We start from the raw sequence: 124289 nt of genomic DNA, 5'->3' as shown, positions 1-124289 counted from the left end.
CCGAATCGGTCTCCCACATCAGACCCAACGTTTTGACGGTAGCATGTCCAGATTCCAGCTCCAAAATCGTTCGACCATCTCTTAAATCTTCCGGTACGATTTCTAAAAGTTCACTGGAATTGGAATTCCACTTCCGTAGCGTGAATCCAGCGGATTGAAGCAGCGATATCATCTGCTGGATCAGAACCTTTCCTTCCTCGATATTGTCTGCACCGGAGAGCATATCATCCACGTAAAAGCTTTTCCTGACGACCTTGGCGGCTACGGGGTATGCTGCCTCTCCTTCTTCCGACAAACGTTGCAAACATTTTGTGGCCAGATATGGTGCAGACGCTGTACCATACGTGACCGTTTTTAGCTGGTACGTACGGATCGGTTCGCTTGTCTGATTTCTCCACACGATCTTCAGGAAACGTCGATCATCTTCGTGATGCATTTTTGCATCATCCGATACATTTTTGCAACGTCACCAACAAGAGCGTAACGATGCAGACGAAAACGAAGTGAGATATCCTGGATGTCGTCTTGGACTACCGGTCCAATCATCAAAGCTTCGTTGAGTGAAACTCCGCTTGATGTACGGCAGGACGCATCAAACACTACTCGCAGCTTAGTAGTTGTGCTATCAGGTTTCAGAACCGCGTGGTGTGGCAGGTAATACTCCTTGTCTTCCGGTGGATGGCCAGTAATCTCCTCCATATGTCCCAGATCTTCGAATTCTCGAATGAACTTTACGTACTCCTCCTTCAGCTGAGGATTCGCTGCAAATCGACGTTCCATCCCCATGAAGCGTCGAATAGCGACTGATCTTGATTCGCCGAGTTGGCTGATAAGGTGTTCTTTCTTCGGGAGAGCAACAACGAATCGTCCGTCTTCATCCCGAACCGTAGTCTTGTCAAAGATCTCTTCACAAGCTGACTCCTCCGTTGAATGGGTGCTGATGGTTCTGCAGGTCTCTAGCTCCCAGAATTTCGTTAGCTGGTCCTGGATTTCAGCAGTGGAGCACACGTGGGCTAGGGAAACCGGACTCTGCACTGAATTGTCCGGAACACGGCCGGAAACTATCCACCCAAACACTGTTCTCTGAAGAGTTGGACCATCTATCGTCGCCTTGAGTCGCTCGTCGCAAAGCAGGTCCATGTAGTACTCGGCTCCGATGATTAAGTCGATTGGGCCCGGCTCATGGAAACGTGGATCCGCCAGGATCATGTCCTCGGGCAAGTTCCATCTTGATGAATCTACAGCGGTAGTTGGTAGCGAAACAGTCAGCTGGGGCAATACATGAAACTGCATCTCCTCTGCGTACTCCGAAACAGTACTGGATCGTGGACACACCAACGCTGTAACTGACTTCGAAGACACCGACTGCGAGGGTCCGACTCCCTGAACCGACAAATACGAAGGACTTTCATGGAAGCTCATCTTGTTCGAGAAGCTCTTGGTCATTAAACAATGCTGGGAACAAGAGTCCAGCAACGCTCGTGCTATAATAGGCTTGCCATAGCGATCGTGGATCTTGACAAGTGCCGTAGACAGGAGTATGTTTTGTGTGGGAATAACAGGCAGTGAAACGAGATTTTGACTTGAGGTGGGGGTTTGTTCTGTGGCTGATCGTGTGTGCGTGTATTGCGAGTTGGCAGAGGTAGCTGTGTTGGTGTTCTGTGTCTGTTGGTTTGGTCGCGCTGAGCTGGATTGTGGCTGTTGTTGCTGTTGGGATTGCACCGGCGGTATTGACTGCGAGTGTGGAACGGAGGATCGCATTTCTCCACCATGCAACATGGAGTGGTGCTTTTGGTGACAATGTCGGCATTCTCCTCGCTCGCATATCCTTGCTAAATGTCCGGGTTTGAGGCAATTCCGACACAACCGCGCTCTTGCAACTGCTTCGTTCCGTTCAGCAACCTTCATCCTCTGGAACTTCGCACACTGAAAAGCAGAATGCCAGGACTCGTTGCAGAAAATGCATCTGCCGAAAGACCTTACGATAGTTTGGCAAACGGTCGGCTTAGACGATTGTTGGTGCTGATCTCCATAGCTGGACGTCGGTGGAGCTACCGATTGAAGAACTGCACAGTGGTTCCGAAGAAAGGCGATGAGATTCTGGTAGGTCGGGACATTTTTGGAGTTGTGGTGCGTCTCCCAGTTCCGCAAAGTGGCAGGATCTAATCGACTGCACACCATATGTACCAGAAGAGTACTCCAGGTCGCTGTTTTCTCGCCAATCTTGTCGAGCATTTGGAGATTCTTCTCAAACTCACTTATCAAGTGGTTGAGTCCGTCGTAGCTCTCCTTTTTGAGTCCTTCCACGGCGAAGAGAGCGTCAATGTGAGCCTTCACGATCAGCTTCTTGTTTTCGTAGCGTGCTTGCAGTGCCTGCCACGCTACGGAGTAATTTGCAGCGGAGTGTTCCACTGAACTGATCTCCTGTAAGGCTTCACCAGAAAGGGACGATCGCAAATAATTAAATTTGTCAATTTCCATTAGCTGAGTGTTGTTGTCGATCAGGCTCAGGAAACTGTCCCGGAAGGTGATCCAGTCTCGAACCTTCCCACTGAACGTCGGCAGTTTGATTTCCGGTAACTTCACCCTCGGAAATGTTGCAACCTGAGCAGCTGCACCGGTTTCCACTGGTACTTGAACCGCATTCTTCTCCAACAACTTCAGAATTTCTGCCTTGGCGATGAAGTAACGATCTTCAAAGTTGCTCAGCGTCTCCAAATTCTTCGCCTGTTGAGTTTCTTCTGCCTTCACGTCTGGTTCTTCATCCACTGCGAGCTCATCCAGAAGAAGCTCGATTTTCTGACGGACCTCGAAGAACTCACTGTACGTCGCATCTAGAACCTGCATGCGAACTTGGGCCTGTTTCTCATCACTCTCAGGATTGTAGTTTGACAAAAAGCGCTCTGTGCCATCCAACGTGTTAAACAGCTGCCGTTCCCGTTTCTGTAGACCACGCAAATTGCTCGTCATCTTGGAGTACATCAGCACTTTCACAGCACGGCAAAAAATCTATCCACTTCACTCCACTGTGATCAGTATCGATCTGATTCGATCCTGTTCGAATTCAAACACTGCCACCAAATTCACTTATGCACTATCACTCCCGATCAACTCGACGTTCCACTGACTCGAAACCGCGAAGCAACAGCTGACTAACTTGCAACTCAATAAATGACAGCAGCGAAAGGAAACGACCAAAATTAATTTAAATGAGCCGACAAATCTAGCGAAACCAATCAGACCACCAAATTTTTCGACAGACACAGGGCTACTTGCCAATAAATGAAAACCTCGCATGCAAATCACGTATTTATTTCCTATTTCGCCACATGCAATTTGTCGTAAAATCATGCACAGTACTTCCCTGTCCTTGTCCAATCAGTCGTCCTGTCGTTGGGTTCTACTGCTGGCTCGAGGGCGCTGGTGAAAACAACGATGGCGCTGCCCACAGCGGCGCGGGAATTTATGCTCAATGGCGCTGCTGGAACAATATCCCTAGGGGGAAGATGGCCACGAACAATTTCACCACTAGAATAAAGCGCCTAATCTCAAGTCACTTCTGCAGATTAAATCTTTGCACGATTTCTTCACGCACTTTTGCACTTTCTGCGACCCACAATTGCTCTTCAGCGCAAGCCACCGTGGGGAGAAAAGTGCACACACTGTTTGCCGTTTCGGCAGATTTTCGCGGTTCACTTTACAGTCCAGAGTCAAAGTTCCGAGTCCGAAAGTTAACCGTCTGATCCGGCTCGAAGGACCAAATGTTCGCGCGCACTTACTGTCTTTCGGACTAGCACTAAAAGTCGTCTTTTAACTTAAACACTTAAACAGTTTATTTAGACGAAGAACAGAACTACACTTTATTTCACGCGAACACAAACAGTAAATTTTTATTGCCGTTTATTACGGCCGCACGGCGATGTGTATATATCGCGACGGTAAGTTTTCAACTGCCAGCTGATTGCTGGCTGGCTGGCGATCGAGAAGCGATCGGAGAGTAATTTACATAACAGAAAATAATACACGTACATGAACAAGTGGGACGGACTTACCAGATGCTTGCAGCAGAAAAGGACCACTTTACCTACGGTAGATGTGGATCGCATCTGGTCATTCACGATTCCCGTTGGTCGGGCAACAGTGGTTGTTTGTTTTTGGCTTCAACAGACTTCAATGTACGCCAATACTGCCATAAAGCATGTAACAATCACTAACATTCCTTCTCTCTTTATCCTTGTTTTCATATCTAACCCGCTTCGAGGAATAATTCATCGAAGAGGAAAGGCATCTCTTAACATGGCAGCGTAATGGCCGAGAAAACGTCGGTTTGCGGTCGCATCTCTCCATCCTCGGTTCTGCCCCACGCTCGCCAAATCGATACGCACTTGATCCGCCCACCTAGCTTGCAGCACTCCACGCCTTTGATAAGTATAAAGTTTCTGTAATCATTGAATACTAATTGAAAGGTAAATCAAATGAACTTATTATTTAACTAATAACAAATTTATTCCACAGAGCGATTTACAAAACACCACACAAAATCCCTCCTTTCACATATCCTTAGGCAAAACACTTCACTACTGTTATATGTATGACTGATTCATGTTCTTTCGACCTTGCATCATTCATACGTGTAGGGGAAGTCTAGAGTAAAAGCAAAACTTAAAGAGCCTTCTGGTCAAAGCTATTGTGTTGCCTACTTCCAAAACTCCAAATCCCCCGGTGTATTATGGACGGTATGAGTTTTCAAACCCTTGTTGGAGACTTGGCCCCTGACCCACTTGTACATCAATAAAATAAAAAAGCCTGAATTCCATACACTCAAAATAACCCAAACGTCATTGTTACGTGAAAACATACGTGATTTTTTCCATCGCACTTTTCACGTAGCTCTTACGGATATCATAGGTAGCCCAGAATGAACGCATGAACTTTTGTACTTCGTCCATTCCACCGGCGCTATTCGTAAGAGCTACGTGGATTTTCCGGTAGCCTTTACGAAGCGTTTCAATAGGATCTTGATGGTTTTGCATTAAATTTAACTGTAATAAAGACCAATCTTATGTCTAATAGGCTTTGGAAGAAAACTAATTCCCAATTGGAATATGTAAACAAACTTAAAATATTGTGATATTTTTATTGTCAATCTGAGCATTTTGAATCCTGTTTTCCCAATTTTGTGAGTTAGGTCTGTCTTGTTGTGCTATAATTGATAGAGGTTATAAATCAGGCATAAAATATGAAGTAATGCAGGGATTCTTCGGTATTCAAAGCATATTTACCTTGAAATCAATCTTACATAGGGTTTAAAGCAGCAGCAGCTTCTGGAGTTCTGCAAAAATTAAGCGGGCGCCATCTTAAGATTTGAGCTCAACACCGAATGTTCGTACAACATGCAGATGTCAAAATGAACTCAGACACCCACGTATATTTCACGTTAGTGCGATAGGTAACCTCAGTAAAAATTACCGAGTCACTATTTGGTGGTTATGAATGATTTAGTGATCTTTATATTAGTCAGGTGAAGTGGAGGTAAAATGAATTTAGAATGATCTACGTGATTTTCCACGTAGCAATGACGTTTGGATTTTTTTGAGTGTAGGTATTTGGAATTTATAAAAAAAAATAATATTAGAGTATTATACTTTTATGGTGGTAAGCTCCATCGAAGTTAATACGCCAATCGCGTATTATCCTCGATTTGACTATAGTAAAATCGAGGATAATACGCAATTGGCGTATTAACTTCGATGGAGCTTACCACCATTAAGCTAAGTATGCTAATCCGCTCAAGAAAAGTAAAAATTTCTGCGGAAGAAATGGTCAAGAAATGTTCTACAGTGAGCTTTATTTGAAATGACATTTCTTTTCAAATGCGTACTGCGATCAGTAAAAAGCGCATTCTTGATCGATTCATTGCAGAAATTTCCCATGCATCAAGATAGGCTGAGAAATTACTTGTCAGCAGCGAATCAGGCTTTACAGTGAAACCTCCACGATGTTCCATTACTACCTGCTACCGACTCATTGAACCATACTAAAAATGTCATGGTTGCTATGATGGTCTCTTTAAACCACTTTTCAATGCATTTCTGTTCCATGAATCGATGGTCCTTTCAGGTATGTGACCAGAGCAACTCGAGAATGTAACCTTGGTCGGAGTTATTCCGGTAGGTCTCTGGGTGAAATCGGATCATAATGCATTACCTCTGTATGTAGGCGAATTTTAAGTCATAGATGATTCTCGGAATCGGTTATAATTTGGTCTCTTTACCAATAGACTATTAGAAAAATGCATCAGTGTAAACCTCTAGAAAAATGGTTGAATTTGATTACCAGCAATAGATTGATCCTACAAATGGCAATTTTTCGGGTTCACCGTGGCACCAGAAATATCCTTTTAAGTGACCAATTTGTCTTTAAACATCTGAGCCAAGCCTATGGAAAAACTAAGATATTTGATATTTACTTTTCGAGATTTTAAACGGTTAGCCGCTGAAGCCGGTTCTTCCAGGGATTAAGTCCGGGTGGGCACATCTGATGCAATCTAAATGGTCCAGAACACCTAATTTCTTATGTTGAGTATCAGGTCAGATAAGATCAGAATGATTTGTACAAATAAGAATGAATTTTACATCACATACAAAAAAGCAAACCTGGCGTGTCCCTAAAATTAGCAATTTTTCACCCGACCTGACTCAGTGACCCAACGGAATAAGTCCGGCAACATTTACGTTCCCGAGTTCCTCTCACCACTTTTAGAATATTCGCTGAGTGATGAGAGTTTTATTTTAGTGTTTGATTTGACTCAGGCCAATACGGGTTAAGAGCAAGTTGTGTGACTACAAGTATGTAGAATGTACAATGAAAAAAAGTTTTTATTTTATGTACATTGAACACTCGAGCGTACGATTACATTTTTAGGCCTTCCTTAGCCAAGTGGTTAGAGTCAGCGGCTACAAAGCAAAGCCATGCTGAAGGTGTCTGGGTTCGATTCCTGTTCGGTCCATGATCTTTTCGTAATGGAAATTTCCTGCACTTCCCTGGGCATAGGGTATCATCATACCTGCCACACGATATACGAATGCGAAAATGGCAACTTTGGTAAAGAAAGCTCTTAGTTAATAACTGTGGAAGTGCTCACAAGAACACTGAGCTGAAAGGCAGACTCTGTCTCAGTGAGGACGAATTGCCAAGAAGAAGAAGACGATAAAACTTAGTACTGTTTTCCCAATGAGCTACAGTACAGGTGAAGAAGACCATGATTTGCATATGTATTGGTAACCAAAAAAGTGGTGACGTCACTATTTGGTTGCAAGCACGAGTAGATATGGGATATTTGAAACAAATTGAATGTAACATAAAAAATTGTGGTGCATACCATGAAATTTAATTCGAACTAGATGATTTTTCATTATCGTATTTATCGTTGGAGTATTTCAACACAATAGACATAAAAATATTCAAAATAATCACATTTTTAATTGAGGTTTGCCTAGCACGAAATAGGGTATTCCATCTGTATAAATAACTTATGTATACTTTTTGATGACGCCGTAAAAACTATTAGTAACCAAGTGTGTAGCTTGTTGTTTCTGAGCAGATGAATAGATTAACACGTTAATAAACAACACTGTGGTGAAACAATGCTAAGAAACAATAAGGTACATACTTGGTTCTCATTGGCTGGATTAAATATCTTGCTTGCGTTTAATCAGCGTTCGTAGTGTTTTCAGCAATACCAATCTTACCGCTTCCTCTAACATGACTTAAGGAGAATTGAGCCTATCATGACTGACGAACTCTGACCAACCGGAATCGTTCAGGCTATCAACATCTGAACTTCGTAGCGGTAGAGGGATTGGCCAGCTAAATCGCCTCTAACAAAACATCCATGTTTGAGTCGGAATCACGTATGTTCTGTTCCTTTGGAACGGTGAAACATCGCAAGAAGATCCATTTTCAACTATTAACGTTTTTCGATTTCTCCGCCTCCAGTGAACAGTGATTTTGCAAAAGGTTAGCCACAAGTTCCTTTCGCTCGTTCCGTTGATAACGTTGGGAACGACCTCTACTCTCAACGCATGACGATTCCGGAGTACGAATAGTGGGAAAAGCTGTAATTGGCATTCCGTTTATTCCGTTTCTAGGTACTGGACAAAGAAATCTTACCACCTGGGACCAGACTATTTCGATCTGCACCTGTCAACGATTTTCGGATCGAAGCATTGATCACAAAATCGTCAGATGTGAGATGCTGGGAGCATACATAAAGCGATGTACCCGGATCTTTGATGAGCCCACAAAATTTCACCCATTTCGATCACTTGCTAGGTTCTTTGGGGAAAGTGTGAAAATGCAAATATCACTGTTCTTCGCTTCCTGTGTCGTTATCTTGCACACATTGACTGCACACTGCGGCATTCTATCAAAATTTATCAGAAATTGTTAAAACTGTACGGAATAAAGTGGAAAAACTTCTGAACTCGCGCACTTTTTGCTTTTGCGTCAAGGAATTTTAAATTGTAAACACAAATAGTGACGTAGGCAAGATCAGCGATGTATTGGTGTTAGGTGTCATTTTTAACTTTATACAGTTGTCACACACACTATTATACGGAACTGCGCCACCTGTTCTGTAACTCATTGCTGTTTTCCATCGTTTTACAGTTTACAGTTGTTTGTAGATTTTCTTAGAATGACCTCAGCAGAGCGTTTATGTAACGATAGTGAAATGTTTAGTTATAATCGTAGTACCAGGTAGACATGATTAACAAAGAGTCCACTTATTGTGACCGATTTCTGAAAAGTAGTACCAAAACTATAATCATATCAACCATATCCATCTTATCGTGAACTGATAAGAAAATGCAAGTTTGAATCACAACTCGAGATAAATGTATGCATTTGCAAAGCATGGGTTTCGTGAGATAGATAAACCTGTTTATGCCTCAGCTTACCTAAGCAGCATCTAATGCGACATGCATAGATCGTAGCATGATCAATAGGGTGGGTCGAACGTATAGAATGGTCGATTCTCAATCATATCATTGAAAACTGTTTCTTATGAAAGGCTCACGAGTTGATTTCTTTGGTGCAACATAATCTTTGATCACAATGATGATTGATCACAAACCAAGGAAATAAATTCATGAGCCCCTTTATAAAACAGCCATTTTTTGTCTACTACACAATTCAATGACGGTATTTCAAATAACACGGATGTTGATATCGTCTGGATCTGTGTTGAAACTAAGAAAACATGAAGAACCATAGACCGGGCAAATTGATCAGTATCTCTTTTCTGTTATATCTTAAGGATTCCAGATATTGTAAAACTTATCTCAACAAAATCAGTATTTGGCCAGGAATGCACCAAGCCGGTGTAAAATATCGTGAATAAAATTTGAAAAAGGTACTTCGCTGATCCCTTCTAGATGAAAAAAATGATTTTTTTTGCATCTCGGCTTCGCATCAGTGTTTTATTTAGTAATCCTTCGTGCCAACAATGTTGTTAACACCTTCAAAAAATACAATGTCTTACAAACCAACCTATTCTAAAAACAAAATACTTCAAAATCATGATTAGATATCTTCAAACTAGAAAACATTGAATATAAGTGATACGAACGAAACATTTTCAGCCTTCTTGAAAATACCGTAAAGTGCCGTTATTCAGCGCAGTTAAGGAATAAAAATATTCAAATGGTTAATTAAAAATGAGTATTGCATCAACAAAAAAAAAAAAAAATTACGAGTGGATCGCTAGCAAATTTGTTGTAGATTATGGGAAAAATATAAACTAGATTGTATTCATAATTTACAATTGTGATTTTATTGAAAAAGTTCACTTTTCGAAATTGCCTAATTCCGCGCATTTTTGAAACGCTTTTCCATATTCCGCGCAGAAGAATGCCTAACTCCGCGAGTTAAATTTTCACGGATGGAAGTTTCTTTTTAAAAAAAGCTACTTAACTACCCTAGAGCCGAAATCGAACTAAACGTTTATTACAATCTATCCATTAACTACACTTCATTTGCCTGCACTAGCACTTTTCGTCGTCGCATATCGAAACAGCTGGATCGCGTCGATGACCGATGGTTACATCCGCCCCGATGCCGTCGTCAGCAATCTCCACTGCACCCATTCTGGCGGCTCCGTTGCCGACTCGCTGCAGCTGGGTCGTCAGCATTTTTGGTTAACGCCAACCGGGTAGCTCCGTTGCTAACTCGTCCCTTCCTGAGAGTTGAGGCTCCGCCCGAATCACGTCCATCAAAGTCAAGGATCTAATCCTGGGTTGAAGTTCTACCACTGGTTCCTGATTGGTTGTGGCTTTAGATGTTTGTATCCTTACTGTAGCTTGTCTGTGGGAGAAAATTTTCAAAAGAATCGCAAAACCGATAATCGTGAAGGGTAATGAGAAGATTCCTCCAAATAGAGGCCAAGATGGCCATTCGATGCTTGTGTTGTTTAGCCGGATGTAATCCATTTCCTTCCTCATCTCCAGGTGCAAATTATGCAAATGCTCAAGACTCAGGTTTGCTATGGTGAATTGTTTCTGTATATTGAGGCCGTCTAAAGGTAGTTGTATTAGATTTCCAGCCATGTTCCGAATGATGTTTGAATAACTGATGTTCTTGATGATCATTTCACAATCATGAAACGATATAAGAAATGTTCCAGTTAGGGTACGGTTGTTGATTCCACAATTCGATGTAAAGGTAATATTTCCATCGGTGTTCAAAATAATGTTTTCATTATTTATGATGATGATTTCTTCATCAGGTGGGTTCAGGGTGTAATTGCAACTAGCTTGCTGTCCGGAGAGAAGGTTTGGTACACATCTAGAGTTATCGAACTCCGTTTCCTGGATTTTGTATATGTTTTCCGTCAATGAGCTTACAATGTAGCTACCGGTCTCGTGATTCAGATAATTTCTCTTAGTCAAATGAATTTGTTTATGGTTTGATGTAACAGGGAAGACGTGAATCTTGTTGAAAATTCTCTTATCCAAAATAGGTGTCTTGATTAGTAGAGTCAACTCCTTGGTGTTGGTGGCGATCGTTGTATCCGCAAAACTTAGTGCTTCCAGTGCATTGTGAAGTGTAATATTCTGTTTCATTAAATCTTGATATAGAATCCCTATTTCGTCCTGACTAAGTATATTTTGGTTAAGAATTCCTACTTTAGCGAGAGAAATACTGTCAACAATCTGTCCTAATTTATCTGCTAGATATTTTAAATTGAGAAATATGTTTATCGAATATATTTCCATGGATTTTGAATTTGCTAACTCTATTGCGTCTTTTGTTTTGTATACTAATTCTTTCATTTGCAGATTAAGTGCTCTGTTAATTCTGATTTGTTGATTATTGTTACTTACAAGTTCATTAATGGAGGAATTTATTAATTTTAAGTCGTTTGCATCTGGACTACCTGCAATAAATTTCCAGCCTGTTCCTAATTTATCCCAACGTTTATGTCTTTTAAATGGATTTAAATTGCTAAGTATTTGCTGAATTTCGTCAAATTTTTGCGAAGTGAGTTTTGTAAATTGATTGAATTTTAGCTGTTCAAATTGGTTTCTCAGACTGTCTACATGATTGTTAAGGGAGGTAATGTTGAAATGATGGATATAGATATGAGAGGTAAGTTGTATCCTAGCAGTACCTGAGTGAAAAGCAACAATTGGTAAGTGATCTATTCTCCTAACGTTTATCTTTTCACCTATCGTTATACTTAGATACATGAGGGTTCTGAAAAAAGAGAGTATAATAAAAGGAGAGTTAAATCTTCCTAACCTTGATATCGTTTTTATGTACTTTCCTCCCATCATCCATAGTTACTGTACTTTTGTTAACCTGTCTGATTTTATTCTTTTTGAATCGGGGTTTGTGTTTAATTCTTTGTCTTGCATTTTCGTATATTTCTTGGTTAGATTCAAGTTCTGTTGGTTTTTTTGATTTATTATGGTATTTCAGGTCCTTTTTTTGTTTTTCTGTAAGATTTTTAAATACTTTTTCGATAATTTCTGGGGTTCTGGGAGAAGGAAGTATAATTTCTAAAGGGGTATGTTTTGTACTACTATGGATGGTGGAGTTGTATTTATTGAGGGATAAAAGTATTAAATCGTGAACGGGTTTTCCTGGATTTTCCTGTTTTGTCATTCTATAAATTTCCAAAATTGTGGAATGGAAACGTTCTACAACACCATTCATTTCGCTACGACCGGTTGCGGTAATGTAGGGTTCGATATGATGGGTGTTGTAAAAGTTTACCAGTTCTCCTGTCATGAACGATTTTTCACCGTCCATAACTAATGTTTCTGGTGGATTATATTTTAATAGGATCTCCTTTACGGCGGGAACAATATCGACAGCGGCTCTGGAATCAATATGTTTAATCTGAGCGAATTTGGAAAATTTGTCGATATAGGTAAGGAAGTGGTCATTTTCAAGGAAGAGGATATCGATATGAGCGATTTTGAAAGGAGCGTTTGGAGTTGGGGTTGCTTGAAGGGGATATTTGATAGGATTGCGGTTGTACTTGTTCTCGTGACAAGTTTGACAATTTGTAATGAAATCTTTAAGCTTTTGAGAAAGTTTAGGGAAATAAAACTTCCTCAAAATCTGTAATTTGTTTTCTTCAGCTCCACGATGTGCTCTGCAATGTTCTTGTCGGATGACATTCCATTGTTCGTCCTCCTGTTGTATATCTTGAAGAATTGTCTGGCTGAAACGAATTTTTAACGATCTCTTGGAGCCAAAATGTTGTTTATATATCTCTTGAATTTTGCCCATCAAATGTTCGGTCGTTAATAATCCGTTAACCTTAGACAAGTCAAAATGATTTTTGAGAATCTGTAAAATTGAATGTTCATTAAAGTTGGTTTTTGAAATTTCTACTCTAGTATGATTTGGAAATGGGTTGGTTACCGTTACTTTGTCTGGACCTTCTTTTAGAATGACTTGGTGTTTGAAAGCATTGATAGGTGCTTCCGTGGATTCAATGTAAAAGTCGTCGCTATTTTCGGCAGAATGCTGGGTTGCTGTCATGGAACATATAATTCTGCTCAGAGCGTCGGCGACTACATTTGTTTTTCCAGGTTTGTATATTATCTCGTAGTCATGTTCCTCAAGATAGGCCTTCCATCGTTACAGTTTAGCATTCGTATTTTTTGGAGATAGTGCGAAAGTGAGGGGTTGATGATCCGTCAATATTTTAAACTTTGCCCCATACAGGTAATTTCTAAAAGTCTGAAGTGACCAGTGGATAGCCAGCATTTCTTTTTCGGGCACTGAACATCTTTCCTCCGTTTTAGATAGAGTTCTGGATGCAAAGTGTATAGGTCGGTCCTTCCCTAACTCACCTTGAGATAAGACAGCACCGATTGCAAAATCGGAGGCATCTGTCGTCAAGATGAAAGGTTTGTTGAAATCAGGATAAATCAATATGTCGGACGATGATAGTAAGCTTTTCATCTTTTGGAAACATTGTTTTTCTTTATCACTCAACGAAATCTTTTTGTTAGACATAGGACTTCTCTCCCCTCTTAGAAGGATTGTCAGAGGTTTTGCAATTTTTGCAAAATCTTTGACAAATCTACGATAGTAGCCCATCATTCCCAAAAATCCTCGAAGTTCTTTCAGATTTTTAGGTTCTGGGTACTGATTAATAGATTCGATTTTTTTCTGATTCGGTTTAATTCCTTCTGAGCATATGACATAGCCCAGGAATTCAACCTCTTGGTGAAGAAATTCTGATTTATCCAACTGAATTTTTAATCCAGCATTATTCAAAGTTCTGAAAATTGTATCAAGGTTTTTCAAATGTTCATCAAGGTCTTTTCCAAAAACGATTACATCATCGATGTAAACGTAACAAATTTTGCCGATGTGGTCTCTGAGAACGTCATCAATTGCCCTTTGAAAAGTTGCGGGCGCATTCTTCAGTCCGAATGGCATTCTAGTAAATTCATACTTGCCATTATTGATAGAGAATGCTGTTTTTTCAATATCGCTGGTTTTCATTCGAATTTGGTGAAAACCAGACGCAAGATCTAATGTCGAGAAATATTTTTGTCCTTTCAATTGGTCAATCACATAACCAATCTCGGGCATTGGATAGCGATCGGAAATGGTCTTTTCGTTCAGTTTCCTGTAGTCAATGACCATTCTGAACTTTTTTTCACCGGATGCATCTGTCTTTTTTGGCACTATCCATACCGGTGATGTCCATGCAGACCGAGAAGGGCGAATTATGCCGTCAGCTAAAAGCTTATCGACTTGCTTCCGAACTTCTTCTGTATAGGCTGCAGGATACGGGTACACTTTCTGATGTATTGGTACGTCATCAGTGGTGTTAATAGAGCATTCGACTGTCGTACCACAAGTCAATTTTGTATCTGGCTGGTGAAACACATCTTTATGTGCACTTAAAATTTTATGGAGCTCTTCCTTTTCGTCCGTCAACAAATGAGAAGTTCTGAACAAATTGTTTGATGTTGGGTTTGAGGGATTATATCGTGAAAGTTGGGTGCTTAAAGTTTTATTACCTTTTTTCAGATGTAACATGTTACTTTCAAGGTCGACTACTGCATTCAAGGAATGTAGAATGCCTGTTCCAATAATTCCTTTGAAAAAAGGGTGGCATTTATGAAGTAAAAATTGTGCAGAATGATTTATTTTAGGATAAAAGAATTCTATGTCTATGGCTGATGTTGCTTCAAATCTGCCACTAGCGCTTGAAATATCATCTGCTTTAAAATCATAGGGCTTAGCACCTTTATATTTGTAAGCCAATTTCGGGTCGATTATGTTAATATTTGCCCCTGTATCTACGAGAAAAGGGAATTCTCCGATATTGGTTTTTAATGTAATGTATGGAAGAGTTGGACCTACCAACTCGGCTTCCATTCTAAAAAATTAGTTTGGGATGAAGTTGATGGTTGAGGATCCTCCTCTTGATTTATCAGAGAAGCTTCCGATGTGGGTGTATCATTCTGAAGAGATTCTGGTTGAGGTTGTTCCTCTTGCGGATCGTATTGATAATCCATATCGTCGTATTCTGGGATGTAATCTGGGTAAAAATAATAGGGATCGTAGGAATAATCATATTGCAATGGGTGAGCCATTCGTTTGAAATGTTGAGGTTGGTTGAAAGATTGGTGGGGTCTTTTCATTCCCATTTGGGGTCTGTTACTATAGTTAATATTCCTGGACCGAATGCTTGGGTCCACGTCCATAGGCTCTGGATTAGGAAGAGGTCTATTGGTTTGAGGGAACGGATTGTTTTGGAATCTTGGTTGTTGGAAAGCATGAGGTTGGTGGAAAAGATTATTCTGGAATTTTGGTTGTGGGAAAGGATGATTAAACATTGGTCGGGCTTGATGGAAGACAGGTTGATGATTTCTTGGAGGTATGGTGGGATGAAGTGGCTGCCTTCTTGGTGGGAGTCTCGGGGGTTCAAGGTCTCTTGGTCTCGGAATATTAGAGGTATGTTCATTTCGATATGGAGCAGACCGTGTGTCCATATTAAAATACTCTAGACAAAACTGGTAGGCATGGTTTAACGTTTTTGGGTTGTAGGTTTTTAAAAGTTGGCATAAGGGTTTTTCTAGCCCCCTAATAAAAGAATCAATTGCCTTTTCTCGAAAGTAATCAATGTGTGAATTTGCATGTAGGAAAAATTTTGGTTCTGTCTGAATTTGAGCGATAATTGACGATAGTAGCTCATTAACACGAGAATAATAACTCCCTAAGCTTTCATTAGGTGCTTTTTTGATGGATGTTAACTCAAAATCTAGGGTTTTTAAATCCCTTTTATCTTTATAGTACAGCAAAAGTGTACTTTTGATATTGTTCCAATTGTGCATGATATTATTTGCATTAAGAATGTCGGCGGCTTCGCCTTTAATTTTTCTTCGAACAGAACGTCCGATAAGCTCAAGTTGAGCATCGGTTGCACCGTGTTCACGATACATATCGATTACACCTTGAACGTCGGCTAACCAATTAATTAATTCGGTTGGTCGACCGTCAAAGGGTTGTAGGTCACGCAGAAAATCTGGTAACTTCCCTAACTCAATAAATTGCTGCATGGTTAGCGGTGGGATAACCGGCTCTCCATTGATAGCGGCGTGTGGATTAGCCATTATTGTTTGATTCTAATGTAGCAAAACTATGAGACACTAAAAGCTAAATCTACTGTATCGTTTGATTCACTGTATTCACTCAGATTTAAAAATTGATTGCACTTATAGAAATAATCACTATTTGATAATTCGATTTGATTTCATCAATAAATTGCACTTTCTCTTATTAAAAAAATACTCCTTTAGTCGGTTTATAATAAAAAATGGAAAAACTTACATAAAGGACCGTGTCCTGAGTCCGGCCAACATTGGATCGTTGGTCTTTTGGTGGCTGTCGTCCTCACACTCGGGGGATCCGCAGGCAGGCGAGTTCGGATTATCCTTTTTGCTGGAGCGCTACTGGGGTCCTGGCACGCCAATCGGGTGATCCACGGTGTCCTGCGGGTCGCTTTGTGATATATTGAAGGTGTGGCTCTTGGAACCACTTAGAAGAATTTTTCAAAGATTTTTACACTTCACTTATATCACTTATACTGTTCCCGAGATGGAGGATCTCGCCGGAGCCTCCAGTTAAATTTTCACGGATGGAAGTTTCTTTTTAAAAAAAGCTACTTAACTACCCTAGAGCCGAAATCGAACTAAACGTTTATTACAATCTATCCATTAACTACACTTCATTTGCCTGCACTAGCACTTTTCGTCGTCGCATATCGAAACAGCTGGATCGCGTCGATGACCGATGGTTACATCCGCCCCGATGCCGTCGTCAGCAATCTCCACTGCACCCATTCTGGCGGCTCCGTTGCCGACTCGCTGCAGCTGGGTCGTCAGCATTTTTGGTTAACGCCAACCGGGTAGCTCCGTTGCTAACTCGCGCACTGGCGAAGCAATCAAATTAATATTAATTTCCTTACATGAAAATTTATTACGTCCATTTATTACGTAACGCTGAAGTTGAAAATTTTCAACCCCCTCTGTAACGCTTTTTGTATGAAGAAAGGTAAAGTTTTGTATGAGCCGTAACGCTTCAGTCTACGTTTAGTTTTTTCATATTTGTTTCACTATCACATGAAATAAAGATAAATTTATTATGGTCTTTTCAATACCATTGGTACGTGTGAATTTCGTATAGGGGAAAGTGAGGCAGCTTGATCACCTTAAGGAAAAGTCGATAGAAGCGCAGAAAATAAATTTTAGTTTTCGGATCTTTTCATGATTTTCAACAACTTTAAGATCAATACACTAGATCCGCACGATCGTGAACTTTAACATATTAATAACTTATCATTTTTCGTGTCGATTTTCTATCGATAGATATCACCCCATAGAAAATCGACACGAAAACGCCCTATTTTCGGTTGAGAAATTATCTCATGGAATCTAAAAAAATAATTATTTTGTTCACTAAACTGGAAAGTTATTAGTATTTAGAAACAATCTGTACAAAAATATTAAATTGTAAAGAACATTGTAACAGTCAAACATCAACATTCAAGAATAATGAACTTTGTAAGAGCCAATTTGTAAGGGCAATATGGACAGTTTTTTCGAACACAATTTATTCCGTTTTCATTGAGTTCAAAGCACTGACTTGTAACATAGGTTGCATTTATAAAATGGGTTGATATTTCAGATGAAATTTAAGGAATTTATGCAGTTTACAAGGGGTGCTCATTCCATCTCATCCATCGTGAATCACTCCCCAAGAGTACGTCGTAATTTATAGAAGACCTTTATTTGTTGCTTTCTCAATAAGATTATAAGGATTGCATAATATAATTAGGAGTTGCAATCAAACAACACCCAAGTAACCATGGAGCATTATATCATTGCATATATAATGCAGCTGCATTGCCGTAAGCCTACCATTAAAGTAGTTTAAAAGTGGAAAAGGGCACTTATACAGTTGAACTAATGCAAAAACGACGATAAAGCAATGAAGCAATTTATAAAGTAACATTAGTGCAGCAGTACAATTGATAAAGTGATATTAGTGCATTGATACAATTGTAATGTAGCGATAATGCTCTATTGCTTGACAGCTCTTGAAATTTGTTGAACAAAAGCAATGTTGCATCAATGTTGTTGATATGCAGTAGAATACATGCAATGTTATAATGCTTGTGGTTACTTGGGCATTGACAATGTTAATGAGGTACCGTGGGGTAAGTGGATACAGAAAAATCAATAGTCAACTTCATTGTTATTTTCAGCTATCGTGAATAATGTAATTCTTACTTTTTTCTGTGGATAACAAATGAGGAACTAATATACTTCAAATCGTTATTTATTTCGATTTTTCTGATTGTTATGTATTGAGTATGAGGGACATGAAAATTTCCACCAAATTATATTACTGTCATTCTTGTTATAAGTGCTATGTTATATTTGTTGATAGCTTTAAAATTAAAAAATCTTTATTTTGTCAAAATATTTTGAGAAATATTTGTACATTAGTCTACACTTTTTCGAACAAAAACAAACATTTTAACTAGAATATTTTGGATAAAATTCATCCATTTTATACATCTGAGTAACACAGAAGTATTGAGGATTATTCCTAACGATGTTTTCGAAAAACACTCGTAGTTTAAATATTGAGACTGTACAACACTTTAAGGGCCGATTTCTTCACCTTCGCTTAAGCCGTAAACCACGTTTACCCATACGATTAAACCAGGTTTAAGGCCTAAGCGGTGGTGAAGAAACCGCTTATAAGGTGGATAAATTAAAATTTTCTCAGGTAAATTTGACAAATTCAAGCTAGGAATGGAAAATGTGAAAGGAAAATAACACTCAATGACATTAAACCTCATTCAAATCCGCGTAAGTAGTTTGCAAATTTTTAACAATACTTGATCCATATACCCTATCCCATTAAAAAGTGCGGTTAAGTGTACCATGACCAATATATCCGTATTGATTTATAAAAATTAGATTTGTTTCATTGTGATTTATACAATTAGAACTGAAGTGTTCACTATGTGTTGATTAAACTAATAGTATTCGATTTTAGGCAGAGAAACAATGGATTTTATATCGACAGAAAAGAACTTTGAAATGAATTGATTTTTTGCAGTCACAAGTGTGCTTGTGTTAGTGTACGTGCAGTATCAGTTTTGCAGTAGTATCAGTGTGTACGTGAGAATATTACCTAAAATGAAGCAAAGGTGTGAAAACATTCTAAAATTCTAGTATGTATGCTTATTATGGACAAATGATCCACTTACCCCACTGCTACACTTCCCCCACGGTACATTATATGTGGTTCACAATGTTAAGTAAATTTGGTGTGCACAGATATATAGAATAATCCCTTGGGGATTTCCATAAACTACGTGGTGTTTTTTTCGGATTTTCTGAATGGTTCACACAACAATTTTTATGAACTTTGGTCTTTGGACAAACTTTTCCTCCCACTAGAATGACCACGTGGTTTATGGACGGCCGCTTCTAATTTCCCTGTAAGTGGGCTTTCCAGGTATTCCGCTTTGTACGATTTATGCATGAAGATACTTTTCAGAGAAATAGTCAGATGTGAAGACGAATATAACATATTTAACTTGTTTGTTGTGCGAAGAACAGTGCGCGGAATTAGGGCATTATGGTAAAAAACCGTGACCTAATTCCGCGCAATACTTTTTGGATAAAACTCAATAATTATGCTAATATTTGATAAGATTTCATAGAAGCACTATGAAACATATCTGTAGCAAGTAGTTCCATGGAATATTGCATAAAAAATAAAACATTTTCAATATAGAAATCGCTTTTGCAGTCGTAGCATGGACGCTAAGGAAATTAGAAAAATGGCGTCTACTTAAACGGACCTCCACTGATTATATTTTTTACGCCGCGAAAAAGTGTCTTATTTGCTTTTATTTGTGAATCAAACCTATTCTAAATGAAAGAAGCATCAAATGGTATAAAAAGTTGCTGCAATATTCATCTGTATTTCCATATATAAATAATTTTGTATGAAATGCGCGTAATTAGGCAATGCGCTGAATTAGGGCACTTTACGGTAATTGTTATCCGGTTCCGTACTGCTCGAATTCACCCCAATGATCAATTTACCCCCGTATTACGGTACTGTTAATGATTTTGATAGCAGAGTGTATCTACTTCAGTGGTTTCCAACCTTTTCGGTGCTGCAAAACTTTACTAACTTCTCGTGAACTCCTAAAATGGATGATGATAATCTTGACAAAATCATACAGCATTCACTTTACTTTAATGTTTTTTCTTCATCAAATTGTCTGAAACTTAGCGGAAAAGCCAGACTATCCACAAGCTCTGTTATAGCTATGGTTGTACTGCTTCCATTACGGAAACCATATTGAAACGAATACAATACATTATGCCTCTCAAGAAAACTCACAAGCCGATTGATTAACAGTTTTTCAAGAATCTTGTTAAACACAGAAAGAGTCGAAATAGTACGATAATTATCGATTCTACGAGTGTCACCTGATTTGAATACCGGAACCACTTTTGCTGTTTTTAGGCACTCTGGGTATGAACCTGTTTGTATTATTAAATTGAATGATTCAGACAAAATCCGTGAGAAAGAAATCGCATTGTTTTTTATTATTCTAGCTGGGACGTTATCAGGGCCAGGACACTTGTTCACTTTCAGATCATTGCTCAATAAAATAACTTCATTCTCTGTCGATGGCTGCAAATAAATTGAATCCGGAATGGGAGTAATTCGTCGCAGTGGATTTCTAAAAGTAGAACCATTTTTTTCTGCTAGCTTAGGACAAAGTTCCGAAAAGTAGTCATTAAACCTTTCACAAATTGAAGCACTTTCAATGGTGACGACGCCATCAACAACCAGAGAGAGTTTGGGTTCATTTACAGATTTCCCCAATATTTTGTTGATATTCTTCCACATTTTAGAAGGCGAAGCATTGTTCAATAAATTTTCATAATATCTTTTTTTCGCTAGTTTCTTGGCTGTGTCCAATTTCTTTGAAACATGTTTCAATCATTCAGCTAGTTGGACATTGTTTGGATCTCTGCGACATTTTTTTAAATAGTTGCTCTTTATTTTAATTAGGGTCCACAGGTAAAAGTTCATCCAAGGACACTGCGTGTTTTTAATGTTCGCAGATTTCGCAGTATTGTATTTCGAGATTATTGTTTCAAGGCAGAAATCAACATTTAACACAGGGCCAAGGTTATCAATGTAATTTTTAAATTCTAATTCTAGTCTTTCATGATTAACTATATTTTTTGTTAATATCGTTGCGTGTGAACCAATATGCAGTTCAAATTCGGACAATATTAAATAATGATCACTTAAATCACTTAAAATGGTGTGATTAGTGAGACGATGGGCGTCGGACATTTTACACAAAACATGATCCAATATATTTGAACTAGCGGGCCTTGTGACAAAAGAATTACAACAAAGAAAATTATAGGACTGCAAAAGATACTTATATTTTAAAACAACATTATTATTAGACAAATTACCTGGTACATTAACATCACCAAAAATTAAACAAGGTTGATTGATACAACTTTCATTCAGCCAACCTTCTAGACGATTGTGAAACAAATTAAAATCATAAGATGGTGGACGATACACCCCGTGGACAATGAAATTTGCCCCATTTGATGTTAATTCAACGCTAATATGGTGAAAACCGTCACAGGTATATTTTCAATGATCTTATAATCAATGGTGCTCTTAATATACATTGCTAACCCCCCGGATGAGTTGTTCCTACAAGAAAAAAATACTATTATAGCCACTAATCGTATAAAGTGAAGTATTACCTGCATTCAACCATATTTTTCCAACAATTATTACATCGACAGGATACACAAAATGATCGATTGCCAACAAAATTTCATCAAACTTACAGAGGTCATTAATACCTCGAACATTCCACTGCAATATTCGTAGCTGTTTGGTATTATTTCTCCTTTGTGTCACGTTGAACTCATCAATGTGATTGTGAAAGAAATTAAGCTGTTGAGCCATTCTTAATTATTATATTTCACCGTCTTCGTCTACGACGTACAGACTGTCTTAAAGTTAATTAAAATTTGATAAACCTAAATTTTTAATCCTAGTTTTGAACATCACTTTCGACAAATTAAAATCAAACCGATCACTAACGTCATTAAAAGCTCTAACACACAAACTAAAAGAGTTATTTTGACCATAAGCAGTCCTGTGATAAGGAATTGTCAATAAAGAGGAACTACAAAATCGCCGTGGAGGAACGTTGAAAGAGACTTCACCGAGAAGAACAGGACAGTCGAGGTTGCCACATATGGTGTCAAAGATAAACAATTGCTGCAGCTGGGTCCTCCTTGCCGACAGAGTTTCCAAATTGATGAGTCGGCAGCGGTCTGGGTAATGAGGAAGATTTGTAGGATCAATCCACGGTAAGTGGCGCAATGCAAAATGCACAAATTTCTTCTGAACACGTTCAATCCTCAACGTTTGCGTCACATGGTATGGTGACCACACGGGAGCTGCGTACTCTAGTATGCTCCGGACTAATGCACAAAATAGGGATTTCAGCGCGTAGATGTCGGTGAATTCCGAGGCGTGTCGTCTAACGAATCCCAACGCTGACCAAGCCTTAGCAGTGATAATTGCGACGTGTTCGGTAAATCTGATTTTTGAGTCGATTGTTACTCCGAGATCGCAGATTGATTGAACGCGTTCAATTACGGCAGACCCTGCGGTATATTCATGCCTGTATTGGTGATTGCGGCGAGTGAAAGATATCACTTTGCATTTGTTGCTATTGATTCGCATTCCGTTGTCACTGCACCACACAATAATGGCGTCGACATCCGCTTGCATAGCTATGCAGTCCAAAGCAGAGCGAATTACCCGGTATAGCTTAAGATCGTCTGCGAAGGATAAATTGCAAGACGAGAGCAGCTGATACAGATCGTTCACAAAAATTATGAAGATCAGCGGGCCGAGGACGCTTCCTTGCGGTACTCCCGAAGTTATTTCGAACGCGCTAGAGCTTGCGGAGTTGACGGACACGTATGCCGTTCGATTGGAGAGATACGAAAACAGCCATTGAGTTGCCCATCCTGGAAACCCCAGGTGCGACATCTTTTCGACGGTTAAAAGATGCGGTACAGTGTCGAAAGCCTTCGCAAAATCTATGTAGATTGAATCTACCTGCTCTTTCGCTTCCACCTCGCGAGATAATGCGGTGACATAACACATGAGGTTCGTTGTAGTCGATCTATTCCTCATGAACCCGTGCTGACTATTCGATATGATCGGCAATGCGGCGTTGTACAGGATGTTGTACATGAGCTTCTCGAGCACCTTACTCAAGCAGCATAACAGCGTGATACCTCGGTAGTTTTCAACACGGTTACGGCTGCCAGATTTGTGGATTGGTACAATAATAGCATTTTTCCACGCGCCAGGAAATTTCCTCTCGGCGAGAGATCGATTGAAGACATCCGTGATTGGACCTGCAAGTGTGGACGCGCATCGTTTAAACAACAACGGGGGAAGATTGTCGTCTCCAGAACCCTTCTTAACGTCGAGGTCGTTCAAGGCCTGCGAAACTTCTTCTATTGAGAATTGAGGTAATGGGATGCTAATGTCGAACGAGGGTATGTTCTGGAATCTGTCATGGCGGGGCACCGGAGAGACTCGAGTAAAAACGCTTTCAAAGAACGCTGCGAACAAGTCGGCTGCTTCAGAATTTGTGCTGGCTGAATGTCCTGAATACTCTACGTTTGCAGGAATGCAGTTGTTAGAGCGCTGGCGTTTGATGAAGTTCCAGAAGGACGAGGGGTTATGTTTTGCGTAGGATTGGATTCGAGTGATATAGTCGTTGTGGGTGGCAAGAAGCAGCGTGTTGTAACGGATCTCTACATCACGGAGATGATTTTTGTTGGCAGCAGATCTGGACGAGAAGTATCTGGTCCTGCTCTTTCGGAGGACATTGCGAAGGTTTCGTAGCTCTGTGGTCCACCATGGCTTATTGTAGACGGAGTTAGTAGCGCGATGCTTACGAGGAACATATTCTAGGATTACCTGCTTTAGTGTGTTGTAGAATGTCGTGAGAGCGTAATCCACCGAACTGTCTGGATGGATCTCCCAGCTGATAGAGGATAGAGCAGCGTTTAAAACGTCGAAGTTGCAGCGCAGGAAGTTAAAGCCAATATCTTCAAATTGGTCGTCAAAGACATCGGGAAAGTTTGTGCTGAGAAGCACGACGAATGGCATATGATGTGTGTCCACTGCTAAAAGTGGGAGTGGTGGCTCGACTAGATCGAGATGCTCCGGTAAATTAACAAAGATTAGATCTAGTAGATTACCGTTGGCGTTCACGATGTTGTTCATCTGCTGGAGACCGTTTGCAATAGTGGCCTCGATGAGTGCCAGCTCTTGCTCAGTGGAAGCGTTTGACGGAAGGTAGCCGTTGAAATCTTCGTCCAATTGCCAGCGCAGATTTGGAAGATTGAAATCGCCTAGCAGCAGGAAAATATCTGACTCCGACATGGACTCCGTAATTTGCTGAATGACTGATGAGCAAGTGGAGTACAGATCAGGTCCAGAATTTGGCGGAAGGTATATTGTACAGATGATCAGCCAACAAGCTTGCAGTTTTATGCGAACAGTAATCTGCTCGATATGCTCGCAACCATTGCATTTTACCAGCTCGCACTGGAATGATTTCTTGACGGCGATAAGGACTCCTCCACCTCGAAGAAAATTACTGGATAATGCACTGCGGTCGCAACGGAATATGGTGTAACCAGATGAAAACTCAGCGTTACTGATGTCCGGTCTAAGCCATGTTTCGGTGAAGGCGAGGATGTCGTAGTCACAGCTTGATAGTGCCAAACGCAGCTTAGCAGTCTTGGTGCGTAGACCCCTGACGTTTTGATAGTAGACTGACGTAGGAAGCTTCACTATCGGGGATGGATTCGTTGCGAGGACTGGCCCAGACGCGTTCGTTTCGCGTGAGGGTGCTTGAAACCGACCTCGCGATGTAGAGGGCCGATGCTGCTCGGATGACGATGAGCTAGAAGCGGCAACAACATCAGCGAGTGAATTGTTCGATGAGGGAGCATACTTGCCATTAACTGTGAGTTGGAAGACCCCTTCACCACACCCACGTACAATAACAATAATTCAAAAATACATGAAAAAACAAAACAAAGACAACTTAAGAAGGTTACTTGAAATGCATTTGGATTTGATTATTTTTCCCACATACAGAAACATTTTCAAAATGTAAAGTTGATTTAAAAACCTGGCCATTATTTATTTTAATGAAATTTTTTCTCAAGATATGTGATTATGTTTACTATCAATCGTCCACATATAGCGAGATGGACACTTTTAAGAAAAAAAAATGTTTTTCTAGCAAAAACATTTTCCTGTCCTAAATGAAATCAATGAGGCTTAATAAGCGAGTCAATTTGGTCTAATCTGTTTATTTCAAATTATCGAGAATGCTATTTAGAAAGAACTAAGAAGCGTTACCGATATGGAACCGATATGTGATAACTGAAACAAACATAATTTTTATGGTGCCTAAGAAATCTCAAACCACTCATACTAAATGAATGACATTGAAGGTATTTTCCCAGTATTTTTTTACAGTTGAAGAAGCTAAAATAGGTTACAGTTTTAAAATATTTGGAATCAAAAATTTGCAACTCACAAAAATGCTCTCTTGAAATCGAGTTAGGTAACAGATTTCTCACATTTATTCATCAAGCATGACGAGAAATGGCACTTATTCTCAATGGCTTTGCGGACATTCGCAGACCATCGGCTAGGAAGCCCCTAATTATTCGATGAGATGGACGTTCATTATATTGCGAATCCCACAAATGATATGCTGGAAGCAGTGTTTTTTTTATATATTTCTCTTCCTCATTTAAGACTGAAGCTTTACGAATCAAATAATGAATAGAATATTTTTTGAACAATTCGGTCGGGAATGTGAAGAGACTCCAAAATTGGGACTTCTAAATTCATAAATACCTTAACCCATCGCATAACAGTCTCACGCTTCGTGCCCGTAGTTTATGTAGGGCGTATTTTATTCCCGTTTGGAAGTTGCGGGACCTAAGCTAGTTAAGTAGTCCGTAAAAGGTCTTTTTCCCAGCAGCAACACGTCTTTTCACTTCGCAGGAAACGTCGTTGTCACATGTCACAAGTGTTCCACAGTAAACAAATTCTTCATCAACTTCAAACACTACCTGCGCACCTGCACTACCAAGCCTACCTCTATATCTACCTGTATCCATGTACTTCGTTTTTGTAGAATTAACGGTCATGCCTATCCTCGCTGTCTCTCTCTTCAGAGGCACGAAGAGCTCCCCCAATGACCTGCGATCGTTCCCAATAAAGTCGATATCGTCTGCAAATCCAAGAAGTATGTGCGACCGTGTGATGGTAGCACCACAGCCAAACAGACGTAACACTTAGAACAAATCGCGATTAAAATCATAGTCGCGAGAACATGTACGCCCAATGTGACAATGTGAATGACTGTGTTTGGCGGATGAGGGTTGGCCACCTATCATAAATTTGAATCGACAGTTCAAAAGGTGTTCGATGGACATCGATGAGAGTGTGACGTCTGTTTCTCTGTGGTAGCACCGTTTCTCTGCACGCCAGATTTCCTTAGAGCACCCTCGAGTGCTATGTTGAAGAGTAAATTCGAAATTGCGTCTCTTTGCTTCAATCCGTCCGTCTACTTAGTTTCAAACCAATACTTAGTTTCAATCTGAATACTTAGTTTCAAACCAGCCCAGCACGTATCAGCCTAATTAGTTTCGCCGGCAAATCATGTTCAAAAATTTGTTACTAATGCGTTACTAATTCATTTTTTTTTATTTTAAGATTAATATATTTATTTGGGTGGATTTCAAATTCAAATTAAAATTATTAATATTTACAAATTCATGTTTTTATTTAATTCATTGGTTATACTAAGGGTAAAATAAATAAATAAATAAATTAATTAATTAATAAACAGATGGTGAGTCTGCAAGTTATACTCCCAAAATTCATCTAAGGTAAACATCTGCTCCGTTGTCAAGCGGTCCTAACGAAAACTTGCTTGTAGATTAGGCATATGAGGCCACCCAACCAGCCGGTGGGCGTTTCTTCGTCCTCCCATACCTTCAGAAGTACTTGGTGGATTGACTGGTAAAGCTGCTCACTTCCGTGCTTGAGAAGCTCGACCGGAATCTCCTTTCCCAGCAGCCTTACAGTTCTTCAGATCGCTGATAGCCTTTTTAACCCCTCCTATGGTCGGTGACTCCACAGCATTGTCGTTATCATCAATGTTCATCCTGTTTCTCGCTATAATTTAATTTTCACAGTTCAGCAACTGCTGCAAGTGCTCCTTCCACTTCCTGCCTTTTCTTTCTGCGGTGGATTTGCTTCGGCTCAAGCTGTCCTGTATTGCTCTCTGTTATGTCGGGTACCGGCCACAAGCACACGGCTTCTGGCGAAATTCTTCACGTCTGTCACTCTATGGCAATAACTTTCCGCGCCGTTGTTGTCACAGCTTCGTGAATTGGGTCCCACAGGCTGTTGACATCTCCAGATACACTCCCGTGCAAAAGTTTGGGTTCACCCCCTCAAAAACATACAAAAGTGTTCTGTCCATATCTTTGTGATTACAAGTCCAATTCAAACTCTTTAAGCCGCATTCGAAAGGCAAAGAGTTATTCTTACTTTTTATGTATTTTTCCAAAAACATTTTTGTAATTTTGTATACTAAATTTATGCTGAAAGTTGTAACATTTTTCAAAAAACACACTGAAAAATCATATCTAATTTCCTCAGCATTGGGTCGACCAAAATTTCAAATCAAAGTGTCATTAGAATCGTAATCTTATATTCTTTGAAGAGACCCCACGAAATTTCGGCTGAAAAATCTGGAAAGTATTCAAAATCATTGAAACAGTCAGTCAGTCATCGTGCAAAAGTTTGGGTTCACCCCTCAGTATGATGCAAATCGTGCAAAAGTTTGGGTTCATCTGAGCCACACGCACATCATTTTTGTCAATATCTCTGCCATTTTTCAACCGATTTTAATAGCTTAAAGCTTTTTTGAGCGCAAATAATGGCGCGTACATGATTGGTTTGGGATTTCACAGATTTAAGTAAGTTCAGGTGAACCCAAACTTTTGCACGATGACTTGACTGACTGTTTCGTTGATTTTGAATACTTCTCAGATTTTTCCGCAAAAAATTCATGAGTGCTCTTCAAAGAATGTAAGATTGCGATTCTAAAGACACCTTGTTTTAAAATTTTGGTCGATCCAATGCTGAGGAAATTAGTAATGTTTTTTCAGTGTGTTTTTTGAAAAATGTTACAATTTTAAGTACATATTTAGTATACAAAGTTCAAAGAATGTTTCTGGAAAAATACATACGAAGTAAGAATAACTCTTTGCCTTTGGAATGCGACTTAAAGATTTTGAATTGGACGTGTAATCACAGAGATATGGACAGAACACTTTTGTATGTTTTTAGGGGGTGAACCCAAACTTATGCACGGGAGTGACGTTGATTCTTCCCAACTGCTCGTCTAGCTAGTGGCAGTAGGTACTGTTCAGCTACCCCATCAGTCGACAAGCGTTGGATATTTAGCTACAACGAAATAATGATCCGAGTCGATATTAGGGCCTCGAAAGGTGCTGACATCTATGATATCTGAAAAATGTCGCCCATAAACCAGTACGTGGTCTGTTTGGGAGTCGGCAGGTGTGTTTCTTGCGTGCGAAATAAGTACTACTGATTGTCATCCATCTAGCAGCAGCGAAGGTTACATTCCGCAGGCCATTATCATTGGTAACGGAATGAAGGCTTCTCGTTCCAATAACAGGTTGGAAGTTCCTTCCCGATCTGCGCATTTACGTCGCCGCTGACTATCTTGACATATTGTGTTGGGCTCTCTCCGTAGGCATTAGCTATGCTCTCATACAACTCATTCTTCATATCATCAGGCTTATATTTCGTTGGTGCATGCTGATCAGGCTGTTGTGGTACTCGGATGAAATGTTGACGATGGGATCTACCGCTCGGAACTCACGTTCTCCGGTTTTCGGCCAGATGCCGGATATTGCCATAAAATCAATCCGCTTGCTCTACTTTTGCCTTTCTTGGTTGTTCAAGAGACTTCGGTAGGCGGTTGCACTACCTACAGTATTGGACAAAACATTTGCAACTTTTTCAATTTTCCATACAAAATGATCAACTTTGGTAAGCTAGATCTCAGTTATTTATCGTCCGATTTGAATGAAATTTTCACAGAACATCAGATATAACTTGAATTTTAACATATATTTTTGAGTGATTTTTCCAATCACGGGTTTATAAATTATTACGGTTTATCTAAAGTGAAATTTTCAACGAAAAATTCAAAACTATTTATCTCAAAATCTGATAGCCCTACACAAAAACTGTCTTCAGCAAACTTGTTCACCTCGTTAAAATCTACAACTTTGCTGAAGATGCCATGAAGCTATTCCTTCAATATGTTTAGTTTTGTCATTTATAAAAATCGTCAAAAAATTGACTTTAGTCTAACCGTTACTGCTTTTGAACTTGTGATTGAAAAAAATACTCAAAAATATATGTTAAAATTCAAGTTATGACTGATGTTCTGTCAAAATTTCATTCAAATCGGTCTTTAAATAGCTGAGATATAGCTTACCAAAGTTGGTCATTTTGTATGGAAAATCGAAAAAGTTGCAAACGTTTTGTCCAATACTGTACATCGTGCTAAAGGTGCTGCACAGTGCTTCGAACGTATGGCACTTGGGGACAAAAGTCATAACGGGATGTTTTATGCGGTTTTGCCCTACGATGTTGAGGAGGATCTCGTTATACACAAAAAAAACTCATTATTGGCATAAATGACACATGTTACATCAGTAATGGCATGAGTGGCTTATACGTCAAATTTTACATTTGACACCATAGAACAGTGCTCGCTTGGAAGAAATATCAAAAAAAAATGCATGAAAAAATACTTGAGTTGTTTGCATGAACGATGTATCTGACATGCGTAACCATAAAAGTGTCTCAATAACCAACTTTTTTATAAAAATATTGAAGTAGGGTAAAAGCACCGGTTTTGGCCAGCCTAAGAGAAAATGTCAATAAAAATTAAATGGGAAGCCGTATTTATACTACAAATATGTCAAATGCAAGCTTTCATTCTATATTATGTGTGTAAAATATCAAAACTGAGCTAAAACCATTTTTTAGCTTTGAAAATCACGTTGGTCAATATAGACCAACGGAACCAGTTTCGGCCAGAGATTTAACTTTGGTTTCTAAATTGGCCAATTGCATTGATTTCTCATGAGAGTGGCCAAATTAGGAGTGCCCTGGCCAAATTAGGTGTATGGGAGTTGAAATTATAAAGAAAATGAATTGTTTTTCTTATGTGTTGAATCAATTTGGACGAGTAAATGAATGTACCTCTATCATATTAATGTGATCTACTGAACACAAAAGATTTCATGCTGATTGCTTATGTAAAACGGTGTATAATCCACTATGGCTACAACAGGCGTATGGCCAAAACCGGTGCTTCTACCCTACGGATTATTCCAATGAATAAAATGAAATCCAATAAAAAGGTTGAATAAAGTTTATTTTTATTAGCAACACAATTCATTTACGAGCTATTATTCATCCGAGAACTGAATTATTGCTTCAAAAAAAAAATGAAATGTCGTTTGACCAGAGGGTTTTATTTTCTTTTATTCCGATCATTTTCAACTGAAAGTCGCAATGGCTCCGGTCAGCAAACTTTCATCCGATTTTCCTGCTTCCGAAAATGTTTGTTTGTACATGCTATGTCCTGAACTTCCATCGAAGCCCCACTTGCAAACCAGTTTTACAGCAGTAGAAGCTTCCAACGAGATATCCTTCATGGTAGGTAAGTGGTAAGTGAAAAAGTGAAATGATCGGTTAGTTGTGTTTGATCTTCCGACCTTGACGCTTGCTCCTGCGGGGGCGGGTGATGAGGGCAGGATCAACATGCCGCGCGTCGGTCGAGATAAGTGAAAAAGTGACGTGATCGGTTAGTTGTGTTTGATCTTCCGACCTTGACGCCTGCTCCTGCGGGGGCGGGTGATGGGGGCAAGATCAAATATGTCGCGCATCGGTCGTATAATGAAATGACGAAGCGCCGCGGATCGTTAGTAGTGTTTGATCTATTGATCGCGTTGCTTGCTTTTGCGTGGGCGAGTGATGAACACTTGTTCGGGGTACAATACGATTATCGAATTATATCGCGAATCCGATTAGGCGTGATTATATCATGGATCGCATCACCAACCACTGGTGACTCCCAGATTTTTACCTTATCCCACTAACCCAATATCCTTTCCATGACAACTGTGGAGATGCAGAGGTATACTCGGTCTCTAGTAGCAACGGTTGTCTAACTAACATTCCTTCCCTTCCCCGATGACCGTAAGGACGTGACCGGCGCCGTTATTGACTTTTTAATTTTGAGCTCTCGATTTGTGCACATTGAAGAATGGTGAGCTAATCCCAAGCCCCATTCATTAATTCCCTGTGCAACTTCGATTGTTCTGGTCAATCACGGAGTAGCAACTACGAATTGTACGGTCATCTATGCTCATGCTCATGCTCATGCTCAACATTCATTGAACGGTTTGTGAGGCCCCATGCCAGTCTTTGCAGCCGAGCTGGAAATATCTGCATCGTCGGTTTCCTAATTGCGCGGGAGCTGAACTGGTTTTGCTAACCAGTCGGAGTTTGGCTTCACGAAAATTGTGTATGATCTTCCACATTTAGCCCACTTTTGGTTTATTTTGCAAAACGTCTTTAGCGAGTTCTTGGAGAAAGAATCAGTGCCATAGCAACTGTACATGAAATTCAGAACATGATATTTCCGATTGGGTGAGGCGGCAGAAAACTACTACTCAAAACAATCTTTATTTATGGTTATGGCAGCATATCCTAAAAATCATAAGATGACATACAATTGGCAAACATATGCAGCTGGAATCACTTCCAGAATTTGAAAAATACTTCAAATTTTATTTTTAGTGGATTTCAGAAAGGTACTTTGAGGTACTTTTTTGTATGGGCAAAAATAAGATAGGTGTTTTGATTTTCTTCTGTATTAAAAAGCATGTAGCTCAGAAGCATCTTTTTCAACAACGAACGATGAAACAACTTGTCTACACGTGGTGTTTTAGTTTGTTTTGAAAACTGCACGTACTTCTAATATCTGTACTACACGCTCAAAACATATGTTAACATCATGGCCTACTTGATTCGGTTGAATATGAAAGTTGATTTTTGTACTTTTGTCCAAGGGACGATGCACTGTGTGCTGCTTCCTCGGTGCTGACACGATACAGCATTGCCCGTTTGTCTTCTCATGATGACCACGGTCATAGCCATCACAACTATCCACCTTTATCAGGGCTTTGGACCTGTAGCGCTTGTTCTCATATGCTTCAAGTTCTTTCGGACATGCCACTATGGTGAGCCGTCATGGGCTAGCGGTGTTATAATGTCTGTATATTAATTGAGGGATCAATTTCCCCCAGTCCTCTGAATTTTCGTATCAATGACGCGAAATCTACGATTTTTCGCACGTGAGGAGAATGCTTTTTTCGCTTTCTCACGTGAACATCTTTTATCGCTCACACTAATTTTCCCTGGAGCTAAGATGGTGGATAACCGAAAATCACTCCACTCCGGGGATAATATATTTTTCACTCCATTATATTTCCGCTCACCAACTGCTCCCGAGAATTATCACTATGTGGATAAACAAAAACTAGTGCCGGCGACGGGATTCGAACCTAGAACATTGCTAAAAACAACCGCGATGCGTGCACGCTAACCATACTACCACACCAACTTGACGAAAGGAGTGGTTAATTTGGTGCATAAAAGCAACTGCTGCTTGTGGCGATGCATACAGGAAAAGTTCTCCATGGATCGGAGAAAGAGAAAACAAACTTCTCACAGCTGCGGAAATGTGCAATTATCTATTTTCGCTTTGTTTTGTGGACGGATAAAATCGCAAGGCAGCTAATCGCTGAAAATTTCTGTGAGGGATAAATCCATTATCGTGAGAGTGAGTGAGAATTCGGAAGCCTGCCAGTCCTTAACCTATACCGTCGTTGGGGGTGACAATGGGTCAAAAAGGGATATGTGCGATTTATTTTTTGAATAACTATCGCAATTTAACTCCAATAAACTTCAAATTTGGTGTGTATGTACTTTGATGGTACATTAACAACTGTTCAAAAAATTAAAGACAAATATTTATTCACAGCGGCACCACAAGTGAATGAAAAATGACCCAATCTCACCCCATAGAGGGGGTGACATTGGGTCACTGTAATTGAAATAACTTGTTTTTGAGAACATGATTTCAAAACCATTAACAACTGAAAAATATTGATAAAAAACGATGCAAGACTAAAAGATGTCTAAGATGTTTTACAAGTTTGATAAACCCACTTAAGGACATATCCCCATGAGTACCAAAATGGCCTCTAATATGGCACCTTACTTCCCCCTTCGCTTTCCGCTCCCTCCTCCCACGCTTCTCACAGTGTTTTGGAGAGCGATCATAAAAAATGATTATTTGAAGTTACTAACCTTATTGTAGAGCGGTGGTTTCTTAACTGAAAGCATTCCATAATGTGTTTTTCACAAATCACCAGTTTTTGAATGCAAACACGTAGTTATTGCTGTGATTTGTGTTGTAAAATACCACGCACTTCCGAATCACTTCTTCTTCACGCACCGAGGTAATGTTTGCTGGCTTTTCGGTGCCCGTTCTAAAATTCACTTTTAATCGTATTTCTACTCACCGTAGCAATTCAAAAATCTAATGCGATACTTGAAACACTTTGATTATTCACGCACGATGCTCCTGGGAGCAATAAATCACTTATATTAGTCAATTTGTGCTTGAAAACAGCACCGGAACGCGAATTCACTGAGCCAACATTGTTTATGATTCGGATGCGCCGCTCTCACTGATTGGAAGAGATGCCAGTTTTTATGTTTGCAATTAGTATTGTGTGGATATTCATACACTTGCTACAACCACGTATTTTACAATTTCATAATACTCAAAAGGTGTACAATGTCACAAGTGTTGCAAAACATTTTTTGCGTGAGAAAAACAATGTACGACGCAATTTAACAGCAAAAATGAATATAAGATATTATACAGTACAATTGACTGTAGAATTCAAATGCATACTGATGGCAACTTTCTCCGTCCGTGAGAAGCGAGAGAAGAGAGGAGAAAACTGCCAAAAATAGTAAACAACACACGCATGGTGTGAAAAATGCTTATAATTTTGGTCAAAAAACATGTTTTCACTACCAAATGAAATAAATTGTGATTTCGAGTTTTTATGAAGTTGTTGATGAATTCATATCGACAATAATACCTTTGTATGAAACGTGTGCAAGTAATACTACCTACATAATTTTGTTGGTGGAGGTATACATGAAACATGATGATTCATTTTTGGCCGACGCACATAACATTGTGCTCCGCCTTGTTGGGTGGCTCGAGAGGGTGCTTTAGTGGGTGGCTCGAGTGGGTGGCAACATTATGTTTACGTGCTCAATGAACCTTCACCTTAAAAGAAAGATTATACTAAAAATTGAAGAGCTATGAGAAAAAATATGAAAACCCAACATTTATCGTCAAGTTTACATAAATTTTCATGGTGTTTCCCTCAAATTGTCTTCAAAGTCTCATCCCCATTGCTAAAAAGCCCATGCAGTTTCCCCAAAGGTGTACTGAAACAGTGATTATTTTAAACCTTCGCAAATAGTTAAATTTCGGTGCGACATTCCACGATCAATAAATTTCAGGCAGAAGTTGACGTCATAATCCCAGTATTTCAGCGATCCAACTCCTTTGTACTTCCGTGAGATGTTTCTATAATATGAAAACACTGATAAATAATCAAATTTAGAAAAAAAACACCCTTTTGATAAAAATTTACGATGTTGCTGCGCACGAAACACAGTTGCTGGTTTGAGAAGTTGTCAAAATGCGTTGTATTGCTATTCAATGCACGAAATACTCAAGTAGACTTGTTTGATGTTTCATAAATGCTGTATTTAGAAAGAATAAACACATCTTAATGAAAAAAGGTAACACCCGGCACCGCAAAATGTCAAAAAAGTGGACTTGGAATTTCATTTACTATCGTTCTTGCTTGACCCAATCTCACCCCCATTTTCAATGTTTTAGACATCGTACCGAAAAAATGATTTTTTTGTGGGAAAATCAAACAGATTCCGGAAAATACCTGTGATGTGTAATGAAAAGACTTTCAGCATTCTACTAATACAACGATAGAGGCTAGAGTACATGCGTGATACTTTGTACAGGAGAAATTAAATGTTGTAAATTTTATCTAGTTTCAACATGCAAGTTTATTAATGTAGTAAACAAAAACTACTATTTCTAAAAATGCATATTGTGATAAATTACGTGTAATAAAATGTTCCCTAACATATGAATTATTAATTTTAGTAATATCAGCGTTATTAGCTGAAATATTTCACAAAACATATGTTTCCGTTTTGACCCAATCTCACCCCCTAGACCCATTGTCACCCCCATCGACGGTATCTTTCAAATTAAACCACACCGAACAGAAACATAGTAAAATAAAAAATAGTTCTTTTAATTTTATTTATTTAAACCTTCAACTTCTAAAAATTTTATTTTCCTATACAAGACCAGTGTCTGCATACTTCAATATACAAATAACAACGCTGACCCTCAGTAGGATTCGCCACCCTTGATTTTTTCTTGGTGTGAATTCTGTTTTCAATTATTTTTTCTACACTGATTCTCATCCACCTGCTGATATTCGGTAGCAGCAAATTCAATTGCACCTGTGAAAAATCCATTTTCATTACCCCACAAAAACGTCCGCAAATTGCAAAATTTGTGCTTTTTTCTTAAAAAGACAATTATAATTCATCAACTGGAGGCATCACATTGCCGTGTTTTTACACCAATAATATAAAACTCATCTGCAATTTTTAATATTCAATTCTCAATGTCAGTGCCTTTGGGTGAAATTCAATATTGAAAAGACACCAGCAGTGGGTGGCACCCACTCTCTTTCTCGTCGCATTCGCTCTCAAAGTCAGATTGGCTTCCCCAAGTAACCAAATAGCACCTTAATTCGACCTGTGTGCCAATAACGTCTTCTGTGAGAATTTCCTTGAGAAATTTATCAAAGAATTTCTGCTAGACTTTGTGAAGAAATCATAGGAGGAATCTCAAGAGTAACTTCAAAAGCTATCGATACAGAAATTCTTGGTAGAAATCTTTGCAAAACTAAACGAAATTTTTTTGAGAAAATCCTAAGAAATGAGAAAGTCGCTGGAGTAATTTCTGGGATCATCCTTTAAGCAAACCCAGGTTGAAGGTATCTTGGACATATTTCATGGAGTGATTCTTTGAAGAATCAATAGATGGATACTTTGGGCCAGCATTAGCTTCTGATGAAATTCCTGGAAAAACATCTTGAAAAATACATATAGTAATACATACTTTTAATTCCAAAAAATATGTTCATCAAAAATTGTCTGGTCGGTTTTTCTGAAAAGCTCTTTTAAAAACTTTTATCTCATGATTTCAGTTCTGCTTTTTTTTTTACCTGTACCTGTACCTTTCTTTTTTTTTGGTTCCTAATCAGTCTCTTTTTTGTTCCTGTTCGGTCTCTTTTTATTTCATATTTTCAAGCATTAGGTCTCTAAAGTTTTTATTTCAAGGGCATTCAGTCACTACCAGCTCTGCACTAGTAAAAAAAAACTTCTCTGAGTTCAACTTCAAATTTCAGATTTTTTAATCGCCTTGCTAATATGTCAATTTGAAGCTGAGAAAAGGCTAGAGTTAAATTTCAAAGGACAACTAAAGCAAAACAATAATCTTTTATACTGTCGAAAATGTATAATACAGATTTCGTCCAGTGTGTAAAATGTTTATGAAACATTCATATTCTCAGTGAATAAGAGGGCGTCCATTTCACCAAGTGTGTTAATTTTGCCCGTAATCCCCATATTCCTGATTTTTTTTCCTTGACTTTCCAATAAATAATTCAGTAAGAAAAAAAAACAGTACAAATATTCCAGAAATATGATCATTAGCACCCAACCATATAGTTTTCGAAAGCGAAATAGATTATTTTGAATCGCCCTAACAAATAACCAATGCAGTCCTGCTCCTTGCACGAGATGCATTCGATTTTTCAAGCCAAGTTGTAGTTTTTCCAGCTTCCTTATTTTTGCTTCGTTCATTCCCCTTAGCATCGATACCTAAGGTACAACAACCTTCTATAGGTTCGTTTTCAGCGCATTCGGAGTTAAACCGTGCGAGGCGCGCTGAGACTTTTTTTCAGCATCGTAAGGAATGTATCTCCTACTTATATTGTAGTTTTACTGTTTTGCTTTGCACACCGTTGTTTGCTGTCGTAGAGTTAACAACGCAGTGTCGGCGTTTTTTTTAATTAATTCACTTCTTGTCTCTCGTGTCAGCACAACAGAAAAAGGGGTTTCCGTGGTGTGGTCAGCTTTCAGTGATTATTGTCGCCTAGTGTGAACATCAAGTGCATTGTCAAAGCTCTGGCTATTAGTGAAAAGATATATCGTGCTCTAGTGACCATCTGTAAGCCATGTACGTTTCTACTATCTTTATGGATCGAATTAAAAAACCGGAGCTGCTGTTTCAAAAACCGACCTTAGGCAGCGACTTGGTCTGTTGGAGGGAGCAAAACTGGTGAAAAATGTGTAATATCATGTCGACAAGAGCGCGCGCAACTCTGAAGGCATGCTCTCAGGGCACAAGCAAGCACATTGCCAAAGCAGATCAAATTGGCAAGACGAACGTTGTGAATACTGAAGAAATTATGTGACATGTTACTATAAGTTACTCAATCAGCTACAATGTTGACTATTATTACATTGAAGCAAAACTATAAAGAATGGGATATATTGTTGGGAATGCGCTTGTGAATGTGAATGTACTTTACATTTGCATATGTGGAAGTGGATGTTATTAGACAACAAGTTATAAATATTGCAAGTAAATGCGTGCACAGCAAATTAATACTACACATTTCATGATTTAAACCATGGTCAACAAATTTTATCTTACTCTGGATTACTTTCAAATTCAAATGCACCTCGAATCCATTAATCTTTCTCACCATAGCGTTGACAAAATAAGCTGCGAACTGCGAACCACACAATCATCTGTTTCCCGTGCTGTAAGAACGATTAGGCAGGTTACCAAACGTATCAAAAAAGGTGTTCTGTGTTTTGTTGAAAACCACGCGCGAATATTGATTGCGTCAAACTCAAAAACAAAATTTAGCGCCAGGAATGCAGCTCGAACTATAGAGTAAAATGGGGCAAAAGTTCGAGTGGGGTAAGAGTTTCTTTTTAAAATTTCCAGCTCAATTCAAAACAAATCTTATAAATGTCATGGTGGTTCGAATGCTATTCAAGTAAGAGACTTTCAATCCAAATATCATAAAAATCGATTGAGATTTGGAAAAGTTATGGCTATTTGTTGTTTTTCGACGTGAATATTGTAATTTTTGGTCAAACTTTCGTTGCATGGAACCAATTGAAGATGAAATCTTTTTCAATATTTTATGTAAGGGCGTTTCTAGGCCTATCATAAGGTTGCTTTGAGGTGTATTAGTTTTTGCATAGATGCTTCAAAACAATTTTTGGCCCATAGTGGGGCAAAAGTTCGAATCAACGGGGCAAAAGTTCGACCCATGTATAAACTCACGGAAAAATTTGCAAATTGCCTAAAATCCACATATTATCTTCAAATTCAGTTAAATTTGTCTGATCGTGTGAAAATTGTCACCAAAATTTTACATTTCCACATAGTTTTGTGAAAAACTGCTATTTTTGAGTATATTATAATTATCCCGGTTTTTGACAATTTTTTGATGAAAATTTAGTGTGTATTTTTTGTCAAACTTAAGTTTACGGCTGGTGTAAAGTATGCCTATCATAAAAGGATCGATATATTGTGTTTTAGCCAGCGAACTTTTGCCCCACACTAGATTCGAACTCTTGCCCCACCGGTGGGGCAAAAGTTCGAATAAGACAATTAATTTTGAAACTGTTATAACTAAAAATGGGTAAATATTTTGACACAAGTTTGTTTAGCAAAATTATAGCCAATATGTTGACGGTTCACTGTATGGTATTTGTTTTGTTTTAACTGCTATTGTTTTCCTGGAAACTTTGATTATACCACTAAGGTCGAACTTTTGCCCCACCTTACTCTAGTAAATATGTTTATCTACACAAATGGGCATTGAAGAACTCAAATGTAATCATGAAACTGCCAGAGAATTTTAATGCGGCAGAATGTGAGTGAGTTTACATACAGTTACTTATGTTACATACAGCAACCTTCTGTACAAAATCCATCCGAATTAACAGTCTTGCATTACAGACGAAGAAAAAAGAACAATAATTTTGATAGTAAACCCTACAAAATTCCTGTGAGATATAACGTTAGAAATTTCGTCCAAAAGTTTCATTCTACGGTAAATATTTGAATTTTCCGACAATAATTCAGTTAGTTTTTCCGAATCCAATTTAAACTGAAACTATCCCACAATTTTCTTTATAAGCTCCTCCAAAACTTTTGTTTTGCTTTTGTTACTGTACAAATCGGACATGCATTAGGAATGGAGTGATTGATAAAGTAATTTGTAAAGAAATAAAAAAAAATATGGTGAATTTTTTGGAACAATCCTAGGAAGACATACCAGTGAAAAGAATAATATCTCTCTGAAGAAATTCTTGAGCAAACTCGCCAATTTTTTGAGTATTTTTGCGGAAGAGTTTTTGAAAGATCAGTTGAAAGTAGAACCTTCACCGGAATATTTAAATTTAATAAACATTTTCTTTGTTAGGCATTTTTGAAGAAATTTTTAAATGTTTAGTTTCTGAGAGAGTTTTACACGTGTTCGGGAAGCATCGTGGAGCAACACAAAAATTGATTTTTAAAGAAATCAAAACAAAAATACTAGAATAGAATTTTATGTAAAAAAAAGCAGATAGATCTGCGGATAACTTCTACGAAAGTCTTGAGGAATATTAGGAGGAACTCTTAGAGTAGCAACACCTGAATTAATTAATTAATGTTTTTGACTGGAAGTCCTGCATATTTTTTGCTTCGAATTTTCAAGCAGTTCTAAAAAAAAACCGTGAGATTTACTGAAACATTTGTTGAAGCAATCTGAGGAGAAATTTTGGGAAGAACCTCATAGGCAAAGTTGGAAAAACGGTTGACGAACTCTCTGATTCTGGAAGAATCTTTGATCGTGGTATTGAAGATAATTTTGGTGAGACTCATAGAATTACTTGTATTATTTCTTAGATAAATTCTCAGTTATTTCTGAGAATCATCATTTTTTTTTTTGAGGCGCTCCGTGCTCGTGGCCACTACTGTGCCGGAATCAGTTTATCTATATCTTCCTTACCGATACAGTTCTATTTTTAACTAATCTATATTTACATCTGATTTCACTCTCTTCTGCTCTTTTTGCTCTCACACCGAGCTGGTAGGAGAGTGCTCTGCTGTTGGTCCAATCGATTTCCATAAGCCATAGACCATTGCTCTTGCGGTGGTTCGTTTTGCCGTGTTCCTGAGTCGTTTGAGGCTAGCTGCCTGCGAAGTGGGTCAGTTTGTCTCAGTCACCATCTGATACTGACGGAGGATGGATGTGCTCCCCTATGCACGGTCCTCCGTGCAGCGTCTTCTGGTGGCTGGACGGGTTATTTTTTGGAGGGGCTGGGAATTGAATCCATGATCTTCCGCTTATGAAGCGAAAGCGTAACCTCGAGGCTACGGACCCCCCTAATCATCAAAATTGGAATGTATATAAAATAAGTACGTAGAGGATCTTCCTGTGGAAAGTCATTCTTTTAGAGATTTTTAAGCAATTTGATTGGGATTCTTCGAGAAATCTTTTGTTTAATATTTATTAAACTTAAATTTTAAATTACAAAAAAACCCATTTTTAATATTTTTTAATTTTCACCATACCAAAAACATGTGCAAAATTTAATTCAAATCTCAGATGGTCGATTTCTGTGACTGACCGATTTGACATGGAATCCGTCTTCTGGTAAATGCTTTTGTAGATTTCTCTTCAGTTCTCTGCTGGGTTTTCATTGTTTCCTGAATGCATCCCTGGCATGGTATTCATAAAGATTTTTATGGCATAATCACCAAGGATCGTGGGGAGCACCTATAAAGCCCTGTCAAGAGAAATCCTGCCTAAAACTATACCCGAAAACTATTTCCAAGGCAGTTAGTATGCATTTTATTCTAAATTTATTGATACAGTAAGGACCCGATTTTGTCAGCCCCTCGATGAGTTTTAGGCTGACAAAATGGGGAACCTGACAAAATCGGGTTATTTTATTTTGGTCCTGTTTATCAAATTTTGACATGATACATGGTTACATAGACTTTTAAGAGGGCGATGGAAATGGGCGTAGCCAGTTTTTTTTATCAGGGGCTCTCCCCTCCCTTATATTGGTTATACCGTCAAGCTACCATTCACCGTGCATTTAAGGAAAATCTGCACTTCAAAAAGTTATATTATTTTTCCAAACCATTTAAAGCGAACTAGAATACCAGACGAGGCGTACGATTATACCATAATTCAGTGAAAAATCTAAAATTAGCAATGCATATCAAAAAATACTCAAAAATGATGTTTACAAATGTAATGTTAAGGTCGTCTCATACCGTGCTATGTAACCATTTACCGTGCTATGTCACCATTTACCGTGCACACTGGTGCACCATTTACCGTGCGTATAGTTTTCGTCATGATTTAATTTCGTATCTTGAAAAAACGTTGTTGGTGGAGCAACTATGTTGCTAGTAGTGTGCGCACACAGTTTTAAGGGTATTCAAACCTTATTTTGCAATGAAAGCCATAGAAAGTTGTAAAATGGGTAAATCATTATTTTTTTATTGAAATCGTTATAGGAGGTTTGACTGTATTGTCAAAACCATGTCATATTCGCTCAAAAATTAAATATAGAGTAATTAAATCATGACATAACAATAAATCCAATATTAATTAATAATTTCAAGCCTTTTAAACTAATGCACGGTAATGGGAACCATAAATATTAAGAAGGGTCCATTCACTGTGCATTTGTGTTTTTACTGAAATTATTGTGTTTCTAATCTAATTCTAATCTAAATCTAATTTGCATAAAATCTCATGGTTCATACGATGAAATACTTGTAACTAGAAGTATCTACAGCGAAAACTTATTGAAATTTTGAAAAATTTGCTACTTTAACGTTAACATATAAAATGTGATTTTTTGGCGTTTCTACTAAGAGTTTTAAAAAATCCCATTATTAAACAGAATTCACATGTTTTGACTCCTAGAACTAGATTTTTAGAAGGCTCTGTGACAAGAATTACTTCATTCCATCAGTTTTACCTTGTATTGCTGACAAAAGAATAATTTGTGAAAATTGTATCAATATTCTGTAGGAATTTGTATGTGTGCACGGTGAATGGAGGTCGCACGGTGACTGGTGACTTAACTGTATCGATTTTTAACACTTAATAAAAGGTATTGCCTTTGCCCCTTTGGCAACACCCATGCGTGCATGACATCAAACATCATCATCAATTTTAATTTAAACGTGGTAAAACATGACGATAACATTTTTTTGACAAATTTAAAATAGCTTAGCTTAGCTTAGCTTAGACTGACTACACATATCAATGGTTGCTATTCCGTGATTGACCGAGGTCAGTGAAAATGCACAAAGAATCAACTAGAAGATCGGCTGGGATTGGCCAAAATCTTCTTCAGTGTGCATAATTCAGTGCCTCTATTTATACATGGTCAATAACGGCGCCGGCCACGTCCTTGCAGTCAGGTGGGATTGGGGGAAGGAATGTTAGTGTGTAACCTTTGCTATTTGGAGACCGTGTTTGCCTCTGCATCTCCACAAAGGTTACTGGGAGGGATGTTTGTTAATGGGGAGGATCGTTGGGTCACAGGATTCACTTTGATAAGTGATTAGACCATGATAAATAATTATTTGTGAGCTATAAATATGCTTATATGTAAATATAAAATTTTCTATTTGGTGTGAACAATATCTATGTAGAGAAAAATTATGCCGACACTTGAGGTGACGAACTTATCAAAGTTTGTTGAATAAAGTGAACCTTTCGCAAGTCTACACTCGTAGTGTCGAACCATTCAAAGTTTTTTTTTAATTACAAAAATAAAAGTAAAAGGAAAAAGGTGTTTTGAGTAAAAAAAATTTGACGTAAATAATTTATGAATCAGAGTTTATGTCGACACTCACAGTGACGAACATTTCATAGTTTGTTTAAAAATTATTAAAGGTGCAATCATACATATTTTATAGATTAGATATAGTAGCATGAAACGAGCTCACCAATTGATCCGTCATCCTTGAGCAGCAACAATCCACTTTCAGCTTCACTCGTTTGCTCGGCTATATGAAAACACACAGAGAAAATAGGCGCGCGTCCCGAGAGGGAAAACAACTGACGACTGCTCGGGCTTTCTTGACGCACTGCCAAGGAGCAAGCGTCAACGTCGAAAGATCAAAAAGAACTTATCGAACGCGGCACTTTTTCACTTTACTCGACCGATGCGCGACATGTTTGATCCTGCCCTCATCGCCGGCCCCCGCAGGAGCAAGCATCAAGGTCGAAGGATCAAACACAACTAAGCGATCACGCCACTTTTTCACTTTCACTCGACCGACGCGCGACATGTTTGATCCTGTCCTCATCGCCGGCCCCCGCAGGAGCAAGCATCAAGGTCGAAGGATCAAACACAACTAAGCGATCACGCCACTTTTTCACTTTCACTCGACCGACGCGCGACATGTTTGATCCTGCCCTCATCGCCGGCCCCCGCAGGAGCAAACGTCAAGGTCGAAGGATCAAACACAACTAAGCGATCACGCCACTTTTTCACTTTCACTCGACCGACGCGCGACATGTTTGATCCTGCCCCCATCGCCGGCCCCCGCAGGAGCAAGCATCAAGGTCGAAGGATCAAACACAACTCCTTTTTTTGACAAATTTAAAATAGGCTGACAAAATCGGGTCAAAAAGCTGACAAAATCGGGGGTAGACAAAATCGGGGGCAGACAAAATCGGGGGCTGCCAAAATCGGTTCAGTACTGTATATTATTCAGAATTCACAATTAAGTCGTGGAACAGAATATTTTGGTCATAAAATATTTCTAAAAGGCAAAACTTTCTACATCTTCTCTTACAATCAGTGACATACCTGGGGTCCGGTGCGAAGTCAGATTCCGGGGTTTTTCCAAATAGGATTGTGTGCCACCAAGACAACATACAATCAACATTTGACTTGTCAATTAATCGAATAATTTAGTTATCGAAATGTTAATCAATGAAGATTAATAAGCCGGTACGACTTCAGGGCTGATAGCGGATGAACGTCCAAAAATAAGAATATCAGAGACTTCATGCCTAAAACCAAAAAGAGACTGAAACGTGGTTTCTCGATTTATCAGAGAATCCACAAGGTATCTCTCAAAGCGTCTTTCTTAAAGTTTCTATGGAGATTCCTCGTTACGTTCCATCAAAAATTACCATATGTTTTTAATGATTTACTTCCGAAATTTAATCAAAATGTTATTCAGGAATTTGCTTAAGTTAATAATTACAAGATTTCATTTAACGATTTGTTCACAAACTTTTCAACGCAATTCCCCAGGATTTTCGCTCGAGATACCTTGAAGAATTCTACCAGATTTTTTCAAATGATATGGTCAGAAAACTTCACAAAAAAAGTCCTCAAATTACTTACAGAATTTCTCTAGGAGTTTGTCCAAAGAGATGATAAGGAAATTGTTCAGATATAATAGGTGAGAATTCCTGAAACAAAATCCAAAAGATATCACTGATAAATTCCTACAATAGTGAAGTTTTCCAAAGATCTTCGGATCTCTTAAAATAATTATTGGAAAATTTACCAATCGAAAGCCTGCATAATTTCCCTCAGGATTTTCTAGAATTCTTGTTGTTGTTTACATTTTTGTGCAGAGCCCCATAGGGAGCAAGGAAAAGAAAATAATGAAAACTAGATGGATAGGTGCCGTAAGGGAACGGCGAGAGAAATTGGATTAGATGATGAAGAGAGCATACCATATGAAACAGTATTCCTCAAAACTTCTTTCCTTCTGGCTTACGTCCCCTATGGGAAAGGCTTGGCGTGTTTTTCGAATAACACTACCAAGACAGCTTTCTTCACCTTACTCCCTATTACTTTGAGCGAAACAGACCGATAGACCGGTAAACAAATTAAATATAATTATCACGGTTGATACCTTTGTATGTAAAGGAATAATTTCTGTAGAGTTTTCTGGTTTTAAACACTAAATGAATTTTGTATTTAAGAATCTATGGAGAATTTACTTTTAAAATAATTCAATGAAACTTTGAAAGAACTCCAAATTTTGGAAGAAATTTGAGACGAAAACTCGATTAAACTTATTGTGAAATTCATGAAAGAATTCTTAATGGGTTTTGTGGAACAACTAATGGAAGTATTTATGGAACAATTTCTGGGATAATATGTAGGGTAATTGTTGAAGGTTTTTTTCTGCCAACGACTGGAAGAATATCTGAAAAATTGTCATGAGAGCTTCAATGCAAGAATAAACCTTTGATAATTTTCCTGGAAGCAATTATGTAGAAATATCTTCAAAGTATCTCAGAGTAATAACTAAATATATCAATACAAACATTTCTAAAAGAATCTTCCTAGGAGATGTTGCAAGAATTTCTGGGAGAATTTTCGTTGTAATTCCATTTTAGGACTGTGAATCCATTTATTACGTAACGCTGAAATGGGAATTTCAGGGGGACAGAATCCCCGTACATACGCTACTGATTACAATGTTCATGCTGTGATAATTGGCATCCCATGTAACCAAATAGCACTTTAATTTGCCCCGTGTGCTAATATAGTGCTATTATACTGCTGTCATTAACCGTATAATAGCTTTGAACGATAGTCGGAGAACACCTTTCTGGTTCGTTCTACTCTTGGGAGTCCAATTATTGCGGTATTATTGCGGATTGAAACACTAAAGCTTGGTCGAAATTGCTTTATATTCGCGCTCGGTCTCTATCGAGCAATGAAACAATACTGATGTACAAAGGCAACATGAAGGGAATCTTCTATATCACTCGACTATAGTGGAATCTTTCTATATAGGACTCTTGAAAACATATTGTGAAGCATGAACGTTCTCCCTACTATGAAAAAAAAAATCATCGAAATCAAATTAATCTAACATGACGTATAATCTTCTTCAGAATTAGATGATGACGAGATTGATACTAATCGAGAAACACGATGATTGCGATTTCTTCGTTGTCTTGTCGCACTGACCGTTGCGAGTGGGAGTAATAAAGTGGCCTCGAGGAACTCGTCCTGAAACCACCCATCCAAGCTCGGAGTTCACCAACGTTGGTAGACCATGCCCTAGTGGAATCCGTCCACCAGGATGAAAAAACATCTCTGCTCTTATGACCAAAATCCAAAACTCAAAAAAAGCGAATTAGCAGGCTAGTGATTACATGTGGTATTCATTTGGATTCAAAACGTTACACGATATGTTTTGCTCATAAAACATAAGTATCCCAAAGAAGCCCTGGCGGAACCGGCAACCTTTTTCCCAAACCGAATAGTAATTTAAATCATGTGCAAATATTGAAAATCAACCATTTACACACGTTTCGCATTAAAACACTGGTGTTGTATTTGCAAATTATGTAAAATCTACATCACATTTCTCATATCTGAACCGGGATTCCTACAGAAATCTTTGAATCCTGATTAATTCCTAACAAATTTGCAAAAAACACAAGGAATTCAAGAAATTGTTTGGTCAAGTCGTGAGTGAATAGTAAATCCTCGAGTGATTCACTGATGCATTTTTAGTGTAATTATTATTCAATTTCTAGAGCAATTTCAATAACCCAAGGTAAGGAAATCGTTTAAGCCGTTTTCGAAAGAATTGGTGCAAGAATTCCTAGGGGAGAAATTCGTTTTAAATGTAATTAAAAAAATAACTGTTGCTATTGCTGGCAGCGAATGAAGAAAATTTAACAATATAGTTACTAACAAAAATTTTGCTAAAATAAAGTTTTTTTGAGAGATGCTTTTACCAAACAAATAGAATTTGCCTTCAAAACTATTCGAATTTTCTTCCAAGTTTTTGAATTCTCGTTTAGTTCTTTCTGAAACATTTAGTCTAAAACATCAAATCTCTAGAATGCATAAATATCTGCGGTGCTAAAAGTCTTCACCATCAATAAAGGTGGATGCACGTTTATCAAATGCAAAACTATCCTCCGACTAACTTATAGTGGTTAGAAAGACTATGCAACTTCACGTTCTATAGAAAAAAAAATCGATATGTCATTTTATCATATTCTAAAGATTCTTGTGTTTTGGATTTCAAAAAACCTGTTTCAGAATATTCTGGAGGAACATAACTCGTTTTTTTTATGATATGCCTTGTGTTCATCGCATATATATACCCAAATTACGTCACTATGATTTAAAATCAACTTAGAATATCCAACACGTTTTGCTTTCTAGAGAACAGGCAAGATAACTAAGTTCGCCAAAATGTCATTTTGGTTAAACGAAAATAGCCGTTCATCCGACGGCACGTATATGAGTGCACTACATTAGAAGCTGAACGGCCAGACTCAGAAACTGGTCTTAACCAGTCATATTCGTTCGTAGATTGCTGCCTACCTACTTAATTCAAAAACAGGTTGAAAACTTGGATTTTGTAGCGATCTGCAACACTTCCTATTTATAGGCGCATATAGCAGAGCCGTCCCATTCCCCATCCTACTCTTTGATATTTCTCTTATTTAAACCAGAAGAACATAATGTTCAGTTCTCTGTTCACAATGTATGCTGATTTTTCCCACTATTACATAAATATGAAGCAAAAAAATCACTCTTCTTGATCATGCTTGTGAATTAGACTAGTGTGATGGCATGAGATGAAAGCATAGACCGTTATTTTAGGTACCTTCATTCTACCACTGCACAACACCCCTGCCGATTCTCTGATATTTATGAACAGTTGGGGGATTGGGGGAATAATAAACATCTTTAGCCAATTTGTGTCTAAAGTTCTTAAAATAGCTATGATTTTATAATATCTCACAGATTCAAGTTTAATTGATTCAAAAGATGCTTCCTTAGTTGATTTGAATAGGCGAAAATGAGACTTAAGGCTGCCAATGAAGGTATCCTTTGTAATGTTAGAACACAGAGATAGTGGCAAGGAGGCCAATTGACAATGAATTGCCATGTTAATTCTTTAGCTATTTTTATTCCTCTATGGCTTTGCCTACATTATGGTTTAAGGCTCATGAATAGCTCTCATCAATTCACAAACAAAATTCCATTATACCCCCAATTCTTTTACTCAAATGTAGCTAATCATTTGCTGTGTGCACGTTATGAGTGCTACTCCATAATTAACCAGATCCAGTGAAATTGCGAATCAACAACGATTGACGCTTAGCACCTACTCATCACTGTGCAAGTTCACTGCGTTTAGTTTTAATTGCTCAATTAAAACAATGTCTGGTAATGTCCGGGATAGGAAAGTAATGTGTTTTTTATTTCACTTGTATCGCTGTGTTGCATTTAATCTAAATCTTCAATAATGGGGGTGATCCATTTCACATAAAGACGTTTTACATAGTGGACATTTCGAATAAAGCTGTTTCATATAAGAACAGATATCATATTACATAACAGATGGTATTGGTGGTCTAATAGCTACCGATTCTGCTTCATAAGCAGAAGGTTATGGGTTTAACTCGTACCTTTCCTCGTGCTTTGTAGTGGTATATTTCACTTGCTTCTATTTTCTATACTTAATCTATCACAATTAAACTATTCGTTCTTAGCAAACGCTAGAACCACAGACAGACAAGAAACCGTTTCCCTACGCTTGCATTTCCACGCACACCTTTCCTTACGCTAACCGAAAAACCAAGCCTCTCTGCCATAAAACTAGCTTACCCCCATACCTTCCCGCATGAACAAGTGTAGACGCAGGGGTCTATTCGGTCTACTGTGGTCCAGTTTTAAATGCACCATCAATTTCTTCCCCTTCCCCTCATTGTTCTGCACGATTGTCTAAAAATAGATCACCAGCACTTATACACTGAGGGTGTCTGTTCATTCCAAGCAGTCAGTTTTTATAAGTTTGAAAATACTAATAAAAACGCACGATTGTACACTAGAACCTCTATGTACCAACTAAGTCGTGGGTTTAGAAATTGGATCAGTTTGTAAAATGAGGTTTTGGTTCATGGTATCTGTACGTAAAAAAAAAATCATCTAATACATTTTATAATACTATGTATTTCTGCATTGGTCTTGAGAATCTGATGATGTTGAAATGCTTGTAATGGAAATCTGTAAAACAGTTGATTGTAGTTGAATATTGTGTGTTAATTATTGAGTATCACAGAATTTTGAGAACATCCACAAACTTCCGGGAATATACTCCCGTCATTGGCGTAGGAACAGGGAGCCAGGGGAACCAGGCCCCCCTTCCGAACCTTGCAGCCTTCCTCCTAGAAATTTTTCAGGATATTGGATATGAAACGAAAAATTCAATACCGGCAGATAGGGGCCTTCCTTAGCCGAGTCAACAAAGCAAAGCCATGCTGTCTGAGTTCGACTCCCGGTCGGTCCAGAATTTTTTCGTAATGGAAATATCCTTGACTTCCCTGGATATATAGTGTCGTCGTATCTGCCACACGATATACGAATGCCAAAAATGGCAACTTTGGCAAAGAAAGCTCTCAGTTAATAACTGTGGAAGTGCTCATAAGAACACTAAGCTGAGAAGCAGGCTTTGTCCAGCAGCTTTGAAGAAGATACGGACATGTTAGTCAACATTAAATGATAACATTATGCCACATTATACCAAAAGATTTTGTAGCCTGTGGGACTTAAACTCACAATTCTCATGCATATTTCAAGGATTTCATCACCAAAACTCGTACCAATTAGCTCAAATGGTTAAAAAAAAATTGAATTTCAGCTAGATATCATTGAATTCCTTAGGAAATTGCATACATTTAGGCGTTTTCCGCGTAATTCTTGAAATTTAACTATTCGTTATTTATATTAATATTGCATTGTTAAGAATTTGACAAGCATATTCGGATTCAGGAGGCTCAAATTTATCATGTAGAGTTGTTTTGAAAACTAACAAAAATAGCATTGACAAGTGATCAATTGTACCCCGAATTGATTTATTTTAGATATATTTGTGAACATTAAAATGACATTTCTTAGAAAATTACGGTACATGAGTCGTTGAGGCTCACCTTCGTACTTGTTTTCCTGCATTTAGTTGTTTTGCTTTGTTAACATTATAGAAAACAGACTAGAAGAAACGTGAAAAATGATCAATTTCATCCGAAATTACGGTATCATTGATCAGCGGGGTAACATTGATCGAAATGACACATCTCGTTAAAATTTAGTATCAGCATTTATTGGTGGAAGATTTCCAAATAATGAATGGTGCTTCTCTTACTCATATTCATAAGCTAATGAAAGTGAAGATATTTGCAAAAAAAGCGTTGACCTCATGTGTAAGTTTGTCATCTTTTCGAAACAATGATTTCAATGGTTAAGGATGACACTACCGAAGATTCATGTCTCACATGCGTTCTGCAAACGATATGAACAAGAAAAGTGCGATTCTCACTAAGAATGTCATCGCCAAAAACGATTTCGTTGTCAAAACTTTCATAAGTATGCTTAATTAGGCAACATTAACGAATTACTGTTAAGAATGTAAAAATTCCTTACGAAATTGCCTACATTTAGGCGTAGTCCGTAGTTCGAGGTGTTATTTTAAAATAACTCAAAAAGTAAATGCCTTGTAAGCGTTTGGGCTTCATATTCGGCTTCAGGGGCCATGAATTAAGTAAATTGAGAAATTTTCAATATTACCGAACGTTGTTTACATAGGTGATCAATGTTACCCCATATCAGCTAAATCAAAAAATCGCAAAAAAAAACATTTTTTAAACATGCTTAAATCTTTCAAATAACAAAATACAGTATACAGTCACGAGCTGTGGGTGGCAGTACTTGTTTTAATAATATGAAATTGGCAACATTTGCCTTTTAATACGAAATATTTAAGAAATATTCAAAAAAATGATCAATGTTACCTCGGATTACGGTAACTCTGATAGTTTTTTATTGTTAAAACAAGTACTGGCATCCTAGTTATCGATTACAGTTGATAGATTGCCAAAAGATTTATTTTGAATGGATGTATAATTTTTTATATAATCGAAACTCGGCTTTCCGTTTTGAGGTAACTTTGATAATGGAGTATAAATCGAACACAATTGAATGAATTACGTAACATTTATAGGGTATTTCTAGGCGTTTAACGTTATATGGAAATTTCTGACTTGAATTACAGTCCCATTTTGAGAAAATGATATTCGCTAAGAGTTTTGAGACCATATTCAAGTTCTATGATAACTAGGCTGTCATAGATAAGTGACCAACTATTCAAAACTACATCAAATAGTGATCGTAGAACAGATTGCTTGTAAGCGTTTCGAAAATGCTAAAATCGTATCAATTTTCAAATTCGTATATAAAGCCTCACATGTTCTCAATTCAAATGAAAACAGCTCTTACATGAAGTGTCATACTAATATTCTTTAGTTTAGCATTCGTTTTGCTTAACCGATTAACAGAAAATATGATAGTTGGTTTAGTATGTGGTGGGTAACGCACTATCAAAGTTACCCGCATTATCAAAGATACCCCGTTTTACGGTATGTATAAAAATTGCTCGGAAATAACATATTCTTTTAAACCGGCAGATTTTATTTGTATGTAACGTCTATACATAAATGTTTCTAGAAAATCTTATTATAAAATTTGTTTAAAAATACCTGAACATACTTTTTTTATTTATTTATTTATTTATTTATTTATTTATCGGAATTTACAAACATAGTATTATAGGACCAAACACTCCTAAATAAAAAGTATAAAAAATGGACCAAACATTCCTAAATAATAAGTATAAAAATGGATCTCTACTAGAATTACCAAATACATTTATGAAGACATTCAGACAGAAACTTGTAAACATCTTCTTAGATATGTTTAAGAAATTTTCCCAACATTTCTTAGAAGAAGGTACATGGAAATACCTTAAGAATATTTAACAAGTCATTGGGATAAGATTCTGATAAAATTCATATATAGCTGATAAATTATTGGATATTCCAGTAATTCAATAATGTTTTTTCTAAGATTTGAGTTTTCCGTTTTCCCTAGATATGTTTTTAATAAACCCAAAAGTTTCTTTTCTCAGAGATTTCTGTATTTAAATTGGCAGAATTTTGTCAAATGTCCACAATACATAATCGGAAATATCCTTAATAACCTCCATCAAAATACAGAAAAAGATCGCCTAATTTAGGAGTTTCATAAATATCACAAAAATATATTTTTTTTTTGAATTTCCTGATGAAAAATTCTAAGGTATTATAGAACAATTAAAAAAAAATCCAGATAATAGAATATCGGGAAACATTTATTGAGTGATTTCTAGATAAATTTCAGAAGAAAATCTTTAAAAGAGTTTCTATATTCCTAGAGTAGTTCAGTTAGAATAATTTCTGAATATGAAAAGCTCTTCTGTTGGATTTCCAAAAGATGGAGGATCTCCTGAAGAAATTGTCACTTTCTTGGAATCTAATGATCCATCTATTTAAAAAAGAATTTAGATCTATTTACAGAAGAAGTAGTTCGGAAAACAGTTAAAAAACACAATATTTTTTTTTATATTCTTGGTAGAAGCAATCTAGGAATCTATTAGATAATTAATAGATAATTCGTTGATGATAATTATGGAAGAATATGCTGGAGTAATATGTAACAACATTTATAGAAGAATCTGTAGAAACCTTTGAAGACTAATCAAATAGGAGCAATCTCTTTGAGAATTTTCAGAATAAAATCCTGTAAGATTCCCTATAGAAAGTTCTTAAGCAAGAATCACTAGAGTAATTCCTGAACAAATTCTAGGACAGATTTCTAGGAGCTGGTTTTTCAAAACCGTGAAGCTTGTAAAAGTATCGGATATTACATCCGTGACACCAGAACACGCTGTGCCTCCCTAGAATTCCACTAGAACAAAAATCCTAGCCACGCCAATGACTCTCGTGCAAAAGTTTGGAGCACCCCTAAAAACATGCAAAACTGAAATTACCGTTCCAATACCATGCCGGTTTAAAATTTTGACGATCTAATGCTGAATTTTCTTTTCTGATGATGATGATGATATAGGCTGCCATCTATTGTAGCAAGGTATCCACCGGTAGCAATGGCCTATTCTAACAAAACAATTTGTTCAAGATTGTATGACTATTCGTATTCAATTATACTCCTGTCTGAAGGGCCAAAAACGAATGGCGGACCCGTAAGCAGAGACACTTACGCGAAACCCGCAAGGAAAAAGAATCTCCTTCCAAAAGTAAGTTCACACGAACAGTCGTACAATCAAGCCCTTGCTTGTCAGAAAGACCTAATAGATGGGAAGAAGAGCCCGCCCTTTTTCCACGAAATGTTAGCGATAGAAAGTTGACAGTTTCACTCTTTCTATCCATCTCGCTTCAATCGGGTGCCCTGATGGTCCCACCCAACCCAAAATGCATATAACATTGGAAATATAATCAAATAACAAAATTCATCATGAAAAGATCTCACCGGTTTTTTTTTATCGTTGTTGTATTTTGAAGCTGGTCGTCATAACGATGTCGTCGAACTATTTCACCGTTAGCTATAAAGTATCATTTATGCGTAACTGTTCAAAACCGAGAAAAAAAAAACTTCCACTCCTCCGATAAAGCGATTCAAAAATCAAATCCACTTGTTGGGCTTCTCGAACTGCACTGCTCGAAAACCAAAAAAAAAACTTCCATTCCGACGAACCGAAAGTTTAAGGTGGCATAGCGCCATCAGCCGAATCTATTTTTCACCGTCCGAAACGCGGAACCGAAGTAAACGTGACAGAAAATTCAAAACGCAGCCGCCCGCGCGCACGGCTTGCTGCGATTCCAATGCTGAATTTTCTTTTCTGGTGCCAAAATATGGATAAGGACAACAAACTTTTGTATGTGTTTTGGGGGGTGATCCATTTTTTATTTTACACGGAAGTGTATATACCTCGATTAGTGATATTACTTGTTTCGGGTAAAGCGCCAGGATTACTGAAACAATAGCCGTTTCGAAAATTTGAAAACATGTCTAGTCTTTGAGATTTGAGCAGTTGAAAATGCATTATTTGTAGATTTTAGTCAACTTGCATGTAAGTTTACCAGTTTGTATGGCGATTGATTTACTTAATTTGTCAGAGAACTCAATTTTTATGTGCCAAAGAATACTTATCTATCAAGTTCATAATATTTTCGATACTCAAAAGATACTCATGTAAAATTCAGAATGCTTTACATTAACAGTAGGCAAATGTACCATTTGAACCTAAGAGAAAACAGGTAAAACATGCTGATAAAATCATAAAATATGTGATATTAACATGTCAGTCGACAGATTTTTAATCCTTTTATCACCTTTTATCTTTTAAATGAATGGAAATTACAATTAATTTAAAATTCTGTTTCTTTAATGGAAGCATGTTTTAGCATTGATTTCTTATGGGACCCCCACTATGGGTAGTGCTAACTAATTACTGAGTCGTCCGATTCGAATTCGGTCTTCTGCAAAGTTGTAGCTGACGAATGTATCTAACAATATCAGTGTAGTCCTAATCCTCAAGTGCACTTGGGCGAGCACTATGACCGATTGATTGAATTGCTTGCTTTTCCCATAGTAATAGGGTCCTAAAGCCCTGTCTCAATTTTAGTACCAAACGCTTAAGTTTAGGGCAGAAACACAAGTTTACTCAATTTTTAAATGATTTTCATTGGTTTAAGTACAAAAAACATTTTTTTAAGATTTTTGAGATTTTGTCACACCCTTTGGTTTAAACTCAAATGTTGGGTATATTTTGTTTTCCGTGTCCCTTCCGAAATGTCAGATAGGAACAACCCCAGTGTTAAAACTATATGCCCTGTGGCATTTTTGTCGAAAAAGTGAATGTCAAACAAGATCACAAGTGTCAAGGTTCATATTTGGAACCATTTTTAAAATTGAAGTTTAAAAATGTTATAGCCGTTATTTGCGCTGGAAAACTTGCTAAAGTAGTTGCAATAACATGCTCTTTCGTATTATTAAATAAAAACAAGAATTCATTAAACATTTTAGGACCCAATTCCCACACAAACTTTGAAGGGCTTGTGCAGTTTCAGTTTTCATCCAAATGAGTTCAAATTTTAGGAGGGCTCTAAAAATTTGATCTAGAGTCAAATGAGCGCTGTGGAGCAAAAAAGATTTTTTGAACCACCTTAATGGGCACTGATGCACCCCTATAGGTGCACATGAGCTAAATTTTAAGCAATAATTGTTTTGAATAAATTTCGATGAAATTCCATGGATATTATTCGATTACTTGTATCATTTTTGTGTCGTGCATCATAGAAAAATATCACCTAGTCATTTACTAGTTTGAAACATGTCAAAACAAACTACCCCCTCTAAGAAAGTGTTTAACCTATAGTGCCCCATTGTTAGAAAAAGGGGAGTCACCATTTTCTTATTTCTCGCGGAACATTACTAAAGGACCTATCTAACATTGAGAGGCTCTCTTTGTTTACTTTCTCTTTCATTAATAACTGAGTCACATTAACCTCTTCTGTTGCGTTTTTTGTATGAAACGCTAGTGAAGGAAATTGACTTTCGATCTATAGTGAAAAACTTCCCAAAATCTTTAGTATTTCACTGTTATAATCGAAAGAGAACGGGAGAGGAGAAAATCTCTCATTTGTACATAGGTCCTTTAGTAATGTTCCGCGAGATTTGTAATAATTTCGATAGTATAAAGCTACTTTTTGTTGGTTTTGAAAAGTATTGTATATTGAAGAAACAAGGAGTTTTGTGTGGTGGCTGCAAAAATTTTCAATAAATCGATGCAATTCCGACCAGCGCACTGTGTTTTATTTTCTCGATTTCATGCGCTTTTTGAATAACGCCCAAACCGTTGATTTTAGCGATATAGTTTGTTTGGAGAAGTTTCTTGGTTTATCAATGCGCAACTTTTGACGAAAAAAGTTTTGTGATCAATCCACATAGCAGTGAGATAGAAAAACTAATTCTTCAAAACATTTAGATAGACATAAGGTGTCTTCGGCAAAGTTGTAGAATTGGCAATGTGAAACAACTTTGTTCAAGACACGATTTTCCTATCTCTTATACTTTTTGAGACATATGCCGTTGTATGTAACATTTTTCATGTCTTCTACAAAGTTGTTAAACATCTTAAAACGCGTGTTTTTGATGAACATCGCACCTCTCTATCTCTTAGGAAAAAGAATTATCAGTCGAGTTCGTTTTAATAATGCTTATTTGTTTGATAGTAAGACCCATGCAAAGACGCTTATAGACAAAAGTTTTTATCAACTGCCGAAAGGGAAGATATGGTTCTTACATGATTTGTAAAAATTGTCTGCGCCATTTTGCGCAGAAGCCAGTTATAGAGCCCTCAAAACACATCGTGATCTGAATTAAAAAGTGGTTTTGATAATTTTTGGGCACTAAGTGACAGGTTTCGATAGGGCTTTCGAATGGCCAATTTTGGAACCAATTCTGTCGTTGTCGTATGAATGCTTGAACCTCATGATTTACGCAGAAGTGAATTGGCATCATCTCATATCCCCTCCTCTTCTTCTGGCGTTACGTCTCAACCAGGTCAGAGATTGTTTTTTTATCTTACTATTTGACGAGCACTTTCACATTATAGACCCGAGAACTTTCTTCAAAAATTGACAATTTTCAACATTTGTATGCACTAGTCTCCAACTGCAACAGCTGTTTTGCATTTCTCCATAATTTAAATTCAAAAATACTCTATGTATCCGAACAAATTTGAACCCAAATTTAGAACCATGATCGTTTCAAAATTTTCAATGCATGCATAAAATATAACTCATCTAATTTTTCCCTGAAAATGTAATTAAAATAGATCGAACGAATTTGAAAACTTCGATGTCGACACGCAGTACTGCAAAGGTGGAAATAATATACGATGTAAATACTTATACTATTCATGTTTTGTTAACACTTATATAAATTAATGTTCATCAATGTGGATTTCAAGTTGTTGTTTTCACGATGTCGATTATTCTCGATCAAACAAAAACATGCTGTCCTCAAGAGTGCGCTTGGTTTACCGAGTTGAATGATCAAGTAATTTAAATATCGGCACATAATGAGGTGTATTTTAAAATTCAATTCCTGTATGTTCTCCTCGTTATCAGATGAGGCCGATTTTTCATTTTTCGTTGATTGAACTGTATCTAAAATTAACGACTAAAAGAATAGCTTCTTAATTTATGATAAGCTTCAGTGATGTGGTATCATTTATGAATCGTAAAACAATTTATGTGGAAATGAGGTAAACCAAGGCGGGTCCAGCTCCTCCTAAGGTGATACATTATGCTCACTTTTGGGAAAAAACCAGGAAGGGTAGGTGAGGAACAATTGACTTCTGATTGGTTGGAGAAACAGTGTTATCAAGAAATATTCTAATACGGTCGCACCTGCTCCATGTGTGCTTTATACTTCTTTCTCTCTTTTCTATAATTTCGTACACACTTATGGCAGCACGGTTAGTTTTAGTTTCAGCATCTTGCGGGCCAGGCAGTAATGACTTCTGATTGGTTGAAGAAAAAATGATGTCAGAAATTATTCTAATGCAGCCGCATCTGCGCGTAGCGTACTCTACTTTTATCTCTCTGTTTAACTATTTCGTTCGCACTATTGGCAGCACGGTTAGTTTCAGTTTGAGCGTTACCCAGGCCAGGCAGTAATGTTTGTAAACAAAACGGCCAGCAAGGTAAAGATGGCCTCTTAGCCACTTTTGCCAAGTCAGATAACCTTACTCTGGCTACAGAGTACAATGAACTAGCCTTGAGGTAAGCTATGTATCCAAGCAGAGCCGTAGCGTCGCCTCATGGCGCCTTTGGCGAACCTTCATTTGTACGCCCCCTATTCAAAGTCAAAGCTTGTATTCTTTTCATTAGACATACCAAAAACCCTACGGGAACTTCATGCAGAATTTGTCATCCAAATCCTTGAAAGTAGAATGATAAAGCTAAAGGATTCACTAAATTTTATTACTCATTCAATTATTGGTTAAACTTATTATGTAGCATTATTGAATATTATGAAGTTCATTATGAAAAAAACTGTGCATATGATTAGAAGCAAACTAAACAAACTATGCAGAAAGTGTTAGAAACTTTCGTTGACAATTTAGTGAAATGTATTGTACAAAAATAATGTGTTTGTTTGAAGAATCAGAAACTATTTCCTTGAGGCATAGTTTAAACATTTATTTTGCCTAAAATTTTTAATATTTTCGTCAAATAGTTAAAAATAATTTAACTGTCGATCCTCAGTTAAGCTCAGCAAACAATGTAAAAATATTTTTTTTCAGAAAATAAAACAGATGTTTTCAATGTAATTTCTGCAACAAATCCTCCAATGCTTAAAATTTGTGTTACGAATATTTACCGAAATATTTCCGATCATAATCCTTGGTATTAAAATAGCTAAAAGGATTCACGAAAAAAAATGTTTAAGAAAATTTGAAGAGTGAGAAAAAAAAATCGTTAGAGCACAATCAGTTACTCTCATTCGAAAATTACGACGAGATCAGAGGATTATCTATCAATGTAAAACATTCTTTCGAAGAAATTCATTTAAAAAATTATGATTAAAGAATTGAAAACGATTAAAATCTATGAATTGTTGCCATTTTTAGTTAGTAAAACAGACCTGATCTAAAGTTTTGTTGTTTGAGTTTTTCAAAGATTCTTATGCAACCCTCCAAGTACATTATGGTAATTTCTGGCAATTTCACTTGGTATAGTTTTTCAGATGTAGAAGAAAGGCTAAAAAACCTACCGCAACCTTGGTGAACATGACGTTACAAAATATTGCATATTATTATTCTGAAAATCTCTCTCCGGAATCATTGATTCATTGTCCCACCATACTTTTGAAATGTTTTCAGCATAAATTGTTATAAGTCATTCAGGAATATCTTGAATTTTTTTGAAATATATATAACAGCACTCATTTGAACGCCCACTCAAGGCTGGTGCCCTTGTAACCTGGTTAACCGCATGCTACGGCACTGTCTCGTGCATCACTTTCTAACATTAAGGCAGTTTAGTATTTGGGACAAATTTTCTGTAGCATTTGCTGTCTATATAGTTTGACCGACAATTACATTATTTTTTTTAGAAATGTGCACCTTTTTCTGAAAAATAATGCAATTTATCGAACTGAATTTTAGGTCTAGATCATAGTTTTTCGAGGAAACCGTTTCAGGGCACCTAGAATAAGGTAAAATTTAAAATGTGACTCTATCTAAACAACAACAACAGTGGTTTCACTATTAGGAGGAACTTGCCTGACGAGTCTGTTGGAGACAACCTTAGGCTCGGACCAGCCTTGCATTAGTTTTTGTCAGGGCAGAGTTAATTACACGCTACATTTCGAACTAACTTTTTTGGTAGTGCCACAGATATCGAAACGCATTTTGAAAATTTCATTGCCACACTGCGATCACTAACTAGGTAGCGGTGCAGAAAGTTGTTTCTAGTGGTCGCTAGTTTTTGTGGATAAAATCTTTATAGCAGCCTTCATGTGTTGGCATGTCACACAGCGCAAGGCGATGACTTAAAGATAATACAGAGCTGTTGTTTCAAAAATGATGTTTGCTTTTCGGCGAGTCTAGCCGTTGCAGCACTCTACATTCCAAAGTCAGTCAGTGTAAACATATATGACCGGATCTTACTTCCTGCCATTTGGCACTACTTAAAATTTGGCAATTGGTATATCAATGAGCTTGAAAGCTGGAATGTCCATGAAATTTTTGAATTTTAACTCTGCGTGCATCTAAATTTTCTAATTCTAAGGAACTATCCAAATTTTTATTTTGCCTGGGTCTTTATGCTTAACTTCATCTGGCTAATTTATTGCAACCCCTTTCATCGTGACAATCTGTCTACTTGAAGGTTTCAAATTCATATCTTTTAGTGTATATGTAAATAATATAAGTTGAGTTTTGTACGTAGTTAATAAAAAAGGAGTTTGAAAAAGGTTTTTTTGTGTATGCTGGTATTTTTTTTTTCTTCTCAAGACTTTTAATGTTTCTAGAAAAAAATTGTGGCCACGCCACTGCATCATATGAATAAAACAACGAAAGAAGATAATATTTATGTTTTTTTTTAATTTTTAATTAGTGATTCGATTATCCAGAGTGAAAAAAAATCTATACTCCAGATAATCGAGTCCGACCTGTATTTTTGAAACCACGTTTGAAATTATCTTCACTTTTGAACATTCGACCTTTGTTAAAATGTGCTCTTCAAGCTACACAAATCTATAACCTTTTTATCGCAAAACAACTCAATTTGTAGTTTTTTTACATAAGGGTTTATTTGTAGGTATTGCATTGTACGCGTTTTGAACTAGTAGGGCCGCTTAATGCTTTCCTTAAACAAGAATAAAAATCCCAATTCTAGATGGGAGTGGTGGCTATCCTTGTTCCATTTCAATACTGTGTACAAGATTTTCAATATTTTGAAGCTTTTATCGTGTTTATTAAATGATTTCCGTTTGGTGTTACTTCATAACGACATAACGACATATACTTAACCTTGCCCTTACACTTGATTTCCCACGTGTCGCAGTACACAGAGGAGATACGCCAAAACCTCGAATCAATTTAAATGATCCAAGCCCAATGTCAAGGTCGTCACCGGTGGTCAGTCATGCGGTTAAAGCACTTAAAACTCTCATCGATTGCTTCCTTCTCGTTTGTTCACCGGTTTCGTTTTACCGGTTTATCCCCTTAGGTTCAACTTTTGCTGTAGTTTGATGCCATCGGTGCCACTTGCGTTCTTTAGTTTGTTTATTTTTTTGCTGCAAGAGCACCGGCTTATGACGACGACAGTCATCACCATCGTAATTTCGTCGTTTCACTCTTATTCAAGTCTTTGGTTGAACGGTTATGCTCTATTCACAGCTACACGGCTACGTTTCTAATTGGACGTTCTTTTGGAGATTAAATGTAATCAATGAATTTCGATAGAGTAAAGTGGGGCAAAAGTTCGAGTGGGGTAAGAGTTTCTTTTTAAGATTTCCAGCTCAATTCAAAACAAATCTTATAAATGTCATGGTGGTTCGAATACTATTCAAGTAAGAGACTTTCAATCCAAATATCATAAAAATCGATTGAGATTTTTAAAAGTTATGGCTATTTGTTGTTTTTCGACGTGAATATTGTAATTTTTGGTCAAACTTTCGTTGCATGGAACCAATTGAAGATAAAATCTTTTTCAATATTTGATGTAAGGGCGTTTCTATGCCTATCATAAGGTTGCTTTGAGGTGTATTAGTTTTTGCATAGATGCTCGAAAACAATTTTTGGCCCATAGTGGGGCAAAAGTTCGAATCTGCGGGGCAAAAGTTCGACCCATGTATAAAATCACGGAAAAAATTGCAAATTGCCTAAAATCCACATTTTATCTTCGAATTTAGTCAAATTTGTCTGATCGTGTGAAAATTGTCACCAAAATTTTACATTTCCACATAGTTTTGTGAAAAACTGCTATTTTTGAATATATTACAATTACCCCGGTTTTGAGCAATTTTTTGATTAAAATTTAGTGTGTATTTTTCGTCAAACTTAAGTTTACGGCTGGTGTTAAGTATGCCTATCATAAAAGGATCGATATTTTGTGTTTTAGCCAGCGAACTTTTGCCTCACACTAGATTCGAACTCTTGCCCCACCGGTGGGGCAAAAGTTCGAATAAGACAATTAATTTTGAAACTGTTATAACTAAAAATGGGTAAATATTTTGACACAAGTTTGTTCAGCAAAATTATAACCAATATGTTGACGGTTCACTGTATGGTATTTGTTTTGTTTAACTGCTTTTGTTTTTCTGGAAACTTTGATTATACCACTAAGGTCGAACTTTTGCCCCACCTTAGTCTACACCTATTCAATTATCATATTATGGATAATATAGTTTTTATTTGCTTAGTAGCCTGCTTGTATGCTTAGTGTTCTAAGAGCACAGTAGTTAATTTAGAGTTTTCTTATCCTAACTTGCCATTTTCACATTCGTGTACCCATGGGCGTAACAAGAAACCACTTCTCAATTAATTTTTCTAAGAGTTCCACAAATGATATACACTAAGGTTTTTTTTTACACGGTCCCCCGTGCCGTGCAAAAAAAAACCGTGCTAATTCTGGAATTTGTGTTAAAATAAACCGTGGTAATTCTAGAATCCGTGGAAAAAGTACCGTGTTAATTCTGAAATCCGTGTGAATAGGAAAAAAAGCCGTGTTAATTCCGAAATCCGTGTAAATAAGTAAAAAAACCGTGTTATTTCCGAATTTTGTGCAAAAAAAGTACCGTGTTAATTCCGAAAGGCGTGTAAAAAAAGCCGTGTAAAAATAAAGCGTGCAAAAAAAAACCGTGTAAAAAAAGACTTTAGTGTACTCAATTTCTCAACAGATTACAAAGCGTAACAAAAATGACAGTTTTGCGTGTCTCAAGGATCAAATTATGTGTCTCTAGTAGTTTTGGGGTTGTTGAATCTGATGCCATTCTCAGAAATGTTCCAGCACGTCACAATTTTTAGCTACAGGTCGACAAAATTGTATAAGACTCTGGTTTTCTTGATGTTCACATAAAATTTAAAGTTCAATTTATCAAACTTGTTTGTGATCTAATCCACTAAGCATGCGAACTAGGACCTGAACTTTCAATTTGGATATAAGTATGCAAGTTGGCTAAAACAGTCAATTTTTGTATTTTCAACAGCCAATATCTCAAAAACTAGACGTGCTATGATATTTTGAAAACGGCAATGGATTCAGCAATCCTTAATTAAATAAATAGCGGTATTTTGGAGCTTGAGACAAAAACGTGTTCACCAATATTTCCTCTTCAATACCTTCAGGAATAACATCCAGAATTCCTGTAGGGATTCTATAAGGGATTCTATTGCTGTCAGTGTCAGGGTACTATCAATTAAAAATACCTTCAACACTTTTGTTCTAACTTTGATCAATTTTTGTTTCCTGGGATATCGTTAAGGTAATTTTTAAACATTACTCCTAGTATTTTTACTAGGACTCAGCCACACATGTTCCACCACTCTATCAAGGTTTATTCTTTCGAATTTTTCACGGGAATTTTTTTTTTAATTTTATTAATTTTAAATGTAAAACATTTAAGGATTCAATTGTAAAAGTCTTTAAACACCAATAAATACTTCAAGTTTCAAGAATTAAACTTAGATCACCAAAACTTATACAGAGATTCATATAAGAGCTACACTATGACTTTGTTTAGAAACTTTGAACAGTTATTTTCAGAATATCTTCTTAACATTTCCTTGAGCAAAATTTGAAAGATTTCTCCAGAATTTCATTCATAGACTTCTAGGTATTTTCCCCAAGAGTTTCTTAAAAACTCAGCCAGAATTTTATTCAGGAATTTCTTCAAAAAATACGTCAGATTTTTTTCATGAAGTCCTCCAAGGATTTATCTAGGAATGTTCCTACGAAAATCGCCAGCAGAAATTTGTGGAATCCTGGGAGTAATAGGTATCTTGTGAAAATTTCCTTTTTTTCCGATGGGGGTTGATCGCCGTGCAACGAATGATGTGGATGCTTATTGGCTTTTCTCGGTGAGTTTTATTTTGCCTGTCGGAAGGGTAAAGCCAGAGCCAGCGGACGATCGAAGAGTGGTAGGACGAAACGCGTAATGATAACTAAGCTGCTATCGTCCTTTTTGACCGAGAAAAGCCAATAAGTTTTCATGTTTAAAATTTTCTTTGGATTCTTATTAGCAGTATTGTTAGTGTTCTTAGAGATATTCATAAATAAATTATAATTATAACAATAAAACCCGAAGGAAGCATTGAATAAAGTACTGAAAAATCAATTTCCTAGAATTTCTGAAGAATTCATCCAGATATTTCAGGAATCCTTTAATGATGTCCTAAACGGATATATCTAGACATCAGGAATTTACGGAATCCAGGAGGTAAAGTTTCCTATGTATTCTGCTGATTAATTTCTGGTGGTTTTCTTAGAGATATTCTTAGATAAATTATATATTTTGTTTACAATAGATTTTGTACAGAAGAGGCATTCGTCTCTATTAAATTTCAACCAAAAAAACAGTAAGTAAAGAAATGTAGTTTCCCAAGAATTGAAAAAGCCATTTAGAAGCTTTCTTAGGATGTTTTTTTTCATGTTTGCTTTAGAAATTCTTTCAGAATGCAGCACTTTCCAGGGTTTATCAAAAAAATCTAAGAATATTCCTTGGAGGAATTTATAGAATCCAGGATATAATGTCTTGAAAAATGTTCTGCATATCGGGGATTGAACTTTTGAGAAAAATTGAGAGTAGAGTAAATTGGGGCAAAAGTTCAAATGAGGAAGTAGTTTTCTTTTTATAAATGTTATGGTGCGCGTTCAATGTTCAAGTAAAAAACTTCAATTCCCAATATCATAAAAATCGATTGAGATTTGGAGTTATGACTATTTATAATCGTACTTACATTGCATGAAATTCAAAAAAGATAAAATATTATTCGATTATCTGTTAGGGCGTTTCTAGGCCTATCATAAGGATGCTTTGAGGTGCATTATTTGCACCTGCAACTGCTTGGAAACAATTTTTTTCCCACAATTGAGCAAAAGTTCGAAACAGCGGCGTAAAATTTTGACCCATGTAATGGGTGCTCAATAAAGAATGAGAACTTTTTCAATCATATTAGCATTAGCATTAAGCATTTCGCACAAATTCGTAGGTGGTACAGTCCTAGACCATTGTATGAGGGTTGCTTCCTTCCCGTCCGTTACCAAAGTCAGAAATTTGGGACTAACCTCTGACTCTTAGATTGACGCATCCTCCAATAATCGAGAGCTGTCCTGGCCACGTCCTTGTGAAAGCTGGGGAATGGGAAAGAATGATTGATTGAACACCTACTTAAGAAAGATGCAGAGAACTCTACAACCTCTCATAGGTGTTACGGGATGTTGTGGAATGTTGATGGAAAGGGTAGTGCCATAAAATACGTTCGGTAGACGTTCTGGCCGACAAATGGTTAATATTTACGTATTGTGATCATGCACTGCTGATCAGAACAAACTCAACAAATTCTTTTTTCGAAACTCCTCTGCAATCCGTCGCTCCTCTATTAATGAACAATAGCGTGAGCCGTTACTTGGCACTGCCCATCATAATGCACGCACCGCTGACATAAAAACTGCAGTTCATAACCTATCCCGAACCGAGCTCCCGCGAACCACATTTAATTTTTTAATCAATGCGCTTAACACACACATAGAACATAAAACACGAGTCGCGCGAAACGAATTCAATGGCCATCACAGAGCACTTTCGAGCAAAACGCAAGCAAATCTTCTTCCGAAAAAAAACACACTTTTATCACTTTGAAAATCATGTTTCCACAGAACATTTGCACGTGGCTTAGCACCATCCGCCAAATCTAATTTTCACAAGCCGAATCGAAAAAAACTCGGAGCGAGGTAAACGTGACACAAAATTCCACTTTTGCTCTGCAGAAATCACCACAAATTCACACTGCATCAAAATGTATCCGAATTCCGTACGAAAAAGGAATATGGTCGCGCCAATCATTATCACTGATAAAATACCGTTTTGATTCATATTACGGACACTTAAGGCTTTATTGGCATATCAGTCAGCATAGAGCAGACATAATAAATCATTCTGTATGATTTCTCAGCGTTATCGAGAAGAAGAACTTTCGAATGGTGGACGTAGAATACGCTTCCGTAACTTGAATAATTTTAAATAAATCGAAATGTGTGGCCTTTTCATGATTCTTCCCAAGGAACAATTGTTAGCTTTAAAGATACTTACGTGTTTAATACAAGCTGCATAGCAGCAACCATTGCTAAACAATTTTTTAGTTGAATCATTAATTGTATAAAATAATTTCCGCTTATAAAAAAGCTGTTATTTCACTTGAAGTTTTTGTTTTGAGTAAGAGCTGATAAAAACTCCAAAAATGCAAATATAGTAGCTTTTGTTCTACAACACATAAGAAGTTTAACAATTGACTGATTAAAAGCTTCTATAATAATTATTCTGGACGCTTCCTCATTTTAGCCTCATAATCCGGACAGTTTGATTCAAATTCGGGACAGCTCATAGAAATCATTATTAGAAAAATCGAATTATCAGTTGAAGTCGTCAAGTCACTAAAGAAACGTGTAAGGCAGTTGGACATTATAAGTTTGCATAGATTTCTATAGAAAATGCTTATTAAAGTTAGAACTTTTGAACGGCAAAAATTGAAACATTTCGTGTGAAATGTTTCCCATACAAAGTGGAGTGTCCGGAATTTGAAGCTGTCCGTAATATGATTCAAAACGGTATTGTCCCAACAACTGGAGCAAAAGTGTCTGAAGCTTTTCAGAGAAGATGGGCGACCACTCGGACTCGGAAAGATGGGGATTGCGACTTTTACGGACTGCACTCAACTCGCTTTCCTCGACTCCGAGAACTTTTTCAATCATATAGTAAAAAAAAAACGAAACAAAAATTTCAATGAATTCGGTATTTTTTTATTAAAAACATAATGTTTAATCTTCAAAACATAACGTAAATTAATATTCAAGAAGGGGCCCGGTTCAGCGGTACGACGCAACTAAGTCGCTATGCTCTCACAAGAGCGCTGGACTCACTAACTTCTATCTTCCGGATACAACTCCAGATCCTCGTGGTCAACTGCTCCGTATCCCTAGCCAGCCAATTATTGTTGTACACTATGGCACTGAGGGAGCAGAAAAATCCTTAATGGGACGTCACTGGTACAAGTTGGTCGCGTTCCTTTCTTTCGACATGTACGGTAAAACCATAAAACCGTATATCACGTTTGCGTAGTGCTTGCTGTTTCGACGCCATCTTCGATTGAACTGACAGCACTCGAGCGAAAAGAAACATGCCACCCGTGTTTAGGGCGTTCAAAGAGCAATTCTCTTGAAGAAAAAAAAATACGCTCTTTACTTTAATTACAGAAAGGTACTTGTTTTTAATTATGAATCGTGGTTTACGGCTAACCAGCCAAGTGGAAGTTTTACAACTACCGAAAAGCTAAACATTACATATATTTTGCAATTGGATTAAATGGACAAATTGATGTGAAGTTTTGCGAAAAAGTTACACGTCTTCTCAGTGAGTATCGAACTCACGACTCCCTGATCTCTAGTTAGAGTGCGTTACCCCTACGCCATGAGAAGACTCATGGACACAGAAGTTAACCTGAATTCGATAATAACGTGGTCCTTTTTCGCAAAGTGCACCTCTTTCGGAAGAATTAGATGCCTATCCAAACACAACGCTCTCTATATATCCAATGCCTAGCCCGAGAGCTTTTTTGCAAAACTTCTCATCAATTTGTCCATTTAATCCAATTGCAAAATATATGTGTAATGTTTAGTTTTTCGATAGTTACAGAAAGGTAATGAAATCAATATCACTTTATACTGAACACCCATTATAAACACACGGAAAATGACAAAAATCCACACATTGTTTTCAAATTTGACTAAATTTGCCTGATCGTGCGAATAAAGTCACAAAATTTTCCCATTTTCAATTAGTTTAGCGAAAAACTGCTATGCAGTGTTGGGCAATTTTTCCGTTAACATTGGTATGAAGTGTCTGTCATAAAAGTCACGATATTTTGTATTTTGCCCCACACTAAATTCGAACTTTTTCTCCACCAGTAGTGGGGCAAAAGTTCGTTTATGACAATAAATTTCGAAACTGTTGTAGCTCAAAATGGGAAAATATTTACACAATTTTGTTCAGCAAAATTAAAGCCAATATGTTGAAGGTTAACTGTGTGGTATTTATTTCTTTTCAACTGAAATTGTTTCTCTGGAAATATTGATTATACCGTTTTGTCTCAAACTCCGAACGCCATACAAAATGGCGATTTGGTTGAAATGTTTCTCTGAAATATGTCACCAAATAACAAGGAAAAGACAGTCAATTGCAAGCTGAACTCTTAAAAGATTAGGTAACATTTTTTGGGAAATCCGGGTTTATATTCTGAAATCAGTTTTCTAATAAATAGTAGACATAGAACGAATGTCCATCAGGAGGAAATTGCTTCGAAAGTATGAACAAGTCCCACAATATCACTCAACTAATTTTGAAGAGATTTTCAAAATTTCTGAAGCTACCTTTCAATATTTCTTCAAGAATTTCATCATACTAAAATTTCATAAAGAATGTCGAAAAGTTTTTTGAAAAATTTTAGAAAACTTGGCCATGCCGAAATTATTTGAAAGTCAAGCCTTCTTTTTCGACAAAAATTCCCGCGATCTGAGAAATTCCATTAGTAATTTTGTATATTTTTTTTTCGGACATTACCTTGAGCACGGTATTCCCCAAAAACATGAGAAATTATAATGCAGTGAATATGCTGCTTTATGCTGAAATAGCATTCATTTGGATTATTAAAAAAAAAAAACGAATATTGGGAATCCAATTTCCTGAATATTGTCTTTTTTTTGTACCACGATATTTTTGCAACGGAAATGTCGAAAAATTGCGCTTATCGCAAACAACAAGAAGCTATTTCTAACAAATAGGTAACCATTCAATCGACGGCCGGACGGTGATTCACCGAAGTCAGAACCGCCACGCTGATGTTGTATAAGACAAGTGAGGTTTCATCACTATAGATGTTCAACATAAAATAACGTTACTATAGAAGAGATTTTTGTCAATAACAAGAGTCATGTACATTGAATCAGAAGATTTCGCTTCATGTTAAATAGTTTTTGTTAAAATTTTCATTTTTATTCTCATCAAAATTTTCTGGGGGGGGGCTGGATGATTCTGGAGGGGGCCAGGCCAACGGCCAGGACAACGGAAGAACGAAAACGAGCAATAAAATAAACCAATTATCAGATTAGAAAGCTGTAAGCGATGAAATGCTCATTTTATAAAAGTGAAACGTTTTTATAGTCTCCAGCGAACAGTTCCGATGAACAATCGCCATTAATTAAACCGTTGTCATTGACAGATTATTTTATTGTTAACTACCGATACTTTACCTGCTCTAGCCGAATCTGTTTTTGTCGGTAATTTGGTGCTGCTAGATGAGAGTACAGTTTTGATTCCACACCTCTACGACCAAGTCGCTACCAACAACGCATTATCGTGCAAAAAACGTTGATGTTACTGATGCCCAAAATTCATTTTACTCAACAGTGTTTTGAATAGCTAAACAGCCGGTGGAGTTGATTCAGCCCAAGCAGATCTATTCCGACCGGTAGCGCCAAGATGGGCATAGAGAAGGCAACTAGTTGGGAAGAAGGTGCTGCAGCTCTGAAGGAATGGCTCACAACGCAACCCCATCTACCGCAGAATATTCGTAAGTAGACCGTGATCAATCATGTTCTTTTACGCAGCACATTGAAAAAAAACCGGGTCGTTCAACTGGGATTGAGAAGTATTGTTATGAAGTACGCCAGTCACGTGCTAAAGTTTTCACGGTTTTACGAGCAATGCGTGCGCTTAAGGAACGCAACCTTAGGGAGCATCCATAAAATAATAATTTTCAATACCTTTACATATTAATAATAAATTTCAATACCTTTACATATTCACTTACATTGTTATTTTGTTACTTGCTTGTTTGATTATTAACTTTCTTACTTACTCACCTACTTGTTGTTACTATTTCAAAGAAATCATCCAGTCATTTCTCCAAAGATGCGTCCAGGGATTTTTCATAGTTTCATGCAAAATTGTCGTTCAGGATTTTTTTAAGACTTTAACCCGTAAATTATTTAAGGATACTTTCAGGAATTACTCCAGAAGATCAAGATTCCTCCAGGAAATTCTGTGAGAAATTTCACAAATTGCGTAACGCATAAAGAGATGAGGGTGGTTAAGCTTACGGTTCTTATTGTTCCAATTTAGATGGATTTTTAACCGTTACGTAACAAACTTGCGCGATTGGAAATTATCAAACGTGCAATTTTCTCATTAAAAAAAAAGAAGATGTTTGTCATCAAAAATTATGAGATGCTTTGGAAGGATAAAATATCCCCGAATTGCAACTTTATATTTTCTACAAATTTTAAATAAAATGAGAGGTGAGCGTAACGTAATTAATTGAGAGGGAGGGGAGTTTAGGTAAAACGTTACTTATCCTTGCATAGAGGGGGAGGAGGCCAAAAGTCTTGATTTTTAGAGTTACATTATTTGTGTACCAAGCCTATTGAAAAAATCCAGGCTTCTTCCAGGGATGTTTCCAAAAAAATGTCAAGGTATTTTTTCAAAGATTGGAGAAAAATAATCCTGGATCTATTTGTAAAGAAAATCTTTAACCTCTGCTAAAACTTGTGTATGTTCTACAGCTACCCTAAAGCAACCCCTACAATGATCTCTTTTCATATAAATGCTTAAATAATTGCAAGATAAAGAATTGAATAACTGGCTAATATCCTGATTTTTTCGAAGTAATTACTTGAAAAACATCCCTGAAAAAAAAATGTAGGAATGATCAGAGCGATTATTCGAATAATTTCTGTAGTACTAGTTGGTAAAGAACCTAGAATGAATTATGGAAAATATGTAGACAACTTATTCAGATGTCTTTTTTAATGTCCAGAAAAATGTTTGATAGAACTGCAGGAGTAATCTTTTGATGCAATGCAGAAGAAATTTCTAGAAATATTTCTCGAGAAATCCTGAGAAATTTCCTGGAATTTTTTTCAGGGTGGTTTCTGTGGAAATTAACTGTGTTAGAAGCGTTGGAAAACTCACGAATTGGCTGGACAAAAATTGTGATTTCTTACGCGCCAAACAAATTATTTTGAATTTTCATGGAAAAAAACTCACTATGAGAAGAGTTTGATTGATTGGTCCAAATTGTCTTACATAATTAATGAACGGCTTTAACGGAGTAGCATTAACAAGGTGACCGAGGCTCTAAAAGAGACCTACTACCAGACTTCACTAATGTATTATTTTTTTGTATTTATATATGAGGCTTTAAACTTAATTCATTCGCCTCAAAATTAATTTATTTATGTGCTTACTTACCTATAATAACAATCTACATATTACATATACTATTTAATTTGTTTAAATGGAAAATTGAAAAGAAATTTGCGAAACAGTTACACTTCTTCTCGGTGATAATCGTAGTCACGAGCCAGAATCCGCTAAACAGGCGTGTTACCAATCACACAATGAGAGGACCCATGATCGTTAAATTTACATTTTTTTACAATTTACCTTAAGCAGTGATTCGTGAACACTCGCCATTTCTTGCGAAGTAACAGCGATGATCTATAGATACCTTGGGCGTTTGAGGTATCTCTCATTTGGAATTTAGTTCCGTAGGTATTTGTTATATTTGATTAACTTCTTCGAAAACACCTGCTTTGTTATTACTGGACTGAGATATATGTGAATAAAATGATTGCCCACTAGTGCCACCCTCGGAGTTTTTTTTCGGAAATATTAATAGGTTTTAAGGCGAATAGGTGTCATTAAACATTCGACATCAATCTTGTATCTCATTACTGGAATGAGATAAAAACGAATAAAACATGAGTGCTATCCGGGGAGTAATTTCCGAACTAATAAAAGTTTAGGAGACTAGGTCTCATTAGTTGACCATCTTTGTTGGAGATACCAATGCTATATCTCATCACTGGACTGGGATATCTATATAAATAAAAATGTGAAGTGGTGTTTGTATGTCACGAAATTGCTTGAGAACGGATGAAAGGATTAACATAAGTTTTTTCAAAACTGCACTTGACAAGGGATTCGACGTTATAATGCGAGGAAAAAGTTTGGGAAAGTCTTCGGAATAATCGGAAAAACGGTGAAAGACTAATGTGTTATTTTTTATGAGGGATTACATGACGTTTTAAATCAGCCTACTTGTTGGCGAGACAAAATTTTTCGGGACCACTAGTAAGCGAATAAAATATTTACCCACTAGCGCCTTCTTGGAAGTGTTTTCCGAACTACTAAGGTTTTAGGTGACTAAGTATTATTTAGTTGATCAACTTTTTCAAAGACACTAATGCGGTATCTCATCACTGGACTGGAATACAAGTAAATAAATTGTTTACCCACTACGCCATCTTGGGAGTGTTTCCCTAAATAAGTAAAAATACTTTAGGCGAAAAGGTCTTATTGTGTTGATCACATTTGTCGAAGATACGAATATTGTATCTCATCAATGGACTACGATATAAGCGAAGAAAATATGTGCCCACTAGCGCCATCTAGGGTAAGTGATTCATTAGTTGTGGGTGCTCCTATAGTTGCGGTAGTGCTATTTATACAGGTTTCATTGAATTTGCCACAGAACTGACGCTGCCAATCGACGTATTGACTTCCCGAGTAACACACATGTTATAATTAATGCATATTAACTCTTATATGACAAAATCTAGTAATATAAGAGTTAATATGCATCAATTATGACATGTGTGTTCCTTGGGTTGTTGATACAGGAAATAGTTGAAAACATCGTTCAAATTGCTTCAAATTTGATAAAAATACCACCAAAACTGCTAAAATCTTTCTCACTTGTACCAATAGTTGCGGTAAAGTGTTCCTATAATGGAGGATCCCATTAGAAAACAACAAATACCGCAACTACTGCGATGAAATTATTTTTCTCATTAAGTAAAAGAGCACTACTTTCCGTTACAACAATAATAGGTACCGTAATCCGGGGTATCATTGATCAGCGGGGTAACATTGATCGGAATGACTTATCTCGTAATAAGTTCGTATCATCATTTATTGATGAAACATTTCCAAAGCATGAATGTTGCTTCTCTTTCTTACAATTAATGAGCTATTAAAAATTAAGATTTTTGCAGGAATTGCGTTAACATTATGCGTGAATTTGTCAAGTTTGCGAAAAAATGATTAAATTTTCAATGGTTAAGGATGACACTACCGAAGATTCATGTCTCACATAAGTTCTGCAAGCGATATGAGCAAGGAAAATGCGGTTCTCACTAAAAATGGCATCGCTAAAAACGATTCCGCTGTAAAACTTTTATAAGTATGTTCAATTAGGCAACATAACCGAATTACTGTTAAGAATGTAGAATTCCATTAGGAAATTGTCTACCTTTAGGCGTATTCCGCTGTTCGAGGTGTTTTTAATTTTAAAATAACTTAAAAAGTAAATGAGATGTAAGCGTTTGGACATCATATTCGGCTTCAGGGGTCATGATTTAAGTAAGTAACGACATTTTCAATATTACCGAACGTTGCTTACATGGATGACCAATGTTACCCCATATCAGCTAAATGAAAAAATCACAACAATTTTTGTAAACATGCTTAAATCTTTCAAAAAACAAAATACAGTATATAGTCACGAGCTATGGGTGGCAGTACTTGTTTTAAAAATACAAAACTCACAACATTTGCATTTTTGAATTAAATATTTAAGAAATATGCTAAAAACTGATCAATGTTACCCCGGATTACGGTACATTTATTGCACTTTTTGAATTTTAAGCGATTAAATGAAGTTGAATCGTGCTTAGTACCTCCACCTTTGGAACATTTACCCTAAGGAAAGTTTTCCAAAATAATAAGGTTTTAGATGAATAGGACTGATTTAGTTAATCAACTTTGTCGAAGACGCCAATTTTGTATCACACTCAACTGTAAGGCCGTCTTCAGTGTCGTGTACTAGACTCGACTTCTCGAGTCTAGTACACGACACTGAAGACGGCCTTACAGTTGAGGTCGAAATACGCATATCTGTCAAAGGATACAAACTCTAGTGGAATTAAATGGTATAGTACTAAATTCGGTTTTTTTATCTACTTATGGGTATTCTACTAAACAGCTCGAAGATTTATTAGCAATTAAAATGCCCTAAGTAAAACACAAAAATATTGTCTAAATCGAAAGGACACTATACTTTCTGAAATTCTTACTTCTTTACATACTTATTTCCTATTTTACTTACTTACCTAATAACTTCTTTATTTACATACTATTCATCAACCTGCTTACTATGCAAGCTTTGTTTTATATATCCCGATTGATTTTCCATCTCCACATAGTTTCTTGCTTCGTGCTCTCCATAGGTTGATATATGCAAAACTCGATGCCTTCCAAAGTCGATGTTGAGTGTAGTATAATTTCCCCTCCATAACTTGATATCTTTTTAAAACCCTTTCTTGTTCGAAGAAACTTGAACTGCTTCTTGTTAATGGATGAATTAGGACTTGCAAATTTTGATAAAGGTTGAAAAACATGAAATTCAAAACAACAAATTTTCGAAAAATTAAACATTTGTCATCAAGTTGGCAAACAATATTTTAAAAAATAATATAGCACACATTAGTGGTAATAAAAAATATTGAAAATAGTTAAATTTGTTCCTTTCCTTTTATGATTATTTGTGTCGAGATGTTCTATGACTCGATAATTCTGGATATCGCTGATCTTTTAAATATCGAATTTTAGAGAGTTGACTGTCCTTACTTATTTGCCTATTGACTTATTTTCTTGCTTATTTACTTACTTACTAACTTACTAATTTACTTGGTTACTTACTTACTTATTTACACTTACTGTCTTACTAACTAACTTATTCACTTACTTGTTTCCTTACTTACTTTCTTACTTGTTTTCTTATTTACTTTCTAATATATTTAATTATATAGCTACTTATATACCTATCTTTTCTACATAAATAGTTATTCTTTTGTAGACAACTTTAATTTTCAAACAATCATTTCATCATTTCATGTTAATATTTCTTAGAATATTATGATGGATATTGTGGATAACTATAAAATGATTGATAAATTATCAAATGCGTTATATCGATACAAAAACCGTTCCAAGGCCTACAGACAAAATAGACAGTAATAGTCTCCCCAGATGCATTGCTGCATCCGGAAGAAGAGCAAGCACTTATTCTGTGAATCACCGCGCAAATCGCATCGCGAAACGTGCCTAGAATTGCGATGGCATGCCGTACAATGTGCCTATACTTCCGACGATTGAATTGGCATTCAATAATTGTAGCTAATTGCAATAAGGGTAATCATACGCCGATCGTTTGTTTCTCCTCTCGACAGATCCGCTACTACTACAACGGTACATTCACTCAACCAAAGGTGATCTGGAATACGCAAAGAAGATTTTCATTCATGGGTTCACCATCCGGCAGAAGAATCCGCACATATTTGCCAACCGTGATCCGCTGGAGCCAAAAGTACAGCAAGTACTTCAAGCAATGTAAGTAAACAGAACACGTATAAGTGTCCACACTCATATATTTGTCCCGTCCGTAAAAAGTATGAGGAAACGAACGTCGTTCTTTTCAAATGTGATTGATGAGCTTGCAAACCTATAATGGGACATATATGATATAATATTAACATATGACATATCGTTATGATATTGGGACAACTTGGTTTCAATTTTTGCAGAACAAAATATGTTAAAGCTTTGATTTTTATAGCATCATATAGCGCTATCCACGTTAGTGATAGAGGGAGGGTGTCTTTGGAAGAAATATCAAAAATGCCTCAATGAACAATTTTGCAGAAGTAAGTTTGTTTTGCTAGAACGCAGTTTTAACTTATCTAGATCAAATCCAAAGGAATCAAAATGCATTTTATTCTAAAACACTTTGTCGAAGACACCAAACCTGCATATCCAGAATACTAAGGATTTTGGCCGTTGAAAACAGCGATCTGCCCTAGTGTGACACGTCTAGATTTTGAGATATTTGTTGACCGTTGAAAAGGCGTTATTTAAATATGTCAGCCAACTTGTATGTAAACCAAAAATTCGTGTGCTCTTCTGAATTTTAATCACATAGAAGAGAAACCTGGCGCAAGCGACTTCAAGATGAATTTTCAAGTTATAAAATATGGCCATCAGTAAAATCTACATAACTTCGTAATTTTTCTACCAATTACGAAACTTTTGGCGTTTTTGTCTTTGAATTTATGAAATGTGGGGAACACTAAATTTATGTAAAACCAAAACTAATCTTAGTTTAAAAGTTAGTTTTTTCCTATTTTTTACTAAAAAATCATCTTTGTTTGACCATAGCTGAATACTCAACTGATATCAACTCTTTTCACATGATTTTAAAACTTATTTAGTTGTTTTCAAACTGTGTATACAACGAAAATTAAAATTTCTTCGGATTGTTTCAGTTTTACACCTAGTTTTACTATTAAACTGTAGTTTTTAAAGCATCTTGTTATAAATACAAGTAGAATAGTGAATAATATACGGTCGATATCTTTGTATGTAAAATAGTGAATAATTTTTTGGTACATGCAAAAAAAAAAATGCTACTAAATTATTTAAAAAAATGTTGCAAAAACCTTTTAAAAGGTCAAATGAGAAAAAAAAACAAGTGAGAAAACAAAGAAAAACAACAAATGAGAAAAACCAGTTTCTGCTTAAGTGATAACGTTTAATCGGCAAACAATTGAAAAAAATGGAATTTTTGAAAAAAAAACATGTTTTTGTACAATTTTTATTAAATAACTAAATCAAAACCATTTTTAGTTAAATATGTTGTATACACAGTTTGAAAAAAAAAACAACTAAGGCTGATACAAATATTAATTTTCTTTTATGTCACCCCCCCCTTCAAAAATTCGAAAATTATGAAGAGGAGAAAAAAAAAGATTCATCATTTTTTTGACATCAGTTAGGTTTTTTTAATTTTTAGAGTAAAAACCAGGTAAATTAATGATCCAGATGACGATTGGAAAAAGTTTAACAACTATCGTTAAAAATAAAAATTTGAAAAAATAACTTATTTTTTCCTTTTTATTTTTTTGTTCCTTATTTATTTTTATCCCCCCCCTCGTACCTTCCAAGTGGTCTCGGACATAAAAGAAAATTAATATTTGTATCAGCCTAAATTAGCTTTAAAAGCATGTTAAAGATTTGAAATCGGTAGAGTGTATGGAGTTATAGTCAAACAAAGATAACTGTTTAATAGAATGAGGACAATTGGAGAAAACTGCTTTTAACTAAGACTAGTTTTGATTTTGAACATACGAATTTTTGGGTTTGAGGAATTTAGAAAATTAGGGTGCGGTAATGTTGCTTAATTTATTACAGAATTCAAACATTATGCAGAATACTTTTCTGAAAAGCTCCGTAGCCCTCGATGCTCAAAAGTTAATTTTTGATGATTTAGAAAAATATTGTATCTTGCCATATAAACGAAATAAAGAATTTTGTAAAGGAACTTAAGCAGGTTGAAAAAAAAACATATTTTTAAAAAGACAGTTTACACTGTCTTCAGCACATAAGGCTGCACAGACTGAACGATCACTAACATTAGGCAACGGACAACACGATACACCCAGTAGCCCAGTGATGGAATTTTCGTTTGACAAAAAGTTTCCACTGACTGGAGCGGGAATCGAACCTACAATTCGTGACACAATACGCCTAGACTACTGGCGCCGCTAACCGCAAGGCCACGAAGCCCACTTGTTTTGATCCTTGAGACATTCAAAAATGTTATCGTTTTACGTTGTGTAATTTTTATCACTACCATTGTAATGAATAATATCCAATTTCAAAAGTTTTTTTTATTTTTTTTTTGTATTTTTTTGCACTGTGGTAAAATAAATCCATCTCATAATAATTTGTTTAATGATTAATTTATAATGAAATGTCCATTAAAGTTATCAATAATGAGCGAGTAGTTTACCTTTAAATAATTAATAAATAAATCGAGTTTTTACGTACAAACTAAAAACTTTACAGGTTTCATTGAAAAAAGCACTTTTACAGAAATTAAAAGTGTGATACACAATAGTGTAAGTAATTATTCACAAAATATACTATACCACGCCAAAGTGTAGACAAACAATGGCGTGGCGTAGTATATCTATATAAATAAAAATGGAGTGATGTTTGTATGTCACGAAATAACTTGGGAACGGATCAACGGATTGATGTAAGTTTTTCATTGTTGCACTCGACAAGGGATGCGACGTGTTCGTGCAAGGGAAAAGTTTGGGAAAATCTCCGGAATAATCAGGAAAACGGGAGAAGACTCAGGTGTCATTTTGTATGGGGGAATACATGACGTTTTGCAACAGCCTACTTGATGGCAAGACAAAGTTTGCCGGGACCACTAGTTTTGTAAATAATTACTTACGCAATTGTATAACCCACTTTTCATTCTAGTAAAAGGAATGTTTTTACGTAAAAAATGAAATGAAATTGAACAAAATCTGTAAATTTCTAATGTAATCAAAATAAAACTACTCACTAACACACATCCATAGTCTCTTCTGCGATATCTTTCTGAGCCTCATTGAATTTGTTCGATTGGAACCTTTGGTTTCAGTATTCGCGCTTCTCTTATATAAACAAAATCTCTGCCTGAAATTTCAGCCAAACTTCAATAATTCAAGTTTAGAGTCTTCTCCACACTTTTTATGCAAGAGTTAAACTTATGTCTGGTAGACTAATTTAGGATTAAAAATTAGCAAATTCTTTCACTTATCGCCCTCTGTAACAATCATGATCCGCGGTACATTATGAGAACCTGTTGAGCATCTTCTGCTACAGCTCTGATAAGATTAACACTTCAGTCGTCGCGCTGTTGTATTTTGTACAACAGTGGTGAAAAAACCTCGCTTATCGTACACAACATCAGCGTGGTGGTTCTGACGGTGACAAACCGCGCGACGACTGAAGGGTTAAAGGACTAATACGGCATGATAAAAACTCTAAATAAGCTTCAAACCTGCTAACAGATGCTCGGAGTTTAAATTAACCCAAACCAGTGAAATAAAACACCTATCTCCTATCAATAAATCAATGAGTCAATGAATCAATGAATGAAAAATATTTGAAACAGAGCTCTAATCTACTTATGAATGAATAAGTTGCAAATATTTACAGATTTTGTTTGCAACGAGGGACCGTAAACTTGCATCGTGGATTTCCCCATTTAGCACATTATCTATTTATGCTCAATCATTTTCCTCGTAATGACCGTAATGGCCCAGATAGCAGTAGCGGTAAACGCGCAGCTATTCAGCAAGACCAAGCTGAGGGTCGTGGGTTTGAATCCCACCGGTCGAGGATCTTTTCGGCTTGGAAATTTTCTCGACTTCCCAGGGCATAAAGTATCATCGTACCTGCCACACGATATACGCATGCAAAAATGGTCATTGGCATAGTAAGCTCTCAGTTAATAACTGTGGAAGTGCTCATAAAGAACACAGCTGAGAAGCAGGCTCTGTCCCAGTGGAGACGTAACGCCAGAAAGAGAGAGAGACCTCCACCCTACCGTAGCTAGGAGCTGATGAAATCCTTTCAAACGCTCGGCTAACTTCTCCATAATACCTTTGTCCGTCAATTTCATTATTCGCCATGTGATGATAGCAAACCTTGTTCAAACACGCTGCTGTCAGGTTCGCAAATACCCTAGGCGTGAGCCAATATGTGATCTCTGGTCTTCATGTCACATCGAAGAACAAACGAATGACTTGTGCGGATGAGAAGACCGTTCCGAGGGTTACGCTAAGTTACTGCCGTGAGTGATCTCTATTCTTCGCAACAGTGTTTCTCAAACTGACACCGATAAGCAGACTATCTAACGTACATCACGATATTTATGATCGCTATAAGAAGGCAGAACGCAAAGCAATTAAATACAAATTCTTAACGATATTAGTTTATTTGTTTTGTCAGAATGTTAAAAATGACTCAATTTTGTTTTACTAAATTCGGATGATAGCGTGCCCCGCACAGACCATTTAAAACTAAGAAATTTATATAATGTTTGGATTTTTTAAAATCATTATTAATGAGATTTTTACCCGTAAGTTTGTTCATCTCGGATGTTTGAAATGATAATAAAAGAATATTCGTAGTGGTAAACGCGTAGCTAGGCTATTCAGCAGGATTATGATAAGGTTCGGATTCCGGCAAAGCTCTTAGTACATAAATGTGGAAGGGCTCTTACAATATATGAAGCTGAGAAGCTGGCTTTATTCCATTTGGGACGTAACATCCGAAAGAAGAAAAGAACGATCCAATTCTCACCAAGTTTGAAAAAAATAGCAATCTCAAACTTTGAACTTGGGAACTACTACCTGTAATAACAATCGTATCTCTCAATAATCATTCGCAGCACTTGACTGCAAGGGCTGAGACCCGTCAACGTGTTTATTGCGTTTTTGAATAGGTCAACGTGACAGTAGGAAGCGACGTTGAATATTTTTCTTCTCCACCTTAAAGAATCAACGGCGACGGTAATGGCGGGTGACCTCATTGAGAGATCGTTTTCATAATGCGGCGGAGGCTTACAGCATCTAGACCCAGCAATCGTAAACTTTTAACGATTTCTATTTTCGTTGTAATGGTCTTCCAAATGTGAGATGGTGGTGTTGCATTTTTAAAAGGTTCGTTTATCTGGCGAATCGTAAACACTCTTCGAGCATGTACTTGCATACTTATGATGTACAGTTCTATCGAAAGCGTCAACAATATTCGCCCGAAATTTTTAATGAAAGATCACAGTTATGCCGCATCTGTGAGGTAACAGAACAGTACAATAAAACTTTTGCCGTAACTTACCCTGAATATGTTCCTAATTAATTCACACATTTTAAAAGTATGAATGGTGCCTCTCTTTCTTACATTCATAAAATAATAAAAATTTAGGTTTTTTTTTCGAAAATTGCGTTTTGTTCATGTGTAAATGTGTCAACTTTTTGAATCAATGATTTTTATCATTATGGATGAAACTACCAGAGATTCATGTCTCAAATATATTCTGCAAATGGTATGAACAAGGAAAATGCAGTTGTTTTTAAAAAGGACATCGTCAGAAACGATTCTGTTGTCAAATCTTTCATAAGTTTATTTAATTAGGCAACATTAACGAACTACTATAAAGAATGCAGAATTACCTTGGGGAATTGCATACACTTAGGCGTATTCCGCGTTTCGAAGTGTTTTAATTTTTGAAATAACTCAAAAAGTAAATGACTTGTAAGAGTTTGGTCTTCATATTTGGCTTCAGGGGTAATGATTCAGTCAGCCAAATAAAAAAAAATCACTGAAAACATTTATTTAAACATAGGTACTTAAATCTTTTGAAAACCAAAATAGTGTATGGTCACGAACAGTGGAAGCCAATACTTGTTTTAAAAATATAAAACTTACGACATTTGCGTTTTCAAATGAAAAAAATCATAAATATCTCCATAACTAATCAATGTTACCCCGGATCACGGTAATGTCAGTTCATTGGTAATTTAAGGTAAATATAAATCGAAATCACAACCTGAATCGTCGAAAGCTATCTTTAAATTTTGATCTATGTTCATCTTTATAAATCGATTTGGGGTATCGACCGGTATAAAAAAACATCACAACGTTTCCCTATTGTTTTACTCAATAAAACAACTTAAAAATCGATTATTGAAACTAAACCCTGAGAAGCATGGGTGAACCAGCGAGAGGCTGGGGGTCGTTGCAAGTCCTAGTTTCCCAGACTTCATCCACAAGGGTAGAAATCAGAATCAAAAAAAAAAATTATGACTCATGATATCATGATTCCAGCGTGTTTTCATCTTATGAAAATACACCATGATTTGGACTCATGATTGTCGTATCTCCCCGAGACAACGTCCGTTGCTCGCAACAATCTCCTATTAACTGACCCGACCTTCAACGGGTAATTACTGCATAGTCGGATTTCCGATTTACTCTCTCTTTGCTGTCATTTTCTTGCACACAGAGGATATCTCAATTTCTCAATTCTCTCAATTCATTATTGAGAGAATGACAGTTAGCTTCTACAATTCGAAAAGTCTACACAATTTCAAAACCGTTGACAATCCTCAAGAGCAGTATGCAGCCCAATGATTGAGTACTGAAAAGGGCCTAATTCGTGAATGCTAGTATTGATCAAAACATATAGTATTTTGCACATAATGATCAATGAATATAATTAAGTATCCATCTCCACAATGATATCATGAGTCAGATTGCCGTAACGCAGCACACGCGTTAGATTTTTGTTGCTGATTGCTCGGAATCATGATTCAAATGCTAAAAATGCTGTTTCGCGCATCCGTTTATGATCGTCAAAATAAAAAACAACACACACTGAGAATCGAACCACGAACCTTCCGATTGAGAGCCGCGTACTCTACGACTCCAGGAACCATGTTTTGTGATCCTGATATTATTGTAATTTTCACGAATGATTAGACTTTCATGACGAAATTGAGAAGCTGCCAATAATGTACTTCTGGTACATTTTCAAACACCATCCACCTTTCATCCTTGATTTCACTCACTACCAGCTGGTTTTGACACGAGAACACGATCAGCTGGAGCATGAGAACAATGACGATGACTGTAAACATCGGAGGACTAGCTGGTTTTGCTGTGTACACAAGACCAGCTGGTTAATCGAGAACAAAGAAAAAATGGTAAACATTGAGCCGGCCGGAGAAATCTGTCATGAACATCAGGATAATTGCATGGGCGGCGGTGATCGAAAGGGGCAGCGAAATCGAAGGCGAAATCTGAGAAAGACGAAATTCAGATCACTAAAGTCTAAGTGGTGAAAAAAATCGCAATAAAATAAAAGTTTAATTTCTAAGATTGATGATGAGAGGAGGAACATTATCTGATTTATTCTGACGAACCTTTATTCTGACAGGCTGCATTTTCCGACTACGTATACTATTTCGATACAATTTAAGCATTTCAATTTAATTTCTTTCTATGTTGATTAGCAAGTACTGTGATTAGGCTCGCGGTGTTATTTCATATAATTTGAAGGGGAAGTAGTTTTTATCACTCACTCCTTCAAATTAAAACTGAAATAGCAGGGGTAGAGAGCCACTGTAGGAGAACTTATTTTTATAATCCACTGCGAATTTAAGAACTTCACTTCTTCAAATCGATCGTAAATTATAAAAAAATTGCACTCCCAGTAATTCCATTGATATTGAACAGTAGCTTCTAATCTCGAAAAGAAGATCTCCTTTGAGAGAATAATCACTTTTCCAAATTGGCAGTTACCAACAATTGAAAATGGTTTACTGCGACCTAGTTGTCCTAGGGGTGAATGAGAATTTACTTGTAGCAGCAGGCTCATTTGCTAAAAGTTAGGTGATTTGGTGGGAAAGATTCCTCTACATGGAAAAAATCATTCCACTAAATTAATATAACTTTCAACAAAGAGAGAACTGTTATCATAAGAACTCCTCGACCGTCCCTCTCCTTCGTGAACAGACTCTATTATTGAGAGTTAAGTGATTTTGTGGAAAAGATCCTCTTGTTGAAAAAATCATTCCACAAAATCAATGTAGGGGAAGTGGTGGTAAAATGAACAGGGGTGGTAAAATGAACACCGTGACTTTTACCGAGAAAAAACCATTTTCGATGAATTTTTATCACGCACGGGCGATTTAAAGCATAAATCTGAGTGTTCGAGTTGATAAGGAGGTCAATTGAAGTGAAAATGTCAACAAAAACTAAGATTTTAGAAAACCACGTTTGAAAATTAAAACTGACGTAACTTTTAGCGCGGAATACTTGAGGTTTTTCAGTGAGGTAAATATCGTTATGATATGATGTCAAATCTGATATCTTTAGAATTCTTTTTGAATGGGTTACAATCATTAATGGATGTATTTTCAGTAGGGCAATGAAAATTTTCAGAAATATTTGTTTCGCTCACATTTTTGCGTGGTGTTCATTTTACCACCAACCGCTGTTCATTTTACCCACATAGTGCAGGTAAATGAACATTTGCATCGCTCTTTGATAGCGATGAAAATATATGAAAATTTAGATTTTTTAGTCAGAATTTTTGTCGCTGCTATAGATTACATCCCTATTTTTGATGGTGTGCGATAGAACTATACAAATTCCTCGTTTTTCTATCAGATACAAGATGATTTCCTTAAGGTGTTCATTTTACCACGCCTTCCCCTAACACTCAACAAGAGGAGGGTCACAACAAACTCTTATTCCCTTGATAAAATCCTTTCGTGGACAGTCTCTATTATTGAGTGTGAGGCGATTTTGCGGGAAAGAGCTCCTCTTCACGGAAAAATCATTCCGCAAAATCAGACCACACTCAACAAGAAGAGGGCCACCAAAATCCACCAAACCAATACCAATCGTGGTGCGGGGTCTCTATTAGTGAACAGTTTGCGGGACCGAAAACCTCAAGATATCGGCCGTTACAATTCCCGGTGGTGGATCGCAGTGAATAAGAGTGACCCCGAAGACTGTGCCGTGGTGATTGTGGACGAGGACCAACTACTAGCAAGCCCGCCGGAGTTGCAAGTGAAGTTCTTCGGAAGTGCGCCGAGGGCCAAGTCAAGGCTGGAATCCGCCCAAGGGCGAAGACGTCACTCGTCCGGAACGGGAAGCCACCCTCGGAGAAGGTTTCGAAGGCCCAATATTCCGGAGCTGAAGGCCGCCCAGTTTTGAGGAGATCAAGTGGACCGAAACGACATGCAGAAGGTACCGGAAATCCAATCCTACGGGCCGAAGTTGCATGCCACGCCGGAATCCTCCGATCCAGCCAGTCAAGTATGCTGTCAGGTGGAAGTAGATCGGTATGTGCCTCAATAATCCCTTACCTTTTCCTTAAATTCCTATGGAAACAAAATGAATATAAGATGTTGAATTGAACTACTCTCGCAGTCGTGAATTATTTTACGTAGCTAATCCCTATTTTTCACTTCTTCACTTGTGAGTTAATCCACCTTGGCTTTAACGTAGAAAAAACGTTCAGTTTTAGGGAAGTCGTTCCACACACCCTCTAAATCCTTCACGGAGCCATTTTGAACGACCCTGAGGTCCAGGATAAAGCCAGGACCGTGGACAAAAGGTCCCTTATAACATAGAATTTCTAACAGGTCTCAAGAAACGCGTAAGTTCTATCAGAAGCTCAACGCATCCCGCAACGGCTTCGTGTCGCGAGCCGAGATGTGCAGGGATAAGGATGGGAGCATTTTGACGGACGAGCGTGAGGTGATCGAGAGCTTGAAGCAGCACTTCGACGAGCACCTGAATGGCGCTGAGAGCACAGGCAATGAAGGACGGGACAACGGAGGAAATACCTTGGTCAGTACTGCGGAGCATGAAAACCAACCAGCCCCCACTATGAGGGAGGTTAAGGATGCCATTCACCAGCTCAAGAATAATAAAGCTGCTGGTAAGGATGGTATCGGAGCTGAACTCATAAAGATGGGTCCGGAGAGGCTGGCCATTTGTCTGCACCGGCTGATAGGCACAATCTGGGAAACAGAACAGCTACCGGAGGAGTGAAAGGAAAGGGTAATATGCCCCATTTACAAGAAAGGCGACAAGTTAGATTGTGAGAACTTTCGAGCGATCATCATTCTAAATGCGGCATACAAAGTATTATCCCAGTTCATCTTCCGTCGTCTGTCACCTGTAGTAAACGATTTCGTGGGAAGTTATCAATCCGGCTTCGTTGACGGCCGATCGACAACGGATCAGATCTTTACTGTACGGCAAATCCTCCAAAAATATCGTGAATACCAGGTCCCAACGCATCACCTTTTCATCGATTTCAAGGCGGCATACGACAGTATCGACCTCTACGCTATGGAAAATCATGGACGAGAACAGCTTTTCCGGGAAGCTCACGAGACTGATAAGAGCGACGATGGTAGGTGTGCAAAATTGTGTGAAGGTTTCATGCGAACACTCCAGTTCGTTTGGATCCCATCGGGGACTAGACAAAGTGATGGACTTTCGTGCCTGTTGTCCATTATTGCGCTAGAAGATTTTATGCGGAGAGCCGGGCTTAACAGCCGGGGTACGATTTTTACAAGAACCAGTCAATTTGTTTGCTTCGCGGATGATATGGACATCGTCGGCCGAACATTTGAAAAGGTGGCAGATCTGTACACCCGCCTGAAACGCGAGGCAGCAAAAGTTGGACTGGTGGTGAATGCGACCAAGACAAAGTACATGCTAGCCGGTGGGGCCGAGCGCGACAGGGCTCGCCTAGGTAACAGTATTACGATAGACAGGGATACGTTCGAGGTGGTCGACGAGTTCGTCTACCTTGGATCGTTGCTGACGGCTGACAATAACGTTAGCCGTAAAATACGGAGGGGCATCATCAGTGGAAGTCGGGCCTACTATGGCCTCCACAAGAAGCTGCGGTCAAAAAAGATTCACGCCCGCACCAAATGTACAATGTACAAAACGCTCATAAGGCCGGTAGTCCTTTACGGACATGAAACGTGGACGATGCTCGAGGAGGTCCTGCAAGCACTTGGAGTCTTCGAACGTCGGGTGCTTAAGACGATCTTCGGCGGTGTGCAGGAAAACGGTGTGTGGCAGCGAAGGATGAACTATGAGATCGCCCAACATTACGGCGAACCCAGTATCCAGAAGGTGGCTTAAGCTGGAAGGATGCGATGGGCAGGGCATGTTGCAAGAATGCCGGACAGAAACCCTGCAAAGATGGTGTTCGCGTCGGATCCGGTTGGTACAAGAAGGCGTGGAGCGCAGCGAGCTAGGTGGGCGGATCAAGTGCGCATCGATTTGGCGAGCGTGGGGCAGAACCGAGGATGGAGAGCTGCGGCCACGAACCGAGTATTGTGGCGTGAAATTGTTGATTCAGTGTTATCTGTCTAGATGTTAACTAAATAAATGAATGAATCACGAACGTGTGATGCTTCCATGCCGATTAAAGCCCCTCCTAGAGAGAACAGGCCGACGGTGTACTGGTGGTACTAATCAATTGCAAATCGTTGAGCAATCTGCCTTCGGGCTAGACGAAGAATGCAACGCGCACGCACAGAAGCAGAAAAGAAGAACACAGTGCAGCATTCAGTGAGGCAAAGTTAGCTTTCAAAAAGGAAATCAAGAGTCGAAAACGGGCATGCTTTGATAGTCTATGCCAGAATACCAACTCGAATCCGTAGGGTGACGCCTACAGAATGGTAATGGCTTAGACAAAAGGTGCCATGGCACCGCAAAAGAAGTCGCCCGAGCTGCTGCAATCGATAATCGATAACTCTTCCCGCATCACCCCACAAGCCCATGGCCACCAGCTCCGTATGCAGCAGATGAAGGAGAAGAAGTGGCGAGGGTGACGATCGAAGAGCTGGCAGAAGTTGAGAAATCATTAGCGTCAAAAAAAGCAGCGGGACCCGATGGTATCCCAAATGTTGCCTTAAAGGCGTCTGTGAATGCGTATCCCCGCTGTATGAAAGCGATAGAAATTGGTACTACTATTGGTTCAATCCTGGGCCCGCTGTTATGAAATGCGATGTACGTACTGAGGCTGTTTCTTCCGACGGGTGTTAAGATTGTTGGCTTCACCGACGATATCACCCTAGTGGTCTATGGCGAATCGATGGAGGAAGTAGAGTTAACAGCAGCGCACTATATCTCCATAGTTGAGGAACGCACGGATAAAAATGTGATCCCTAAATCATGATTTACAAATCATAAAATTCATAAATTAATTAGGTCATATTGTAATTTTCACGAATGATTAGACTTTCATGACGAAATTGAGAAGCTGCCAATAATGTACTTCTGGTACATTTTCAAACACCATCCACCTTTCATCCTTGATTTCACTCACTACCAGCTGGTTTTGACACGAGAACACGATCAGCTGGAGCATGAGAACAATGACGATAACTGTAAACATCGGAGGACTAGCTGGTTTTGCTGTGTACACAAGACCAGCTGGTTAATCGAGAACAAAGAAAAAATGGTAAACATTGAGCCGGCCGGAGAAATCTGTCATGAACATCAGGATAATTGCATGGGCGGCGGTGATCGAAAGGGGCAGCGAAATCGAAGGCGAAATCTGAGAAAGACGAAATTCAGATCACTAAAGTCTAAGTGGTGAAAAAAATCGCAATATACAACTTGATACTAATACTCTTAAACTAGCTACTTATTATTAGAAGAGAAAATCAATATTATCGGACCTCTTCTTTGTTTATTTATTCACCGAATCTACTATTCGGGAAAAAAAATCGCAACCATACATACATTCATACCCACCATTCACACGAATTCATTCATTCTGACGTTCCACTCATACAGTTGTTTGGCTCAAAAAACTTGATCTACCAAGAACAACATAAATTTCTCACACGCAATTTATTATTCTACTTTTAAATCATTGTAATTTTGGGGATCCCTATACTATATATTCTGGGGTGGTTTAACATCTTCGAACTAAACCTCTCGAGCGTTACGATTTCCAAGGTAGGAATCTAACTACCTTGGGCAGATTTTATTTTACTAGTAAACAATCCCCTGAGTTTGACTCTGGCAAATTACCAGAAAAATGTCAACAAAGGGTTAGAAAAAGAAGTAGAAGGCATGAGGAGGAAACAACAACAACATTATATCTGACGACGGCGATCACAGGACTGGCATAGTGGTTATCACGCTCAATGGTATGGGTGCCCTAGTGTAGATGTAGTTGTGAACCTTAGAGGAAAACAATATGCACTCTGTCATGAAAAACACCCAGTATCCGAGTATAAATTTATAAAATTGGGTAATATTTCTATATGCATTTTGATGAGTCTGGAAAGGGTGTGCAAGTTTCCTTGAGGAAAACAAAAACAAACTGTGTATGACGAGCGTATGCTAGTCTACGTGTGTTCAAATGTCATTAAGCTCTATGAATGGACTAAAATAAATGAACAAGTGAGTATCTAATTTCATTCGGAAAAGTTGGTCCTATTTTTAGGAAAAACAGGAGAGAGGTAATTGGAAAGATTGGCGCAAAGAATAAATTCTCCTATACCGAAAAAGACTTAGCGAAGGTTCGGGTTCGCAAGTTATAATGGTCCCTGGACGTTTCATGGGACTTTTCTAGGTTCTTACGGACAATTTCGTGGATCTTCGCGAACATCTCTTTGCGCCTCTCTTCCCTTTCCTCCGCAGATAACTCTTCGCCATGGCGGGCAAGACGATGGTCGGATCCCTTTTCCGCTAGCTCTGCGCCGTGGGTGATAAAATACGGAGTAAACCCGGTGGACGAATGGACGCTGGTATTGAACATTAGTTCAATCTCGGGGATTTTCGTGTCCCACATGCGCTGATCCTCCTGAACGTACGTACGGATGGCCGCATTAATCGTCCTATTAACGCGTTCCATCGGATTCGACTGTGAATAATAGCGGGAGTTCAACCAGTGTGTAATTTTGAAGGTATCTAGTAGTTCTTTGAATTCTTTCGAGACGAAAGTGCTTCCATTGTCCGTGATAATAGTCTCTGGGACAGAATTCCTGTAGAACAACAGATTCTTCAAAATCACACACATGGTTGAACTATCCAGCTTCTTCACCGGCTGAATCATCACCCACTTTGAAAAATAGTCGCATATGACAAGGATATGCTGGTTACCCTTCCGACTGCGTGGCAACGGACCTACAAAATCCATCGAAATGATCTGCCACGGTCGGGACGCGCAACGCATTTTCCCCATTTCTGGGCTCGTTTGCACGTATGACGGTTTAACCTCCTTACAGGTCGAACAAGCCTGGACGTAGCTCTTAACGTCCTTTGCCATTTTTGGCCAGTAATAGCGCTGTTGAAGGCGAGCTAGCGTTTTGTCAAACCCGGTGTAAATATTCGACAATCCCAAATTGGGAGACTGTCAGCCATCTTATAACAGTGTGGAAGAATCACCCGGAATGTGACTTACTTCACCGGAGATCTAACACTGACTGACTGAGGAGGCGATTGGAAGACTGACGGCCACATCACGCACACACTGATATTGCGATCATAGCAAACGCATGCATTACCGTCTCAGCTGTCAGCCAGTAAGGGGAAAGGAATTAAACATACGCATGTAAGGGGAAAGGTATTAAACATACGCACCTCACATTCTCCTTCTTCTCTAAAAAAAAATCATTGGCGCCGTTATAGTGTTACCAATATTTATATTCAAATGCAATTAATTATATAGTTATGTTCTAATTTATTTGTTTTACCTCTTTCACGATATCCTATAATTGTATATTTTGATAGGTTCTTTTTTCTTTCTTCATTAAGCACATTATCTTCCAAAAACAATATCTTCAAAATCTCCACAACTTTTGTTTTGGCATTGGAAAATGTTTCTTCTGTTTCGCCTATGAAAAGTGAGTTTCCCTGACAGCCCAACTAACATTTAGTGCAAATGTAAACATTCTCTAAGCTCTCTTTTTACAGCTTTAAGCTGAGTAAAGGCGCTGTACATACGAACAAAAGCTTCTATGCGATCCTTTTACCAACAAAACTGGTGAATCTACTCAGCTATTTTTAAGCTGTGTTGGCAGGTCTTATTCATACCTATAATTGCTCTATCTCTTCAGTTATACGACAAGTAGCCTGGTAACATCTTCGGAAGGCGCTTTCTCAACCATTTCGCAACTGTTTAATAATTTTTATACAGTTTCGCTGCATTATCGATTAAATATTATTTCAAGCTGTTCCACAGCTTCCGGAATTAATGTCATAAGTATCGGAATTTATTGTTCCCAACGTTACAAAATTAAAGTACATGCCACCGCTTTCGATCGAACTCACGATCTCTGCATCCACATGTCTCGACGCTATCCTTCCTGCCACCACAGTATATATCGAAAGGCAAAGAAAATGCACCGTTTTCTTCTACATGGAAAACAATACATACAATTACCGAAAAGCTAAACATTACATATAATTTGCAATTGGATTAGATGGACAAATTGATGTGAAGATTTGCGAAAAAGTTACACGTCTTCTCAGTGAGAATCGAACTCACGACTCCCCGATCTCTAGTTGGGGCGCGTTAACCACTACGCCATGAGAGGACTCATGAACGCAGAAGTTAACCTGAATTCGATTTCAGCTCAATAATCACGTGGTCCTCTTTCGCAAAGTGCACCTCTTTCGGAAGAATTAGATGCCCATCCAAACACAACGCTTTCTATATATATCCAATGCCTAGCCCGAGAGCGCATTGTTTTTTAGGTATAGGAATAGCACACTACACTAGCCAGCAACTGCGCTGGCTGAGGTTTCTATTGTGTGGGCTTCCAATGGGTCGCGACGTTCTCAAACGACCGGTTACGGAACATGAGTCCGTTGCTCGATAAATACTTGTTTTAATTATGAATCGTGGTTTACGGCCAACCAGCCGAGTGGAAGTTTAACAACTACCGAAAAGCTAAACATTACATATAATTTGCAATTGGATTAGATGGACAAATTGATGTGAAGATTTGCGAAAAAGTTACACGTCTTCTCAGTGAGAATCGAACTCACGACTCCCCGATCTCTAGTTGGGGCGCGTTAACCACTACGCCATGAGAGGACTCATGAACGCAGAAGTTAACCTGAATTCGATTTCAGCTCAATAATCACGTGGTCCTCTTTCGCAAAGTGCACCTCTTTCGGAAGAATTAGATGCCCATCCAAACACAACGCTTTCTATATATATCCAATGCCTAGCCCGAGAGCGCATTGTTTTTTAGGTATAGGAATAGCACACTACACTAGCCAGCAACTGCGCTGGCTGAGGTTTCTATTGTGTGGGCTTCCAATGGGTCGCGACGTTCTCAAACGACCGGTTACGGAACATGAGTCCGTTGCTCGATAAATACTTGTTTTAATTATGAATCGTGGTTTACGGCCAACCAGCCGAGTGGAAGTTTAACAACTACCGAAAAGCTAAACATTACATATAATTTGCAATTGGATTAGATGGACAAATTGATGTGAAGATTTGCGAAAAAGTTACACGTCTTCTCAGTGAGAATCGAACTCACGACTCCCCGATCTCTAGTTGGGGCGCGTTAACCACTACGCCATGAGAGGACTCATGAACGCAGAAGTTAACCTGAATTCGATTTCAGCTCAATAATCACGTGGTCCTCTTTCGCAAAGTGCACCTCTTTCGGAAGAATTAGATGCCCATCCAAACACAACGCTTTCTATATATATCCAATGCCTAGCCCGAGAGCGCATTGTTTTTTAGGTATAGGAATAGCACACTACACTAGCCAGCAACTGCGCTGGCTGAGGTTTCTATTGTGTGGGCTTCCAATGGGTCGCGACGTTCTCAAACGACCGGTTACGGAACATGAGTCCGTTGCTCGATAAATACTTGTTTTAATTATGAATCGTGGTTTACGGCCAACCAGCCGAGTGGAAGTTTAACAACTACCGAAAAGCTAAACATTACATATAATTTGCAATTGGATTAGATGGACAAATTGATGTGAAGATTTGCGAAAAAGTTACACGTCTTCTCAGTGAGAATCGAACTCACGACTCCCCGATCTCTAGTTGGGGCGCGTTAACCACTACGCCATGAGAGGACTCATGAACGCAGAAGTTAACCTGAATTCGATTTCAGCTCAATAATCACGTGGTCCTCTTTCGCAAAGTGCACCTCTTTCGGAAGAATTAGATGCCCATCCAAACACAACGCTTTCTATATATATCCAATGCCTAGCCCGAGAGCGCATTGTTTTTTAGGTATAGGAATAGCACACTACACTAGCCAGCAACTGCGCTGGCTGAGGTTTCTATTGTGTGGGCTTCCAATGGGTCGCGACGTTCTCAAACGACCGGTTACGGAACATGAGTCCGTTGCTCGATAAATACTTGTTTTAATTATGAATCGTGGTTTACGGCCAACCAGCCGAGTGGAAGTTTAACAACTACCGAAAAGCTAAACATTACATATAATTTGCAATTGGATTAGATGGACAAATTGATGTGAAGATTTGCGAAAAAGTTACACGTCTTCTCAGTGAGAATCGAACTCACGACTCCCCGATCTCTAGTTGGGGCGCGTTAACCACTACGCCATGAGAGGACTCATGAACGCAGAAGTTAACCTGAATTCGATTTCAGCTCAATAATCACGTGGTCCTCTTTCGCAAAGTGCACCTCTTTCGGAAGAATTAGATGCCCATCCAAACACAACGCTTTCTATATATATCCAATGCCTAGCCCGAGAGCGCATTGTTTTTTAGGTATAGGAATAGCACACTACACTAGCCAGCAACTGCGCTGGCTGAGGTTTCTATTGTGTGGGCTTCCAATGGGTCGCGACGTTCTCAAACGACCGGTTACGGAACATGAGTCCGTTGCTCGATAAATACTTGTTTTAATTATGAATCGTGGTTTACGGCCAACCAGCCGAGTGGAAGTTTAACAACTACCGAAAAGCTAAACATTACATATAATTTGCAATTGGATTAGATGGACAAATTGATGTGAAGATTTGCGAAAAAGTTACACGTCTTCTCAGTGAGAATCGAACTCACGACTTCGATTCTCACTGAGAAGACGTGTAACTTTTTCGCAAATCTTCACATCAATTTGTCCATCTAATCCAATTGCAAATTATATGTAATGTTTAGCTTTTCGGTAGTTGTTAAACTTCCACTCGGCTGGTTGGCCGTAAACCACGATTCATAATTAAAACAAGTATTTATCGAGCAACGGACTCATGTTCCGTAACCGGTCGTTTGAGAACGTCGCGACCCATTGGAAGCCCACACAATAGAAACCTCAGCCAGCGCAGTTGCTGGCTAGTGTAGTGTGCTATTCCTATACCTAAAAAACAATGCGCTCTCGGGCTAGGCATTGGATATATATAGAAAGCGTTGTGTTTGGATGGGCATCTAATTCTTCCGAAAGAGGTGCACTTTGCGAAAGAGGACCACGTGATTATTGAGCTGAAATCGAATTCAGGTTAACTTCTGCGTTCATGAGTCCTCTCATGGCGTAGTGGTTAACGCGCCCCAACTAGAGATCGGGGAGTCGTGAGTTCGATTCTCACTGAGAAGACGTGTAACTTTTTCGCAAATCTTCACATCAATTTGTCCATCTAATCCAATTGCAAATTATATGTAATGTTTAGCTTTTCGGTAGTTGTTAAACTTCCACTCGGCTGGTTGGCCGTAAACCACGATTCATAATTAAAACAAGTATTTATCGAGCAACGGACTCATGTTCCGTAACCGGTCGTTTGAGAACGTCGCGACCCATTGGAAGCCCACACAATAGAAACCTCAGCCAGCGCAGTTGCTGGCTAGTGTAGTGTGCTATTCCTATACCTAAAAAACAATGCGCTCTCGGGCTAGGCATTGGATATATATAGAAAGCGTTGTGTTTGGATGGGCATCTAATTCTTCCGAAAGAGGTGCACTTTGCGAAAGAGGACCACGTGATTATTGAGCTGAAATCGAATTCAGGTTAACTTCTGCGTTCATGAGTCCTCTCATGGCGTAGTGGTTAACGCGCCCCAACTAGAGATCGGGGAGTCGTGAGTTCGATTCTCACTGAGAAGACGTGTAACTTTTTCGCAAATCTTCACATCAATTTGTCCATCTAATCCAATTGCAAATTATATGTAATGTTTAGCTTTTCGGTAGTTGTTAAACTTCCACTCGGCTGGTTGGCCGTAAACCACGATTCATAATTAAAACAAGTATTTATCGAGCAACGGACTCATGTTCCGTAACCGGTCGTTTGAGAACGTCGCGACCCATTGGAAGCCCACACAATAGAAACCTCAGCCAGCGCAGTTGCTGGCTAGTGTAGTGTGCTATTCCTATACCTAAAAAACAATGCGCTCTCGGGCTAGGCATTGGATATATATAGAAAGCGTTGTGTTTGGATGGGCATCTAATTCTTCCGAAAGAGGTGCACTTTGCGAAAGAGGACCACGTGATTATTGAGCTGAAATCGAATTCAGGTTAACTTCTGCGTTCATGAGTCCTCTCATGGCGTAGTGGTTAACGCGCCCCAACTAGAGATCGGGGAGTCGTGAGTTCGATTCTCACTGAGAAGACGTGTAACTTTTTCGCAAATCTTCACATCAATTTGTCCATCTAATCCAATTGCAAATTATATGTAATGTTTAGCTTTTCGGTAGTTGTTAAACTTCCACTCGGCTGGTTGGCCGTAAACCACGATTCATAATTAAAACAAGTAATACATACAATATTTTATAATGATCTTAAAAGATGTAATAGCCATGCTTATACCACATGATCAGGCTGTAAAAAGGAGTGTGAAGCTTCAAAACGCAATGTTTACATCCAGCAAGCTGTGTAGATGCGCCACAAGTTGTTGTTTTACAGCTTACTGCTGTATGCTCTCTGTATAACTGACAACAAAGCGCTTTTTAATGATATATTCAGCAGCATAACAAATCATATTGTATAAAAGCAGCCGGATTAATGATGGAGAGTTTTATTCCACATCAATAGGTTGCTATATTTTACGGTGTTGAGTTACAGCTGAGTGAAAGCACCAAAGCGATAACCGACGACATTTTTTTTCAGCTTAGATATGCAGCAGCAAAACGTTTGCGTTACAGCTTTATTAACGCTGTTTGTTCTATTTTTGACAGCTTTCATTTTTTTTTGCTGCTTTCGCTACTTCAATTCAACTGTTATACAGCACAAAGCAAATAATCTTGGCTTATAGCGCTAAAATTGTTACTTAGGAGAAATGTTCAAAAAAAAATTTCTACAGCGAGTAACGTGTGAAGCGCCATACTTTCTCAACGGCGTACTGTGATTTAATAAAAATTGATTTTCTTGACCATTTCTTCAACACTTTTTGGTCGCGCTTTTGTATTCTGTACAACATATGAGGGATAAAAACCAACACTTTTCGTGCACAACTTAAACGTGGCGATGGTCATTCACGTGACATTTTTATGTTCACCTGTTATTGATGTTGTAATATTCCATATTCAATAGGTAGTAGTAGAGTATTCACATCAGCAGCCGTTGAAATATATTTAAACATTCTCGCCGTTAAATGGGAAGTTGTCTGCCCGGATAAAAACGTATCATTCAGTGAATGGAATAAACCATTAATGTACAATATAACGTATTGGATACAATACAGCGTATTGTAATTGAATGTCGAAGCAATATTATTCTTGTTTGGATATAAAATTCAAAAACAATATAATATATTGTAACAGAACATTGTATTGTTTTTAATTGGTTTTATACCTTACAATTTTGGTCAAATTCCTATTTTCGCGTTAAACAACTGTTCCTTTTTTCTATGTAGCTTTGCTGAAAGAAATAAACAAAACAAGTTCAGAAAGCAAGAAATGTTCGGTGATAAATATTCAAAAAGTAAAAATAAGTAGTTTTTTTGGAAGTCACTTGACATTAGCTGTGACGATGAATGCAACCATCATACAGTTCGTTGAATTGTTTTTGTATTGAACAACAAAACACGAATTGCTAATCAAGACAATACATGAACAATATATCGTATTGTATTTTCAAAATGTTTGTATGAGAAAATATCTATATTTGTATTGTTACGATACTTAACCACCCATACATTATATTGCAAAAATCTCATATACCATACAGTGAACTGTTTAAAACAATATATTGTACTGTAATTGTATTGTCATTTTACATATACTGTATTGTATTTCCAATATATTGAATGGTACTGTTGCAATACTTTATATTGTTTTTGTATTGTATTTTTTATCCGGGTGACTCCATGGCCGGCTCTCCTAATTGGACAATCACTTCATCCTTAAAAATATTTTCACGAGTTACATCTCCAGATGCCCGAGCTGTGTCATCAAATACTTGTACTCGAATGATCTTAACTTGAGAGTCGATCTTTCGTTGTATCTGCAACTTATTCAAGATTAACTATGGTAGTATCAAATAAAAACCAAACTCTAACCAACTTTCAGGATCACAACAATTTCTCGTAAATTTCTAGATACTCATCTTTTATAATCCATTCAATTCAAAATTCAACAAAATATTACTTGCTTCTCTTTTCATTAACGTGATAACTCTGGCCTTATTTATCTCGAGCTTAATGCCTTAATTTCACTTCCGAAGTAAGTCGATCAAGTAACCTTAGTTATCTCAGCTGAAAGTCTCTTCAATAAAAATAATAATAACTGTAACCTTAACGTCATAAGTGACTATACCGGGGTTGGAATACAATCCTAGATTTTTGGTATGAGAGATATGTGCTCTAACCACTATACCAGGCCAGTCCCCAAAGATCACTGTTCCGTATTTCTGATCCGTTTTATATGTATTGTTTACTTAGCCAGTTTCTGAGATCGAATTTCGTTAACACTCTAGATGAACAAAATAAACTTCTGGGTGGGTTTTCTTAAACACTTCAGATTCCAACCTTTCCTCTTGTCCCGACATACCATTTCACTCTACCTACACGATTCTCATTACGCATCAGATAACATTATCGACTTTTCTCAGACAATTTTCATTACCTGTCTCTGGGGGTTGTCCCGACATACCATTTTCTTTAGAGGTTTTCATTACACATCCATTTTCAGATGGCTTCCATTACACACCATATTTTTTTCAGGTGGTATCCTCTACACACCATTTTTTTCGTGATTTGCATTATTTCTCTCAGGAGGTCATTTCCACACCCAATTATTTTCAGGTAGGTTTTCATTATAAACCCTATTTTCCCGAGTGGTTTCTATTACATACGCATCCTATTTCGTTCTGGGTTATCTTGTAGTACATACCCTTCTTCTTCTTTCTGGCATTACGTCCCAACTAGGACAAAGCCTGCTTCTTAGCTTAGTGTTCTTATGAGCACTTCCACAGTTATTAACTGAGAGCTTTCTTTGTCGATTGACCATTTTTGCATGTGTATATCGTGTGGTAGGTACGAAGATACTCTATGCCCTGGGAATCGAAAAAAAAATTCCTTTACGAAAAGATCCTCGACCAGCGGGATTCGAACCCACGACCCTCAGCTTGGTCATGCTGAATAGCTGCGCGTTTACCGCTACGGCTATCTGGGCCCCACAACTTACCCTATTATTTTCGAATAGTTTCCATTACACACCGTTTTTTTTTTCAGAGGGTTTCCAATACACACCTTATTTTATCAGATGGTTTTCACTACATACCCTATTTTTTCAGGTCGTTTTCTTTACAAACCCTATTTTCCGAGGGTTTGTCATTACACACCCTGTTTTGCCTCCGGTCGTTTTCACTACTTTTTTGTTTCTGGGTGGTTTTCATTACACACTCTGTTCTTATCAGGTGTTTTTCATCACACTCCATATATTTTTTTTGGATAGTTTATTATTACACCCCATTTTTCCCGGGTGGTTTTCATAACGCACCCTATTTTTATCTGGTGGTTTACATTACCCACAATATTTATTTTCCCGGGTGGTTTTCATTACGCACCCCTTTTTCAGGTGGTTTTTATTACACACCCTATTTTTCCTTGGGAGGTTTTCATTACACACCCTATTTTTTTTCGGGTGGTCTTCATTACACACCCTATTTTTCCCCCGGGTGGTTTTCATTACACATCCTATTTTTTTTTCCGGGTGGTTTTCATTACGCACCCTATTTTTCCTCGGGTGGTTTTCATTACACACCCTATTTTTTTCCTGGGTGGTTTTCATTACACACCCTATTTTTCCCCGGGTGGTTTTCATTACGCACCCTATTTTTTTCCCCGGGTGGTTTTCATTACACACCCTATTTTTTTCCCCGGGTGGTTTTCATTACACACCCTATTTTTCCCCGGGTGGTTTTCATTACGCACCCTATTTTATTCCCCGGGTGGTTTTCATTACACACCCTATTTTATTCCCCGGGTGGTTTTCATTACGCACCGTATTTTTTTGCGGGTGGTTTTCATTACACACCCAATTTTTGTTTGGAAGGTTTTCATTACGCTTCCATTTACTCTACCAGGGTGGTTTTCTCTACGCACCACAGGTTTTCTCATACACTTTTCCATCGTTCGTTTTCGTTGCACACTGCACCTTACACACTCAATCACAATTTGCTAGCTGTATCACCATTTTTCTGAAACGCTCCTTCAATTGATCTGCCATTCCGAGTGATTCTTCACACCTGGCTTACCAATAAGCAAAGTCAATACTAAGCTCCTGGCAGGATCGCCAATGTAAATATTCGACAATCCCAAATTGGGAAACTGTCAGCCATCTTATAACAGTGTGGAAGAATCACCCGGAATGTGACTTACTTCACCGGAGATCTAACACTGACTGACTGAGGAGGCGATTGGAAGACTGACGGCCACATCACGCACACACTGATATTGCGATCATAGCAAACGCATGCATTACCGTCTCAGCTGTCAGCCAGTAAGGGGAAAGGAATTAAACATACGCATGTAAGGGGAAAGGTATTAAACATACACACCTCACACCCGGGATGAAACTGGTTATCGTGGGCCTGTCTCAAGATCTCGGGGACCTCATCGGTTGAGAGGACAAGTTTCCATTCAAACCGAGAGTCGAAAGGTACATTCTTGGCCTTCACAAACTTGTACAGCCTATTGTCTTCGACTTTAAAATCGACGAAGTCGTCTGGACGTTGTTTGACCTTGTCCATGAGCGAAATGTACCACGGTGAGGTTGGTAAGGCTTGAAATGCAGCAATGCTACGTGACAGAGCATCTGGAACGACATTCTCCTTACCTTTTCGGTGGACTACTGTCATGTCGAATTGCTGCAAATCCCAGCTCCATCGACTACATCGTGAGCCTACTTTCCACTTCGTTTTCATGATGTGGGTCAAAGCTGACGAGTCAGTGATCAAGGTGAAATGAGACCCCTCAATGTAACCTCTAAAGGCTTCGATGGAGAGCAGCGCGGCTAGTGCTTCTTTCTCGGCCGCATGATAATTTCTCTGAGGAGTAGTGAGTTTCCGGGAAAAGTAGGAAATAACCCTCTCACCATCCTCCTGCTGCTGAGTAAGCACTCCAGCTACCGCGACATCGCTAGCATCCGTCTGGATGACGAATTCCCGAGAATAATCGGGACTTCCCACAATTGGAGCGCTGACGAGGTGTTCTTTTATTTTGCAAAAAGCTGTCTCTGCTGCGTCGCTCCATCTAATGACCTTGGATTTGGACTTTAAGAGATCCGATAGTGGTCCGCAGGTTTCGCTGAAGCCCGGAATAAAGCGCCGATAATAATTTGCCATGCCAAGAAATCTTCTAAGCTTGGTGATCGTGGTGGGCCTTTCGTATTCGACGATTGGTCGAATCTTGTCGGGATTACCACGGAGACCCTCTAAGCTCAGAAGATATCCTAGAAAGAATATTTCCGGTACTCCAAACCGAGATTTCGCTAAATTTATTGTAAGGTTGGCTCTGTTTAGTCTGCGAGCAATTTCACGAAGTAGCTGGACGTGATGCTCAAATGACTCTGTTACCACGACGATATCATCGAGGCAAACGAAGACATAAGGTTCCAGTACACCATGACCTAGAACCTTGTTCATAAGTCTCGCCAAAGTGGCCGGGCTGTTCACCAATCCGAATGGCGTTCTGGTGTACTGAAACAACCCCTTGCCCTGCACGCTGAAAGCCGTGTACTTCCGTGAAGATTTCGCTAACGGGACTTGGAGAAAGCCTTCGACAAATCAATCGTCGAGAGGTATTTTGCTTTCGGAAGTTGGCCCAATATTCGGCAAGGGTGCGGCAAAGGGTAAGCATCACGAACAGTACGTTCGTTAATCCTGCGCGCATCCAAACAGAGCCGAACCTTATGAGGTTTAATAACCGGAACGCAGTTTAGCGACCAGTCAGAATTACTGGGCTCATTTATTCCTGTGTCAAGCAACCTCTGCAACTCCGTTGCCACCAGACCTTGGGTCTTGGGAGACATTACATACGGAAATTGACGCACCGGAGGCTTCTTGCGCCATTCCTCAGCAATCTCTATCGTGTGTTCCGCCAGGGAAGTGATGGACAATCTCCCGGGACGGGCTGGTATGAAAAGCGTCTTAATTTGTTCTATAGTCTCCTGCTCAGAAGTGGACAGAACGGATGATATTGGGGTCCGCTCAAGATTCGTGTCATCTTCGATATTTTCCACCATAGCACAACCGGTTATTGTGGGTTGGATATGGAAAGTCTTCCAAAAGTCCATCCCACATATACAGTTAATGGCCAAGTTGGGAACAACTAGAGTAGGCACGACCTTAACCGCGCCGTTCCACGAAAAAGGTAGGTAAACCTGTCCGCGGACATTAAGTTGTTCACCGCTCGCTGTTCGTAAAGTGGGCGGGTCCCGAAGGGGAAATATTCGTTTAGGTTTGATAGAGTTATACGTGGTTTGATTCAGGGTAAGATTACTCCCACTGTCCAGAAGCGCACGAAAGCTGACACCGTACACTTTCACTAAAGTATAAGGACGGTTATCGTTTTGGAACGGATAAGAAATGGTGTATCAAGCAGGAGTTCTTGGATAGATGTTATCCGGTGCCAGTTCGAAAAAGGAAGGAGGGTTTACGCCAAGAAATGAGGCTTCAGCGGGCGGCGGTTTTGGCTCGCTGCTAATGCGTTTTTTACGCAATACGGACAATTATTTGACGGATAGCCTCTGAATCCACAGACCTCGCAGAGGACTCCCTTTGGGAGTCTGCATTGATTCATCGTATGTCCAAATTTGCCGCAATTGAAGCAATGTCGGCTGGACAGAGGCTGATGGGCTTCAATCATCTCCTCTAACGTAGGTGGTGGACGAGACCCAGTCCGAGAAAACGCGGTTCCGGCTTCAGAACCATTTTGATTTGGCTGAGGTACTAATGGAGTTGCATTTGAGTTGGTTCGAGCTTGGAATTGCTGTGGTATCGGTGGTTGCTTATTTTGCTTGTCCTTCGGCTTTTTAGGCTTCGCGATGTATTCAGAATCCTCCACGGCGTAGACCGATTTCTCAGGTCCAAACACCTTGTTGTAAACTGAGAAGTTTACAGCATCGATTTTCTGACCCGCGGACACAAGTGTTGGGAGGTCAGTTATCGGGAGAAAATTCAACTGCTTCTTGTAATCGATCCGAAGATTCTGAAGCAGTATCTGAACCTTTTCGTATTCTGGCAGTGGAATACTCATGGTTCCGAAAAGGTCTTCCATCGCATGGTAATACTGGAGAAAGGTTTCATTCCTCAACTGGTGCCGCTGATACACCTTCATTTTCATCAGGGTATCGAGATCAGGATGCATGAAAGTCCTCCTGAGCTCGTGCACCAAAAGTTACCAGTTCATCAAGCGACCCGATGCGCGCATGGTCATATACCTCTGCAGGGCCGGTCCCTTAAAAAGATGAATCGCCGAATCGAACAGCTCTACGTCTGAAACGTGTTCCGCGACAGACATTGCTTGAACCATTCCAAGGAATTGGTTCAGCTTCAAGCCTTGATCTTCCCCATCGTATTTCACGATGGTCCACTTGGATACAGGTAAGGAGTGACGTACCTGGTTACCTGGTTGGACTGAATTGAAAGGAGTTCCTTGCGAATAGGGGTTAGGCGGTACTGCAGAAGTAGTAGTCCACTGATTGGACCTTGGCCCGAACGGACAAGTCGGATTCCCTGGCCATGGATTGGCCGTTGGGGCAAACTGTGAAGCCGGATTTCCCACCAACGGAGTGGACGTCGACGCAAACTGTGAAGCCGAATTTCCCAACCATGGGTTGGACGGTGGCGCTAGATGCGAGGTCGTATTTCCTAACCATGGATTGGACGATGGCATAAACTATGAGGCCGAATTTTCCATCCACGGATGAGAAGTGGATGGGTTGTTTGATGACGAGAAACCCTGCCACATATTGGAGTTAGGCACACTAGCTATTGGTGGAACTCCCGGACCAGGGTTGGTTGATTGCGAGCGACCATAAGCTTGAAAACCCGGGGTTTTCTGAAGATGAGTGTGCCAGGAAGTGGAGGACTGGAGAAGCGCCGATGTGTAACTCGATGGAAGTGAGAAAGTTACACTCGTCCTTGGTTCTAGAGGTCTAGCCGAAGTGGTTATATGACGGCTCTGAGCGAATTGTGAGTGCAATGGATTGAATGAGAGAGAAGACGGAAAAGAAGCGGTGGGCTCTAAGTCAGGATGAACAGTGCTTAACGGCTGTTGATTTCTGTTGGAACCCCCGGAATCTACCGGAGACTCTTTCTCCTGTGGTTGGTCCCGTCTAGCCAACCCCACTGTAAGCTCACTAATTCGACTCAGTAAGACTTCTAGTTGAGAACTGACAACAGGACTCTCTGGAACTACGGTAGTCCCTGTCTCTACATTTGGTCGGAATAAATCAACCAAAGCTTGGTCCTCTAGAGCTTCCCGATTTTCAACACCCGATACCACATTTTCTTTGTAAACATATTTCTTCAGTAACTGGACCACATTAATCAACATCGCCCAACAAAAGGTTTTCTGCTTCTCCCCTCGCTTGCTGAACCAAAAGGATAATCCGATGGCCAAAGTGCAACAATTTAGCTTTTCCCCTCACTTGCAGATTTTTGTCACTTTGTTCTAGCCCAGCCAAAAGCTCGTCGTAATTACCCTTGCAAAAACGGAGAGTTTCCTACCAGTCTACTTCTAGTTCCACCTCAATTACTTGATTATGCTCTCTTTCCCCCTTCAAATGATCACGAAGGCTTCTTCGCCTTCGTGTGTAAGTGGGATCCTTCCTTATTACTATTGAACGAATTTTCAATTCAAATTCAAGCTCATCCGGCGATAAGTGGTCTACACTTAAGCTGGGATACCATTCCCGGATAAACTCTACCGCTTGCTTATACTCATGCAGTGCTTCAGCCATTTCCCAAAAAAAAAAAAATTAAAAAGCACAAGACCAACTAAATTTACTAATTATTCAAATATCAAGAAAACTAAACCTAATAATTAAATAAAATTGGCAAAAAAAACTGTGAAAACTTGAAATGCTTATTATAAAAAAAATAAAAATATTATTATAACAAAATTATCTAAATCTGCACTTATTTCCTAAAATCGAAAAAAATGTAAGAAAAAAGCGCAAAAATATCAGATAAATTAACACTATTTCAAATATAATTAACTAACTATTTCTCGATGAATTTTGTCGAAAAATAGCTTAAAACATATGAAATCTAAACTAATTCATTGAAAAATATATATACAAAATAAAGAAAAAGGCAAAAAAACAAGCAATAGCTATTCATTGAACTAGAAATTTGTAAAAAAAAAATATGAAGCACTGTGTAAATAAACTAGGCACTAAACAATAATTATTCTCTACTAAATTAACTAATTTACAAAGCACTAATTCAAGAACAAAAGGCTGAAATTCTAAACTTGATTTCCAAGGAAGAAAACCATAAAATAATCCGCAATTCTCATCATCCGAACGATTCCAAAAAAAAAAACACTTTATCCGATAACAATACTATTCCGATCACAATTCACTCACTCAATAAGAATTTTTGGAACAAAGGATTCCAATTCCTCCCGGAGCTTCCTTGAAAAGGGTTCCACTTTAAAGTTAAAGAAGAAACCTTTTCTTATCCTTTTTGTTGGGCGCCAATTGTTAGAAATTCTTTGTTATAAGGGACCTTTTGTCCACGGTCCTGGCTTTATCCTGGACCTCAGGGTCGTTCAAAATGGCTCCGTGAAGGATTTAGAGGGTGTGTGGAACGACTTCCCTAAAACTGAACGGTGGATTAACTCACAAGTGAAGAAGTGAAAAATAGGGATTAGCTACGTAAAATAATTCACGACTGCGAGAGTAGTTCAATTCAACATCTTATATTCATTTTGTTTCCATAGGAATTTAAGGAAAAGGTAAGGGATTATTGAGGCACATACCGATCTACTTCCACCTGACAGCATACTTGACTGGCTGGATCGGAGGATTCCGGCGTGGCATGCAACTTCGGCCCGTAGGATTGGATTTCCGGTACCTTCTGCATGTCGTTTCGGTCAACTTGATCTCCTCAAAACTGGGCGGCCTTCAGCTCCGGAATATTGGGCCTTCGAAACCTTCTCCGAGGGTGGCTTTCCGTTCCGGACGAGTGACGTCTTCGCCCTTAAGCGGATTCCAGCCTTGACTTGGCCCTCGGCGCACTTCCGAAGAACTTCACTTGCAACTCCGGCGGGCTTGTTAGTAGTTGGTCCTCGTCCACAATCACCACGGCACAGTCTTCGGGGTCACTCTTATTCACTGCGATCCACCACCGGGAATTGTAATGGCCGATATCTTGAGGTTTTCGGTCCCGCAAACTGTTCACTAATAGAGACCCCGCACCGCGATGACAGCTCCTTTTATGGGGTTCGTCCTCGCTGGTATAGGATTTAGTTAGCCGACAGTAAGGTGAACTGTGGCAATCGGTGGTAACGGCAAATGGTGGGAATAGGGAAATATGGATGTGCATGGTAGGGATATATATTCGATTTTTTTCTGATTTTCAAATTCAAATTTATTTCTTTTATTTTCATCTCATTAAGTTCAAGTTCATTTTGTGTTAAATTAATCTATCGTAGTTTTAAAATAAAGAATAAAAATAAGAAGATTATACATAAATATATACAACAAAAATGAGACCTTTTAGAAAGGTAACAGACCGGAACAGCTGTTCCATCTCCTCGCACTCCTTCTCCTCCAGGCGGCGTTTTTTCTCCCAAAAGAGGCGGGTCTGCTGTTGCCGTTTCCGTCTATAGCGTTACACGTTCTGATGGGTCCCTTGCTGCAACATGACCGCCCGCGCTGCATTCTTCACCACCAAAATCTTCTGGCACTCCTCGTCGAACCAATCGTTCCGTCGACTCCGTCTCACGTACCCGACGTTGCTCTCAGCTGCATCGTTGATGGCTGCTTTTACTGTTCTCCAGCAGTCCTCAAGAGGGGCTTCATCCAGCTCCTCCTCTTCCGGTAATGCAGCTGCGATATCCGGTTGTTTCAGCCGCTCTAGGTCATACCGGGGCGGTCGACGGTACCGTACGTAGTTAACGACGGAGAGTTTTGGGCGCAGTTTGACCATCACCAGATAGTGGTCAGAGTAGATGTTAGCGCCACGATAGGTCCTGCCGTCTATAATGTTGGAAAAGTGCCGTCCATCAATCAGGTGTATCGGTATGGAAGGCTGTGCTGGAAGTAGGTGCTACGAAGGCGGCGAAATCAATTAGTCGTAGGCCGTTTTCGTTCGTCAGCCGGTGGGCGCTGAACTTTCCAATCGTCGGTCTGAATTCCTCCTCCTGGCCAACCTGAGCGTTTAGATCTCCTATGATGATTTTGACACGTGCGGTTTGGTATTATACTATAGCGAATCGATTGATGATCACTATTAGTATAACCGTCATCAACGCGCCAGTTCATGATACCTAAAAGGTTAGGACTACAGAACATCACACCAATAATCGATTCTGCACCATTTCTATGGTAGGTACTCACTGTACCCACATTTGCTAGCTCTACGTTTAATGCGGCCAGGGACTCCAAAAACAGTTGGTCTCTTTGGTTGGTGCAGCAGCTACCCAGCTCCACTGCCCATACATCACCAACTATAACTACTGGCTGCCGACTAGCCAATTTGGCTATCATCCTGTCGATCATGTGGAAAAAATCCTCAATCGACCACCTTACCTTGCTGGCGTGTAACAGTTGCAATAGAACACTCCTTTGATTTTTGCTATCGCAAAACTGTCGTTTGAGATAGAGACTACTTATTGGATTAGGTATCGTGCTGTCGTCGCTATAGTTACCAGCTGTTGAGACCTCTCCGTCACCTAGTTCCCGTTGTTGGCCAGTACGTGGTATGGGTCCGATAGTAACACCACGTCGGTCTTCGTTTCCGAGACTGACTGCCAAAGCAGCTGCTGGACTGCATCACAAATTTAACTGTGTACTGAAGTAAGGCTGCTTTGGTACTCTGCTTGTTCCCGGACATTTGGATTCACCCGTTGAATGTCAATTGTCTGCTCTTGCGACACATATTAGGCATTTAGCAATTTACTTACAATCGTTTGACTTTATGGGCGGCCTTCGGTGCCGCATTTTCTGCACAGCATACTTCTGTCGGGACTAAGGGAATCTGGGGTAATAAGTTACCCTTGAGGCTAAACGACCCCCGGTGCTCTTTTAGGCTATTTGCGAAGTAATTGGGACCAATTTTGCATCAGGGACTGATGATAAGTATCTCGAAAATGAGATTTGACAAGAAAAAAAACACGGAAAATGCTCATTTTTTCCAAAACATGCAAGAAACTCCTAAAAGTCGTTTTGCCCCGGGAGTGCATGTTACCCCAGATACCCTTATTGCATTTCCACGACTTATGGAACTTCCCGAAACTCATGCAAAACATGGAATAATCAGTTGTCGAGTTTACTCTTGAGTTCGTTGGTATCTCTATGGTGCCCTAGTCACGTCCTTGCTGAGAAGTCCAACTGATATAGGGTTTCGTTCTACTTCGTCGTAGGAGCTACTATTCGTCGTATCAAACTTAAAATGTTCCACTACGGCGGATATTCCAACTTACCTGCAACATAGATTCATTTTCCAAATGTAATTTCGTAAAAGCTTTTATGATTCGTCCACCTGTACACCAAAAATGCAATGAAACTACTGTATTTTGATAAATAACTTCAGTTCAATTATCCACATTCCACCGAAATCGCATGGATGAACATGATTTGAGAGAAATGCTTAGCGATCGACATCAGTCACACCACTTTCCAACACAAGTTTCTTCCCGCCCCCTGTGTGGGGCACTTATTTTCACTATGGAAAACCTTCGTACTTCTTCACTGAAGGATTTCATTCCAATCACACGCCGTAAAACTTCAATGAATCCCCAAATTTTACGAAATTTCCTCAACCGCCGCGAATAATTGAGAATGTAAACAAAGTTCAATCCGTCGTACTGAGAAAAAAAAAAGATTGTGCGCATCAATGTGTGCGCGACGCTTGACGTAAAAATACGGTTCCTTTGATTGTGTTGTTTTCGCTGTACTGTGAGCAAATGCCAGAATTGTACGGTCAAAAGTAATTGTGTTCATATGTTTGGGCTGAATTTTGATGAGAAACAATTAATTTTAAAGGAAATTAGTATATTCCATCATGCTGAAGGAATGGAGGGAGATGCCCGTATATCTATATTTTCTAGTAAAACATTTTATTATAGCGTTGATGTATTGTGTTTTAGCCACTCAATACATCAAAGTGAGCCGTAAGTTGTTAGACGAATCTGGAAACTGATTGCGACGGAGTTGAAAACGATACGACGGATTGAGAATACGGTAAGATGCATTTTCTTTGCATTATTTCCAAAAAGAGATCAATATTTATCAAAATGTTATTGTATAATGCTAAAGCCGTTTTGAGAAAGAATTGTTTGGCATCGGTTTGTATCAGTATCATTCACTGCAATACTGGGAAAATTGCAGTTCTCACTGATCAATGCTTACGATGGATACTAGCACATCACCCTACCAATTGAATAAATAGTTTTGACAGGTTTTGACCTCAGGAATGAAATATGGATGTATATCCAAAAAAGTAAAAATTTCTACGTCGTCTTGATTGATCAGGTCGACGGATATTTCTACGATGCACTTTTCATTTACTTTATTTCTTAATGTTTTCTCACAATTTCAGCGACATGGTTCCTCTACCATCAATTGAAGGGTGCGAGGATAAGTTCGTGTTTTATCGCCTGGTAGACTGTGATCCAGATAAGGTAAGTCAAACATGTTTTTCACATTGTTGCAAATCACGACCGACTTAAAACATTCTGTTATGCCACTAAGATTAAACTTTAGGCGCTATAAAAGGTTTCGTTATAATTCAATAGCTACCTTTTCTGCTAATACAGCATCTTGATTGTATCATGATTTCTCCATTTTTCAATTTTGTCTAGTGCTGTCACGTACTAGAGGGTGCCCCCCTAATATTTTTTTATTTTAAAGGAATCGAAAAAATGCTGCCATAAAGAGTTTTTGTTGCCATAAAAATCTAAAATTATTCCAGAAAATTCTCCACACAATTTCATAAAAAAATATATATATATATTCAGCTTTAGACTCTCCCAACAATTTATCTCGGACTTGTTCAATAACACTGTAGTTTTTGCAAATATTTCTCAAATATATTGAGTGCATCTTCAGCGACGTTACAAACCATATGGTGAGTTTTATATTTTTTTTCAAACTCACCATACGGTTCGTAATTGTGCTGAAGATGGGCTAAGAGTCAAGGATTTGTCTTGGAATTCCAATATATTCTTTAAAAAAAAATAATCAAACATACCCATTTAAACTTATCTATGGACTCCCAAGAGATTGTTCAAGGTTTTTTAGTATTCACATTCCAAAAATTTCTAGAAAAATAACATTCTCTTTTTCCTTACAGTATATTGAGCCTTTTTTTTATTTTTTTTTTATTTCTCATGATGATTCCTTTAGGATTCTGCCTTGAATAATATTTACTGAGTCTTTTTTACGCGGCTTTTTACACGCTTTTCATACGGACATGGACCTTAGTGTATTCAGGTTCTCTAGAATTGTATGTTTATCAATATTTCAATTTTTTATATGTTTGTTTCATTTTCAAATGTTTTCCCTTTTCCAAAATTACTCAATTTGTCTTATTTATGGCTGGAGGTTAGACTGGCCCAGCTTAGTATGGGAGAAAAATTAAGTTGTACAATTCCACGGGGCACCCACCAGGATTATTCTTTAGGGTTAAAGGAAAACTTCCTGAAAGTTTCAGCTCATTTGGTCGTTCCATGAGCTGGCGCAATTGAATTGAAGTTAATATGGGATTTTCAGCTCCAACATACAGGAAACAGCACATTATCTCATGTTTGAGTCAGGAAAATTGCTGATCGCGTTCAATTGAACCCAGAATGGCAAAAACGCTACTTGATACTATAGCAAACAATATTGTAGAAGGTTGTATGATGATTAAAATTGATAAAGTTGGTGTTTTAACTATCTGAAGAAGATTTGCAAAATTGCTTAGTCTTCCTTCAGCTTAGATTAGTGGTAGCCACTAAGCGCATCATAGCCACCTATGACACTGGGCTAGCTGCGGCACAAGGTGCATGCACATGGGCGATTGTACGGGCGTGCTGATCTAAGCCTAACTTTCAACAACTGAAAGCTTAATGAAAATGAGCTTCAATCCAGATACAACCTTCGGCAATTATGTTCATTAGCATATCAACTAGTGAATTTGTCATTCTGGGCTCAATTGAACGCGATTAACTAGTGTACGAGACGAAACAGTGACATAGGGTCAATTTTCAGTATATTTGAGACAGATATTCCATATAAACTTTGAATTGAATGCGCCAGCTGGGGGAGCTACCAAATGAGTTGAAATTTTGAGAGAGCTTTTTTCTTACCCTAAGGCACATATCTAGGGGGTGCCCCGTTGAATTTTACAACTTTTTTGTTTAAGGGACAGTCTACTGGAGGTTGAGCTAGATATTCGGTATTCTATTGATATTAAGTTTCAAATACTACCATTAGAATTATTATTTGAAAGATAATTTGTGTTTCAATGTCTTCGATTTCCTTCTTCAAAGTTCCACTTCAATGATGTCATCCGAACATTTTTCATAATTGCCGACAGCCGTCTAGTGCAACCAGATATCCCGATGAACAACGGAGGTGATATTCCAATCTTCGATATGACCGGATTTACGCTGAGGCATCTCACAAAAGTGATCCTCTCCACGCTGCGAGTATACATGAAATTCACACAGGTAATTATCTTGTTTCAGAAACGGCGATAAAAGAACAACTGCACGCTCACGATTTTCCTATAAAAACTGATTTTAATGATAACTTTCGGAAATAGCCACCTATTTATGTAAACAGAAGTTAATTATTCATTTCTCTATCACTTGCAGGAAGCACATCCAGTGCGACTAAAGGCGATACATGTGATCAACTGTACTACCTTCTTAGACCGAGTAATGTATATAGTGAAGCCATTCATGAAGAAACAAGTTGCTAACATGGTATGACTAATGAGGTTTATCAATTGCTTCTGCGGCACTTATCGAGCTGTTTTCTCCATCCTAGCTACACTTCCATCTGCCCAACTCGGAAACGCTTTATGAACACGTTCCAAAGGACGCCCTTCCAGATGAATACGGTGGAAAGCAAACGATTGCTAAACAAAAGGCCGAATGGTTCAAGCGACTGGAATCGTTGAGGTATGACTCATTATACATTTAATTTACTTCAGATTGCCTCTTATCAGTAACAGAATCTATGACAAATGACCGAGAGGACGGAAGGTCGCAAGACAAAACGTCGAAGTCGAAAGGACAGAAGGTCGAAAGGACAGAAGGTCGAAAAACGAATATGAAGGGACAAAAGGTTGAAAATATTTTTCCAACGTAGGAAAAATTCCCCACAAAGTATATCATGTTCGAACTTTTGTCCATAAACCTCAGTAGCATGGATTCTATTAAAGAACAAGATAAAAATTATATGTTATATTTGACCAAATGGTTTTTTATATATTTCCAAATTGTATTTTTTTATATATTTTCAGAGATTACTTTACCGACGAATCTCGCTGGAAAATCGACGAATCACGAAAAACAAATAACAACAATAATAACAACAACGATCTTTGTGGTTCATTGAGGAAGCTGGAAATTGATTGAGAGGAAGAATTAATAAAAAAATATACGAGATAGCATTTTACATGTAAGCTCAACATTACAAAAAAAAAAATACACATGGTGATATAACACAGCATAGAGATTAAGAAGGATATACAAACATAAAAGAAGACATGTTGCCTAAAAAATGATGAATTGAAAAGCAATAAACTAAATGGACTTCTTTTTATTTGATGTGGCAGCAAAGATTTGAAACTTTTTCATGAAAAGAAACTAATATTTTCTGAGCGTTTGAAGAAAAAATCCAAACCCAAAATTTGACCATGAATTCATAAGCATAAGCCGAGTATTGAACCACGAACAGGTACATTGATGACGGTCATGCTCATAGTGATCATCAAGCGGTTCGTTATAGTGAGTTTGATTGGCCGCCCGTGGATGCTACTCCAGTATCACCAGATCAGCTGCACTTACACAAGGAACCAACCGAATGACTGCTTGGGACTAACAGACACCCTCAGTGTATAAGTGCTGGTGATCTTCTATTTTTAGGCAACAATGGCGCCTGCCACGTCAGAATGCAGACCAATGTGGGGAAGGGGGAGGAAATGATGTTGCACTTATACTGGCCCACTGTAGACCGTGGAGTCCGACTGCATCTACGCCAGTTCATGCGGGAGTTTATGGATTGGGGAAAGGCATGGCAGAGAGGTTTGCTTTTGTGGTTAGCAGACTGTCTATGTATCAGGCGTAAGGAATTGCATGCGCGTGGAAGAATGGAAGCGTTAGGGAAACGGTTTCTCGTCCGTCTCTGGTTCTAGCGTTTGCTATGAACGAATAGTTTGAGTGTGATAGATTAAGAATGGAAGATAGAAGCAAGTGAGAGATATACAACTACAAAGACCTTCTGCTTATGGAGCAGAAGCGGTAGCCTTTAGTCCACCAACCCCGTCTTGATCATCAAGCGGTTCGCTAGAGTGGAATAACTCAACTCAATCCCAACTCGAGGTTGGATAACAGTGCGCTTTGACAGCAAGGTATTCTTTGAAGCCTCACAGGCGCGAACGAAACACTCTGAACCTAGACGGTGAAAAGCTAATTGCTGTAATATCGTGGGCTAGTGATGCCTAGGGAATCCCTTCCCAGAGAAGGCAGGCCGTCGTTGTACAGTAGTGCAAATCTTGGAAGGATCTTCCTCTGGACTAGGCGAAGATTGCAACGCGTTTACACTGAAGCATGAAGGGAAGACCGTGGTGCATCGTGCAGAGCGACAAAGTATCGGCAAAGCAACGAGCATGCTTCGAAACCTATGCCAGAGGAACCCCGAGTGGGGTGAAGCCTACAGGCTGGTAATGGCTAAGACCTGGGAGGGAGGCACCGATACTACACACGAAATATGACACAAAATTATTTCAAACAGCAAGAAAAATCCAGCTTGCCAACGACAATCAAGGCAGACTTGATGAAAATCGCTAGTTTTCTTTTGTTGTGTACCTTCGATCGTTCTGGACAAACATGGAAAAAGGGCCAAAGTTTTCTATGCATTTAATTTTCGTTTTTATTGAAAAAAGTAAAATTATGAGTATTTGAATACTTTATTTTCAATCAGAATAAAAGGTGCTATCGTGACATTACTTTTGAATAAGCGTGAATAGCTTTTCAATCGATTTTTTTGTCATATTTGTTAAAATGCAAAAAAATGTTTTGATAAATTACGCGCTTTTATCATGTTTGTCCATTGTTCAAGATCTGGGCTCACAGTGACAGTTCGTGACAGCAGAATCTCGGCTCACCTTGACGTACATAAATTTCGTATTGGTTTCTCCCTCCCAGGCTAAGACCGATAATTGTTGAACGAGCCCATGCCCTCCCGTGCCGTATGCGGCAGATGAAGGGGAAGAAGTGGTGAGGGTGACGAACAAAGTGCTGGTAGCAGTCACGTCAAATAATACACAGGAACCCAATGGATCCGTTGTGTTCAGAACCGCGATGCAAAATTGCATAGATCGAGGAATCTTCTCGCATATATAGAAGCTACAGGTTTCGGTGCTATTACCAAAGGTGGGGAAACTGCAAGGCAATCGTCGGTTTTTTGATTTATCTTTCTGCTAGTTACGGCGGGCAGGTTGTTAGAGAGGTTAATGCTCAACAGCTTAACCCTCTAATACCCAACCCCGCCTTTAGACGGGGTACACTTTGGAATTTTGTGTATTTTTTCGTAGCTCGCAAATCAAAATGATTTTATTTTTGGCTTATACCTTGACTCATAACACGCATATAAGAAAAGTTTTTTATGACTTTTGAAACTTTTTTGTATTTTTAGAAATTGTTTGAAAAATTGCATTCTTATATAACCTACAAATGCCTGGGCTTCATTTAACGTGTAATAAAAAATATCGTACCTTTTTTATTTTTCTACGATTAACCTATCACAAACGCAGAGCCTGGTGGTATTAAAATTATTTCAAACCTGTTTTTCCGTTAGTTACACGGAAAATAAAATACGCTCCGAAAAAAAATTAAAAATTTAATATTTTTAAAAATACCGTAACAATTTAAATTTTTATTATTGCCAAAAATCAACAACTAGAAAAGGCTTCAAGAAAACATGAAAAAGCTAGGGGTGTTCAAAAATAAAAATTATAAAAATCAAAAACCAAAATTTAAAAATTTGCGAATAAAAATAAATAAATGCCCAAAACGTGTTTAAAACGATTTTAGATAACGAAAAATAATACTTAAATCGAAAACAAAAATTTGGGTATTAGAGGGTTAAGTAGCACGGTCTGTCAAACAACCAGTTCGGAATCAGTAAAGGTAGATTTATTCTGAATACAAGCCAGTCTATCGTCCAGACAACCGATGTGACACATCCGTTATTGTGTTGTGTTCACTCTGAATGTGAGGAATGCGTTCAACAGCGCTATCTCGAAGGTGAAAGCTCATACACTTAACCAGTTCACTTCAGCCTACACACTTTTACTTCAGTTCTGGTGCAATTGTATTAGCTTCAGAAAGCTATTCTTAAGCTGTGTCTATTCGTCATACAGTAGAAAAAGGAAAGGGTAGAAAAGCGTTCGGATTACTGTGGGAGTACCTCAAGGTTCAAGCCTGCACCCGATATTATGGAATGCGATGCACGATGGCGTACTGAGGCTGCCGCATCCGACTGGGTTTCTTCTTCTTCTTTCTGGCGTTACGTCCCAATGGGACAAAGCCTGATTCTCAGATTAGAGTTCTTATGCGCACTTCCACAGTTATTAACTGAGAGCTTTCTTTGCCGATTGATCATTGTTTGTACAGCATGCCAATATGTGTAATTACCCTACTTGTATTGTACCCATACCACAATGTAGATATGCATGCATAAAACAGTTGCTATTAAGTCTCCGCCATGGCTGGACGACCAGAAAATCGGTTGTTTTTATTTTAACTCAAAATCACAACGTAGGAAATAGAGTCCTGCCCAATGTCCGAACAACCATTTTTGCATGTGTATATCGTGTGGCAGGTACGAAGATACTCTTTGCCCTGGGAATCGAGAAAATTTCCTTTACGAAAAGTCCCTCGACCAGCGGGATTCGAACCCACGACCATCAGCATGGCTGCGCGTTTACCGCTACGGCTATCTGGGCCCCTGACGGGTTTTAAGTTTGTTGGTTTCGACGATGACCCTAGTGGTCTATGGCGAATCGATGGAGCAAGTAGAGACAGCAGCGCGCTCTGTCTCTATGATTGAGGAATGGATAAGGTCTAGGAAACCGGGAATGGCCCATCACAAGTTTGAGGTGGTGATGGCCAATTACCGCAAGCCCGATCAAACGGCACTTATCTCGGTAGGTGATTGCACCATAGAGTTCAAGCGATTAGAAGCTCAGTTTCACTATCCACGTTGAACATGCCTGTAAAATGGAACCTACGGCTATTGTGGCACTTTTCAAGATTATGTCGAAAAATTCTGCTGTAATTATCAGCAAGCGTGAGCTCCTGGCTGGCGTGGCGCTAACCATTCATCGGTATGGGGGACCATAACGCTTCGATCGAACAGAAACCCAAAGCAGTTGGAGAAAACGTGCATACGCTTATGTGCTTGAGAGTAGCAAGCACGTATCAAACTGTTTCCAAACAGGCAGTGTACATCATACCCTAGTAAAATTGGCCGTTGAATAACAGCTTATTCACTAAAATGTTGTTTATACCGTTTCTTTTCAGCTGAATTCAGCTACCAATGTTACCTGGGTAGTCGGGATTACGCCCATAAGATTCAACATAAAAAAAGGTACAACCAAAGAAGTCCGCAACGCGTGTGCAGAGACAACGCTTAGATGTTGTTAGCAAGTATGGGATAACTTCACTAAATTAGGATCCTTCCGCTAATATCAATGTGTCAGATTGCTGTAACCATGGGGAAATGAACTTCCATCTGACGCATGGTCGGGACATGGTTGCTATGGACCTGTGCACGAGTTCACGAATTTGACGTTTGAGCGGTGCCGAATTCACTTGTTGCCATGGTCACGTAAATAACACGGCACCGCTCAAACGTCAGATAGTGAACTCGTGCATCAGTCCATATAATAGAATTGTTAGTAGTAGAACGCTAATAGCGTAGTTGTCACAAAACTGATTTCAATTTTTATTACCTTAAATTATGGTTTTTCATTGTTTGTTCTATACCATGATGTTGTTTTGGCTCTTAAAATTAATCTGACATTTTGAAGCCCGGTACTCACGCTGTCAGTTCGTGGCAAACTAGATGTTGGTAACACGAACAGCAGCGACATTAGCATTCTTAGGTTTATGCTTCTACTGTCCATATAGGCCATATAGGCAGTACCTGGGAGGGAGGCACCGATACTACACACGAAACATAGAGCAATGTTTGTTTGAACTGCAAGATAACTCCAGCTTGCCAACAACAATCAAGGCAGGCTTGGGGAAAATCGCTAGTTTTCTTTTGTTGTGTACTTTCGATTTTTCCTGACAAACATGGAAAAAGGGCCGCAGTTTTCTATGCACTAAATATTCATTTTTATTGGAAAAAGTAAAACTATGCGTTTTTCCAAGGGGGTGGTCACTCTACACAGTGTGCCTTGCGCAGCTATGGCACTTTTCGGCGCACTGACTGGCACACCCTACCAAAGTGGGTTGCTATAAAAATTACAGTAAACTGAAATTTTCGTCCCAGCAATCATTGAGTTTTCTGAGTTGTTTGCCACATGTCAAACACAGATTTTCCAAAACTTTTGCGTTGGTTTCGGATTCAGAACGAACCTCCTAATCTTGTTTAAAAGATACCTACAGAAAAGCGTCCGTGACCTTGTTAGCTCAAAGCAACTTCCAAAGATGTGGAAATGGGTAAAAATGTTGGGAATCTGATTTGATTTTGAAGATCATCATCATCATCGCCGTGTGTTCAGAGGATTACAGGGATCCACATATGGCATACGTCTTACTGCATCGCGATGTTTTCACCGTAATTTTCTCCCAATTCTTCGCACCCCCTCCCTGCCACAACGATCCCGTTGACGCTCCGTGTCACAGTTTCCGTATTGTCTTTGAATTCATGTGGATCGATAAGAAAACGTTCATAAATACGTAGCATTTTTTGCCAAGTTTTTAGCTGTCCCCTCCCCATCGTATCATTTTTCCTATACCTAATACATGGTTGGTCACAAAATCGTAAACTGCCCTTCCCTTTAAATTGTCACGTCATTTATGTACGGTCTCTAATGTAAGTGAAATGTATCCCGGAAAACACAGCTCCATGAAAAACAGTGATTGGGAAGTAATGTAAAATTTGAGAGGCAAGCCAGAAGAAAATGAATCATGTCAATGCTTGCTGAGAATGTTTTTTCCATAATTTCAGTTCATTGATTTTTATGGGATGTAGAATTATAGAAGGTTTGGCATGCTTGGCACACCTTGGCGCTTTGAAGGCACAGCTGTGCCGAATGAAGTGCGTAGAGTGACCACCCCCTTGCGTTTTTCAATGCTTTATATTCAATCCGATTGAAAGGTGCTCACGTGACATTACTTGCATTGTGTGCATGAATTGATTTTCATTCGATTGTTGTCACTTTTTATGAAATGCGAAAATGTGTTTTAATCAGTTTTTCCATGTTAGTCCAATGTTTGAGATCTGGGCTCACAGTGACAGTTCGTGACAACGGAATCCCGGCTCACTATGACGTACAGAAATTTTGTATTGGTTTCTCCCTCCCAGGGCAGTACCTGCGCAGTTTTGGACACGCAGTATATCAGTAGAAGCATAAACCTACACTGAGAAAAATCTACACGTCAAGGTCGTGTGTTTTACTTATAGATTTGCGCAATGAGGAAAACCACATGGTTTGAGTGTGGTAGCCATATGGATTTCATCATTGATTTCACGGTATAATAACATGTGTATCAACATTAGGTTGTCATGTGAAACAAACATGAATTTCCAAATATTAAATCATGAAAACCAACTGATTTGCTTATTGAATTCGAAATGTAGTAGCTTTAGATAGTCATGTGTGATAGAACATAAATGTCATGGGACTGAAAGAAGAAATTTGGTAGAAAAACTTTTGCTCCCCAAAATATGGATCCGAAGCTCCTCTGCTTGTCGCAAGCTCTTTTGATTTTTTTACAAACCCGTGAGCCAGCAACAAGCGGGGCGCCGCAAATCCATAATTTGGGAAGCCAGGGATAAGCATATTCCATTTTTTTCGAAACTGAAAGCCAGGAAAATCTGTTAGTGGAATCCGATTTTTCTACTAAACTATACATTATAAACAATGTTTTCTTATAGAAAGGTAGAATTCTCGTATATCGGTCAACTTCACTAATAAAAAAGAAAAATCGAATTCACAAATTTTCATCTAACACTTTCAGCTTCAAAATTTGCTTCTTCTCTTTGGAAGCATGATGATGACTGTCGTTCGACACGAGGTCCAACCGCAATTCAGTTCACTATGCATCCCATGGGTTGATCACAAACAATTTAGAAGCTTTGAACATGGAAATCGATAGAGCATAGCTCATGAATTTCATCATAACAATCTCATTGCGCAAATCAATGAATCGACCAATTTGAACATGATGATTATGACACAAGATAACCATAAGCAAAACACACTGAATCCGTGTTGGAGTGATGATCTATGCGTCCATAGGTTGACACATACGAATCTGAAGAGAAAGCTTCGGGAACCTATGTGGAAAAAATATGGAATCCCTGTTGGCGGTTGATGAATCAATCCATGAAGCAAAACACAGGAATTTAATGTGTAACACACACGAAGTTTGCAAGAAAATCATATCAAATCGATATGGACGTTCATGAATCAATCCATAATTTTAAACACACAGATCGAGCGTGTGGATTTTTATCAGTGTGGACCGATGCACGAGTTCACTAGATTGACGTTTGAGCGGTGCCGAATTCATTGGTTGCCATGGTCCCATAAATAACACGGCACCGCTAAAACGTCAGATAGTGAACTCGTGCATTGGTCCATATCTTTGAATTCAAGAATAATGAATACATAAATTCAATAAATGAAAACCGTCTAAAAGCATTGATTGAAATAAACAAACATTTGTTTTAACCATGCCTGCATGCATGTATTGTTGTTCATTGAATGAATTTTATAGATTGCACGTCGGCACATTAGTAATGTCGAATTCGTTTTTGAACCCAGGTTGGAACTGGCGCAACCCCTTTCTGAATCACAGTTTCAACCCCAACCCGATTTAGGTTCGACCGAACTACAATTTGCTTGACGTTTGTTTGTTTATGTGTTGATCACCGACCCAGTTCCTAAAAACGAAAACGACATAAGTCTTGTGGTAATATCTTTAATGTTGAACGTATACTAAAGTATGTTCAATGGTTGTCTCAAATCAAACCGCGAGGTCTTGTAAAGTATAAAGGCCGGAGCACAATGGATCCGGTTGACAATCCGTTTTTTTGACAGCTATTTTAAATGAACGGGATCATATGCGCCAACGCACAATGCATCCGGATTGACTTTGCGGTTTGGTACTAAACTGTACTAAACGCAAACTCAACCGCATAGTCATCCGGAAGAATAGAAAATTTCCAAATCTTGCGCTTGAGTTTACGGAAAGCTTGTTTGTTTTGACGGTTTCTACAGTGTGCGGTTGTTAAGTTTAGTGATTTTTGTGCATAATTAGTTCAATTTTCACTAAATAAAATACAACCGGATCTGTGGTGAGCTGGTGAGATAAGCATTTTCGTTGGTGGGCAATGCATAATCTCGACTGCAACAGAAGCGGTGATTAACATCACAGTGAAGTTTGAATAACATTTCCTGCATGGGGTCGATGCTGCTGTTGGTGATGTTGCGGATAGCTATGGTCTTCTAATCTATTTATGTTCTATTCATCGTTGGTCGATGAAGGAAACGACCATGTAGCGAAGTGCAACGAGGGTCATATTTCGTAATTAACGATAATATTGGTTCCGTAAATCTTCCAGGAGATACTTCAGGAATTTTTCTATGATTTCCTCCTAAAATTATTTCATGAGTTTCTTCTGGGATTTTTACAGAAGGTGCTACAGGATTTTTATAAGTTCCTCCAAGAGTTATGTGTGGAATCCCTGTTTGAGTTTTCTCTGGAAATTTTCCAGTAGATTCTTCTGAAATTCCTATAGGCATAACTTTTGGATTTCCTCCAGGAGTTGCTTATTTTATTTTTTTTTGTGAAGTGTGTTCTATAACTCTACAAGGGCTTGTTTCTGGAATTCCTCTAGGAGTTCCTTTTACAATAACTCCAAAAATTGCTTCTAGATTTTGTTCTAGAGTTCCTTCTTCTTCTTTCTGGCGTTACGTCCCCACTGGGACAGAGCCTGCTTCTCAGCGTAGTGTTCTTATGAGCACTTCCACAGTTATTAACTGAGAGCTTACTATGCCAATGACCATTTTTGCATGTGTATATCGTGTGGCAGGTTACGAAGATACTCTATGCCCTGGGATGTCGAGAAAATTTCCTTTACGAAAAGATCCTCGACCGGTGGGATTCGAACCCACGACCCTCAGCTTGGTCTTGCTGAATAGCTGCGCGTTTACCGCTACGGCTATCTGGGCCCCTAGAGTTCTAGAGTTCCTCTTGGAGTTTTTTTTTCTGGAGTTCTTTTTTAATTCCTTTCAATAAAATCTTTTTGATTTCTTTTAAGAATTCCTTTTGTATTTTATTAGAGGTTCCTTCTGGTATGCCTCTTCATTCGAAAGCTGCTCCTGAATATCATCAAGAAGGTGCTTCTCTCATTTCTCTAGAAGTTCCTCTTGAAGTTACTTCTAAATTAATCTAGAGAAGTTAACTCTGAAAATGCTAGTAAATTTCTCCAGGAGTTCCTTCTGTGATTTCTTTTGGATATTAAAAAAATATGAAAGAGTTTTCCTAAGAGTTGTTTTAAAAATTCATCAATAAATGACTTCTGATTTTATTTCAGAAAATCCTCCAGGGTCTCCTTCTAGAATTTCTCCTATTTGTAATGGAAATCTTCCAGAAGTTTCTACTAGCATTCCTTCTGTGGCTGCTTCAGAAAATGCTTCAAGTATTTCTTCTAAAATGCTCTAAGAGTTTTTTTCTCTGGAATTCAACATTGATTTTTTCTTTAAATTTTCGCCCGAATTTTCTTCTGTAATTCCTAGAATTTCTCTGGCAGTTCAAATTTCAGAGGCAATTTCTTGGATTGATGCTTCTTGAATTCCTCAAAGAATTACCGGGTACTCCCGTTGGTTTGACCACATTTAATCTGAACACTTTTTAATTTGTACCCCGATAATTTGCACATCGTTTATATTAAAAATGGTTCAAACATCATTTAGCTCATGGAACGGGGTAAAGTGAAATGGAACGCTGCAGAACGGGACGCAGAATCAAAACAAAACGGCGAAAGAGGTAACCAGAAACACGTTTCTAGGGTGACTAGATGTTCAAAGTAAAAATGAACCCCGATTGTTTGAACGGTACCTTCAAATTAACGGGGGTGTACAGTATATCCAAAAATTTCATCAAGAAATGCTTTGAAATTCTTACAAGAGTTGCTACAGAAATTCATCATAGAATTGTTTCTGAGATTTCTAAAGGAGTTGCGTCTGGGAATTCTCACATAAACGCTATCGAAATTACTTCAAAAGTTGCATCGGGAGATGATTTTGAAATTCCTTCCAGGCTTCAACCTAGACTCCCCCGAAAGTTGCGTCGAAACTCCTCAAGGAATTACTTCTAGAATCACTTTAAGAAACCATCCTGGAATTTATCCGAGAGTTGTTTCTGTAATTTACCATAGAGTTGATTCCTACTTGATTTCTGCCGAAAGTTGCTCTAAGCATTTCTTTGATTATGGATTTCCTCCGATAGTAGCTTTTGGGTATCGTTCAAGACAGTCACTTCCTTCAAGAATTTATATTGAATTCCCCAAAAGGTATTGTCTATAATTGCTCAAAGTGTTGCTTCTGGGATTCCTCCCAAATTTTCCCCTGGAATTCCGCCAAGGATTGCTTCTATGAATTGTCATGGAGATGTTCTTGGAATTTTATCAATAGGTGGTAATGGATTTCCTCAAGGAAATGCTTCTGGAACTCTTTTAAGAGTTCCCATTGGAAATCCTCCAGGAGTTGCTTCTGGGATTTCACAAGAAGTTGCTCCTCAATTCCTGAAAATTAGTAAAGATTTGCTTGTAAAAAGATTTCAAGAATTCCTACTGAAGTTATTCCGAGATTTGTTATGGAATTCCTACACGAATTCCAACTGGAATTTCTCCGGGAGTTACATCTAGAATTACTGTAGAAACGGCTTTTGAAGAATCGCAACAAGTTGCTTCTGGAGTTTTTTCAAGTGTTGCTTCTGAAATTTTTACCGGTAGTGCTCTTGCATTTCCTTCAAAAATTACTCCTTCAATTTCTCCAGAAATTTGTTCTGAAGTAGATGTTTTGCGAATTTGATCCAGAAAATCCTTCAAGTGCTGCCTCTTTGATTCCTAAAATAGTTTCTCCTAGAGTTCCTAGATAATTGCTCCCGGATGTCCTTCAGAAGGTCTTCCCACGAAGTTGCATCGAGTATATTTTACAAAGTTGTTCTTGGAGTCCCTTCAATAGTGTCTCCTGGAATTCCTTTAAGGCGTCCTTGGGTATTTCTAGAAATTTCTTCAAGAGTTTTTCTGGAATTGTTCTAGAAATTCGTCCTCAAATTCCTCCAAGAGCTGCTTCTAAAATTCTGTAAAAATTGCCTCTTGGATTCTTTTAACTCTTTTGTAATTGTTTCAGAAGTTGCTTCCGAAATTCTTTCTGGAGGTCTATCTAAAACTCTTGAAGAGTTGTTTTGAAAATTGAAATTTCTCTAATTGAGTTTCATCTGGAATTTTCCCGAAAGTTCCTTCTACACTTACTCTACAAACCGCTTCTGAATTCTTAAAGTTGTAGATTTTGGAATTGATTTAGTGGATATTCCTGAAATTTCACACGAAGTTGCATATGGCCGTCTTTCTTGAATAAAACTGTTCTTAAATTTCCTTCAAAAATTGCTTCTGAAACACTGTTTGGAGTTCCTCTTGGAATACCTGTGGGAGTTGCTTCAGGGATTTCTCAAGGAGTCGTTTCGGGAATTCCTTCAAAAGTTTCTTCTGGAGCTCCCTCTGGATTTTTTCAATTCCCTATGGAATTACTTATTGCATCCTTTTAGAAAATCCTCCTGGTATTCCTCCAGGAGTTGCTTCTGAAATTTCTCAATTTGGAGTTCCTCATGTTAACGCTCTTCGAATTCTACTATGCTTCTGGAATTACTCATTAAGTTGGAGTTGTTGTATAGGAATTCCTTCAAGAGTTCCTTCTCGAAATCCTCAGAGAATGGTTTCTGAAATTTCTCAAGGAATTTCATTCGGAATTTACTTTACTTTATAGTTGATGCTGGCATTCCTCAAGGAGATGCTTCTGAAATTCCTACAAAAGTTTCTGTTGCAATTCCTCAAGAAGATACTTTTGGAATTCCTTAAAAAGTTTCCATTGGAATTCTTCAGGGAGTTGCCTGTAAACTTCTTCAAGGAGTTGCTTCTAGAAATACTGAATGAATAACTTCTGGTGTTTTAATGAACTCTGATATTCATCTGGGACTTGCATTCAATTCTTCAATTTATTAGTTTCTGGAATTTGTCACGGAGATTCTTAAATAATTTCTTCAAAATTTACTTTTATAAACTCTTCCAGGAATTGCTTATGTAATTTCTTCAAGAATTTCTCCTGATGTTTTCACAA

General features: G+C 38.3%; 1 protein-coding gene and 1 long non-coding RNA gene across 2 annotated transcripts; one reads left to right on the top strand and one right to left on the bottom strand.

Moving 5' to 3' along the window:
- Window positions 1-4172: 4172 nt before the first annotated feature.
- LOC110679669 lies at window positions 4173-8745 on the bottom strand. Its single transcript, XR_002502695.1, has 3 exons — window positions 8173-8745; window positions 7752-8117; window positions 4173-4439 (listed from the first exon to the last, which is right to left on the bottom strand). It is a non-coding gene; the product is annotated as an uncharacterized LOC110679669 (long non-coding RNA).
- A 28842-nt stretch (window positions 8746-37587) lies between these two features.
- LOC5571395 (alpha-tocopherol transfer protein) lies at window positions 37588-112266 on the top strand. The gene is made up of 8 exons (XM_001653597.2): window positions 37588-37813; window positions 69781-69943; window positions 75666-75825; window positions 109035-109116; window positions 110968-111147; window positions 111295-111405; window positions 111470-111603; window positions 111948-112266. Exons 2-8 carry the CDS (start codon window positions 69853-69855, stop codon window positions 112060-112062), a joined length of 873 nt encoding a protein of 290 aa, XP_001653647.2. The 5' UTR covers window positions 37588-37813; window positions 69781-69852; the 3' UTR covers window positions 112063-112266.
- The last annotated feature ends 12023 nt before the right edge of the window (window positions 112267-124289 follow it).

This window comes from Aedes aegypti, chromosome 3 (genome assembly GCF_002204515.2).
Source record: "Aedes aegypti strain LVP_AGWG chromosome 3, AaegL5.0 Primary Assembly, whole genome shotgun sequence".
Lineage (NCBI taxonomy): Eukaryota > Metazoa > Arthropoda > Insecta > Diptera > Culicidae > Aedes > Aedes aegypti.
This window is presented reverse-complemented; position numbering and strand designations above follow the sequence as displayed.

Coding starts and splice junctions, on each gene's coding strand:
- LOC5571395 (XM_001653597.2), top strand. CDS start 69,853: ATGGGCATAGAGAAGGCAACTAGTTGGGAAGAAGGTGCTGCAGCTCTG. Junction 69,944..75,665: donor CCATCTACCGCAGAATATTC/GTAAGTAGACCG, acceptor TCCTCTCGACAG/ATCCGCTACTACTACAACGG. Junction 75,826..109,034: donor CAGCAAGTACTTCAAGCAAT/GTAAGTAAACAG, acceptor TCACAATTTCAG/CGACATGGTTCCTCTACCAT.